This window comes from Oncorhynchus tshawytscha, linkage group LG33, assembly GCF_018296145.1.
Source record: "Oncorhynchus tshawytscha isolate Ot180627B linkage group LG33, Otsh_v2.0, whole genome shotgun sequence".
NCBI lineage: Eukaryota > Metazoa > Chordata > Actinopteri > Salmoniformes > Salmonidae > Oncorhynchus > Oncorhynchus tshawytscha.
This window is the reverse complement of record NC_056461.1, coordinates 28,759,674-28,901,477: the sequence shown is the minus strand read 5'-3', so window position 1 is coordinate 28,901,477 and position 141,804 is coordinate 28,759,674. Positions and strand designations below refer to the sequence as shown.

The following is a 141,804-nucleotide window of genomic DNA, read 5'->3' as shown; positions in this document are numbered from 1 at the left end:
CTCCTCCTTACCACGCTGCTTGGTCAGTTGGGGGTGGGAAGATCTGTCACGGCTGTTTGAAGAACTGGACCAAGGTGCATTGTGGTGAGCGTACATTTTCTTTAATTAATCAAAATGATGCCGACAAAACAATAAACAATACCAAAACAAACCGTGAAGCTTCAGGCTATGTGCCATCAAACAAAGTTAACTTCCCACAAACACAGGTGGGAAAAAGGGTATCTAAGTATGATTCCCAATCAGAGACAACGATAGACAGCTGTCCCTGATTGAGAACCATACCCGGCCAAAACATAGAAAGAGAAAATCCTAGAAACACAAAACACGTGACAGACCGTTACAATTGAACATATCTGGGATCTTTTATTTTAGCTCATGAAACATGGGACCAACACTTTACATGTTGTGTTTATGTTTGTTCAATGTAAAATAGTAACAAAAGAGGAATAAAATAAAATACACAAGAATGGAGCTATATACAGTGAGTACCAGTACCAGATACATGTGCAGAGATACAAGGTATTTGAGGTAGATAAGTACATGAAGGCAGGGTAAAGTGACTAGGCATCAGGATGGATAATATTAAGATTAAAATGAAGAATAAAGTAGCAGCAGGAAATGGTGAGTGTAAAAGCGTGTGAGTGTGTGTGTGATGTGTATATATGTGTGTTTATGTTTTGTCGGTATGCGTGTGTATGTGAATGGGTGTGGGTTTTGTGTGGGAGAGTCAATGTAGTGTGTTTGAGTGAGTGAGTCAGTGAGTGTATATAAGGTGTGTATACAATGCCTTCTGAAAGTATTCAGACCCCTTGACTTTTCTCACATTTTGTTACGTTACAGCCTTATTCTAAAATTGATAAAATAAAATAAAATCCTCAGCAATCTACACACAATACCCTATAATGACAAAGTGAAAAGAGGTTTTTAGAATTTCTTCTATGTATAAAATGTATTAAAAAATGTAGAACAGAAATACCTTATTTACATAAGTATTCAGACCCTTTGCTATGAGAATTGAAATTGAGCACAGGCACATCCTGTTTCCATTGATCATCCTTGAGATCTTTCTACAACTTGATTGGAGTCCACCTGTCGTAAATTCAATTGATTGGACATGATTTGGAAAGACACACACCTGTCTCTATAAAGGTCCCACAGTTGACAGAGCATGTCAGAGCAAAAACCAAGCCATGAGGTTGAAGGTATTTTCCGTTAAAGCTCCGAGACAGGATTGTGTCGATGCACAGAACTGGGGAAGGGTACCAAAAACATTCTGCAGCATTGAAGGATCCCTAGAACACAGAGAAGGGCCCTGGTCAGAGAGGTGACCAAGAATCAAATCAAATCAAAGTTTATTTGTCATGTGTGCCAAATACAACAGGTGGAGTAGACCTTACAGTGAAATGCTTACTTACAGGCTCTATCCAATAGTGCAAAAAAGGTGTTAGGTGAACAATAGGTAAGTAAAGAAATAAAACAACAGTAAAAAGACAGGCTATATACAGTAGCAAGGCTATAAAAGTAGCGAGGCTACATACAGACACCGATTAGTCAGGCTGATTGAGGTAGTATGTACATGTAGATATGGTTAAAGTGACTATGCATATATGATGAACAGAGAGTAGCAGTAGCGTAAAAGAGGGGTTGGCGGGTGGTGGGTGGTGGGTGGGACACAATGCAGCTAGCCCGGTTAGCCAATGTACGGGAGCACTGGTTGGTCGGCCCAATTAGGTAGTATGTACAGAATGTATAGTTAAAGTGGCTATGCATATATGATAAACAGAGAGTAGCAGTAGCGTACAAAGAGGGTTTGGGGGGAGCTCAAGAGTTTCTCTGGAGAGATGGGAGAACCTTCCAGAAGGTCAACCATCTCTGCAGCACTTTATGGCCAGACCGAAGCCACTCCTCATGACAGCCCGCTTGGAGTTTGCCAAAAGGCACCTAAAGACTCTAAGACAATGAGGAAAAAGATTCTCTGGTCTGATGAAACCAAGATTAAACTCTTTGGCCTGAATGCCAAGCGTCACATCTGGAGGAAACCTGGCACCATCCCTATGGTGATGGCAGAATCATGCTGTGGGAATGTTTTTTCAGAGATGAAAAAGAGATGGATGGAGCAAAGTACAGATGAATGGAGCAAAGTACAGAGAGTTCCTTGATGAAAACCTGCTCCAGAGCTCTCAGGACCTCAGACTGAGGTGAAGGTTCACCTTCCAACAGGACAACGACCCTAAGCACACAGCCATGACAATGCAGGAGTAACTTCGGGACAAGTCTCAATGTCCTTGAGTGACCCAGCCATAGCACAGACTTAAACCTGATCGAACATCTCTGGAGAAACATAAAAATAGTTAGGCAGCAACGCTCCCCATCCAACCTGACAGAGCTTGAGAGGATCTGCAGATAAGAATGGGAGAAACTCCCCAAATACAGGTGTGCCAAGCTTGTAACGTCATACCCAAGAAGATTCTTGGCTGTAATCGCTGCCAAAGGTACTTCAACAAAGTACTGAGTAAAGGGTCTGAATACTTCTGTAAATATGATATTTCAGTTTTTTCATTATGGGGTATTGTGTGTAGAATGATGAGGAAAGAAACAATTTAATCAATTTTAGAATAAGGCTGTAACCTAACAAAATGTGGGAAATGTCAAGTGAACATTGTCAAGTGAATTCTTTCCGAAGGCACTGTATATAGTCTGGTGAGTGTGCATAGGGTCAGTTCAAGATAGAATCATTGCAGATAGTACGGGTACCATTAATTGGGTACCATTAATCTGTCTATTTACCAGTCTTATGGCTTGGGGAGTAGAAGCTGTCTTGGAACCTGTTGGTCCAAGAGCCTGTAATTCATGGCTTCTGGTTGGGGTATGTACGTACAGTCACTGTGGGAACGACGTCCTCAATGCACTTATTGATAAAGCCAGTGACTGATGTGGTGTACTCCTCAATGCCATCGGAAGAATCCCGGAACATGTTCCAGTCTGTGCTACGTAAACTGTCCTGACCACTTTTTTATAGACCGAGTCCTGGTGCTGGTGCTTCCTGCTTTATTTTGTGCAAGTAAGCAGGAATCAGGAGGATAGAATTATGGTCAGATTTGCCAAATGCAGGGCGAGGGAGAGCTTTGTATGCGTCTCTGTGTGTGGAGTAAAGGTGGTCTAGAATTGTTTTCCCTCTGGTTGCACATTTAACATGCTGATAGAAATTATCAGCACTGATTCAAGTTCAAAACTGATTCAAGTTTACCTGCATTAAAGTCCCCGGCCACTAGGAGCGCCGCCTCTGGATGAGCATTTTCCTGTTTACGTATGGCGGTATACAGCTCATTGAGTGTGGTTTTAGTGCCAGCATCGGTCTGTGGTGGTATGTAGACAACTACAAAAAATACAGATGAACACTCTCTAGGTAGATGGTGGGGTCTACAGTTTATCATGAGAAACTCTACCTCAGGCGAGCAAAACCTTGAGACTTCCTTATATATCTTGCACCAGTTGTTGTTTACCTAGATGCATAGGCCCCCGCCCCTTGTCTTACCAGAGGCTTCCGTTCTATCCTGCCGACAGAGTGTATAACCCGCCAGCTGTGTGTTCTTAAATGCATGTCGTCGTTCAGCCACGACTCGGTGAAACATAAGATATTACAGTTTTTAATGTCCCGTTGGTAGGATATATGTGCTTTCAGTTTGTCCCATTTATTTTCCAGCTATTGAACGTTAGCTATCAGGCCGGAAGGCAAAGGCAGATTAGCCGTTTGTTGCCTGATCCTCACAAGGCATCCTGATCCTTCTCCAGCGAATGACGAGGATCTGGGCCCAGTCGGGTGTCTGTAGTATTTCCCTCCCGTCCGACTTCATTGAAGACAAATTGGTCTAATCTGAGGTGAGTAATGACAGTTCGGATGTCCAGAAGCTCTTTTCGGTCATAAGAGACGATAGCCGCAACATTATGTACAAAACAATTTACGAAAAACGCGAAAAAACAAACAAAATAGCGCGGTTGGTTAAAAGCCGATAAGACGGCAGCCATCCCCTTCAGCACCATTCTGACAACAGCCTTAAAGGGTCCGACATCTTCATCAATGAGGAACTAATACCAGCTATGAAGGCTGCAAGAGAACGAGGTGACATAGCATACCTGAGGTATGACAAACTGATTGTTCACCCTCCCTCCCAAGGAGTTAGGAAGAGCGACAGACACATTAATTCCAGTATCTCTCTCTCAGATTCTGCTGATTCATGTTTGGACATATAAATACTTGTGGTAAACCGTGGGGTGTTGGGTTGAGCGTGCAGAGATTAACACAGAGACAGGGAGGTTCTAGTCAGAAAACACAACTTTACTGGGCAACAAAATAAACATAACAACAAAATAACTTAGGTTTGGCTTAGTCCTTCTTCTCAGATTCTGCTCCGTGTTTGTCTCTACATCTCTCCTTGCGGTGTGCCCTGGTGCTCCCTTTATAGGCTCCTGAGTGGCACAGCATTCTAAGGCACTGCATCTCAGTGCTAGAGTCATCACTACAGACCCTGGTTAGATTCTAGGCTGTATCACATCCGGCCGTGATTGGGAGTCCCATAGGGTGGCGCACAATTGGCCCAGCGTCGCTTGGGTTAGGATTTGGCCGGTGTAAGCAGTCATTTTAAATAAGAATTTGTTCTTAACTGACTGGCCATGTAAAATAAAGGTTACATTTTAAAATATATATATATTTTTTAAAGTGGCCTGCATGGCTGGTTGGCACTCTCCCCTAATTACCTCTATTTGGGGCCATCAGTGTCGGGGTGCCCAGCCAGTGTACTCCCAGCAGAAGGAGCCAACGTCGCGGCACCTCCCGGGATATCACCTTGCACTTGTGGGGGTTCGCAGTCAGCCCCGCATCCCTTAGTGCATCCACCACCGCCTGTAACCTACAGAGATGGGACTCCCAACTGTCACTGTGCACAATTATGTCTTCCAAATAAGCAGCAGCGTACTCACAGCGCGTCCATCCGGGGCATGGGGTGGGCGTAGAATTTACTGACCTTGTTCATGCCCCGGAAATAGTTGCAGAAGCGGACAGTTCCATCCGGTTTTGGTACCAGCACTACAGGGCTAGACCACTATCTCTGGGACTCCTCTAGTACCTCCATCTCTAGCATTGTCGTCACTTCCCGCTGGACCGCCGCCCTCTGGGCTTCTGGTATTCGGTATGGCCGTTTGCACAATTTTTTCTCCCGGACGTGTGTGGATATGATGTTCCACGAGATCCGTGCGCCCCGGCACCTCGGAGAACACGGCCGTAATCCGATGGACCAACTCTCGGGGTGCTTGTTGTTGGGTCGGGCTGTGGTCTTCCCCGATGGCAACTTCGACAGAGGGCGGATTCTGCTGTGTCCGGGTCCACGTTGTGCACAGCACCTCTCATGCATGCCACTTCTTCAGTAGGTTCGCATGGTAAAGCTGGAGGGGTTTTCTCCACCCCGGTTGGCGGACCTTATAATTGACGTCGCCTACTCGCACCGAGAACATCAAGTGGGGCAGCAGCTGATCCCCCGTCTCTCCCGATGACCTTCAGCATCTGCTTTAGGGTCTTATTGAAGCGTTCGACTAGCTGGTCCAGTTGTGGATGGTACATACTAGTCCTCACCTGTTTGATTCGTAATAGATTGTAGACATATTTCATTACACAAGACATGAATGCAGTGCCCTGGTCCGTCAGGATTTACCGCGGAATACTCACCCGGCTGAATAAATGGAAGAGCTCCTGTGCGATACCTTTCGCTGCCGCCGTGCATAACAGGATTGCCTCCGGATACCAGGTGGCGTAATCCACGATTACCAGGATGTATTGGTGTCCCCTCACGGTCTTCACCAATGGACCAACCAGATCAATCGCCACCCACTCAAACAGCACCCCTAAAATGGGCAAGGGACCAAAGAGTTTCTATAATGTGCTCTCGGAGATGTGATCTGGCACTCTGGGCAGGTATGGCAGTAGTCCTCTACGGCGCGCTTGATTCCAGGCCAGTGGAACTGATTTCCGATCTGATCCTTGGTTTTCTCCATTCCCAGGTGTGCCCCAAGCAATTGGGTGTGGGCGAGCTGCAAGACAGTCCTAACATACTGGGTGGGTATGAGTACAAAGTATTTTGTCTCCCCATTGTGCTTTACTACCTGATACAATTAATTATGCTTGATGGCGAAGTGGGGATAATGAGAATGCATTAACCTCAAAGCGGGCAAAGAAGGTTTTCGCCTGCCATTTCAGTTCTGTTATACTCACAGACATTAATTTAACAGTTTTAGAAACTTTGAAGTGTTTCCTATCCAAATCTACTAATTATATGCATATACTAGGTTTTGGGCCTGAGTAGCAGGCAGTTTACTTTGGACATGCCTTTCATCCAGAGGTGAAAATAGTGCACCCTACCCTAGTGAGGTTAATTGCTCACTTGAATATATGCAGTTTAAGTAACAAGATTCATGAAATATGCTGTTTAGTGCAGTCAACAATATTCATGTATTGGCAATATCAGAGACTCACTTTGACTCTTCTTTTGAGGATGCTGAGATCTCTATACATGGATGCAATTTGTTCAGGAGCAACAGAAATAGATATGGGGTGGAGTTGCAGTTTACATGCAGAGACATATTCCAGCAAAACATCGTAAGGACTTAATGTTGAATGGATTAGAGGCACTATGGGTACAGGTGCATTTACCACATTTGAAACCTATACTAGTGATAGGCCAACCAGTGCTGATGTGAAATATATTGATGTAATTTGTGAAATGTTGGATATGGTATCTGATGAAAATAGGGAAATATATTTTTGGGGAGATATGAATATTGATTTTTTAACACCAACTGTCCAATGAGAAATAAACATATTCCTGTTTCCAATGTATGTAACCTGACCCAAGTTATGACATTACCAACCAGAACGTTCACTAATAGGTCCGGTATCACATCATCAACTTGTATCGATCACATTTTCACTAACATGGCTGAACATTGTTCTAAAGCTGTATCAGTGGCACTAGGTTGTAGTGATCATGACTTGGTTGCACTCACTAGGAAAACTAAAATACCAAAGGCTGGCCCGAAGGTAATCTACCGAAGGTCCTACAGAGGGTTCAATCAGGACTCACTCACTAGGAAAACTAAAATACCAAAGGCGGGCCCGAAGGTAATCTACCGAAGGTCCTACAGAGGGTTCAATCAGGGCTCATTTGTGGATGAGATTAAGAATGTGCAATGGTTAGAGGTGTGTAGTAAGGATGATCCTGAAATGTCACTAAGTTTGTTTATTCAATTATTTATGAGTATAGCTGATAAGCATGCCCCTTTAAGGAAATGCACTGTGAAGCCAAACGGTCCCCCATGGATTGATGATGAGCTGAGAAATGTAATAATTCAACATTATGATGCCAAAGAAGCAGCAGATAAATCTGGCACTGTTTGATAAGCAAAGTTATTGTAAATTAAGAAATCTGGTAACCATGCTAAACAAAGGAAATAAGAAGGGTTTCTATCAGCACAAAATTGATGAAGTAAAGGGTGTTTGGGAAAAAACTGTGGAGAACGTTGAACGCTATTATGGGTAGGAATTCGAACAGGTCTGCCTCTTTTGTTGAAACAGAGGGTATATTTATTACAAAACCACATGACATTGAAACTACTTTAATTAATATTTTATAGGCAATGTAGACAAGTTGAGGAATGCTTTGATTCCAACTGATGGCTCCATGTCATATACCCTTATAAAAGATGATATCATGAAGGAGAAGCAATGCATGTTTGAATTTCACCAAGTAGAAAGGTAAAAGGTAGAAAGGATGCTGTTGTCTCTTTCAGATGACAAGTCACCTGGTACAGCTAATCTTGACGCCAAATTGCTTAGAGTTACAGCTAACAAAATGTCTCCCCCAATCTCTCATATTTTAATAAGTGCTTGATGTATGGGTTGTTCCCAGAAGTCTGGAAAGAGTCAAAGGTTATTCCATTACCTAAAGATAAAGAAATCTGCATTCACTGGTCCTAATAGTCATCCTATAAGCTTGCTGCCTCTGTTAAGTAAATGACTGGTAAAAATTGTGTCTGTACAAATCAAGGATTATTTCTCATGTAATGGTCTGCATACAAAGAAGGGCATTCTATGAGTACGGCCTTAGCACAAATGACAGATGATTGGTTAAAGTGTATGGATGACAGGAAGTTAGGTGGTGCAGTGTTGCTTTTGATGTAATTGATCATGAACTGTTAATATGTACAGTTGAAGTCGGAAGTTTACATACACCTTAGCCAAATACTTTTAAACTCAGATTTTCACAATCCCTGACATTTAATCCAAGTGAAACTTCCCTGTTTTAGGTCAGTTAGGATCACCACTTTATTTTAAGAATGTGAAATGTCAGAATAATAGTAGATAGAATTATTTATTTCAGCTTTTATTTCTTTGATCACATTCCCAGTGGGTCAGAAGTTTACATACATTAGTATTTGGTAGCATTGCCTTTAAATGGTTTAACTTGGGTCAAACGTTTCAGGTAGCCTTCCACAAGCTTCCCACAATAAGTTGGAAGAATTTTGGCCCATTCCTCCTGACAGAGCTGGTGTAACTCCTTACTCACACACACTTTTTCAGTTCTGCCCACAAATCTTCTATGGGACTGATGTCAGGGCTTTGTGATGGCCACTCCAATACCTTGACTTTGTTGTCCTTAAGCCATTTTGCCACAAATTTGGAAGTATGCTTGGGGTCATTGTCCATTTGGAAGACCCATTTGCGACCAAGCTTTAACTGATGTCTTGAGATGTTGCTTCAATATATCCTCATAATTTTACATCCTCATTATGCCATCTATTTTGTGAAGTGCACCAGTCCCTCCTGCAGAAAAGCACCCCCACAAAATGCTGCCACCCCTGTGCTTCACAGTTGGGATGGTGTTCTTTGGCTTGTTTTTCTGAGGTCTTGGCTGAGTCCTTTTGATTTTCTCATGATGTCAAGCAAAGAGGCAGTGAGTTTGAAGGTAGGCCTTGAAATACATCCACAGGAACGCCTCCAATTGACTCAAATGATGTCAATTAGTCTATCAGAAGCTTCCAAAGCCATGACATTTTCTGGAATTTTCCAAGCTGTTTAAATGCACAGTCAACTTAGTGTATGTAAATTTCTGACCCACCGGAATTGTGATACAGTGAATTATAAGTGAAATAATCTGTCTGTAAACAATTGTTGGAAAAAGTACTTGCCAAAACTATAGTCTGTTAACAAGACATTTGTAGAGTGGTTGAAAAACGAGTTTTAATGACTCCAACCTAAGTGTATGTAAACTTCCGACTTCACCTGTAAACTCAAATGTTATGGTTTTAAGTCTGCAGCTCTATCCAGGATGGAAAGCTATCTATCCAGGAGAAGGCAAAAGGTGTCCTTTAATAGCTTTTCAAACAGTGAAGATATACACTGTGGTGTTCCTCAAGGAAGTTGCCTAGACCCACTTCTCTACTCCATCTTTACTAATGATTTACCTTCAGTAATGAACAAAGCAAGAGGGGTAATGTATGCTGATGACTCTACAATGTGTAGCACAGCATCAAAATGTAATGAGCTGACAGATGTACTGAGTAGTGAACTAAGAATGGTGTCTGAGTGGGTTGATATGAACAAATTGGTGTTGAATACTTCTAAAACAAAATGTTTTGTATTTGGTTGAAGATATATGCTTGCTGATGATCCCCAATTGAATTTATCGATGACCAGAATGCACGTAGTGAAAACAACAACTACTAGCCCTTATTGTGGACGCATCTTTATCATGTTCAGAACACATAGAAAATATTGTTATTTTAGATGGGTATGGGAATTGCTGTTTCAAGAACATGTTCAGAGTATGTAACATCTAGCACTCTGAATCAGGTGATTCAATCCCTACCACACTTAGAGTACTGTCCGGTTATATGGTCATCTGCAGCAAAGAAAGATAGAACAAACGTTCCAAATGGCTCAAAACAGGGCTACCAGATTAGCTCTTCATTGCTCTCGCTGTACCTTTATTTAACTAGGCAAGTCAGTTAAGAACAAATTCTTATTTACAATGATGGCCTAGGAACAGTGGGTTAACTGCCTTGTTCAGGGGCAAAAGGACAGATTTCTTTACCTTGGGGATTAGATCTAGCAACCTTTTGATTACTGGCCCAATGCTCTAACCACTAGGCTACCTGCCAACACACAATGAATGTTATTCAAATGCATTAGAATCTCTCATCAAATCAAATCAAATCAAATTTATTTATATAGCCCTTCGTACATCAGCTGATATCTCAAAGTGTTGTACAGAAACCCAGCCTAAAACCCCAAAACAGCAAGCAATGCAAGTGTAGAAGCACGGTGGCTAGGAAAAACACCCTCGAAAGGCCAAAACCTAGGAAGAAACCTAGAGAGGAACCAGGCTATGTGGGGTGGCCAGTCCTCTTCTGGCTGTGCCGGGTGGAGATTATAACAGAACATGGCCAAGATGTTCAAGTGTTCATAAATGACCAGCATGGTCAAATAATAATAATCACAGGCAGAACAGTTGAAACTGGAGCAGCAGCACGGCCAGGTGGACTGGGGACAGCAAGGAGTCATCATGTCAGGTAGTCCTGAGGCATGGTCCTAGGGCTCAGGTCCTCCGAGAGAGAGAAAGAAAGAGAGAAAGAGAGAATTAGAGAGAGCATACTTAAATTCACACAGGACACCGGATAGGACAGGAGAAGTACTCCAGATATAACAAACTGACCCTAGCCACCCGACACATAAACTACTGCAGCATAAATACTGGAGGCTAAGACAGGAGGGGTCAGGAGACACTGTGGCCCCATCCGATGACACCCCAGGACAGGGCCAAACAGGAAGGATATAACCCCACCCACTTTGCCAAAGCACAGCCCCCACACCACTAGAGGGATATCTTCAACCACCAACTTACCATCCTGAGACAAGGCCGAGTATAGCCCATGTCTTCACGTTGAAAACAAATTACCATCCAGTCTTCTGATTTTCTTTAGGAATTTTTTTTTTTTTAAACACAGTACTTTTCAGGCCAGTTAGTCATACTAGCAACATGCATAACCACCAAACCAAACAGGTAAATTCAGGGCATCTAAAACAACACAAGCCAAGGACAAATCCCCTTACATCTATAGTTTTATATAGAGCCATAGCTGAATGGAACTCTTTACCAATCCATATTTCTCAGGCAAAAAGTAAATCCACCTTGAAGAAAAAAAAAAAAAAACATCTAATGTGATAGACCAAATGACTGGACAGGAAATAGAAAGCATCAACTGAATGTTAAATGTGTTTCCTGTCAGGTATTTTAATTGTCTGTATTGTCTACTTGTTAAATGTTTATAAAGTCTTAATTTGGAATTGTTTGTAATGTCTTATTATTTGGTGTTGGACACCAAGAAGATTAGCTAACTGTGGTAAACTGTGGGGTGTTGGGTTGGATGTGCAGAGATTAACACAGAAACAGGGAGGTTCTAGTCAGCAAACACGACTTTACGCATCAATAAAATTAACATAATGAAATCACGTAGGGTTGAATCAGTGCTTCTGCTCTGTTTTGGTCTCTCTGTTCTCTCACACGGTGTGCCACAGTGCTCCTTTATGTGGCCTCCACGGCTGATTGGTACTTTCCCCTAATTGCCTCTACTTGGAGTCATGCGCATTGTGGTGCCCAGCTCGTGTACTCTCAGCAGAGGGAACCAACATTGTGGCATGCACCTCCCCTCTATCACCAAATCCTGGGGTAGACATCCCATATGATACACATAACTTTTTGACATTAGCTAATGGGGATTCTTATAAAAATTCACAAATTCGGCATAAACTGACCAGGTGAATCCAGGTGAAAGCTATGATCCCTTTTTGACATCACTTGTTAAATCCACTTCAATCTGTGCAGATGAAGGGGAGGAGACAGGTTAAAGAAGGATTTTTAAGCCTTTTTTTAAGACAATTGAGATATGGATTGTGTATGTGTGTCATTCAGAAGGTGAATGGGCAAGACAAAATATTTAAATGCCTTTGATTGACGTCTGTGTGGAGTAAAGGTAATAGGATGTCATGTCAGATAACAATGGCTTAATACCAGGATGTTCTTGCTTTTTCTCTTAATTCATATTGAGGTAAAGGCAAAGTGAGATTCAACTTTGAAGGACATTAAATATTTCATTCAATTATCATTACTTCTACTTTCTATCTATCTATCTGGATCTTGTACTTCCTGACGGGCAGACCACAGGCTGTGAGGATTGGCAACAACTCCTCCTCCACACAGACTCTTAACACAGGTGCCCCAAGGGGTGTGTCCTCAGCCCTCTGCTGTACTCCCTATTCACCCACTACTGCGTGGCTTTGCACGACACCAACTCCATCATCAGGTTTGTCGACGACACTACGACGAGGCATTGTGGTGCCAGGACAACAACCTCTCCCTCAAATTCAGCAAAACAAAGGAGTTGATTGTTGACTTCAGGAAGCAGAGGAGGGAACATGCCCCAATCCACATAAACAGAACTTGTCGTGGTAATTTCCTGTATTACTAAACATTGAGAGAGCAAACCACACACAAGTCAGAGGTATTTTATAAAGTCCATCTTTAATTATATATGAGCTTCACCATAGCCCTGTTTGACTCTCAGATCAATTCAGTGTCTATAAATGAATTCTCTGAGAGTGCTTACAAAATTATTCTTAGTATCATTTATAGCCAAGACACACCCATCTCAACTCACATGACGAAACACAGATATCAGGAACAGTTCTTTATAGCATTAGCTATAAATTATCGTTCAGTTTGGTCTCCTAAACAAAGTTCTTATCTCGTTCTTGGTACAACATACAGTGGGGCAAAAAAGTATTTTGTCAGCCACCAATTGTGCAAGTTCTCCCACTTAAAAAGATGAGAGAGGCCTGTCATTTTCATCATAGGTACACTTCAACTATGACAGACAAAATTAGAAAAAAACCCAGAAAATCACATTGTAGGATTTTTTATGAATTTATTTGCAAATTATGGTGGAAAATAAGTATTTGGTCACGTACAAACAAGCAAGATTTCTGGCTCTCACAGACCTTCTTCTTTAAGAGGCTCCTCTGTCCTCCACTCGTTACCTGTATTAATGGCACCTGTTTGAACTTGTTATCAATATAAAAGACACCTGTCCACAACCTCAAACAGTCACACTCCAAACCCCACTATGGCCAAGACCAAAGAGCTGTCAAAGGACACCAGAAACAAAATTGTAGACCTGCACCAGGCTGAGAAGACTGAATCTGCAATAGGTAAGCAGCTTGGTTTGAAGAAATCAACTGTGGGAGCAATTATTAGGAGTTGGAAGACATACAAGACCACTGATAATCTCCCTCAATCTGGGGCTCCACGCAAGATCTCACCCCGTGGGTCAAAATGATCACAAGGACGGTGAGCAAAAATCTCAGAACCACACGGGGGGACCTAGTGAATGACCTGCAGAGAGCTGGGACCTAAGTAACAAAGCCTACCATCAGTAACACACTACGCTGCCAGGGACTCAAATCCTGCAGTGCCAGACGTGTCCCCCTGCTTAAGCCAGTACATGTCCAGGCCCATCTGAAGTTTGCTAGAGAGCATTTGGATGATCCAGAAGAAGATTGGGAGAATGTCATATGGTCAGATGAAACCAAAATATAACTTTTTGGTAAAAACTCAACTTGTCGTGTTTGGAGGACAAAGAATGCTGAGTTGCATCCAAAGAACACCATACCTACTGTGAAGCATGGGGGTGGAAACATCATGCTTTGGGGCTGTTTTTCTGCAAAGGGACCAGGACGACTGATCAGGGTAAAGGAAAGAATGAATGGGGCCATGTATCGTGAGATTTTGAGTGAAAACCTCCTTCCATCAGCAAGGGCATTGAAGATGAAACGTGGCTGGGTCTTTCAGCATGACAATGATCCCAAACACATCGCCCGGGCAACGAAGGAATGGCTTCGTAAGAAGCATTTCAAGGTCCTGGAGTGGCCTAGACAGTCTCCAGATCTCAACCCCATAGAAAATCTTTGGAGGGAGTTGAAAGTCTGTGTTGCCCAGCAACAGCCCCAAAACATCACTGCTCTAGAGGAGATCTGCATGGAGGAATGGGCCAAAATACCAGCAACAGTGTATGAAAACCTTGTGAAGACTTACAGAAAATGTTTGACCTCTGTCATTGCCAACAAAGGGTATATAACAAAGTATTGAGATAAACTTTTGTTATTGACCAAATACTTATTTTCCACCATAATTTGCAAATAAATTCATTAAAAATCCTACAATGTGATTTTCTGGATTTTTTTCCCTCATTTTGTCTGTCATAGTTGAAGTGTACCTATGATGAAAATTACAGGCCTCTCTCATCTTTTTAAGTAGGAGAACTTGCACAATTGCTGGATGACTAAATACTTTTTTGCCCCACTGTAGTACCAAACCATTACCTCATCCAATGGCATATATCAATTGTCAATTCTAGATACTACCATCTCAAATACACCCCCTCCTGGACAAGATCAGAAAAGACAGTGAGCCTCTTAGGTCATATACTAAATCAAGATAAGGGCAACCTCAGAGGGGACATGCAATAGTTACAGACACATCCACATAAGAAGACAAGCCTCCATTCTGTCCTCCTCCCCTTCTGATATTCTTCATAGCATCACATGGTTTAACAGATATATTGACATATGAAGACAAGCCTGACCTCTCCCCTCTCTGGGCCCCTAGTGACTAAGCCCTAGCAGAGAAGGGATAACTGCAAACTGCAAACAGTATTATCCAAAAGAAGACATACTAATGACTAATATCTCACATAAGCATTATTATGTAAATAAAGCATCTTATTTATCAATGTTACCTAACTAATTCTGATTCTGCTACCACAAACTGCAGTAGAGAGAGACAGGTGTCTTAAGTGCCTCGGCACCCACATCTCAGAGGACTTGACATAGACTAACAACACCACCACTCTTGTCAAGTTGGCGCAACAGCATCTCCACTTCCTAAGGTGGCTGAAGAAATTTGGCATGCCTCCCAGGGTCTTCTCCAAATAATACAGCTGCACCATTGAGAGCATCATGACCGGTTGCATCACGTCCTGGTACACAAATTGCTCCGTCCACGATAGCGGGACTATCATTTGTTTTTCAATAGGACAATGACTCAACACATCACCAGGCTGTGTAAAGGCTATTTGACCAAGAAGGAGAGTGATGGAGTGCTGCATCAGATGACCTGGCCTCCACAATCACCTGACCTCAACCCAACTGAGATTATTTGGAATGAGTTGGATCGTAGAGTGAAGGAACAGCAGCCAACAAGTGCTCAGCATTTGTGGGAGCTACTTCAAGACTGTTGGAAAAGCATTGCAGGTGAAGCTGGTTGAGAGAATGCCAAGAGTGTGCGAAGCTGTCATCAAGGTGGCTACTTTGAAGAATCTTAAATATGAAATGTATTTTGATTTGTTTAACACTTTTAGTTACTATATGATCCAATATGTGTTTTTTCATAGTTTGAATGTCTTCACAATTATTCTACTATGTAGAGAATAGTAAAAAATTAAGAAAAAGCCTTGAAAGAGTAAGTGTAAACAGACTTTTGACTGGTACTGTATTTTGTGTGTTTTCTTGTGATGATCGTAACTTGTTTCCCCCATCATTTCCTATTACCAAAAAGAGCTTCTGGACATTAGAACAGAGATCACTAACCTCAAAAATTGGATGAAGAATTCTACTTCAATGACTCATCCTTGCAAGACATAATGCTCACCCGGGACCAGACCCTAATCCCAGACAATCGGAAAGGAAGGAGATGGCGATATAGAGGCAGACATGGGGGCAGCCTCATGAAACTACAGTGACTAGTAAATAAACCGCCTCTGCCCTCTATTCTATTGGCAAATTTACAATCACTGGAGAACAAACTAGACGAGCTCCATTGGAGACTATCCTATCATCTGAAGAAATGGAATATCCTATGCTTCAAGGAGTCGTGGCTGAACGAGGACATGGTTAATATACATCTTGCTGGATTTTCTATTCATCAGCAGGACAGAACGGCAGTGTGTTGTTAACTCAAGGGTGGGGGCATGTGGTGTCTTTGTTGACAACAGCCGGTGTGTGATCTCTAATATTAAGGAAGTCTCAAGGTTCAGCTTGGCTGAGTAAGAATACCTCATGATAAGGTGTAGATCATACTATTTACCATGAGACTTTTCATCTACATTTTTTGCAGCTGTCTATTTAGCACCAGAAACCAATGCTGGCAGTAAGACCGCACTCAAAGAGCTAAATAGGGTCATAAGCCAACAAGAAAATGCTCATCCAGAGGCAGCGTTCCTAGCGGCCAGTGATTTAATGCAGGAAAATTGAAATCCATTTTACAGAATTTCTACCAGCACGTCACCTGTGCAACTAGAGGGGGAAAAAACTCTAGATCACCTTTACTCCACACAGAGACGCATACAAAGCTCTCCCTCCCCATTCATTTGGCAAATCTGACCATAACTCTATCTTCCTGATTCCTGCTTACAATCAAAAACTCAGGAACAGGCAGTATCAGTGACACGCTCAATTCGGAAGTGGTCCGGTAAAGTGGATGCTAAATGCCTTCTATACTCGCTTCGAGACAAGCAACACTGAACCATGCGTGAGAGCACCAGCTGTTCTGGACGACTGTGTGATCACGCTCGCCATGGCCAATATGAAGAAGACCTTTAAACAGGATAACATTCACAAGGCCCTAGGACCAGACGGATTAACAGGATGCATACTCAGAGCATCCGCTGATCAGCTGGCAAGTGTCTTCACTGAAATGTTTTACCTCTCCCTGACCCAATCGGTAATACCTGTATATGTTTCAAGCAGGCCAGCATTGTCCCTGTGCCCAAGAACGCAGAGGAGACCTGTCAAAATGACTCGCGCTCCATAGCACTCACATCTGTAGCCATGAAATTCTTTGAAAGGCTGGTCATGGCTCACATCAACACCATCATCCTGGAAACCCTCCCACTCCAATTTGCATATCACCCCAACAGATCTACAGATGACGCAAGCTCTATTGCACTCCATACTGCACTTTCCCACTTGGACAAAAGGAATACCTACATGACAATGCTGTTCATTGACTACAGCTCAGAGTTCAACACCATAGCGCCCTCAAAGCTACTCGGGCAACAACACATCCGCCACGCTAACCCTCAACACGGGGACCCTTCAGGGATGCATGCTTAGTCCCCTCCTGTATTCCCTGTTCATCCATGACTGCGTAACCGTGCTCAACTCCAACACCATCATTAAGCTTGCACCATCACCAAGATGCTTTGTCCCTGTCAAAGAGAGCATCTTGACTGGCAGCATCACCGCTTGGTATGGCAACTGCTTGGCATCTGACCGCAAGGCGCTACAGAGGGTAGTACATATGACCCAGTACATCACTTGGGCCAAGCTCCCTGCCATCAAGAAATTCTATACCAGGCAGTGTCAGAGGAAGGCCCAAAAATGGTCAAACACTCCAGCCACCCAAGCCACAAACTGTTCTCTCTGCTACCGCACGGCAAGCGGTACTAGTGCACCAAGTCTGGAACCAACAGGACCCTAAACAACTTCTACCCCCAAGCCATAAGATTTCTAAACAAAACTGCTAAAGAATGTTAATCAAATGGCTATCCGGACTACCTCCATTGACCCTTTTTTTTAACTAACTCTCTTCCACTGACTCCATGAACACACACTGGACTCTACCCACACACTCACACATACTTACACTGACACCCCAACACACACATACACACACACACACTACATTCGTCCACACACACACTCACATACACACACGCACTTTCTCACTCACCACATACATTGCGTCTACTGTCTCTTATCTATCATGTTGCCTAGTCACTTTATCCCTACCGATATTTACATACAGTAACGAACTGAATTACCTCGTACCCCTGCACATCGACTCGGTACTGGTACTCCCTATATATAGCCATGTTATGTTTTACTCGTTATTGCTATTCACTGTGTATGTATTCCTTGTGTCACATTTTTATTTATTTTTTATCTTTAACTTTAACTCAGCATTGTTGGAAATGGACCCGTAAGTAAGCTTTTCACTGTTAGTCTAAACCTGTTGTTTACGAATCATTGACAAATAAGATGTTATTTGATCAATTGTTTATGACCTTACTGGAACTCATTATGGCTTTATTGTATACACAATAACTTGTAGCGTGTGAGCTACCATCAGTGATCATCAGAGGGAGTAGACCATTCATCAGACCTGCAGAGAGCATCAATTTGGCCCTCTGCAGACAATCTCAACCTGGGACAACATGCTCTCCTAGCTGTGTGAATCACATCATATGGCACTGAGGTGCTGTTGAACTAAATTAACCCTAATTCAAATTCAACCACCAGATTTTGTCAATGATGCTCCCATGGATCTGTTGTAATACTTTTTATAAAATAATTTCAAATACAATTGTGTTAGTTGCATACACATATTTTGCAGATGTTATCGCAGGTGCAGCGAAATACTTGTGTTTCTAGCTCCAGCAGTGCAGAAATATAAAACAATATACAATATACACAAGTCCCCAAAAATTTAAATAAAGCAATATTAGGACAAGCAAAGTCAGAGTCTGGAATATATACTGAGGAGACAAGGGGCAGCTTGACTGGGGAAGAAGGCCTACATCTGATGTGGGTAGTACCATCCACGCCCATTGATTTGCTGAGGAACCATTAAACTTATGGAAGAAGCCCAGGTTCCCACTGGGAATGGATCACTGAATGTCAACTTGATGAAATTCAAACGAGCGTCCCCACCTGTCGCGGTTGCACTCAAATCACTTGTGCGGTGACTATGACCACCTCATGTCAAAGTGAGGGATATCGATGAAGTGCTTGTTAAGGTGGCTCCTATGGCTCTGTCCCGGAGGGCTGACTGGGCAAGCAAATGATTGAAAGGGGATGATTGTTTTCTGTTGCTTCTTCCGAAACCCGGTCGATGGTGCTGCTAGATACTGCGAGGGGTATTTGCTTCTCAAGCCTGTAATTATTGCGCTGGCACTTGATGTCGATTGGGTGTAAAAACCCAGTTAAAGTCCGCTGAAGGTTAGTAGCGGGCAACTGATTTCCAGTTTGTAAGACAGAAAAGCCTCTGATGATACCACCGGGTGTGACTCTATGGATGTCAATTTGATGATATCTGACCGTAGCATGCAACCCTTCGCGGCTGCACTCAAACCACCTTCGAGGTGGCTGTGACCCCCTTATGTCATAGTGAGGAAATTCGATGAAGCGGGGGTAAACGGCGGGACATAATTTAGAGTCTCTTGAGGTAGCCAAATACCTCGTCATCTACTTAGTGATGCACAGTCCTCTGGTGGGACTGTGAGTCAGGTTGGGACTCGCTGTGGAAGTCAAAATGTCACCAGGTGTACGAAGAGGCCTCCCCCAAGGCAGGGGGCACTCAGAGTCCGAGCAGGGGCGGCCGGACTCTGGGGCTGGGGGCAGCACCATGAATGTTGGAGTGGGGACTTGGGTCACCAGGAGATGGGTCACCAGGAGCACAGAGTCTGTTTCGGGTTAGCAGGTGCACAGATCCTGTTTCAAATTGCCACGTGTACAGAGCCTGTTATGGGTTACAAGGTGCATGTGGTTCCTGACGGGACTATAGTTCGGGACTATAGACATTTTAGTAATTCCAGGAAGTAAGATATACTCTAAGGCCAAGGGAGAGGGGTGTTGACCAGGTAGGGGGAGTAGGTGTGGAGGCCTGGAGGTCTGTAGTTCCAGGGAGTAAGCTATACACTCTCAGACCCAGGGAGAGGGCAGGCAGGCGGGCAGGGAGTGTAGGCCCAGAGACCAGGAGTCAGAGGTCACCAGGTCAATGGGGGCCTGCCTGGAGGTCAGGAAGGCCAAAGGGAGAAGTCCCAAGTGAATAGGTGTGTGAGTGACACTGTCCTTAACGGGGGCATAGCAGGCAAATTAATGTAAAATTCTGTGCTATGAAAATGGACAAACAAAAGATTGTGAAATATGTAGGCCCACTGAGTGTACATTCTGAACCATGTTTGAAGTCAGTAAGCCGCATGACCAAGGAGCTATTGAAATGTGAAAGTTTGAAAAATTAATATAAAAATGTGTGAGATGAAAATGAACAAACTAAAGGGTGTAAAGACTTTTTTATATTTGAATTTCAATAGCTCCTTGGTCATGTGACCTACTGACTACCCTTCTATATTACACACTCTTTAGTTTGTCCGTTTTCATTTCACACGATTTTACATGCATTTCTCAAACTTTTAAATTTCAATAGCTCCTTGGTCATGTGACCTACTGACTTCAAACAGGGTTCAGAATGTACACTCAGTGGGCCTGCACATACCCACTGTATACCTTGACAGCCCAATTTGCCTGAATCATGCTTTCCACCCTGCATTGGATGATATGGTGTTTTCACAGTGGAGGGAGAAGGGGCTCACAACAATTGTTAACTTATACAGTGATGGTCAGTTAGCTTCATTTCAACAATTACAGGGTAAGTTTAACATGCCAACAACACATTTTTTCGAATACCTCCAAATCAGGAATTTCTTAAGGACACATATCCTACAGTGTGGCATTAAGCCAAATAACCCTACATTAAATAGCCTAATCCTTGTCAAACCCCATTCAAAAGGATCGGTCTCTAGACTGTATAGCTTGGGAGCAGGAACTTGGTTCAGAAATTTCAGATGAGGACTGGGTAGAAGCTCTCAGGAATATAAACCACAGTTCAGTGAATGCCAGACACAACCTTGTTCAGTTTAAGGTGATACACAAGTTACATTACTCAAAAGTGAAACTGCATAAAATATTCCCAGACACCTCACCACCGTGTGAGAGGAACAATTAGGATGAGAAGACGTTGACCCACTGATTTTGGACATGTCCTAAGTTACATGCTTACTGGGCTCTCATTTTTGATTACTTTCAGTATCTAAAGCCATTGGATAGAGTTACAGCCCCAGACCCATTGATCGCTCTGTTTGGTACTGTTGATGGGAATAACCAGGAAGGGAAGGCTGTGTCTCTTTGTACTCTATTAGCCAAAGGGATCATATTGCAATTTTGGAAATTGGAGACTGTACCTACCTTTGAAATATGGTTACGGGATTTAGGGAATGTAAAACATATGGAAAAGATTCGATACAATCCCTCCAGTTGAAGTCCAATGTTTTACAAAATATGGCAGCCGATACTGGATAAATGGTCTAGTGCCGCTTCATAACTGGGTTGATGGTCTGCTGCTACTCTGTGCTGTACTCCACTCAATATTTATTTTTGGCTTAACTACACTGCTTGTAATGACTATATGCTGTCTTCTTATATATGTACCACCTAATAGAATTTGTTTTATTTTGTGTTTGTGTGAGTTAAGTTTAGTTTTTTCCTCTAAATTTGTCATCCCATTCAACAGTACAATGAATGTCAATGTTTGTATCTCTGTCTTTTTTGTTTATTTTTTATTGGAAAATTCTAAACATATTATAAAAAAATATATATACATTTCCTTTCACTGGAACTGAGGGGTCTAGCCCAAACCATGAAAAACAGCCCCACCAAACTTGACAGTTGTCACCATGCATCAATATTAGTTATTTCTTGTGTAGGCTGCTATCCAACTTGAAATAAAATCATGTGAGAAAAGAAATGAAGGCAACACGACTGTTATATCCAGTAAGAAGCAATTCAAGTCAGCAGGCACGTTAACACGACACTGATGCACTGGTCGCCGGCTCATCAACTCAATCTGCCATGCAAAATGGTCTGGCAGCCAATCTGCCCAGTTAGCTGATTCGCTTTCCATAAACCCACTCCTTTCGACACACCCAATCGCCCATACTCCGGTCGCCATTTTCGGCTTCAACTACCCATATTTGGTATTTCTAGATGAAACACTCAAGTTTAGTGAAAAAGTTACTGTTTGATTTTATGCATTGTACTAAGTCAATTAAAAATGGTCTTAGAGTTTTGAAACGACTGCCTGTTTGATGATCTGTTTAGATTTTTGTATTAAGCGTTGTGAAAATGTTCTACATACTGTACTTGTGAAAACTGCACCAAAGCAATTGAAAAGAAAACTGTAAAATAGGACCACTTCTTGGGCCATACCTTAACTATAGATCAAGGTATTTACATTGATTCTTGATACCACAATGTGTTGACTTGCATAGGTGTAAGAAACCTGTTATGTTTTGTCCCCCATATGGCAGGATTCTGAGAGGACTGGATAGGCCATGGAAGCAATATGGCTTAAAGTGTAGGGGCTAGGGGGCAACTAACTGCTCGACAGTTTGCAAGCCTCCCACCACTGTTGCAATCAAGTGGCTTCTAATTCGTTTTTGCTGTGTCATAGTATTAGCCAACGAGAAAACATGTCTTGGTAAACGTTGCTAAAACCTCAATATAGGGAACCATCCGGACTGGAGAAACACTTTCCTGTGTGGGCCATGTATCACAGAAGGACTTTTCCCAGTGATATTTCTGTTAGTGGATCTGTAAAACATGAGTTCTGAGAATCTACAACAGATCAATGCAACATAGAGGCTGGCAGACACGACAGAGCGGCATGCCCCAAGGAACAATGCACGTTGCAACCCTTGTCTTACATGTCTGTCATTGGGCAGGTCCAAGCCATTAGTAATCAGCCAGGCAAAGTAAAACTCTGTTTTGGTCTAAGTGTTCGGAAACAGGTAATACTGCAGTATCACTGTCAGACAGGAGACTAAATGCTCATTCAGACACAAACCTTAAACTCGATTAATCATGGAACACACATCATCATCACAGGCAGAATATTACCACAGGCTTTCCTTTTGTCTTTCCTCATTCCACATTCCATAAAGAACAACACAAAATAACAATATGGTACCACAAATTTCCCTGTGCAAATTCAGTGCATCCGCACATTGTTACTGTACAACACCATTCCCATGATAATATCAATAAAGTGTCACTCCCTGAAACAAGGAAGTATGATGGTGAATATCTGAACAAGGTCCAAAGCATTTATGTGTCTATTTAATGTCAAATGAACTTAGTCATGTTAGGAGTTAAATACCTTGCTTTGTTTACTGAAACTTCCCTATTGCGGTCTCTTTCTCAAGTAACAGTTTCTGTGTGGTAACAACACAATTCAAGTTTTGAAAGAGCATGATGGCAACATACATGCAACAACAAAAAACAAAACCTGTGTGAAAAACAGACTATAGCTAACTCTGAGATCTGACCACAACAGACCATTTTTAATTTGAGAAAAGTTGAATTGTGACTTAAATAAATGCTTTACGATACAATCCACATATTTCAATCACAATGCACAAGTCTGTTGCATGATGTCAATTTCCCTGAATCATTTTTATATTGTATAACTGCACTCCAAACGGGTTCTGCGGCTGTCCTAGTGGTAGAACCCTTTGAAGAACCCTTTCAGATTCCAGGTATAACCCTCTGTGGAAAGGGTTCTACATGGAACCCAAAAGGGTTCTACCTGGAACCAAAAAGGGCTCTTCAAAGGGTTCTCCCACAGGGTCAGGCGAAGAACCCTTTTAGGTTCTAGATAAAAAATAAAATAATCTATTAATGTATTCATTAAGACGATACACAGAAGAAATGCAGCGCAAACAAGAGTGCTGAACTATTTATACATTTTGCTGGTTGGCTGGGAGCCCCTTGCAAAAAAAACTAAAACAGTCAAAGGTCACACATTTGTTTTATTGTGCTGGTTGTAAGTGTGCCTATATCGAGAAGCTCTGAGTATACAGCCCAGAATAAAGTTATTCATTAATTATTCTTTGTCCAGACCATATACCATGAAGATATAGCTAATCATCACAATCACATAACTCATGTTACTGAAAAAGGGCTCTAGCAGGAAACAGCTGGCCAGATTATAGACTAAGCAAAGACAGTTGAGAGTAAGTCTTATTTTTCATGTTCAATCAAATACCATTTGCCTTGATTGAATCAATAGTACCATAGTTGCCCTGTCCTGCAGTCAAACTAACTAGTTGCCTCATTGGTGGAATGTTATGAATATTTTTCACAATTTCATAATTAATAAACATTTCAGCAAACAGTGTTTCTATGTCAAACAGTTTTGTTATATTTCCGTATTCTGTGATGTATAGAAAGTGTAGTATTGGAATTTGAAATCTGACATGGTACAGGTGTCTTCTTTTTTTAAGCCCGTAAACCATGTGTGTGAGGTGTATACTTCTGTTTCAAAGTAGATTTGTTTAAGACTACCAAGAAACACTCAGTGTGACCCTTATTTTGCCCACTACAGTAAAATGTTAAATAATATTATCAGTCAATGGTTGATTAGGTTAAGGCAAGGGCAGACTTTTTGGAAGAAGTAAGAAGGAACTACATACTGTCAGTCACCCCATCTGAGAAATGACAGATGGCAGGGGGCGGGGCTTTGCAACATGGACCATAAATAGAACAGTTAGAGAGCGCACCATACATCTTCAGACAAGAGTTGACCTAATAAAAAAGACTTCACAACAAGAGTTGTTCAAACCAAGGTAACAATTTTATACACTGTTTCTCTTGTCTCATCTGATAATCAGGTTTTATTCAAATTCTTTCTGTTGTCCATGGTAATTCTGATCCATGCATGATTGTGTTACTAATATTGTGTGCAAAATCTGTATTTTTTGAATACTTTAGAGATGTCTCTGTAGTTAACAAGACAAGTTATTAGCAAAAAGATGCACACATTACATTTAAGAAGCAGGATGTTTTTTTAAAGGATGACATCTGATTATCCCTCCATTCTTTTCAGAGATGAAGCCATTTCCTCCCCTCCTGGCATTGGGATGGTGCCTGATGTTCAGCCAGACAGCCCTGTCTACAGAGGAAAGTTTGGGTGGCCCTTTCATTCACAGTTCAGTGGAGGAGGCAAAGAGACTTGTAGATGAAGCATACAAGTACTCCCGAGAAAAGTAAGTGAACCTGACAGTTGACCTCTTCAGATGTAGTCGTCAATCTCTGTCTTTGTAAATTGTGCTAGCACAATTTTCTCAGTCAGTCGAAGAGACATGTAATGTAATTTCTAATGATTAGTACACTAAATCTACATGTATACTGATAGGAGCATGTTTCTATTCATAATTCTGTCATCTGCTTATCCATATCCCAGGAGTCTGGAGAGAGTGCGTGGGCAGTCCACCAGGCCCTCTGATGTCCTACGTCTCCTGAAGCAGCCTGCCAGGGACACACGCTCTGCTGTACGGTCTGCAGACTACCTGGAGAACACCCTGAGACTGATCCATGAGAAAGTCCACAGCACGCACAGGCTGCATAAACGCTCGCTCAATGCAACAGGTCAGTCACACACACCATCACAGATACTCACTCATTCACTTTGTGAAAAACTCCCCATACGTATTCACTCAGACCTAGACACACACAGTCATAATAAGTACACTTTCTTTATTACAAGTCTTCCTTATCGCTCTCTCGTTTCTCAGACCTGCTTACAGCAGAGCAGCTAGACACCATTGTCCGGGTAACTGGCTGTGCAGCTCGTGTCAGCAAACCCTCCTGCCACAGCACACCCAACATGAACAAGTACCGCACAGCCACCAGCGTCTGCAACAACCTGTAAGAGCACCAGGGCATGGCGGGTTTAATATTTTCACTCAACAATTTGATAGCCTTGTGTAATGTGCACAGTCGTTGTATAGGTTGGAATAAAAGGGGAAGAGCAATCAGTGTATGTCTGAGGTCTGGCTACGGAGGCCGCAGTAGATGAGGCCATATCCCTTGAGTTTCTCAAAGTGAGGTTTCTCAATTCTGATGTGTATTTTCTTTATGCTTATTAGGAAGTTCCCTCGTCTTGGAGCCTCAAACACCCCCTTCACTCGTTTCCTGCCTGCTCAGTATGACGATGGGGTCTCTCGACCCAAAGGCTGGAACCGAAACACGAGCTTCAACAACTTTGTGCTCCCTCTGGTATGATAACAATAAATATAGTTGGAATAACTGCTACTATGTTGCCACAAGTTAGATATAAAGTATCATAATTGTATTCATCTTTCTCCCTCTACCCTCCGTCCTTCGTTCCCTCCCTTTGTGCAGGTAAGGGAGGTCTCTAACCGTATCCTGGCAACCAATGACTCTGGTATAGTGAACGATGGCGAGTTCACACACTTTGTCACCCTCTTTGGCCAGTGGAACGACCATGACCTGACATTCACGCCCTTCTCTCCCAGCATCCGCTCCTTCAGCAACGGCCTGGACTGTAACGAGAAATGTGAACGCTCCGAGCCCTGCTTCCCTATCCAGGTCAGTCACAGCTCTCACATCACACCACTTACAGCAGGCACTATGACTTCACTCTTAGACAAAAATGTGCTGTCTAGAACCTTAAAGGGTTCTTCGGCTGTGCCCATAGGAGAGCCCTTTGAAAAACCCTTTTTGGTTGCATATAGAACCCTTTCGGTTCCAGATAGAACCCCTTTCAGTTACATGTAGAATCCATTCTACAGAGGGTTCTACATGGAACCCAAAAGGGTTATACCTGGAAACAAAAAGGGATATCCTATGGGGACAGCCAAAGAACCCTTTTGGAACCCTTTTTTCTTAGAGTGTATACAGTCATCCCTGTATATATTGGTATTTTCTAACCATGGTCCATGAATTATTAGGTCTTCACCCTCTACCATGTCTTTTCCTCCATGCCCAGATTCCTCCCAGAGACCCACGCTTGCCCACTGGCCCAGACAGCTGCATCCCAGTCTTCCGATCAGCGCCCGCATGCGGCACAGGAGAGTCTGCTTTCAATTTCGGTGGCGTGGCCACGAAGAGGGAGCAGATCAATTCACTGACGGCCTTCCTTGACTTGGGGCAAGTGTACGGCTCTGAGGAGGGGTTGGCACGTGACCTCCGTGACCTCACCAACAATGGGGGCCTGCTGCGTGTCAACAAAAACTTCACAGACAATGGGCGCGAGTTTCTACCCTTCACTAAGTTGAAGGGGAACATGTGTTTCACCCGCAACAGAGTCACCAATGACACCAATGCCAGAGAGGTGCCCTGCTTCATTGCAGGTTAGCCTTTTAAGTATGTTTGTCTGAGGAGTAGACCAATGTATATTTAGGTTAAAGTTGAAGGAACAGAATGATGGCAAAAATAGAAAACTAGAGTCATTCTTTGGCTTTCATGTACAATAGTTATCTGGATACAGACACACAATGTGTATGATGTTCATCTCAATCACTATTTGGCCTCACCAGTAAGTCTCTGTTTGCCAGGTGATGCCCGTGTGGATGAGAACATAGCATTGACATCCATTCACACAATGTTCATGCGTGAGCACAACCGTTTGGCCCGTGCCTTGAGTCGTCTCAATCCACAATGGGATGCTGAGACACTCTATCAGGAGGCTCGCAAGATCATGGGCGCCTACACCCAGGTACCACAAGCTGACATATATCACTAGTAGCCATGGTGTCAGTTCATTGTCTCCACAAGACATTCAGGGCATACTTTCTAACACATGCTCTCCTTCCCTCTGCTTCTCCTTCTCACACAAATAACTATTCTTGAATATTCTCACATTGACACAGCTTCCCTATCAAATACACACCTAAAAAATAAATCTACTCTCACTCTCCTAGTTGTTTGTGTTCCGGGACTACCTGCCGCACATCGTGGGCCCAGACGCCATGGCCCGGCAGCTGGGCCGTTACCCTGGATACAACGAGAATATTGATCCCAGCATTGCCAACGTGTTTGCTACAGCAGCCTACCGCTTTGCCCACCTGGCCATCCAGCCCATTCTGTCCCGCCTGGACAGCAACTACATGGAGAATGCCATGTTCCCCAATGTGCCTCTGTTCAAGGCCTTCTTCACCCCCTGGAGGCTAATTTTTGAGGGTGAGTGGTGGGACACATAGCGATGGATGCTTTGCAGACCTCTTGCCAGTTGTAAGCTAATTCACTCTCTGGATTAATAACAGTATATAACGGGGAAAAGGTTACAAATGTAAACATCCTATTCTCTCTCTGTCCTTCTTTAGGTGGTATCGACCCTCTGATCCGTGGTCTGGTGGGTCGCCCAGCAAAGCTGAACACCCAAGATCACATGTTGGTGGACGCTGTGAGGGAGAGACTCTTCCAGTTTGTAGAACACCTGGCTCTGGACCTGGGCTCCCTCAACATGCAGCGTGGACGCGACCATGGCCTGCCTGGTACACACCTGCCTTATCCTCCATACCACTATACTGACACCACAGATAAACACATCTATACCGTTCTACTTACATATTACAGCTAATGCTTTAGGGTTGTTAACACCAACTCCAAAATGTCAATCATCTCTCTCTCTCTTCCTCAATATATCTCTACCAATCTGTTCCATGCAGTCATTATTTTCTTTCTCTTCCCTAACCTAGGCTACAATGCTTGGCGTACATTCTGTGGGCTCTCAACGCCTAGGAACGAGGCCGAGCTGGGTGCAGTTCTGAACAACAGAGACCTGGCCCGCAGACTGCTGCAGCTCTACGGCACCCCAGCTAACATTGACGTGTGGATGGGGGGCGTGGCTGAACCATTTGTACGCAGGGGCCGCGTAGGGCCTCTCTTTGCCTGCCTCATCGCCACCCAGTTCCAGAGGATCCGCCAGGGAGACAGGTGTGTGTTTTTGTATGTGGTGTAGTGAGTTGTTCAAGTGTGTTTCATCTGTCAGAGCATGCATGTGTCCTAATCTTGCCTGTTGTCCCCAGGCTGTGGTATGAAAACCCAGGCGTCTTCACTTCGGCACAGAGGGTTAGCCTGAGTCGTGCCTCTCTGGGTCGGATCATCTGTGACAACACTGGCATTTTGACCGTGCCGCGTGACCCCTTCAGAATCCCTGATAATGGGAACAACAGACTCATCAAGTGCAGCACTATCCAGCAATTAAACCTCCAATCCTGGAGGGAGAGACCTACAGAGGCCAAACAACAGAACCAGGACCATAACCAGCAGGAGGATCAGAACCAGGAGCAACAACAACAGGACCAGGACAATGAGGTAATTGGTTGAACTTCAGTATAAGTTAATAGTTCTGCACCGAGTTGGCATTTCACCCATCCATAACCCATTCATCACTCTCTTCTAACGTCACCCTCTTCTTCTGTATTCCTTTCTAGATCCCCTGATTTGAGGCCCGCTTGACCCTCAGGACCCAGCAGCAACCCAACCCTGCAGTTCTCCACTTTCCATTATATGTGTTGAACTACATTTAGAAGGAAACATTTTATGGTAATGTTTCAAATATAAATATAAATAACAAAGCAGAAATACAAACGTAACACACTTATTAAGCTTGATACATATTACTGTATACCCATATTTCTTTATGAGCATACAAAAATACATAGTAGCTTTTTATTATATCAAACTAAGTAGCTGGGGTTCTCAATTTTCTCACACGGAAATATCACATTCTTTAAAGGGGAAATCAAATAATAACAATAACAAAGTGGTCACCCACAACTGTTTTGGTAAATTGCTGGGGGACGGGGCTGGGGGGGCGGGGCTGGGGCTGGGGGACGGGGCTGGGGGACGGGGCTGGAGCTCTCAAATCTTCAACAGAGATATGACATTTCTAGATTCATATAATACATTTTGGCAGGAGTGTAGTAAGTCTTATGAATTATCTTGAATTGCAATAATGTATGTCTAAGGTTGTGGGAGCAGGTATGAACATTTTCACATATCTGTGATCAATAGTTCTCCTCAATTTCTTACTTCAGATCTGTTTAAATGTTCCTTATTGGTTCTGAACTATCAGGTAGAGTTTCAATCAACCCTTGATATAACTTGGCAATCAACTTCCTTGGCAGAGCAGCTTCTTTCAGTATTTTCTCTATGCTATATGCCTTAGGTTCATCCAAATTCTGTTGAAGTGACTGAATAAGATTTCTTAGTTGTAAGAACTTAAAGAAATTGACCATGATTAACCCACATTTTTCTTGTTATCGATTGAACGACAGTAGAGAGCCATCATAGCACACATGTTAAAAATTCACATGCCACTTTGGAACCAGGAGTTGTAATGAAACGCTGGAGGTCATGTGGAGTTGTTCCAAATAAGGGTGCCTGGCGATATAGTTTTCTTTGCATTAAAAAAAATATATATTTGCATTCTTCTATCTGATATTTTGTTATGCCATTGTTACTGTGACTTTGTATGTGTTGTTTACTCATTCTGTGTCAACAAATCAAGGAATAGTGTATTAATATTTTTTATGCATTTATTTGTGCAAAAGGAATGAAAAAGGCGACTTTATTAAAAAAAAAAATCTAAACGTTTACAAATTAAAAAGTACATTTATAAATAAACAAAAATGAAAACTAGCGCTGAATTCCTCTATATGCATCTACTGTAAATTAGCTAACAATTCTAGTAAACATATTTTTTATAATTGTGTAATTAGTTTATTAAAAACAATCTTAACATTGTTCGGTGAGATGTTCAAGTCAGTTATCAACTGTTTTATATATATTATGAAAAAAACAAATATTATACAACAAAACTATAGAAATTAAGATTCTGCACACTTCCTGAATTTGGTGCTTATTTAAATGTGTACTGCACCTGTATCCTTTTTCTCTGCCGCTTTTTATGGTTTATTTCACAAATATTTTCTTTTATTGAAACACTGTATTCATGTGTTTTATTGCATAAATATGAACTGCATCAGAAAATAAACATTCTTAACTAAGATGGCAAAATAATTTTCATGGTGTGTACTGTTGACCTAATTTATTCCTTGTTCCAAGTGTTGAGATGAAAAATGCAGATGAACGCCCCTCCAACTCGTAATTATAACCAGCAAACTCAGGTATCATCCCTGGACCCTGAACTCTGATGTCAAGCACAACTGAAAATGTCAAATCAAATCAAATCAAATTTATTTGTCACATACACATGGTTAGCAAATGTTAATGCGAGTGTAGCGAAATGCTTGTGCTTCTAGTTCCGACAATGCAGTAATAACCAACAAGTAATCTAACTAACAATTTCAAAACTACTGTCTTATACACCGTGTAAGGGGATAAAGAATATGTACATAAGGATATATGAATGAGTGATGGTACAGAGCAGCATATGCAAGATACAGTAGAAGGTATCGAGTACAGTATATACATATGAGATGAGTATGTAAACAAAGTGGCATAGTTAAAGTGGCTAGTGATACATGTATTACATAAGGATGCAGTCGTACAGTATATACGTATGCATATGAGATGAATAATGTAGGGTAAGTAACATTATATAAGGTAGCATTGTTTAAAGTGGCTAGTGATATATTTACATCATTTCCCATCAATTCCCATTATTAAAGTGGCTGGAGTTGAGTCAGTGTCAGTGTCAGTGTGTTGGCAGCAGCCACTCAATGTTAGTGGTGGCTGTTTAACAGTCTGATGGCCTTGAGATAGAAGCTGTTTTTCAGTCTCTCGGTCCCAGCTTTGATGCACCTGTACTGACCTCGCCTTCTGGATGATAGCGGGGTGAACAGGCAGTGGCTCGGGTGGTTGATGTCCTTGATGATCTTTATGGCCTTCCTGTAACATCGGGGGGTGTAGGTGTCCTGGGGGGCAGGTAGTTTGCCCCCGGTGATGCGTTGTGCAGACCTCACTACCCTCTGGAGAGCCTTACGGTTGTGGGCGGAGCAGTTGCCGTACCAGCCCGCCAGGATGCTCTCGATTGTGCATCTGTAGAAGTTTGTGAGTGCTTTTGGTGACAAGCCGAATTTCTTCAGCCTCCTGAGGTTGAAGAGGCGCTGCTGCGCCTTCTTCACGATGCTGTCTGTGTGAGTGGACCAATTCAGTTTGTCTGTGATGTGTTTGCCGAGGAACTTAAAACTTGCTACCCTCTCCACTACTGTTCCATCGATGTGGATAGGGGGGTGTTCCCTCTGCTGTTTCCTGAAGTCCACAATCATCACCTTAGTTTTGTTGACGTTGAGTGTGAGGTTAATTTCCTGACACCACACTCCGAGGGCCCTCACCTCCTCCCTGTAGGCCGTCTCGTCGTTGTTGGTAATCAAGCCTACCACTGTTGTGTCTTCCGCAAACTTGATGATTGAGTTGGAGGCGTGCGTGGCCACGCAGTCGTGGGTGAACAAGGAGTACAGGAGAGGGCTCAGAACGCACCCTTGTGGGGCCCCAGTGTTGAGGTTCAGCGTCGAGGAGATGTTGTTGCCTACCCTCCCCACCTGGGGGCGGCCCGTCAGGAAGTCCAGTACCCAGTTGCACAGGGCGGGGTCGAGACCCAGGGTCTCGAGCTTGATGACGAGCTTGGAGGGTACTATGGTGTTGAATGCCGAGCTGTAGTCGATGAACAGCATTCTCACATAGGTATTCCTCTTGTCCAGATGGGTTAGGGCAGTGTGCAGTGTGGTTGAGATTGCATCGTCTGTGGACCTATTTGGGCGGTAAGCAAATTGGAGTGGGTCTAGGGTGTCAGGTAGGGTGGAGGTGATATGGTCCTTGACTAGTATCTCAAAGCACTTCATGATGACGGAAGTGAGTGCTACGGGCGGTAGTCATTTAGCTCAGTTACCTTAGCTTTCTTGGGAACAGGAACAATGGTGGCCCTCTTGAAGCATGTGGGAACAGCAGACTGGTATAGGGATTGATTGAATATGTCCGTAAACACACCGGCCAGCTGGTCTGCGCATGCTCTGAGGGCGCGGCTGGGGATGCCGTCTGGGCCTGCAGCCTTGCGAGGGTTAACACGTTTAAATGTCTTACTCACCTCGGCTGCAGTGAAGGAGAGACCGCATGTTTTCGTTGCAGGCCGTGTCAGTGGCACTGTATTGTCAACAAACATGGCTGTGATTTCAGCTGTCAATGGTGAGAATGGTTCTTGCATTACCCCCAGCACTTGAACACTCCAAGTCGTTCCTCCAAAGCAGACAAGTCATTCTTCAGATCACTCACAACATGAATGTGGCATTCATGTGCTCTTGGGAAGTGGGAAACTGGAAAGTGGAAGGTCGTAAAGCCGACATGATTGTGTTCAAGTGGTTTTGAAGTCGGACCAATTCTTCAACCAATTACATTTTAGCTAGCTTAATAAGCTAGCTAACTTTGCTGATAATAAAGTTAAAGTGCCTTGCGAAAGTATTCGGCCCCCTTGAACTTTGCGACCTTTTGCCACATTTCAGGCTTCAAACATAAAGATATAAAACTGTATTTTTTTGTGAAGAATCAACAACAAGTGGGACACAATCATGAAGTGGAACGACATTTATTGGATATTTCAAACTTTTTTAACAAATCAAAAACTGAAAAATTGGGCGTGCCTGCTTGTCTGCTTTGTGTGTCAATTGTGGGGAGGCCCATGTTGCTGGGGATCAGAAGTGCCCAGTGCTAGGGATACAGGTTGAGGTTGCCGGGGTCAGAGTAGAATAGAAGGTGTCATATGCTGAGGCAGTGAAGAGGATGATGATGATGATGGGTCAAGGGTAAGTAGTAGGCCTAGGCCAATACAGACTGATGTGAATTGGTGCTTCAGTAAGGTTTTCTTCTTAACATTCATTGACATGTTTTATGCCAGCAGCATACCACCCTGCATACCATTGCTGGCTTGCTTCTGAAGCTAAACAGGGTTGGGCCTGGTCAGTTCCTGGATGGAAGACCAGATGCTGCTGGAAGTGTTGTTGGAGGGCCAGTAGGAGGCAATCTTTCCTCTGGTCTAAAACAAATATCCCAATACCCCAGGGCAATGATTGGGGACACTGCCCTGTGTAGGGTGCCGTCTTTCGGATGGGACGTTAAACAGTTGTCCTGACTCTCTGAGGTCATTAAAGATCCCATGGCACTTATTGTAAGAGTAGGGGTGTTAACCCTGGTGTCCTGGCTAAATTCCCAGTCTGGCCCTCAAACCATCACGGTCACCTAATAATCCCCAGTTTACAATTGGCTCATTCATCCCCCTCCTCTCCCCTGTAACTATTCCCCAGGTTGTTGCTGCAAATGAGAATATGTTCTCAGTCAACTTACCTGGTAAAATAACAGATACAATTTTAAATTAAACAATTTAAAAATCAGTTGTACCTCAGAAATGGAACATAAATCCTAGGCGCTGTGCTTCTACATCTGCATTGCTTGCTGTTTGGGGTCTTAGGCTGGGTTTCTGTATACGCACTTTGTGACATCTGCTGATGTAAAAAGGGTTTTATGAATCTGTTTGATTTGAAATCCCAGAAAATATATGTTGTGGTGACAGCTGCAGAAAAGTACTTTCCTGCAGAAGAGTTACAAGGTGTGTAGAACGAAAGAGGTGTAAGATCAGTTAGGGTCAAAGTAGTGGAATGGAGGTATTTTTGTTTGTTATTTGTGTATGTAATGGTGGTATCTAAGTGTAGGGTGAGTTGGTGGAGTCTTTTACCCCTTCCTTTTTATTTTTGCATCACAAAAGATAACGCGATCGACCACACACTATCGTACGGTAGGTGGCGTGATGCACAAACAAATGTGCGAACGCCATGATACCAAAGAAGAAGAAGAAGTAAAGGAAGACGCATGCGCATATTATTTGTGTACAGAGCATGTGGAGGGCAGGCCTGGACTGTGTCTCTACTCATAGTATGGTTTTTTCACACATTCTGATTCTTGGGATAAAAAGTATGAAAGGGAAGGGCAAAGCAAAAGAAAATAATCTCTCTGTCCGTACTGGACTTGTATTCCCAATCGGAAGAATTCACAGACTTTTGCGGGCTGGGAAGTACGCCGAACAGGTCGGGTGTAGAGCTTCTGTGTTTTTGGCTGGCGTGCTGGAGTACTTGGTCAATGAAATCCTCAAACTGGCTGGAGACTCTGCTAGGGAGGCACACTCACCGCACATCAGCCCTCATCACATTCCTGGACTACACAAACGACAAACATTCCCCAGAGTCTGTAAACCTTCTCCAGACTGTTGATACTGATGCAGTTTAGGTTCTCCAGGCAGATAATTCCGTATTCTGATGTGAAAACAGGTTTTTCTCTCCTGACCTGACATTGAAAGCGGCAGAAGTTATCATATGAATGAATAAGTATTGTCACAGGCTGCAGACAAATTAAGTGGATGCTTGTTTACACCTTCTTTCGGCAGACCTCTTCAATTACGTCATGTGCTTTAACCTTCTATGAAACCAAGGTGCACCCAACTACTAAAGAAACACAGATAATAATCTGAAATACCTTGGAATATGTTGTCGTTTTACCTCCATCGTTGGCCATCTCAATTTCAGTGTTTTCCTCTTTGGCCATTGACTTTTTTTTCTTTTAATATAAAGGATAGCCTGTCTATGACATCTATGCCCAGGCCTTGCAGCACATAGATGCATTCATTGTTGATTCAATCCCAGACATACCCTTGAAAGGGAGGGAAATGTGCTATCTCCTACCATGACAGTTTCTGATAAACAGGCTCCTCTGGTCGTTTTGGTTGAAGGGAAAGGCTGTGTTCAAATAGTAGCTGTACAGTGCTGTATGTGCAAATTCACTGGATTCGTTTTAAGGTGAGTGAGAAGGCACTGTGTTTGCAAGACAACCTATGACCGTTAAAGCTACATTGTCTTTTAACATTGTCTCATGGAATGTCATCTCAAAATTGCTAAATTGATGCAGTTGCTTGGATGGGCCTCTTGACTGCAAGCCAAGGGTAAGAGGAGAACACTACTGAGGACACATCACATGAATGTAATCTGCACAAACCGATTCTAACCACCCACCGTACAAGGTGGACGACATTCAGAGCGAGTTGGAGACACAAATAATGTTTTGTAGGTCTCTTAAAATACAACTGCTTTGTGAAATGTCCACCAAGATACTTACCACTGTTTGGTACCTGCAACGTCTGAGTAAATGTGGCACTGTCTATTCTTCCACAAGTGCGAGTGAATTACACCATGACATTCTGGGGGCTCTAGAAATGGTTGTATGGGCCTATTAATAAAGACGCCATTTAAACGGTAAACATGTATTACCTTTTAATGTGTCATGAACACAACCAGTCATATTTTCATCTGATTGTCAAACAAATCACTTCAAAAAGTAGGCTACCTGTGTATGTGTCCATTCCAAAATAATTCCTGGATCCAAACTGCATGTCTACTCGTGCCATTTGATGAATGGAAGTAGACATCTGTTACAGAGCACCAAGAAGTGTTCCTAATGACATTCAGCTATGGTCATTGATTAGGCCTGCATGCTTCTTGCTGACAAATTGACATTTTTTGGTCAATTTGTTCACCCTAACACACACGGTCAACTTACTACACTAGGCTACGATGTGTATTAGCATGCCTTCAAATAGGCCTACCGGTAGCCAGTGATGTAGTGGTAAAAAAAATAGGTGGGTAAACTCTGCTTCTAAAACCAACAAAAACTCCCTATACAGTGAATTGTTCTGAAAAAGTTTGGATAACTGCGTTTACTTGCGTTTACCCTCCACCAGGCCAACACCACTGCCAGTAGCCTACCCTCTTTGCCGAGGCAATTTTACACATGAATACATGCAGAACAGGTAGCCTATATTCAATATAATACATGAGTTGACTCAAAACATGTTTTACACCCTAGTTCATGAGTTGTCCATAATTCATGAGTTAATGCATGAAGTCTTCACAGATCGTGACAAAACAATACCTTTCTTTCCATATGTTAATGACATTTATGACAGTGTTATTTGTCTTTATTAGGCATATTAACAATTGAATTAAAACGTTGAACTTAAACCCTGTACAAATCATGGATCTTGGAGATCTCGGAAAATGCACTGTAAGTGTAACTGTGCCTTCATAACATTTCATTATGTTTCACCGTGGAAACTTTTCACACGGGCATACAAATCCAAAATAATCTGACCGAAATAATCACCTTATAGGCCTACTGTCATTATCGTGTAGCCAGCCTACTTGTTGGATGGACTGGATGTGTATTGGTGTCTAGCTGTAAGCTAGTTGTCTAGTGATATTGTTGCCCATCATCGGCTGATCCAGGGAAGAAAACAACTATTGTTAAAAAATTATAAAGCTAAATAAATGGTCTACTATACTGAACATAAATATAAACACAACATGTAAAAGTGTTGGTCCCATGTTTCATGAGCTGAAATAAAAGATCCAAGACATTTTCCATATGCACTAAAAGTTTATTTCTTCAAAATTGTGTGCACAAATTTGTTTACATCCCTGTTAGTGAGCATTTCTCTTTGCCAGATAATCCATCCACCTTGACAGGTGGTAAATCAGGAAGCTGATTAAACAGCATGATCATTACACAAGTGCACCTGTACCAGACAGATGGCAGACAGTGTGTACTGTATGGCGTCGTGTGGGCGAGCGGTTTGCTGATGTCAACATTGTGAACAGAGTGCCCCATGGTGGAGGTGGGGTTATGGTATGGGCAGGCATAAGCTACGAACAACGAACACAATTGCATTTTATCAATGGTAATTTGAATGCACAGAGAGACCGTGCATACTCACAAGACGTCACCCATTGAGTATGTTTGGGATGCTCTGAATCTATGTATACGACAGCATGTTCCAGTTCCCAACAATATCAAGATACTTCGCACAGCGTTTGAAGAGGAGTGCGACAACATTCCACAGGCCACAATCAACAGCCTGATCAACTCTATGCGAAGGAGATGTGTCGCGCTGTATTAGGCAAATGGTGGTAACACCAGATATTGACTGGTTTTCTCATCTACGCCCCTACCTTTTTTTAAGGTGTCTGTGACCAACAGATGCATATCTGTATTCCCAGGCATGTGAAATCCATAGATTAGGGCCTAATGAATGTATTTCAATTGACTGATTTCCTTATATGAACTGTAACTCAGTAAACTCAGTCAAATCTAGAATTTCTTGCATGTTGTATTTATATTTTTGTTCACTGTACTTCTGGGCACGGAGAACACCAGTACCCGCGCGTACCTGAAAAACAATACAATGAGTGCTCTAAACAGCTGGCTGACAAAAGCAAACAATGATAAATCAATGGATAAATCTAATGTGTTGGAATAAAGGCTATTTTTATCAAGGAGCCATAGCAAACAAATGGCAAAATTAAGACATACAAAGGAAAATCTATGCAGACAAGGGCTCAGCTGAGGCTGAAATCCAGCACTACTGAGTGGACAGTGCCTCCACATAGAAATACATGGTTTAAACCATGACAGATAGATGGAGGTGTTTATTTTAATTTACCACTGTAAAACATATTTAACACTACCTTTTTAACAAATAGGGAATGGTAAAATTAGCATTATTTAGATGAGCATTTATGGGAGCTAACTTCTCATTCAGTGAACCTGAGCTCCCCCTGGTTTCCCTGTAATTCGCACCTTGCCCACTAACTTCAAAACTGAAGGGCCACCACAGCACTGTTTTGCTGTTTGACTGCAATACATTATACGCCCAATAGATGGTGCCAATGTATTTTTCAGTGAGTTGTTGGGACTTCATTATGACCACCTCAAAGACATTTGCTTTGAATTAGGCCAATATTTTTAGTCCAAGCTGTTATCAAATCAAATTGTACTGGTCACATACACATATTTAGAAGATGTTATTGCGGGTGTAGAGGGGAAAATGCTTGTGTTATCATTCTGACCTGGCTTTCTCTTTTATATCACTCTCCCCCCTCACATCTCTGTCATTCCTACTTTTACTACATCCTGTACATTTCTTTCCATATCTGCTTTCATGTTTCCTAGACAATGCACACTGATGATTTTCCAGGGAAAGAAGATAAATGAATTAGACATCATTACATTATGCGGTTGGTATGTGCAAAGTTCAAACATTCAGAAGTCCAGGGTTCATGCACTTGGAGTCACAGACAATCTCCTCCCATGCATTTCAGATGCCATACTTTATGAGGTTGAAAAGTACTGATCATTATGGGGTGGGAGTGAAACCAGAAGCTCCAGTGTAGTTGTGGGCCAGGGCAGTACAGTGTGAGAGGCTCCTCCTCCTGGATGCTGTGTATGGGCCTACAAGTATTTGGCAGCCTACGTGCAGAATGCCACGTTGCCTGTGGTGTGTGTATATGTGTGTGCTGCCCAGATTCAGTTCTAGACTCTTACGTTGAGTAATGGAAACCTGCTGTCTATGAAAGAAAACATTGAAATTGTCTGTCTGGATGTTTATTTGTCTGCAGTGTAGAAGTGGCAACCTGGTTTCAAATGTTTGGTGATGGTGGATGTGAAAGTGAAGAATTGATAAATAATTTGACTGAGATTGTAAAGGGGATATAAATGCGGAAATTGTGCCTGGATAGAATAGTTGAGGGGTTAAAGGAATAAGCTGTATTGGGGTGAATGTGAGGAAGAGGAGGAGGTCATAGTAGGAGCACCACTATGCCTGCTGCCTCATTTTATACTGCTGACAATGGTTTCTTATCTAAACTTTTTATTTATTTTTTAGCTGATTTTGCTGTCCATAAGTGGCAGTCTTTGAATAATTCTTAGTGTGTCCACTAGTCTGTCTGGGCCCAAAGTCAGAAAACGAGAATTCCAGCAACGTGGACAAACGAACTGGGTTAATGGCTTGCAGATGTGGTTCCACTGTCTAGGGAACACTGTGCTGCCCTTAACGGAGAGAGCGGAGGCTGCTTGGGAAGTGATTCAATGAGTTACGAGGAAAAACAACCATGACCCAGTACAGATGGTTCTGTTTCGGTGGACCAAGAAGAACCAACCCAAAAACACCTGCGCATAATTATTACTTTTTGGGGAACTTATGGTATGTTACTTTAGTATGCTGAATCATAAGAGTCTAGTCTCTGCAATCAAATCATGTCCAAAACATAATCCAAATGAATCATTAAAATGTCTTCCCTCTTCTTTCTCTGGAAAGACAGGCCATCTGTTGGATTTTTACTGGAAATAGAACTCTACTTATAAGAAATCTATGTAGCCTATACGACCTAATGGAAAACTTTACATTTGAGTCATTTAGCAGACGCTCGTGATCTTAAGATAGCTTTGTGGGGCCACCACATACAATGCATTGCAAAATTATCCAGACTCCTTGGATTTCTTCACATTTTATTGTATTACAAAGTGTGATTAAAATGTATTTAATTGTACTTTTTTTGTCAACAATCTACACAAAATACTCTGTAATGTCAAAAGAGGAAGAAAAAGTCAAACATGATTTAAATATGAATAAAAGTTAAATAACTAAACAATAGTTGTTGCATAAGTATGCAGCTTCCTTAGTCAATGCATGTTAGAAACACCTTTGGCATCGATTACAGCTGTGAGTCTTCTTGGGTAAGTCTATTAGAGCTTTTCACACCTGAATTGTGCAATATTGGTCCATTATTCTTTAAAAGATTCTTCAAACCCTGTCAAGATCATGGCTAGACCACAATGTTCAAGTCTTGCCATAGATTTTCAAGCAGAAGTCAAAACTGTATATTGGCCACTCAGGAACATCCACTGTCTTCTAGGTAAGCAACTTCAGTGTAGATTTGGCCTTGTGTTGTAGGTTATTGTCCTGCTGAAAGGTGAATCCCTCTCCCAGTCTCTGGTGTAAAGCAGACTGAAGCAAATTTTTCTCTAGGATTTTGCCTGTGCTTAGCTCCATCCCGTTTCTTTTTATCCTGGAAAAACTCCCCAGTATTAGCAGATGTCAAGGATAGCCATACCCATGATGCAGCGACCACCATGCTTGAAAATAAGTAGGCAGTTACTCAGTATAGTGTTGTGTTGAATTTGCCCCAAACATAAGGCATTGAATTCAGGCCAAAAAGTTTATTCCTTTTCTGTGTTTTTTTTGCAGTGCCTTGTTTGCATACAAGATGCATTTTTTTGAATATTTTAATTCTGTATATTTGTATAATTTCTTCACTGTCATTTAGGTCATTATTGTGGAGTCACTACAATGTTGTTGATCCATCCTCAGTTTTCTCCCATCACAGCCATTGAACTCTGTAGCTGTTTTAAAATCACCAATGGCCTCATGATAACATCCCTGGGCAGTTTCATTCCTGTCCTACAGGTCCGTTCAGAAGGATGAATGTATCTTGGATGTGTCTGGGTGGTTTAATACATCATTCACAGCATAATTATTAACTTGACCATGCTCATATTCAATGTCTGATTTGTTATTTTTACCCATCTACCAATCATTGTCCTTTATTAGGCTTTCCAAAACATACCTGGTCTTTGTAGTTGAATCTGTGCTTGAAATTCAATACTTGACTGAGGGACCTTGCAGATGTTGTATGTATGGGGGATAGAGGAAGGGTAAGTCATTCAAAAATCATGTCAACCCCTCTTATTTCACACAGTGAGTCTATGTAATTTATGTGATTTGTTAAGCCAAATTTTATAGGGGCTGAATACTTATGCAACAACTATATTTTAGTTATAATTTTCATTTTTCTTTTTTAAAATATACATTTTCCTCCACTGACACACTGTTTTACTCATATCATATGTATATACTGCATTCTACAGTATTCTAGTCAATGCCACTTCAACATTGCTCGTTCTAATATGTATATATTTCTTAATTCCATTATTTTATCTTTATTGTTGTGAATTGTTAACACTGCACTGTTGATAATACTGCACTGTTGAAGCTAGGAACACAATAATTTCGCTACACCCGCAGTAACATCTGCTAAATATTTTTACGCGACCAATAACATTTGATTTGATGTTCTTTTCAAAGACAGGAAAGTATTTTTACTTTTGAGGGCCCTGTAAACCTAAATAGATCATTGTATCCCCGTGGTTGTCATTGTTTCTTATTTTAGATTGAACTGTGTGTCTCGATTATATCTGAGGACGATGGCTACTCCCACCTCACTGGATCAAACGTCTGCTGTACATCTCTGTGTCTAAGACAATTCCAAGACGTTCGGAGGGAGGACACATTCTGGGGGAGATCAAATCATGCCTCTTGGCTCTGATTCGCCTTCAGAGAGCTTACACAAGGAATGATGTCAAGTCATGTGACTCTGGTCTGAAACGTGCAGAGAAGACTATTTTATAATTCAGTACTGGCCAGCCAATTCTATAAATGTGGATTTTTCCACAGTGTGTGGTCTGACAAATTCTAAGAAGATTTAGGGACAAAATAAATTATATGGTCATTTATTATAATTATCGGAGGTCATACACAAGCGCTTCTTTCCAGATTCTCATTCAGATTGTCTCTTTGTGTGGTCGATGAAAAGGCCTTCGTGAATACATTGATTAGCCAAAAAAAAACTGCAACGTAAAATACTGTTTAATGAATCATTATTAATAGAAAGTGCCCAGTCCCCAATGGAAAACATTCCTGTTACAAAACTATGGGACAGGAACAAACCAGATGCATTACTTTAGTTTGCTACAATCTGCCCCCTAGTGTAAAATGTGGGTATGGAAATAATATGGCTGCCTTTTAGTTTCAGGATATGTAAAATAAGATCTTAGTGTATATTTTTTAAATATATATATATTTTTTTACATAGTATGCATTTTGATAGTGACCAGCAGTGTTGACTGTGGATTGAGAGATTAGAATGTATTGCGTTCTGGTGATTTTTTTCAAATCTGGTACTGCAGTACAGTCGTGGTGACTGTGGTCAGTCATTTAAAAAATACATTTCCGAGACGACATGACAGAGAAAAATGAAAACCATTGATTTAAGGTAACCCAACTATATATTATGTCCCTAGTGTTAACAACAGGGAAGTGTTTTCTTTGGCATACTGTAAGGGAAGATTAAAAGTTCCCGATATGTCCAGGACTTTAGGGATCAACGTGGTCATACTGCAATCTGAGGCAACATTGAAACAGTCCCAAATGAAAGAACAGAGAGACCGCAATGTGTTTTATTGCATAGAATAACTGCTGCATAAATTCATATAGCTACGCTTAAAAATAAGAGCAACACATTGCCAAAAAAGGACCAAAGGGAAAGAAGCTGGAATTTTTTTGTTCAGTTTTTGTTTATGTGAGTGAACATCGCAATGACATGTTTACATTTTAGAACTCCTGTGAGAAAGTTAATGTGCAAAGACCATTTTGGCACGACGAGGTTGCACTTTTGTCAGAGGTCATCCAACAAAGTAAGTGCTATTTATCCTAACATTTGCGTTCCTGCTGATCTGGCCAATGAGGTTGTTATTTTCTTATCACATACTATAAGAAATAGGCCTGCTGTTGCAAAATCAGAATTGTTTTAAGTAGTCTGACTTTATAAAATTGTGCGTGCGCGAGTGTGCTCTCTCCCAGATTTATTTCCTGGGTGGGGTAATTGCAGAAAGGCATTGTGACTGTGATTATGTGCTTATACTGTGATGTGCTTTTGCAAGCCCTAAGCAGTCATTAGCAAAGTCCACACATCAGTGATTCTACCTTGATGACCAAGGTGACATAGGGATTATTTTACTAACTGAGGGACCTGTTGAAAATGTTTCATATAGAAATATTTGTCATTTAACTGGTTAGTTAGTTAACATGTTTAGTTTGAAGGCTACACATCTGAAACTCATGTTAATTACACCGCACATGTCTGACAGTTATAATAACGTCAGACAGTGCAAGAAAAACAATACACATGGTTTTATATTATCAAATTCTGGAATAGACCCATTAAGAGGGTCGGCGTCAAGTAGCCTATCCATCCAGTTGTTACATGAGCACCATGCCATTCTGGGCTTGTCTAACAACGGAATTAGAAACTTCATGTGTTCAACTCCTCCTCCTCCCCACTCTTAGCGCATCTGCTAGACTCTGGACAGAACGACGTGAGGTTGCGTGGAGAACATAGCAATACTGGTGCAGGTTTTTCAGCATTTAATGTAGTGTAAATTAGACTTACTTTGAAAAGACATTGAATGTACTTTATTTTCAACGGGAAAATGATATACCACATAAAGTAAAATATTAGTAATTATCAGTCATAACCTATTTAGTTGAATTAGTTGTATTATGGGAGTGCGTTCATTTGTCACGCTTTATGCGTGTGCGCACGTATGTTTATTCGTTTGCATACTGCAAACTGTCCAATCTCAGCGGAATCCACCAGAGACAAGGCCAGGAAATAACCAAGCCGCAGGTACATTACGGCAGACAATACAATGGGCGCACAATGGTAAAGTTTTTAGCCTTCTGAGTCACGGCTCGGAATATCGACCACCAAAGCAAAGAGGCGCCGATAAAGAGCAAGTCCAAGAGAGACCTGTCACCATCATTAGCGATGGGGAAGCCAACAAACCCTCTGATTCATCGAGACCGCTTCCCTCATCTATTCACACAGTGTCCGGCGCAGGAGCGCGCCCGCGCTGGATACCACCTCGAGTTTCAAGGCCCCCTAGGGGACAGGGGCACCAGCAACAGGATGCCCATCCAAGTGGCCTTGCAGAAACGAAGGCAAATGGCACGACGAATGGGACACAGGACAAACCGTCCCCATCGCCGAGAAGAGAAGACATGATGGCAGGAGATGATCCTTACAACCCATACAAGACCTCAGATTCAGATAATCCTTACTACAATTACTATGACGTGTACGAGAGTCCCAGGCGCAGAGAGAGACCTGGATATGGCACAAGGTACCATCAGAACGGTAAGAATGGTTGAATTGGTTGGAATTTGAGATGCATTTGCTGCAGAATTATTTTCCCAGTACATGTAGCTTTAAAAAGATACATTCTGTGTTATTGTTTTTCTTCATATAACATTAACTTGTGATTAAGACAAATACATATCCTCTAGGTCTGCCTGATCTTGTGCCAGATGCATACTACATTCAAGCCTCTGCATATGTCCAGAGAGTTCCTATGTACAACCTCCGATGTGCAAATGAAGAGAACTGCTTGTCAAGGTACTATTGGAACAAACACTACAGATTTAAAGAGAAGGTTATTGTCCAACAACTTCATTTGTGTGAGTCAGATTGTGTGAGTTGTAACTCTTGAGCGTTTGTGGTTTAAGGCTGCCCTTAATAGAATCCTGCTGCCAGTTGTCAGTGTCGACTGGTAGAATTCGACAAACCGTTTAAACGCTCCTCAGTTTACATGGAGAAATCATCACTAGTCAAACGGTTAAACTCATTATCAAAACTAACGCAAACAACCATATCCTTCTCGAAAGGAATCACTACTCACTGTACCAAACCTTTCCCATAAATGTAAGACCAAACACTTTATTTAAAAGAAGGTATTTGGATTATAAATGCACTCTATTCAATTCTGTGTCCAAAGTGTATTCAGTTTGTGATGTTGTGTTGGTGTGGCAGTTCAGCCTACAGAGCAAGAGACTATGACACCCGCATGCTTCTGAGGTTCCCACAACGTGTGAAGAACCAGGGGACGGCTGACTTCCTGCCAAGCAGACCGCGCTACTCCTGGGAATGGCACAGTTGTCACCAGTGAGTCTCTCCCAGTCTGTCTATATGACTTTCCACCTATGTCCAGATCTGTATGTTTCTCTGTCTCTATCTGCCAGTTACACAAACACTGTATCGTTTGTGCTGTTCTTTCTTTTTCCTTCTCTGTCTTACAGAGTAGATTAATGTCCTTCTGTTGATCATTAACATACTGGTCTCATCAGACTCATTGGTCTGTCAAATATAGCATTGCAACATTTTATGGTAATGTATTTGACTCCAATTTCCACTTCAAAATATTTGACTCCAAAACACAACTTGTACTGCACCTGAGAAATGTGATTCTGGATGTGTAGCCAGAACCTTCAGAGAGAGACGTCTATAACCTGTATACATTCAAAATATGCAAGTTCTCTTGATTCCATAGACGCCTGCATTTCACATTACCTCAGCCCATAGCTATGCTCTGAAGTAAGTCACATAATGTACTAACATCAAGTATGGGGTACATTTGGCAGAGTTCCAGTTAACATATTGACTTACATCCTGTAGTTGGTTTTTGTACAACTGATTTGTAAGTCTCAGTCTCATTGACTGGATCTTGACCTGAAACCTTAAAAAAATGCATTCCTCAGCATTGGAACAACATGTTTTAATTTTTCTACTGTGCATGTTTGATTGAATGCCAGCCAAAGTGATGACCAAGTTATTGAATCAGTTATTTTTCACTGATCAACCTCCATTGTCCTGATTCTCTCCAGACATTACCACAGCATGGACGAGTTCAGCCACTATGACCTGCTGGATTCCGGTGGGAGGAGTGTGGCTGAGGGACACAAGGCCAGCTTCTGCCTGGAGGACAGCTCCTGTGACTACGGCTACTACAGACGCTTTGCTTGCACCTCACACACCCAGGTTACCAACACAACCCTTGTGGCTTTATGTCATGTTGACAATCCGACCCCAGGAAGACTAGCTGTGTCCATTGCCGTCGGCTAATGGGGATCCGAATAAAAAAAAAATCATAAATGTCCAACCATGGATGATTTTCCTGCTTTATCTCATCTCTCAACTAATAACTGGACAGTGCCACTTTTACTCTTCTTGTATGTCTAGATTGTATAACTAGTTGTTTAGTACCAGGGTATGATGTCCAGCAAAACACATACATGCAGTTAAATACTCTGCAGGGTTGGGGTCAATTCCATTTAAATTCCAGTCAATTCAGAAAGTAAACCAAATTCCAATTCCACATGTTCCTCATTTAAAATAATTTAACATAAATGGAATTGGAATTTCAACGTTCTTCTTGAAAATTACTGGAATTGAAATGGAATTGACCCCTACCCTGATACTCTGTAATGGAATGTAGGTGCTTCTTACTGTTGTCTAATCAGAGGTTTCATGTTGTTCCTTTGGTTATAGGGCCTAAGTCCAGGATGTTATGATACCTATAACGCAGACATCGACTGCCAGTGGATTGATATTACAGATGTGAAACCTGGGAACTATGTCCTGAAGGTTTGTCACAAAAACAGATGACATTATTGGCACTTTGTAGCTGAACACTGTGTCACACATTCCCATACCATCTCTTAAGAAGAATTTCTGTTGTTTTTATGAAACGCTATGAAACATTTGTACTTCTACCCTTTTTTGTTGCTCTTTTTGTGTTTTAGATCAGTGTGAACCCCAGCTATCAGGTTCCAGAGTCTGACTACAGCAACAACATTGTGCGCTGTGAGGTCCGCTATACTGGCAACTACGCCTATGTGTCAGGATGTCACGTCTCACAGTGAGTCTTGAAATCCCTCATCTCATTTTGCATAACATTGTGCATGCTTTTTTATAGTAGGAGTCGGGAGTAGGAGTAGGTCTAGGAAACCAGCCCAAGTTTCAACACATTACTCAGCATCTTATTCACTCTAGTGTGTCAGACAGTAATCCTTTATAAACTTATTGTGACCATCTAATAATCAGAACTCACATTACAGGAAATATTATGCTGTGTGTTTTGCTGTATGTGCTGTATGTGATGAAATTCTTTATTATTTTCTTCTCAGCTATTAAGAGGGGGATGTCACTCTCCAAACCACTGAGAAGCAATTCTGTGAAAACTCCATAGCAGAAAATGACAGAAAATTTGTGGATAAAGCACACATGGATAACTGCAATTATGTAAAAATGGCCATACTCTTACCAAATTGACAGTTGACCAATTTTTCCGGTTAATGTAAAAAAAAAAACTCTAAGGTTCATTTTATTCCTAAATTAAGCATGTTTTTGTAAAGCCATTCTGTATGTTCAATGAGGAGGTAATAAAATATGGATCTAATTACTTGATAGGTTTAGAATTAAAAGTATAGCCTCTATATTACATAGCCTATAGTTGGTTTTAAAAGGTCTAAACCAAATACATTGAATTTCAGATGTTAAAACCCCACCAAAATTCGAAATGGCTTGTTTTTTACATATCAATTACAATATTCAGCACCACATTGTATGGAATCGATCTTCAGCTTGCTTAAAAAGCACAAAATGTAGCGCATGGTGAGATACATTTTTTTTTAACCATGGCATATTTCCCTCATCGTTGTATGTGTTTTACGTCAAACATATCATCACTTTAATCCACTCTTTCTATAATTATTCACATTTGCTTGCTATAGCTTGTATGTTTACAACTCAAGTTCAAGGTCACTTTAGATTTTTTAAATTACATTAAAGGGTTTGAAAATTGGTATATATTAGCAGTACACAGATCAGTTTTTTTGTAGGCCCAGGAATCAACTTCCAAAAATGAAATTTTGCATGAAATTAGTTATCAAATGGAAAAATATTCTCTCAGTCCCATTGCAAAATGTGTAGAATTGCAGAAAACTTTCTTTAAAACTGCAACATTTTCTCTACGCCCCATGGCAAAATGTATAGAATTTTAGAATTGCAGGAATTTTGTCAAGAGGTGGGCCACTAAAATGTTTTGCTCACAAGTTGCCCATCCCTGAGTAAAAGTATTTCCCATATAGTACTGGATACTGTACATACTGTGCCTGTGCTCTGAACCAAATATTCAAACAGAATTAGGATTCATTTGTTTTGTGAAATGCTTTTACTTATGGTTAGTCTGCGAGCTCTCTTTTGTCCTGTTTTGTTTGATATTTATGCAATGAAAAAGCTCATATAACTGCACCGTTTTGATGTATTCCAGGAAATCTACTTGAATAAATCATTGTGACATTCATTGTGATTTTGTTTTCTTATTTAAACCATCGAAATATATTGTAGCTGGTTTTCACACAGTTGATTAATTTGAGATACAAATTATGTTGGTTAATTGATTAATGAGGCTCGCGGTCGTAATACCTCTCCACCCAAGTAGAGAGCAGCAGTGTGACTTTATTGTACTTCCATACGCTACAGTCAAAACAAGAAGAAGAATCCATTTCAACGATATTTAACTAGCTAGCTGGCTCCCAAAACCTCCATATGTGTTTGCAAGTTCATATATATCTCGGGGCTTCATGCATTTAGTGTTGGAGTTGTTTTTCCAAAATGCATAACGTCAGGATTTTCATTCCATCGTTCCGTTCAGAGGACAATCCGATTGAGAAAGGGTACACGGTAAGAGATCTTGAATGTCCTGCACCAGTAACGTTAAGCCTGTGCAAAAACCGCAGAACCACAATCATAGCATTGCAGGTTTGCAACATATGGTTGAAAACAAACCAAGAGTATCTTAGCTACTTCAATTTGGACAATGTTAGCTACTATCAAGGCAAACTTGACGTGACTAGAGTGGGAGTAAAGAAGACCCCGGTTGAGAGCGATCCATTCTAGGAATTTTGACCAGCGACCTTAAAAACAGATTTTGACTGGTAGCCCTGACAGGGTGTGAAACTCCCTACCGTTTCATTTTGATAACAAAGTCACGAAAGAGCAGTTTTGTCCAACTAGCGTATTGTTTTAAATGGCTATGACTGTCAAATGTGATTTTGTTCAAATCAGGGTCATGTCTTTCAACCTGTACGTTCACATGTATTTAACATTTCCTAACCATGACTGGTTCTTTTTCATCTCCAGGTCTTTAAAATCGACGTGCTAATGAATGGCAGACAGCATACAGTGAAGAAGCGCTACAGTGAATTTCATCATCTCCATAAAATAGTGAGTTTTTGTGTACCATTGATTATTTTCTGTCACGGCCATGCAAAAGACTGACTGACTATTATTGGTGCAAGAACAGAGCCCACTTTACTTTCTAAACATATATTGCAACATCCTGAGCCATCATTGTCAATGATATTGTAAGGCTGGTCTAGGTTTGTGGGGTGACAATTAGTGGAATCGGCTTGAGCTAGGCTTTGAAAGACTCCTCTACCCTCATCCACAGATTGCCCTGTGACCATGCTCAATTTGATATTTGCTTCTTTCAGCTGAAGAAGAGTATGACGCCTCCTGAGATCCCCTCTAAGCATGTACGGAACTGGATTCCCAAAGTTCTGGAGCAGAGAAGACATGGTCTGGAACTATATCTACAGGTAATGCGAATACAACCACAGGGCTACACTAACTAGATATTCTGAATCCACACACTCTAAATCTTTTGTATTAATAGGACCACTGACCTTTTTCATCTGACTACCATTTGCTTTTGTTTTTATTGTGTCCGTTATTCCACAGACTATAATTATGGAGAATGAAGTTCTCCCAAAGATATTCCTGGATTTCCTCAACATCCGCCACTTTCCCTCACTGACAAAAACAGAAAGTTGTGGGTGAGTTTTTATACAATGTGCCCTATAAAAGTGAGGCTACTTTTATAACATCTCATCTGGGAAAGAAAATAGTTCCTCTATATAATATCCCCAAACTGATTTTCTAACTTGCATTATTTTTCTTTCTTTAAAGGTCATTTGAAACTGAATCTGAAGAGGCAAGGTTTGTTAAGTGATTTTATGTTGATTAGATTTGTAGTAGTGAATGTGTTGTAGGCTAACTTCAAAGTATAATGTCAAAATGCAAGTTCAGATTGCTAACTATTCTGAATCATTTTGTCAGAACATTGGCTTTATTAGACTTGTGAAACTTCTCCTTCTCCTCTCTGGTCTCTCTCTAGTAAACTGACCCACCAACCAGCAATGCTCTACCACAGAGACCCCTACATGCTCCCGTCCTCCCACGGTAACATATCTTTACACATCTTCAGGCTGCCCATGCATATACATTCAATATGGTTGCAATATAAAATATCTATTTTGTCATATTTAATCAAGTCAAGTTTATTTGTCATATGCACCGGATACACAATGCTCCCCCTCAATAATGCAACAAATAGTATAATTTAAAAAAAATATTCTTATGTAAATAGAAGCTCCTTCGAATACAAATGTATCTTGTAAATACAATAATCATTTGAAGCGGGAATGTAATATTGTATAGAACAAATCAGTTTTACTTTGCTTTTTTTCTCCCCATAGATACATTTTCAAATGTTGTCATAGAAGGAGTGATACATGGAATATTCTTCCCAGACCTTCAACCAAGGTAGAGTTACTGTATGCCAGCTTGGAGGACTTACTAGTAACTCATGAAGATTAAGAAATGAACAGCTTGTATCAGTCAATTTTGTAAACATTCTAATAGTTGTGTGTTTAAGATATAATATTTTGTGGTTTGTTTCTGTGTTAATGCATATCTTGATAATATTTGAGATGAAACGACTCAAAGAAATGCATTTTCTGAATGATTGTTATTCAAGGATGAACACTGTCATGATGTTATGACAACATTTAAGATAATGCATATATTCAGCCTCATGGACCCACAGGCTGTATCATCTACTAATGGTCTTTCACTCAAATTAAGGTGAGACCTTGAAGTTTTACACTGTGAAATAACATTACTAGGTCAAACACTTAACTCTAATATATTAGCTATGAATTAATGAAGGGCAACCGATCAAACATTTCAAACATGTGATTAAAAAGCTGAAATATAAAAAGGGAAACTGAACTTGTACTGTCAGTGTAATAAGATGTCTTATGTTGGTCTGCCTTATCTCAACTTTGAGTGTGTCCCTTTTTATTTTAAAGAAGATCAATGTGGTTCATTGTTGCTCTTTTTGAACGTGGGACTGCTGCTGTAAACTTACAGGGCCATTTACACGCCAGTCAGTTTTGATCCAATTTAAAGTGACTGACGCCGTACAGATCTAAACTCCTCGTGATGCTGTAGTGTTCCGCATATGGTAATGCTGTGTGTGTAATTGATAAGCGTCATACACATCTGATGCTTTTTTGTAGTAAGTCCAGCTTAGTTGGTCTGACATTACTTTGCGCTTGTCATTCATTAGACAATTATGGATGGCTAATAATATAGACACTCTGAAAGACATGAGGATGGTCTGGACTTTCTATTGACTAGAGTTCTCTGCCATCGTTGATATTTCTATCCGATGTGGTCTCTGAATTGAGACCCGGTGAACATTAACACACTTAAAGCTAGAATCATTTATTAAAACAGTGGTAATCCTGCATCTGTTTCAGTAAAAAGCTGAGGGATGGGGCAGGAGAAATGTTGCCACTCTCAAATTCATAGACCGAGCTATGGATGCAAGGACTGACCATCTTTGTTATCAGCATTCGTTTTAGCTATTTTTTGAGGATAGTTTGTTTACATTTACAAACATTGGATTAAAACAAGCTTATTTTGGGTTCTGATGGGTACGGCTGTCAGGCATTTTTAAGTTGTATTTTTCAAGAATTAATTGGTATGTAAGGGATAAACACCAACTTTCAGTACATTACCTTGGAAATAATGGATGATGCAGTCCCTTCGAGGTTCATTCTTCCAGGGTAATGTACAGAACAGAGGCGTTTACTCCGCTTAATCCTCAGTTGCCAAAGAAAACAATACTAAAGCACACATTTATAGGTAAAAAATAGCATGTTTGAGTATATTTTCATTTCGATGTGTGATTTCACCTGGTAATAACTAAGGATTCTAGCTTTAAAGTAGAGGACTTTCCATTTGTTAAATGAGAAGTGAACATGGGTTAGTTGAGCAGTCATGTATAGAACTGTCCACTTCATTGAGATAAAATCATGCCTGTGTTGACAAATCCAGCCGTTTATGTATCTACTTTGTATATGTATGTACAGTATGTATCTTGTGCCATGACACCCGACCAGTAATGATACTGTAGCACTTTACAGATCACTGTGCTCTGCCTAAAGTATCATGATTAAGACTGATGGCAATAAAGCATGACATTTCCTTAATGGCTTCTTTTTTTCTCAAATAATTTCCATGTTTTAAGGTTTACAAAATCTGAAACATGCATGGTCATGAGCTTTTAAGTTCAAACACTGAGAATGCCATTTATTTCATGTTCAGGCTCTTTATTTGAAAAGTACCAACTGCATTTTGGAATGCAAATGGTGACAATGTTTAAATCAATGTTCATAATTTGGCCTCAAAGTAAAGCTACAGGTAAGAGCCAAAATAATGGAAACTCTGGAGTAAATGAGTGAAAGTATATTGAAAGCAGGGGCTTTCACACAGGTGTGGTTCCTGAGTTAATTAAACAAAAATCACCCCATGTATAAAAATGCTGGGCAGGCTATTTTGGTTACCGTGGCTATGCCCCGAATGGATGACAATGCCCCCATCCACAGGATATGAGTGATCACCAACTGGTTTGATGAGCATGACATTTATGTAAACCATATTCCATGGTCATCTCAGTCACCAAATCTCAACCAGGTTGAACACTTGAAGATTCTGGAGCAGTGCCAGAGACAGTTTTCCACCACCATCAACAACTTCTCGAAGAATGGAGTTGCCTCCCTCCAACATGAGTTCCAGACGCATGTAGAATCTATGCCAAGGTGCATTGAATCGGTTCTGGTTCGTGGTGGCCCAACACCCTATTAACCTATGAGTCAAAGGATCATTTTGTGATTTGATTTGGCCTTACTGCTATTAGCCCATACAAACGCAATGAATAACAGATTCACTACATCGAACAATTTTCCCCACATAAAACTCTAAAAGGAAGTTTGTTCTGAAGGGTCTATCCTATAGCTGAGAGATAAAAATCAGGAAACATTTTTTGGGATGTACTTAACCCCTTATTTGTCACTGAACAGTCTTCATATATACACTGCACATCCATATTCTTTCTACTGGTACCGGGGGACCTTCAGATGAGTCTTCTGAGCAACATGTACGTGAGAGTCTCAACTTAACACAGAGGGGTCATATTAGTATGTGTAGCCCAAACTAGTCAGATGCCACAGACAGAAGTCCCAAGACTCGTGTGAGAATGTTTCAGGATGTCTCATGGTCTGACAAACACCGCTCTAATGCTGTCACCTGGATGCAGTGGCTTGAGACACAACAAATCTCTAGCTTAAACTGACACATTTTTATGGAGATTTTTTATTATGCTAATTAGATTTCTGCAGGGGCACAGACATCGAGCTTAGGGGGTTTTAAAATGGTGTTTCCTTTATTTTGGCAGTTACCTGTAGCATATAAAGTTGATCACCACTTTTCACAACTGGAGTCAGTCTAAAAAAAGGTATAGTTAGGGATAGAAAAAAAACATACATTTTGTGAAGGTGCATGTTGGATTTTCAATTATAATACTTATGGAAATATCAAAATAAGACCAAAAAGAACAATGTGATCTTGAACAACCTAGGAATGTATTTTCAGTTAAACTGCAAGATCAGTCATAAGACAAATCAATCAGAAACATGCCCCTGCATAATTTCAAACATATTTTCAAATACAATGCAGCCTTTACCCCACCTCTCCCCAAACAATTAAAGTAATTTCTCTTTCATATTTCCAAATGTTCAAAACCATTAAAATGAAAATCCTTTGTTTGATTACTGGGTTGGTGTACCTAGTATAGTAACAGTCTAGTGCCTTCTGTTATTCAAGCACATTCACATAAAAATTATTTTACACACTCCTAGAGCTCATCGTGGCCCACTTCATCCTTGAGGTCCTGGCTGGCCTCACTCTCTGGTTCCTTCATGTTCGCAAAGGCCACTTCCCTGGTCAGCTGCTCCAGAGGAGGGAGGCCCACTGCCAGGTTACGCATTGCAATGGCTGTCATCAGGAACCTACAACACAGAGCATGATATACTCAAACACATGTGCCTTATATTTAGTCTATGACATTTACTCCTACAAAGCGAATGTCTACGTTAAACCAAGCCACTGCAGGATACACGTGGAAACTGGAGGAATCACATGGTTGTCATGAGTTTTGGTAGTTGCACTGAAAACAACACTCACGCTCGACGCAACATGTAGTACTTTTTCACAGTAAACCGGTTCAGCCTTTCGCACACATTGGCTTCTCTGCGCTTCTTTACTTCTTTCATCCTCCGCTGTCGCCGTAGGAATAGCTGAACAACGGGATCCATCACATTGGCTTCTGACCCCTCATTTTCTCCAGTGATGAGCGACTGGAGCTCTGGAGGGAGGGGTTCCGTTTCTGTGGGGCAAAACGCTGTGTTGGCTCATAACTGCCATCAAGTGTGATGGTTCCTGTTGTATGTGTTAATTCCTGCCATGTGTATATTTAAGACCTGACCTGTTCCGTTGCGGACCCTCTCCTGCAGTTCAAACAGCTTAGTGAAGTTCCTCTGTAGCGCTGCCTCTGTGGTGTTGACGTAGATGTACATGTAGCAGGACGGCCCCTCAGACACTGTGTACACCTTATGGTAGGCCCCAGCAGGAAGCTGTTCTCGCGCACACACACACAATGAGTACTCCTAGCCACACCATGGCAACTGGAATGTGAACCTTATGTTTAACAGTAAGTTTCAGCCCATGATGATGACTACAGTACAGCTGTCATCCAGGTGAAGGGTGTCATTACAGGCTGGCTGAAGCAGGTAGGTTGAAGGATCATACCTGCTTCTGCTCTCCAGGTTGGAGCGTGTAGTTCTTTTTCTCATCCACTATCTCAACATTCAGCTGGCCCTGCAGCACCTGAACACTGGTGTTGCCCAGGTCCTCACTGACATAGTTCTCTAGAAGGAGACCTAAAGGAAAAATTAACCAACACATACACGAGCTAGATTGAAATGGACTTTGAATGATGAATCAGTGATCACCATATGAAATATTCTCAATTGAAGACAATGAGGGAGAGACCCCAAACCTGGGAAGTCTGCGATGAAGACTATCTCTGTCTGGTTGTCCAACGAGCCCTCGATCTCCTGGAACTTGGTCCTCCAGGGAGAGAGGTCCACCAGCAGAGGCATGAGCCAGGGATTTGGACGGAATGGTGACCAGTCTGCCTTCACAATGTTCACACGGGGGTCAAAGATACTAATGGATGGAAAGAGAATTCAAGACCAAACTGTACAGCGAATAACATTTCTATCTATGTGGAGTATGTAAAAGATCACAAAAAGGCTATGTAGTACCGTTGTTGGAAGCGTTCATTGATGGACACCCAGATGTCAAAGTAAATCTCTGGATCAGAGATGTTGTAGTGAGGCAGGTGGCGGCTCAGGCAGGTGGCGTACTGCTTCAGCATGTCCCCATGGTCCTTCCACCGCCGACTCTGAGTGAACACCTACAGGTGCGCCACAGAACAATTTCACTTTGCTTCACCTTTATGGAACCAGTCATACCACCTTTAAAAAGTTTTGCAGTATGAGGTACTCAGGTCCTCCTTCTCCCAGATAAGTTAATTCAATTATAAGATGTAAATACAGTGCCTTGCGAAAGTATTCGGCCCCCTTGAACTTTGCGACCTTTTTCCACATTTCAGGCTTCAAACATAAAGATATAAAATTGTATTTTTTTGTGAAGAATCAACAACAAGTGGGACACAATCATGAAGTGGAACGACATTTATTGGATATTTCAAACTTTTTTAACAAATCAAAAACTGAAAAATTGGGCGTGCAAAATTATTCAGCCCCTTAAGTTAATACTTTGTAGCGCCACCTTTTGCTGCGATTACAGCTGTAAGTCGCTTGGGGTATGTCTCTATCAGTTTTGCACATCGAGAGACTGAAATTTTTTCCCATTCCTCCTTGCAAAACAGCTCGAGCTCAGTGAGGTTGGTTGGAGAGCATTTGTGAACAGCAGTTTTCAGTTCTTTCCACAGATTCTCGATTGGATTCAGGTCTGGACTTTGACTTGGCCATTCTAACACCTGGATATGTTTATTTTTGAACCATTCCATTGTAGATTTTGCTTTATGTTTTGGATCATTGTCTTGTTGGAAGACAAATCTCCGTCCCAGTCTCAGGTCTTTTGCAGACTCCATCAGGTTTTCTTCCAGAATGGTCCTGTATTTGGCTCCATCCATCTTCCCATCAATTTTAACCATCTTCCCTGTCCCTGCTGAAGAAAAGCAGGCCCAAACCATGATGCTGCCACCACCATGTTTGACAGTGGGGATAGGGTGTTCAGGGTGATGAGCTGTGTTGCTTTTACGCCAAACATAACATTTTGCATTGTTGCCAAAAAGTTCAATTTTGGTTTCATCTGACCAGAGCACCTTCTTCCACATGTTTGGTGTGTCTCCCAGGTGGCTTGTGGCAAACTTTAAACGACACTTTTTATGGATATCTTTAAGAAATGGCTTTCTTCTTGCCACTCTTCCATAAAGGCCAGATTTGTGCAATATACGACTGATTGTTGTCCTATGGACAGAGTCTCCCACCTCAGCTGTAGATCTCTGCAGTTCATCCAGAGTGATCATGGGCCTCTTGGCTGCATCTCTGATCAGTCTTCTCCTTGTATGAGCTGAAAGTTTAGAGGGACGGCCAGGTCTTGGTAGATTTGCAGTGGTCTGATACTCCTTCCATTTCAATATTATCGCTTGCACAGTGCTCCTTGGGATGTTTAAAGCTCGGGAAATCTTTTTGTATCCAAATCCGGCTTTAAACTTCTTCACAACAGTATCTCGGACCTGCCTGGTGTGTTCCTTGTTCTTCATGATGCTCTCTGCGCTTTTAACGGACCTCTGAGACTATCACAGTGCAGGTGCATTTATACGGAGACTTGATTACACACAGGTGGATTGTATTTATCATCATTAGTCATTTAGGTCAACATTGGATCATTCAGAGATCCTCACTGAACTTCTGGAGAGTTTGCTGCACTGAAAGTAAAGGGGCTGAATAATTTTGCACGCCCAATTTTTCAGTTTTTGATTTGTTAAAAAAGTTTGAAATATCCAATAAATGTCGTTCCACTTCATGATTGTGTCCCACTTGTTGTTGATTATTCACAAAAAAATACAGTTTTATATCTTTATGTTTGAAGCCTGAAATGTGGCAAAAGGTCGCAAAGTTCAAGGGGGGCGAATACTTTCGCAAGGCACTGTATACAATCAATTTTTTCTATTAAAGGTTTGATACATTTTAAGTCAATTAATGAACATTACGAGCCACCCCCATTCCCAATATGTTAGGTTTTCTGAACAACCTCTATTCCCGGCGTGTTCATATCGCTAATGTCCTACTGTTTGTAGGCTTATGATGAAGTTCTGTATGCTGTAGTTAATTTAAAGTGGGACCAAACACGCTTTTATTGTTTAGTTGGAATGTTGAATGGTTAATATAATCGACTTGAGGTTATTATCCCTAATGTCACATTCCCCATGTCTCTAAAAGTTCCTCCCTTTTTCCACATGCTTTCTAACCCTTCCTATGGGTCTGATTTTATATTTGATATATTGTTCAATGGCTCACCCCAGGGTTGAGGTATCCGACATCTCCTGTTTTTCCATCTTTGTAGGTGATCTTGACATGCTGGTGGGATCGGGAGTGAACCATCATATCCCAGGAGTACCCATACAGGCCATTGGTCCAGTTGTTATAGCCCTAGGTCAAAAAGAGAAAAGCAAGACATATTTGTAAAAAAAAAAAGTTTTTTTAAAGGAAAATCAAATGTTAGTATTATATCACTTTTTTTGCCAATCAATCACAAAACTGCATTCCAGATCAGGACAGCAGGATGTATGGACCAGTATTTACTAATGCAAAGCCTCTTTCCACACCCCTCTGCAACCCCCACCGTTCTGCTGACTCAAGCTAGTTTACACTACTGTTTACTGCAGACTGATAGCAGTGTTGACACTGATTGAGCAATTATTCTGGTAATCCGTACTGTTGGGAAATAACTTTAGCTGACAGCCGTACACCCAGTGACTCACAACTGACATTTAAAATCAAGGCATTCAAATCAAATGCTGCTGATTTCTTGATTCAATACATGGAAATGATTAGAAGAAGTTTGTCACTGTAAACTCATCTTCCATTTCTACAGGAGTACCTGTGTGATGAAGTGAGAGTAAGGCAGGAAGAACTGTTCAGCCAGGTACAGAATGGTGAACAGGGTTGCCAGCTTGTGTTTAAACCGTGTTTTGGAGGCCTTGGGGGCAGGGGACAAGTCCTGTAGTCCCGTAGATATGTGCTGGGTCACTGGGTAAACACAGGAGGTGCTGGGCTGTGGGGGAGGAGACGTGAGCGGCAGCACGGGCCTGAGGATCTCCGGGAAGCGGGCAAAAAAGTGCCTGGGCCAGTCGGGGTAGCAGAAGAGAGGACTCGTGGCCAGCATAGTGTAGGCAAACATACCTGGAGATAAAATATAGGAAAATAGTAGCATTTGTGATCAATAGGGGGTTATAGATGAACTTAAATAGTGGATCATTAAGGAAAAGATTGCTTTGAAAAGGAGTCTGCATGCATTATGTTGCCCTCAGTACAAGCGAAAATGAATCTTATTTCCTTATCAATGGAATCCTCTATTGATAATGGGAAAGGAAAGGGGGATACCTAGTGTGGTGGTTGATTTCTTTACTATCAAATGAGGAGAGACAAACTTATCACACAAGTCAGAGTTACACTTAAACTAAATCTTTAATCACTTATTAATAAGGGAGCAGGTCAATACAACGCACACATTTATTCACTGCTTTAGCACACTCTGCCAACCCGGATGTCCTAGCCGTGTCTGAATTCTCATCACTGTCAAACGCTCCCTAAAACACTTCAGCGAGCAGGAGTTTCTAAATCGACCTGGCCCGGGTATCCTGGAAGGATATTGACCTCATTCCGTCGGTAGAAGACGCCTGGTTATTCTTTGAAAGTGATTTCCTCCTCAAGCGTGCCCCATTCAAAAAAAAAGTAAAACCAGGAACAGATATACCCCGTGGTTCACTCCAGACCTGACTGCCCTTAGAGACCAGCACAAAAACATCCTGTGGTGTACGGCATTAGCATCGAACAGCCCCCGCGATATGCAACTTTTCAAGTTAGGAATCAATACACACAGTTAGGAAAGCAAAGGCTTTCAAAACAGAAATGTGCATCCTGCATCAAAATTTCAAAAAGTTCTGGGACACTAAAGTCCATGGAGAATAAGAGCACCTCCTCCCAGCTGCCCATTGCACTGAGGCTAGGAAACACTGTCACCACCAATAAATCCACAATATTTGAGAATTTCAAAAATAATCTTTCTACGGCTGGCCATGCTTTCCACCTGGCCACCCATACCCTGGTCAACAGCCCTGCACCCCCCACAGCAAAACGCCCAAGCCTCCCCATTTCTCTTTCACTCAAATCCAGATAGCTGATGTTCTGAAAGAGCTGCAAAATCTTGACCCCTACAAATCAGCATGGCTAGACAATCTGGACCTTCATATAAAGTTGATCTTTCTCTAAAATTATCAGTCGAAATTGTTGCAACCCCTATTACTAGCCTGTTCAACCTCTCTTTCATATCATCTGAGATCCCCGAAGATTGGAAAGCTTCTGCAGTCATCCAACTCTTCAAAGGGGGTGACACTCTAGACCCAAACTGCTACAGACCTATATCTATCCTACCCTGCCTTACTAAGGTCTTCGAAAGCCAAGTTAACAAACAGATCACCGACCATTTCGAATCCCACCATACCTTCTCGCTACGCAATCTGGCTTCCGAGCTGGTCATGGGTGCACTTCTGCCACGCTCAAGGTCTTAAACGATATCATAACCGCCATCGATAAGAGACAACACTGCAGCTGTATTCATCGACCTGGCCAAGGCTTTTGACTCTGTCAATCACCACATTCTTATCGGCAGACTCAACAGCCTTGGATTCTCAAATGACTTCCTCGCCTGGTTCACCAACTACTTCTCAGACAGAGTTTGGTGTGTCAAATCGGAGGGCCTGTTGTCCGGACCTCTGGCAGTCTCTATGGGGGTGCCACAGGGTTCAATTCTCAGGCCGACTCTTCTCTGTATACATCAATGATGTTTCTCTTGCTGCTGGTAATTCTCTGATCCACCTCTACGCAGACGATACCATTCTGTATTCTTCTGGCCCTTCTTTGGACACTGTTAACTAACCTCCAGACGAGCTTTAATGCCATACAACTCTCCTTGCGTGGCCTCCAACGGCTCTTAAATGCAAGTAAAACTAAATGCATGCTCTTCAACCGATCGCTTCCCGCACATGCCCTCCCATGCAGCATCACTACTCTGGACGGTTCTGACTTAGGTATTTGTAGTTGTCCACAAATTCTAGGTGTCTGGTTAGACTGTAAACTGTCATTTACAAAATAGCCTCCAACACTCTACTCAGCAAATTGGATGCAGTCTATCACAGTGCCATCTGTTTTGTCACCAACGCCCCATATACTGCTCCTTTGCACCCCAGTAACTCTACTTGCACATTCATCTTCTGCACATCTATCACTCCAGTGTTTAATTGCTAAATTGTAATTATTTTGCCACTATGGCCTATTTATTGCCTTACCTCACCTCATTTGTACACACTGTATATAGACTTTTTTCCCCTATTGTGTTATTGACTGTATGTTTGTTTATTCCATGTGTAACTCTGTGTTTTTGTTTGTGTCGCACTGCTTTGCTTTATCTTGGCCAGGTCGCTGTTGTAAATGAGAGCTTGTTCTCAATTAGCCTACCTGGTTAAATAAAGGTCAAATAAAAAACATAAATAAAACAAAGTGAATCGATTGAGTGCTCTACAATAATGATGGCTGGTCAACGATTCACGGTGAGAGTCCCGAGACAAAAGTACTAAAAGGTATTTTATAGCCAAGATACACCCCTTTCAACCTACATGACGAACAACAGATATAGAATGGGTCACAAGGGCAAGATTTGTATGAAAGATACTGTCTGCTATGTATTATAGGTACTGCTGTGTTAACGGTTTTCATTGTATAGACCAGTGTCTGGCCCTCTGACTCCAAACTGGAACAATCTCTCCCTGGTATGGAACAGAAACATTAACTCATGCTCTGGAATGGTCTTTGGGTTTTAAAAGACATTGTAAATCTCCTGTCAGTGTTATCTCCTAGAGGCCCATACTTAGTAGAACACACACCCAATAGTTAACGAAATACTCTATTCTGTTGGATAAAACAAACATTTGATGCAATAAAAGTATTATAACATAATCTTGTACTCACACTAGTCAGTTGTACAACTGAATGCATTCAACTGAAATGTGTCTTCTACATTTAACCCAACCCCTCTGAATCAGAGAGGTGCGGGGGGGCTGCCATAATCGACATCCACGTCTTCGGCGCCCGGGAAACAGTGGGTTTACGGCTTTGCTCAGGGGCAGAACGACAGATTTTTACCTTGTCAGCTCGGGGATTCAATCCAGTAACCTTTCGGTTACTGGCCCAATGTTCCAACCACTAGGCTACCTGCACCACAATTACAAGCAGCTATTCAAAATGGGACATCATCCCAGAGTACAATGGACTCTATATACAAAGTGTTGAATTTTGTAGCTTCTGTAATTCAGTAACATTTGATATTCTCATTATGATGACTGAAAAGACTCACCGATGCTGAAGAGTTGAGAGTTCATGCAGTGGAAGTAGCTGACAAAGAAAATGCCAAAAGGGCGTGTGGCATCGAAAAACAGCAGATAGCCGGCAGACAGGTCCAGACAAAGACCACCTCCATGGACCACCAGCAGACTCACCATTTCATTAGGCAGAATCATCCTGTGGGACAGACGCAAAGAGTAAGAAATCCATACAATCCCACATGGGGCAGTTTTATATAAGCTTTTCCAAAATATGAGGGTGCTTGGCCCTCAATACATCTGTATTGAAGTCTGACAAATACCATCTGTGTGGTCCAGTGTGGGTCAGCTAGTAGAGCATGGCTAGGGCCAGGCGTTTTAGTTATATTTTGTGAGGGTTTTCTTTGACCACTATTTCCCCAGTATTATCCACTAGGTATGCTGCAGGCAGAAAATCCTTGGAAATTCTCTTTAATTGACACAAGCAATCTCCAATCAATCATTCAATGTCTGGTTGTGCGTCCTAAACCAGGGGAAGAGTGGTATACGAATCTTAATTGCACAAAGCCTACTATTTGGCAGGGACTACTATTTGTAGATCAGTGATTCTACACCTCACTTTGCTCAAGCTGATCCTCTCTGTTATGTTTCCCAGTTTCTGTGTTGTGGGTTTGTGTATATGTATATTTCAGGAAATGGCTTCCTGGATTCCCCCAAGCAGCTGATTGGTCGGCACCATTGCAGATTGGAGCTCTGACCCCGCCCCCTCATCAGGAGATACAGCTGTCTGCAATTACCAACTCCTTCTGCAGCTTAAAAAAGCCTGTGTCCCATTTAGGAGAAAGAGAGCTTCTTGGATGTTCTGTGTTGGTTGTTGTTCAGAGACAGTTTTGTTGAAAGTATTTTGTAGCCGCTACTTCTGAGGTATGCGTGTGCCAATAGGACTCAGTGTTTTTCATTATTGAAATTGTTCACTTTGTATTTTGGTTACCCCCTTGTATTTTGGTTAGCGTGCTAAGTGGCGTTAAGAATAGATAAGTAGTGGGTAGGTAGGAGAGGGCGCTCTAACTTTGGGTTCCATCCAGACCCTTTTCCCCACAATACCGTGTTAACGGAAATAAATTCCCTGTAAACGGTAATATTCTCTGTCATCCTTACCCGCACCTACAATCCCATACCTCTTTCACTCCACAGGGAGTTGAGTTGTAGCGGGGTGTTGCATTCCCTCCACCAAGAGGCGTGCGTAACAGACTCAATCCCTGATCGGAGGTTATAAAAGTGGGGCAATTAGTACAGCTAAAACGGAGACTATGAATCCAACCAAAAAGTATAAATTCCATATCAGAATATCGCTAAAAAAATGTTTAAAAGTATGCCAATACCCCGCTGGGGCACTCTTTGTAGACAATATGCTACAAAACCTGCAATTTAGCATTTGATTAAGAATGCTTCTACCATTGACGGTTGTGGAGAATATAGCGACAGTCTCATCCTTACGTAATAACAAGCCAACATCAATCAACACATTTCACAATGTATTTGTCAGTTCTTAACATATGGGTTTGATAGGGGAAAATGTTGACTATTTTCAGAACATAAATGTCTAGCCTATTTTTCTATTGTCTAACTTCTCCAACTCTTGAATGCAGTGTATGGAGATACGCTTCTCATACTCTACAATGCGCAGTTACTCAGAATAATATTGACACTTGAATAGTTCAAGTAAATATACTATATTAGCTAGAATAACAAACGTCTTCACCCAGTTCTCCTTGGAAAAATGTTTTTTAAATGTTTTTAATCTTTATTTAACTAGGCAAGTCAATGACAGCCTAGGAACAGTGGGTTAACTGCCTGTTCAGGGGCAGAACGACAGATTTGTTCCTTGTCAGCTCGGGGATTTGAACTTGCAACCTTCCGGTTACTAGTCCAACGCTCTAACCACTAGGCTACCCTGCCGCCCCGCTGATAAGGCACTGCACTGAGGTGCAGTGCCTTATCAGTCTTGTCAGTGGATTCGTCCGTTATTATGGAGATGCTTTGTTTGTTTTTTACCATTCTGTGCCTCCGTTCTTTACGTGTGTTAATGAATGCACACATTTTGGGATTATCTACTCTGAGTGTTGGCGCTTGGAAAAGCCATATCCTCAGTATTTGTTTTTTCTATAGTGAATAATAAAGGCAAAACAATTTTAAGTCTACATTTTCTCAAATTAATTGTTAGCTGGTCTATGAATGCACACTTGACAATTTACAGGTGTGACAAGTTGCCTTATTGGCCTCTTGAGGTCAAATGATGGTAATGCAGGGTAGAAAGAGAAAAAACACCTGGACCTAAGCATGGCACTTGCAACACCAGAGTTGTGGGTTAAATTCCCACGAGACACCAGTACGAAAAAATATGCACTCACTGCTGTAAGTTGCTCTAGATAAAATCGTCTGCTAAATTACTAAAATGTCATTAAAAATGTTAACTAACCTGAAAGGGTCAAAAAGCCAATGGTGTGCCAAGTATGACATGGAATATCCCTCTACCCAGTCTGCATCCAGTTTCTTGATTCCAGCAATGAAGTATACTATAAAAATCTACCAAGGAAAAAGATTAAAGATATATTATAGTAGTGTCCTCAAAGTTTATCAGGCACATGTTAAGGCAGATACCCTTGATATAGTAAAGTTTCTATGAACTCAATAGAAAGAATTTGGCACAGACCTGAAACCTCAGAAGAGTGTAGTTCCAAAGTGGCACTTGGGAATTCTTTTTTTTGGGATTACGTAATCCATCTATTGACCTGAAAATAATAATATACTGCATGTACTTAAATGCATGCATACACTCAGGCAAACACACACACACAGATTCAATCAACCAAATATATTATACGTTTAAGAAATGTATAGTAATGGTTTCATAAAAGTTCAGCAACTCACCAGTATCTGTTGGCGTCCATGAATGTGAGCTGGAAGCCAATGAGTCCGTAGAGGTAAGAGTGGTTGTTCCAAGCTGTTTTGTCCAAAAAGAAGATGTACCAGTACGTGGATATGAACATGAGACAGGAAAGGCGGTAGAAACAGCCCAACATGATTCCCACAGCACCTATAAAAAGAGACAATAAAAAAAAAAAAAAATGTATTTAACTAGGCAAGTCAATTAAGAACAACATTCTTATTTACAATGACGGCCTACCCCGGCTAAACCCTAACGACGCTGGGCCAGTTATGCACCGCCCTATGGGACTCCCAATCACGGCTGGTTGTGATACCTCGGTCTAAGGCACTTTTCAGCACACATTGAAAAGATGAAAGCATATTAACACTATCACATAAACCTGCACAAAGGAGACAACATACAGCAGCTGTTCCAATCACTGACTCAGAACTTGACCTACCAAAGAGCATCACCACATAGACCAGGTACATATAATCAAGAGGCAGCGGCTGCAGGAAGCTGAAGAGAGGGAAGCGGCACACGGGAGCCCCATCCAGGTACTTGTAGTCCAGGTGGCTAAGGCCTCTCTCCTGTGTAATGTCTATAGCCATTATCATGCCTGGGGGACAGAGACAGGGGAAGACACACAGAAGATGAGAACAACGAGAGAGATTGCACAAGACTACACTCACCTGACCGCCAGCAGATGATTTGTCTTGCATATGAAACTCAACATCTCAATGCGATTAATTCAATTCTCAGGCACAAATGAAAATGCCAGACCCTGCAGCCATTTTGACCAAGGGTAACTAATCTTAGTGGAGATGACAGAGCTCACCAAACAGGAAGCGAAAAATGCCCAGAGAAGCAGGGTCAGTGGGGCGGTTTAGGAGACACACCAAGCGATGCCAGGAGGACAGGTCCTCCTTCTCAAACCCAAACAGCCGTTTCAACATGCTCTCAGTCTCCACTGCCCTCTCTGCTGCTGGTACTGTCTCCTTGTCCATGGTGCCTTCTCCCTCATCACTGCTCCCAGACAAGTCTCCCTGTCCTGAGGACCGCTCAATGAAAGGAGCACCTAAGAGAGAATGGGAAAATATGCATACCAATTCACACTTCAGAGAAACACCTTAACCCTACGGTTCACAAGAATGCCATGGGTATGTGTGCAGTATTTATGCCACAGTGTACTATAAGTCATTAGGAACTAGATGTTCCTGATTATACGCTGATGTGTATATTGCAATTCAATCACGGTGATGCAATGCATCTCACGATAATCAATGTATCTATCAGTCTCACGTTTTTATAAACCTAGTCAGCAGATCCAACCCGCTTACTTACAGCTGCACTAGGGTCGGAAAGCATATGCCTGTGTATATTAAGACACCGTGGAGCTGGTGCGAGATATGGTTCGGAAAACGTACCTCAATCCAGAGACTAAAATGTGTTGTACCGCAAATTGTCCCATTATCCTATCTGTTAAACTGAAAAGATTGAACGACTGGGCATTTTGGTCCTCATGCTAGGCAGCAGAAGCCACAGCAGCCATTTTGAATGGCAGTGTCAGCCAATCAAATGATGTCCTGGATTATTGATATTTTATTTGATTTGATAATTGGGGGGCTTCACCTTTTTTGTATTCACAGGAATATCCCTGTATTGATGTGTAATATTGTTATTGTTAAGTAATTAATTTGCATTTTATTGCATGACACAAGTATTTGATCACCTACCTACCAGTAAGAATTCCAGCTCTCCCAGACCTGTTAGTTTTTCTTTAAGAAGCCTTCCTGTTCTCCACTCATTACCTGTATTAACTGCACCTGTTTAAAAGACACCTGTCAACACAATCAAACAGACTCCAACCTTTCCACAAAGGCCAAGACCAGAGAGGGTGTAAGGACATCAGGGATAAAATTGTAGACCTGCACAAGGCTGGGATAGGCTACAGGACAATAGGCAAGCAGCTTGGTGAGAAGGCAACAACTGTTGGTGCAATTATTAGAAAATGGAAGAAGTTCAAGATGACGGTCAATCACCCTCGGTCTGGGGCTCCATGCAAGATCTCACCTCGTGGGGCATCAAAGATCATGAGGAAGGTGAGGGATCAGCCCAGAACTACACGGCAGGACATAATCAATGACCTGAAGAGAGCTGGGACCACAGTCTCAAAGAAAACCATTAGTAACACACTACGCCGTCATGGATTAAAATCCTGCAGCCCACGCAAGGTTCCCCTGCTCAAGCCAGCGCATGTCCAGGCCCGTCTGAAGTTTGCCAATGAACATCTGGATGATCCAGAGGAGGAATGGGGGAAGGTCATGTGGTCTGAGGAGACGAAAATAGAGCTTTTTGGTCTAAACTCCACTCGCCGTGTTTGGAGGAAGAAGGATGAATACAACCCCCAAGAATACCATCCCAACCGTGAAGCATGGAGGTGGAAACATCATTCTTTGGGGATGCTTTTCTGCAAAAGGGACAGGACGACTGCACCGTATTGAGGGGAGGATGGATGGGGCCGTGTATCGCGAGATCTTGGCCAACAACCTCCTTCCCTCAGTAAGAGCATTGAAGATGGGTCGTGGCTGGGTCTTCCAGCATGACAATGACCCGAAACACACAGCCAGGGCAACTAAGGAGTGGCTCCGTAAGAAGCATCTCAAGGTCCTGGAGCGGCCTAGCCAGTCTCCAGACCTGAACCCAATAGAACATCTTTGGAGGGAGCTGAAAGTCCGTATTGCCCAGCGACAGCCCCGAAACCTGAAGGATCTGGAGAAGGTCTGTATAGAGGAGTGGGGCAAAATCCCTGCTGCAGTGTGTACAAACCTGGTCAAGAACGACAGGAAACGTATGATCTCTATAATTGCAAACAAAAGTTTCTGTACCAAAATATTAAGTTCTGCTTTTCTGATGTATCAAATGCTTATGTCATGCAATAAAATGCAAATTAATTGCTTAAAAATCATACAATGTGATTTTCTGGATTTTTGTTTTAGATTCCGTCTCTCACAGTTGAAGTGTACCCATGATAAATGACAGACCTCTACATGCTTTGTAAGTAGGAAACACTGCTGAGTTTGCAGGTTATCAAATACTTGTTCTCCCCATTGTATATGTTCAACGCAATTTGCCATTCTGGCTGAGGTTGCCACTGCTTGCTAGCATAAGAAGGAAAACGGTAGTTTATTTAAACGAATAGTTGTTCAATCTTATTGGTGTAACAGTTGGGATAATGGGACAAATCGGAGTACAAGGCATTTCTCATCCCTGGATTGAGGTACGTTCTCTTTTCCAAGCAGGCTCCTTTGGTGTCTTTTTAATTGATTTTATTTCACCTTTTATTTAAGCAGGTAAGGTAGTTGAGAACAAGTTTATTTACAATTGCGACCTGGTCAAGCTAAAGCAAAGCAGTGCGACACAGAGTTACACATGGCATAAACAAGCGTACAATCATCAACACAATATGAAAAAAAGTGTATATACAGTGTGCAAATGGCAAAGGAGGTAGGCAATAAATAGTCAATATACACAAGAATGCTGTCCGACCCTAGCGCAGCTTGAAAGCAAGCGGTTCGGGTATGCTGACTACTATATACCCTGTAACAATTTACTGAAAGCAGAGCTGATCAATGGTTACAAAACAACAACAATGCTGTCCCTTGTTACATACCTGCATTGTCGCACGCCCCTGCTTCCATGCTTCCAACTCGGTTATGCAAAAAAAAATATATACTATTTGGACAGGGATGTCACCCTAATAGTACAATTTCCCCTCCTTGTCCCTACCCCAATGAGCTATTCAACACACGTAAACCGTTGGTTACGTGTCAGTCCGTGTACTAGCCTAAGGAAGGTTGTCTGGAAAATCGACAGGGAACCTGAAACAGTGCTCAGTCTATTGGTTGTTTTTTCCACGAGACAAACTACACCTAGTGGCAATCCGGAAATTGTATGCCCCCAGCGGTTGGGATGAGAATAACCTAATGTAGAAGGCATGAAGCTGGTGTACAAAACCGAAAGTATTTATCAAAAAAATATAGATTTATAGTACCAGTCAAAAGTTTGCTAAACCTACTCATTCAAGGGTTTTTCTTAAATTTGTACTATTTTCTACATTGTAGAATAATAGTTTTGATGACTTCACTATTAAATAACCCATATGGAATCATGTAATCAAAAAAGGTGTTTATATTTGAGATTCTTCAAAGTAGCCACCCTTTGCCTTGACAGTTTTGCACACTCCTTTTATTATATTGAACCTTTAACTAGGCAAGTCAGTTAAGAAAAAAATCTTTAATAAATGTCCAGCGATGCGGTGGATTGAGACATAACCAATGCAAAAAAACAGATCTCTATTTCCAACTGATATTTTGTTATTTCAATTTCCGCGGGGGCTCGGACATCGACCTTAGGTTGGTTTAAGGTTTAGGGTAGGGTAGGGACGTCCCAAGGATCTTTAGTTGGGAAAAACATATTTACCTCCTGAATTAAGGAGGAAGTTATTTTAACCTGAGCCGTGGTGCACCGGTTTCCACTAAAAAGCACAGCCACAATGTCAAAATGAGCTATATCGTAAAAATGTATGAAAACAAAAACGTGATTTTGGTCTTAATTTAAGATATATTAGCTGTGTGGTTAGGTTTAAAATGAGAGTTTAACAACATAAGATGTAGAAATAGGCAGGGTTAATATGACTTTGTGGCTGTGTTAACTAGTGACGACACCGTGCCCCGGTTTTTGTCCAACGACGGACAGTGAACGGGCAAAAACGGTGAGGGAGGAGCGCCCTTCTCAAATCGAACAGTAATATGCACCGCTCGGTCATATTGTCAACAAGGCAGCATAGTGCATCGTTCAAAAACATCTCTTTAACATAAAATATATGTTTGAATTTTTCAAACTAGTTTTCATTGGAAAGGCAGATGTAGCGTTTTTATAAAAAAGCAATCACTTTTGCATGTGAAAACACATCCTATTCATTACTCCACGTGCTTAATCTAGCCTAGCCCTAAACTATGTCACTCGGGTTTTTTGTGTGCCGATTTCGCCGTGAGTTTTGAACGGGGACCTGGATTATGCCTGAGAGATAAAAGATAGCCCGGTTCCAAAACAAATGCAATCACTTTTCACCCAGTGCAAACTACCCACCGGGGTAACCCGGGCCTGATAATCGTATCCCCTCGTTGAATTGTTTCTGGGAGTGGTCACCGACCCATTTTCAAAGATCTATACATCTGGCTAAACAATCCTCCAATGCAAACATCCCCACTGTAGTTACCAGGTAGCCTGTCCACGTTGGCATATCGCCACTACTACAGTAGATGGCAATAATACGCAGAGGCACATTATAGTTAGCACGCTAGAAGAAGACATGGACCTAGCTAGCCTGTGGACTCTAATCTGCATTGTTGTATGAATAATTGAAAGACAACTTGGAATGTGTTCTTGAGATATCCTTTGAAACATTCATAATGATGCTCCAGCTATTGGTAGATCGGATTTGGCCGGATTCGCGTTAGCGCCGTAATATCTTCTTGTCTTTGTTCAATACTTTTAAACGCAACATAGCTGATAAGGCTTGTTGTTTACTTCTAGTAACTTGTCACTGTTGCTCTGGCTAGCAAACTAGGCCACCTAATTGACAACACAACTTGCTAACCGACCAGTTAACCTTGTGCGTTGTAGATACATCAGGTACGTTTCTGTAATACAATACATTAGCAAGCTATTGCATTCGTTATCTTCCCGGTCACAAGCTATGGGTTGCTACTAGTTGTGTGGGTAGCTGGCTAGTTTAGCCTTCTAGCTGTCTACCACATCAACTGTTGCAATCACAACAATGTAATGATAGGTTAGCTGAACACAGTGCCTGAGGTTGTTAGGTTATTGTTGCCAGACCTGAGGACAGGACCTGTGTTCCCGAATTCATGCTTTTGACATGTATGAACAACTGTTATGCGAGTGTTCCTGGTCTGAACCTAAATAATAACTTTCAGAAATGGTTACTCAACAACAAAAGAGACCTGCTATTGTATACCCCTGCATAATGAAGTTCATATAAATGACATTAGATCCATCCATTTCATATTGCAGATCATTTTGTTTTGTGTGTAGTGTGCAGGGGAGAGATGGGCACCCAGGGCAGCCGGTTACATACCTCCTCCCAGGATCCTGAGGAAGCAGTTGAGACTACATGTGCCAGTGGCAAGCATGGATGTGAATGCAGAAAGAGGAAACGGACTGCACACTGCGACTGCGACAGTGAGCCTGATGAAGAAGACGCCTTATTGGACACACCACGGAGGTGAGAAGAGTCACAAACATCACACTGGAAATACACACAATTTCATAAACCAACAGACACAGCAGACCGAAGTAAGAGACAAACACACTTATAGAACAGGTGAGGTATTCACATATCTTTCATGTCTTTCATATGGCCAGCCTGTGTCTAACCTTTGCCTGCGTTGTTCTGGTTTGTTTTGGAACTGTAACAGGAAGAAGCTGAAAAGCACATCTAAGTACATCTATCAGACCTTGTTCCTGAACGGGGAGAACAGTGACATCCGTATCTGTGCCCTGGGGCAGGAGTGGAACCTGCACAAAGTGTACCTGTGCCAGGTTAGTGCATTGTTCTGTGTACACTACACACTTTATTAGGCCGTCATTGTAAATAAGAATTTGTTTTAAACTGACTTGCCTAGTTAAATAAAGTTTAAATAAAAATGATCTACAATGCCTGTGACTCATCCCCCATGATGTTCTTATTTATGTAGTCAGGGTATTTCTCCAGCATGTTCAACGGCTCCTGGAAGGAGTCCAACATGATGGTCATTCCATTAGAGATCCCAGACCAGAACATCGACACAGAGGGTGAGGACTTCAGTCACTGCCAGGAATAAAACCCTACAAATTGCTTTGTTTATGTCACTGAACTCCTTTTTTGCAGTTACTATACACATTTATCTTGATTTTCTCCGTGTGTGTGTGTGTAGCTCTGCAGGTAGTGTTTGGATCTCTGTACCGGGATGATGTTCTGATCAAGCCCAGCAGGGTCGTCAGTATCCTAGCAGCAGCTTGTATGCTCCAACTGGTCAGTAGATTATCATCATATCACACTACAGGATCTTTACATGGAATGTTGAGATGATGGTGATATGTCTGAGTTGGAAGTAGAACTTGCTGGAATGCAATTTACTGAACGAGAATAGATGATCAAAGGCCATAATATGCCTGTGTGTCTTTGCAGGATGGTCTGATCCAGCAGTGTGGTGAAACCATGAAGGAGAACGTTGGTGTCAAAACTGTGTATGTCTACTACTCCTCTGCCAGCATCTACGGCCTTGACTCTGTCATGAAGAAGTAAGCCCCATCATTACATTCCTATTGAGTAATATTAGTTAATCGAATAATACAGTTCTTGTTCTTATCACTCTACATGCATATGCTTGTGTGTCTCCTGCAGGTGTCTAGAATGGCTCCTCAATAACCTCATGACCCATCAGAATGTTGACCTCATGAAGGAGCTGGGGTGTGTATCTTCAATGTTTTCCTATTTTTCCATAGAATTTATACATACTCATAATAGTCTAAGTGTTGTGTGGTTGGTGTCAGTGAGCAGTGTGTGTTTCTGTGCTGTATTTGCAGAGTGGATGTGATCGAACTGCTGATCCAGTCGTCTGACCTATTCGTCATGCAGGTGGAGATGGACGTCTACACCGCTCTGAAAAAGGTACTACTGTAACTGCCTTTGGGACAGTTTCTAAAGGCTGTTTTTGTAGACCGTTGATTTATCTCCCCTTCCCTATCCATTCTCTCTCATTCATACCCTCTCTTTGTAACTCTCTCCTCAGTGGATGTTCCTGCAGCTCAATCCATCCTGGGACGGTCCCATCAAGCAGCTGCTGGCTGATGCCGACGCCTGGCTTTGCAAACGCAGGACTGGTACGTTCTGTTCCACAGGGCATGTTCACAGCTAGCTACACACTTATCTGAACACAGGGCTGTAGAATATACACACAGACACTGACTGACCAGTCTTTTCTAATGGCTCTTATGTGCATGCTGTTGCAGAGATGGGAGAGGAGGAGCCCTTTTTAAAAGCAGAGGACGGCGCCCCCTTTACTCCTGTCTTTAGACATGTGCGCCTTCAATACATCATCAATGACTTGGCTTCCGCACGTATCCTGGAGAGAGACAACATTCTCCCACCCGGTAAGGGTGATGATTTGGATAGTGATTTATGTTTCACATTCACTTGTGACAGTTTTAGTAGTCATTTTTATTTCCTCTGTAAAACTCCTCATACCAGATTGGCTGACCTCCGTGTACAAGAGCCAGTGGTTTGCCATGCTACGGACAGAGCACGACAATGACAATGGGTGAGAACTGGAGCTCCAAACCAGCAACATCACTCCATGACAACATTCATTCTGTGATTTTCAGTGACTGAAAATATATTTTCACTTGTATAGTAAGGCGTGTGTTGTTGTGTGTCTGTAGCCCACAGGATGCCAACAAGGAGGAGTTTGAGTCAAGTAGTATGCGATGTGGCAGGAAACTGACCAAAGATGGTGATGTGAGTCAGACTATTAGTCTCTGTGTAATAAGGACATCAATCACACTATAAGAACTTCAAACAAAACATCACAAAAGAGAATGTTTTAACTTTATATTCTCAGTACTGTTGGCGTTGGACAGGCTTCAACTTTGGCTTTGACCTGCTGGTGACCTACACCAACCGCTTCATAGTGTTCAAGAGGAATACACTGAGCCAGCCATGTGGGGGAGCTGTGAGTATGCAGCCTCGGAGGCATCTAGCATACCGGTTAGTGTTCCAATCTGCTGACACGACCTAGGCTGTGGTCAGCACAACACACATAGCTACAGATTTCAAATGTAGTCATTGCATTGTGTGTGGAATAGTAATGATATAATTATGTTCTATATAACTGCCATGTTTTTTTCATTTATTTCACCTTTATTTAACCAAGTAGGCTAGTTGAGAACAAGTTCTCATTTGCAACTGCGACCTGGCCAAGATAAAGCATAGCAATTCAACACATACAACAACACAGAGTTACACATGGAATAAACGAAACATAGTCAATAATACAGTAGAACAAAATAAAACAAAAAGTCTATATACAGTGAGTGCAAATGAGGTAAGATAAGGGAGTTGAGGCAATAAATAGGCCATGGTGGCGAAGTAATTACAATATGGCAATTATACACTGGAATGGTAGATGTGCAGAAGATGAATGTGCAAGTGGAGATACTGGGGTGCAAAGGAGCAAGATAAATACAGTACGGGGATGAGGTAGGTAGATAGATGGGCTGTTTACAGATGGGCTATGTACAGATGGGCTATGTGCAGTGATCTGTGAGCTGCTCTGACAGTTGGTGCTTAAAGCTAGTGAGGGAGATATGAGTCTCCAGCTTCAGAGATTTTTGCAGTTCGTTCCAGTCATTGGCAGCAGAGAACTGGAATGAAAGACGACCAAAGGAGGAATTGGCTTTGGGGGTGACCAGTGAGATATACCTGCTGGAGCGTGTGCTACGAGTGGGTGCTGCTATGGTGACCAGTGAGCTGAGATAAGGCGGGGCCTTACCTAGCAGAGACTTGTAGATAACCTTTAGCCAGTGGGTTTGGCGACGAGTATGAAGCGAGGGCCAACCAACGAGAGCGTACAGGTCGCAATGGTGGGTTGTGTATGGGGCTTTGGTGACAAAACGGATGGCACTGTGATAGACTGCATCCAGTTTGTTGAGTATTTGATTTACCTGTGTTCTACCAGGCCTGACTAGCCCCTCACATCTCACTCAATGTTTCTCCCTCGCCCTGTTCAGGTTACGCCTGGCTTCCTTTGATAACAGTGGTAAGCTGGTGTGTAGTCGATCCACTGGTTACCAGCTACTCACCCTGGAGAAAGACCAGGTCAGTCCCACAGTATCTGGTCTGGAGTGTGAAGTTACTGCGTATTAACTCAGCTACTGCGTAGCAACTCAGTGGTGCATAAAAGCCCTGGTCTGCTTTAGAAAGCTTTTGTAAATTACGATCACCAGAACTGCCGTTTTGGGCTCTAAAATTGGTTTATTATGATCAAGTTCAATCCCCACTGTGAATTATTTTAAAGTTAACTGAAAATCAAGATATTTAATTAAATAGTGATCCATTGACTACTACATTTGTTGTGCTGACAAATGTAGTGGGCTCCATAGACATTAAGGTTGACTCTCAGGCATGATGAAAACTACTACATCGACCATGATCCTTTGCTAGTTATGGCCATTTTCACCATGATCCTTTGCAATTACATTTTTTTGAGGGGGCGTTCAGCCCCATTCAGCAATATTGCGCGTTTCGAATACTTCCGGCTTCATTACGCCATCAGGAGTTTTCCATAGGAAAACGTGGAATGACGTCAGCGCTATCACTATCTACTGGTTTTAATGTCTATTGGTCATCAGACGTCAGTCAGATGTTCTGAAACTTTCCTCCCCTCTTGAAATTAACACATCACTATATAAGTATTGCCTGAATCGGACCATATAACTATTGCTGTACGTTCTGTGCTCCCCCTATTTCTTATTCTCTCTTTTTTTATTTTCTTCCTACCAGGAGTATGTGGTGATGAACCTGGACAGTCGGCTGTTGTCCTTCCCCCTCTACGTGTGCTGTAACTTCCAGTACACATCTCCTCATATGGACCGCTGTCCTGATTCCCCTGAACCAGAGAGCAGCGCTCATAGTGTATCCTGATGCCAGCTCCACACCCTCAGCCCAGTTCCCTTACCACTCCCCTTTATAATATAGGCTAATCCTATCCTTGCCCCACACCCGCATCTTCCATGGCCCCTCTCTGACATCCTGGCCTCAAGCTTGTGGCCCACAGCTTCTACCCCCCCAAACACAACCCTGGCATCTGCATGCTCTATAGCTCAGTCTAGTGTGTTTTGGGATACGTTGTTAGTTTAAAAAATATATTTTTAATTCTTTGGCTTTCATTTTATAATATTTTTTTATAACATTCATACATTTTTTGTATTATTTATTTAACATTTTTTTAAAGAAAAAGTGAAGAAGAAAAAAAAAACTTAACCTGCCAATAAATTGTCCACACCAGTGGGCTGTGGTGCTATCAGCAGCGTGTGACCTTCTCTTGTCTCTTACAGGAAATGATCTGTTACTATTTCTGTACATCCATTACTATCCTAATTAAGAGTAAGTCGGCCACTATAGTAGTGTCCAAATTAGGCTTGAATTTCAAATACCCACGACTGAAAATTGTGCTGTTTTTGCTAGTGGAAATACATTTTAAAGTTTGGTACGGATAGCCCTCCTACGTATTTCCATCAAACTTGCAAAGGGGGAAAGACGTAGGTGGACTATCCGTACCAAACTTTAAATTGTATTTACAGGCACTAGCATTTCATCCCATCCTTAATTGGTTTAGACATGAATCTTCTGCCCCCTGGCTGAGTATAAAGATACAAATTGTGTCTCCTATTGTCCTGGAAGAGGTGGTCTTACTGATACAGCCCTTAAACAATGTAAACTATGCTTTGGTCCTATTATTGCTTATACCATTTCTATTTGGTGGAACATTTGAAGAAAATATTTTGGAATCAAAATGACATGCCCATACTACTCTCAAATTTCGCAATAATGCCTTGCGATCTGGAGGGCAGCCATTTGCATCCACCATTGGTCCAAATGTGGAATCCATACCCTTGCTGATATTATGGACAGTAATGGTTTGAGAACATTCCACAATTTGAAACATAACATTACCAGGCAACTAATTTCCCATATTTACAACTTAGGTCTTCTATGTTAGCCTATGGAGGCCCTTGGGGAAACCCTGCTACCAAACCATCCAATGATGGGATTTACAAATGATCTGGGCTCCCGAAAGGACTGATCTCTATGAACTCAGCAAAAAAATAAACATCCTCTCACTGTCAACTGCATTTATTTTCAGCAAACTTAACGTATAAATATTTGAATTAACATAAGATTCAACTGAGACAAACTGAACAAGTTCCACAGACATGTAACTATCAGAAATTGAATAATGTGTCCCTGAACAAAGGGGGGGTCCAAATCAAAAGTTACAATCAGTATCTGGCGTGGCCACCAGCTGCATTAAGTACTGCAGTGCATCTCCTCCTCGTGGACTGCACCAGATTTGCCTGTTCTTGCTGTGAGATGTTACCCCACTCTTCCACAAAGGCACCTGCAAGTTCCCAGACATTTCGGGTGGGAATGGCCCTAGCCCTCCGATCCAACAGGTCCCAGACGTGCTCAATGGGATTGAGATCTGGGCTCTTCGCTGGCCATGGCAGAACACTGACAGTCCTGTCTTGCAGGAAATCAAGCACAGAACGAGCAGTATGGCTGGTCGCATTGTCATGCTGGAGGGTCATGTCAGGATGAACCTGCAGGAAGGGTACCACATGAGGGAGGAGGATGTCTTCCCTGTAACGTACAGCGTTGAGATTGCCTGCAATGACAACAAGCTCAGTCCGATGATGCTGTGACATACCGCCCCAGACCATGACGGACCCTCCACCTCCAAATTGATCCTGCTCCAGAGTACAGGCCTCGGTGTAACGCTCATTCCTTTGACGATTAACGCAAATCCGACCATCGCCCCTGGTGAGACAAAACCGCGACTCGTCAGTGAAGAGCACTTTTTACCAGTCCTGTCTGGTCCAGCGACGGTGGTTTTGTGCCCATAGGTGACATTGTTGCCGGTGATGTCTGGTGAGGACCTGCATTACAACAAGCTTACAAGCCCTCAGTCCAGCCTCTCTCAGCCTTTTGCGGACAGTCTGAGCACTGATGGAGGGATTGTGTGTTCCTGGTATAACTGGCAATTGTTGTTGCCATCCTGTCCCGCAGGTGTGATGTTCGGATGTACCGATCCTGTGCAGGTGTTGTTACACGTGATCTGTCACTGCCAGGACGATCAGCTGGCCGTCCTGTCTCCCTGTAGCTCTGTATTAGGCGTCTCATAGTACGGACATTGCAATTTATTGCCCTGGCCACATCTGCAGTCCTCATGCCTCCTTGCAGCATGCCTACGACGTGTTCACGCAGATGAGCAGGGACCCTGGGCATCTTTCTATTGGTGTTTTTCAGAGTCAGTAGAAAGGCCTCTTAGTGTCCTAAGTTTTCATAACTGTGATCTTAATTGCCTACCGTATGTAAAATGTTAGTGTCACAGGTGCATGTTCATTAATTGTTTATGGGTCATTGAACAAGCATGGGAAACAGTGTTTAAACCCTTTACAATGAAGATCTGTGAAGTGATTTGGATTTTTATGAATTATCTTTGAAAGACAGGGTCCTGAAGAAAGGACGTTTCTTTTTTGCTGAGTTTATAACTTTAGGAAGCTCATATTCTGAGCGAGCCATTAAAAAAGAATGGTTCACAGATATAAGTGAATCTGAACAACCCTTTAACTGGAACAGAATATGGAAAAATATGACCTTGACATCCCATAATCCGAACCATCAATTTATACATTTTAAGATTGTCCGCAGACTATTTTACACCAAAAAAATGTTTTATGATGAAATTGGCCCAAACTGCCAACTGTTCACTGTGTCCCCTAAATCAGGTAGGCACATTCCTTCATATTATGTGAGACTGCCCTGCAGTTAAATGCTTCTGGGACAAAGTTACAAAATGTATTTCGAAGTGCATGAATGTAAATATTCCATGCTTTGCATCTACTATATTACTTAACGATGAATGCCCCTTGAATCTCTCAATTAGAGATGATTACTGGTAGCAGGCAGCACTGCAGCAAAAAAAAAACGTTGGCTCTTAGATGGCTGTCACCTCACTCTCTCCCAATTCTCCAGTGGATACAATTACTATTAGAAGTTATAACATGCCCTTTCCATGACATAGACTGACAAGGTGAATCTAGGTTAAAACTATGATCCCTTATTGATGCCACTTGTTAAATACACTTCAATCAGTGTAGATGAAGGGTGGGAGACAGGTAAAGAAGGATTTTCAAGCCTTGAGGCAATTGAGATATGGATTGTGTATGTGTGCCATTCAGAGGGTGAATGGGAAAGACAACATATACAAGTGCCTTTGAATGAGGTATGGTAGTAGGTGCCAGGTGCATTGGTTTGTGTCAAGAACTGAAACCTAGTGGGTTTTTCACTCTCAACAGTTTCCTGTGTGTCAAGAATGGTCCACCCCTTTTGGGTGGTGCATTGGAGTCAACATGTGCCAGAATGCTTGTGGAACTGAACATTCAATTCTCTGGCAACAGCTCTGGTGGACATTCCTGCAGTCAGCATGCCAATTGCATGCTTCCGCAAAACTTGAGACATCTGTTGCATAGTGTTGTGTAACAAAACCACACATTTTAAAGTGTTCTTTGATTTTCCCCAGGACAAGGTATACCTGTGTAATGATCATGCCGTTTAATCAGCTTCTGTCAGGTGGATGGATTATCTTGGCAAAGTAGAAATGCTCATTAACAGGGATGTAAACAAATTTGTGTACAACATTTGAGAGAAATAAGCTTTCAATGCATATGGAACATTTCTGGGATCTTTTATTTCAGCTCATGAAACATGGGACCAACACTTTACATGTTGTGTTTGTATGTTTGTTTAGTGTACAGTACCAGTCAAAAGTTGGGAGACCGACTCATTCAAGGGTTTTTCTTTATTTTTACTATTTTATACATTGTAGAATAACAGTGAAGACATCAAAACTATGAAATAACACACATGGAATAATGTAGTAACCAAAAAAAAGTTAAATCAAAATATATTTTATATTTGAGATTCTTCAAAGTAGCCACCCTTTGCATTGATTACAGCTTTTCCCACTTTGCATTCTCTCAACCATGAGGAAGGCTTTTCCAACAGTCTCGAAGGAGTTCCCACATATGCTGAGCACTTGTTGGCTGCTTTTCCATCACTCTGCGGTCCAACTCATCCCAAACCATCTCAATTGGGTTGAGGTAGGGTGATTGTGGAGGCCAGGTTATCTGATGCAGCACTCCATCACTCTCCTTCTTGGTCAAATATCCCTTACACCTCCTGGAGGTGCGTTGGGTCATTGTCCTGTTGAAAAACAAATTATAGTCCCACTAAGTGCAAACCAGATGGGATGGTGTATCACTGCAGAATGCTGTGGTAGCCATGCTGGTGAAGTGTGCCTTGAATTCTAAATAAATCACAACACCATCACACTTCCTCCTCCGTGCTTCACTGTGGGAACCACATGTGTGGAGATCATCCGTTCACCCACTCTACATCTCACAAAGACACAGCGGTTGGAACCAAAAATCTCAAATTTGGACTCATCAGACCAAAGGACAGATTTCCACCCGTCTAATGTCCATTGCTCGCGTTTCTTGGCCCAATCAAGTCTCTTCTTCTCATTGGTGTCATTTAGTGGTTTGTGCATCAATTTGAACAGTTGATATTGAGACGTGTCTTTTGACTTTACTTTTTTTTTTTTACATTGTTTGCTTTCAGGCCCACAGGAAGGGGATGGTTTTCTCTGGTCGCCAGGAGGGTGAATGTAAAAGCATCCTCAGTTGATCAAAATGTTTAGGGGGGGTTAGAAGGGGCAATTTTTTGTTCAAACCATAGGTTTAATCTCAATTTTTTGGATATTTTGGATATAATAAAAACATGACATAATATATTGTAAAGTGAGTTTGACAAATATATTTATTTTGGCATAGCAGTAGTGTAATGATCTACAGTGAAGGCTTACCTTTACACTTGTCTTTTTTTTAACCAGGCAAGTCAGTTAAAGAACAAATTCTAATTTACAATGACGGCCTAGGAACAGTGGGTTAACTGCCTTATCCAGGGGCAGAACAGATTTTTACCTTGTCAGCTCGGGGATTCGATCCTCCAACCTTCCAGTTACTGGCCCAATGCTCTAACTACTAGGCGACTCGTGTTTGCAGTCATTCATGATATGCTGTAATAGCCTCACAGATTTACTGTCAATTCATAATTTTTTGTTACCATTGGTGTCTGTGCATCCATTTGTACATTATACAGAGATTATTCCACCATGCTTATCATTATTAAAACCTGTATTTTCAAAAGCTGGATGTTAATAAGGTGTGTTTGGTGCATTACTATCCAGTTCAACTCTAGTGAAAAAGTTCTGATGAATTGCCAGAAGACAGCTAGATAAAGGAAAATTCAGGCTAAAAAGGCAATAAAAATGCAATTCCATCTGTTTTCACCATTTGCTTTCATTTTTATATAAAAACTGATATAGTGATGAGGGAAAGAATCACAGAACATGCATGGTTCCCACAAAACAAACAGCACAGAGATCATGCTAGAGGAGAGAGGAACAGGTTGCAAATACTTAGAGCACTGGGGCAGAATACAGACTCCAATCATACAACAGCTAGGTTATCAGGACATGTAATAAATACCTTTACACACAGTTCACAGACACAGGTATTTTTGATGTTAGACAGTTATGCTGAGTAAGTTCAGCTGGCCTGTCTGGTCTGTAGGTTCAACCAATAAACAGTAAGTGCTACAAAGACACAGAGTCAGTTTGCAGGGGATGTGTAGTTTCTTCAGACTCTGAGCTGAGCTATATCCCCCACCCTCTTCGACAGCATGGACCTGATTAACCTTTTACCAGAACCCAAATCTCATTCCTGCAAGCTGTCCCTTTCCCTCACTGAGGTATTGGATCTGCCATTTATAACTCCCTCTTTTTCACTGTGATAATAACGAGCCATCTTTGAGTCTGCTGTTTATACTTCCTCTGTGTTATTTGAGTCAGATGACAGTCACTGTAGTATAGAGTCCAACCTGTCTCATGCATATGAAGTAAGCTGGTTCCCTCCTCCTCACTGTGGAATAGAGTCCAGGTTCTCTTTGAGTCTGTGCGTCATGCTGGGGATCAGGTTGATGTGGTCGTCCACACAGCTTCCCACGCAGTTCTCCATCATGGCCCGCACAGCTGGCTCCTTGGCACCAGAGTCAAACAGGTCCCTGGCCTTGTCATTGCAATGCATGGTGCACCTGGTCAGCCGGTCCTGGGCATGAGGGAGACAGAATGTTAAATCACAATCAATCACTACAAATTCTATGTATCAAATTCTATGTACACCACATGAAACTCACCTGAAACTTCTCTAGTTCATTGGTCACTAGTCCTTGGGCCTGCGCCAGAGGAGCGTGGCAGCGTTCAATACAATTGTGCACCTGCGACATGGAGTCTGTGGAGCGCTCACAGCACTCTGCACTGCACTTGAACATGAGTCCCTGGATACATTCACAAGAAAGATTTGAACTGTGCATCTGATATAAGCCTAAGTGTTGACAATAAAAGGTGGCAAATGATCTATGCCTGGAGAAAGAGGGTGATTTGTAAAACCAAAGTTTGTAGATAATGCACTGCACAATATACTGGATTGCAATTGTATGTATTGGACATAGCTGAAATTGCATTTCCATAACCACTTACTTGCATCTTGCGGATGTGGTCCCGTTCTAAACTTTGAACCATATCCTCTATGGTTTTCTGTACACGAGCTTGATGCGCCTCTGCCATTTCAAACGTTGCTCTCAGTAGCGTGGGTATTCAAACGGAATTCTAACTGTTAGAAGATACGGTTTGGCTACGTTGCAAAGCTAAATACCAGCCACACCAATTACATACAGTATGCTATTGCAAGATTCGCAAGCCTTGTTACATTACGGTTTCAAACTGTAGGTCACCTCCGTGAAACCATGCCTCTTCGTTCTGGTGGCAATTACATCACATCCGCTCTAGCTTCCGGCATTATCTTGGTAATTTCCGGTTCCAAATAAGGTCGCGATGTGACCGAAGCAGAGTTAGTTATAGATGTCTTTGACCGAAGTCCCCACTTAGTTTGAAGTCCTAACTTTAAACTTTTACAACACTGTGCTTATTCTATATATTTTTCTCAACGACTTTGACTAAATTACTAGTAAGATGAGTAAATAGCATGATGCGTTTTAAAGATCCTCTGTAAACTCGTAGTAAAGCTTAATCGTGAACTCCTTGAGAATATTTTCCTCTACTGACTTTTGAAATGGTGAGCAGTGCACACTTATCAGTCCTTTCTAATTGTTTGATTTTAGCCAACTAAGTGGGGTGATATAGATGTTTTTAAAATATCACACATTTTCATTTTTTTGCCAATAACCATGAAAGACTGCTCCTCAAAATATCAACTGTGTGCTGCCCTTTGACCCCAGACAGAGATATTTAAATACTTGATAGGTCTACTACCCATCCTACCACCAGCAGCAGGCTATGCTATCTGTCCTAAATTGACTCAGCAATTCACACAATCGTATTAAAGTGACATGTTTCTGACTACTGATCAGTTGTGAATATAGCCTATGTTATTTTTGTCATTGAATGATGATTTCTTTACTCTCTACTCAGATGCCATTGCTTGGAAATAATTGAAAGGACATGATGATTTCGAAAACCCTGTAATCAGGGCACTCCTGTTCTTGGGACTCTGGAGTCAGCTTCAAAACTCAGAAATCCACCCAAGACGATAGGTAAACTAATCCCAGTCCAGACTCCACATTCCATTTTCTTTTTCAATGCAATCCAGTGAGGGAGGTTCAAAAACAACCTTGAATTTAGTTCCATTGGTCCAGAGAGTATTTATATTTCAGAGGACCCATATTTATGACACATTTTTTCACTTGTGAATGTATCATTTCACTCCCCTTGGATTTTGAATGACATTGTAGAGCTGTGGTTGGAGCGGGCATCGGTGGCACTGCAACAGCTTACTTCGTGAGACTGGAGTTTGGGGCAGTGGTGAAGTTCGATGTGTTTGAGCCAGGCACTGTGGTGGGGGGGGGGACTGGCCACCCAGAACATCGGGGGCTATGAGTACGAGACGGGGGGCGCAGTTCTCCAACCCTAAACCTGCACATGAAGCACTTCCTTGAAAAACTAGGTGAGACATGTTAGCCTATCAGAAATACACTTGTTTGTTCCTGAAAGAGTGCTGTACATGTGCACAGATGAACTAATATGACACCCATCTATATTTCTCCCCTGTTTATCTCAGGTCTTTCCCAGAGATGGGATGTCCCATGGAAAGGAGCTTACCTTTGAAGAGAGTGACTGGTTTATTGTGAACTTTCTGCACCTGCTTCAGCAGTACAGGTTCAACTTCCTGCTGATGCAAATGTTGTTGGACAGTGTTCCGGACAAGTTCATGAGGTGAGACTTTAGTTTCTGCTACCTGTCTATTTACAGTACAGCAGTCAAAACCTTTAGTATGAAATAAACATGTTATTAATGAGAATGCTAATTGTAGGTAGGTGATGTTTTAATTCTTGTTTTTACAGAATCTACCAGCAGTTCAGTTACTCCTTCACCAGTGTGGAGAAGCTCCTGCATGCAATGGGTGGTGACGGTTTCCTCACACTAGCCAATCAGATGCTGGAGGAGGCCATGTTGGTGGAGGACATTTCTCAGAGCTTCCTCAACGACGTCGTGGCACCTGTGAATTATGGCCAAAGTGTCCTCACCAGTGTTTTTTCAGGGTGCGTTTTTAACAAAAGTCTTAAGTTCGATAAGTGGTTTCGAGTGCTTTTATGTGGCCATCCAATGAAAACTAGTGACAGGAAGTTCGGCCCTTTTTACTGACTCAGGTTCTTTTAAATTGTTGAGTCAAAAGAACGACTCATTTAGTTAATTTGATTCAGTATTGCCCAGAACACGCAGGACCCTCCTGAAACAATAATGATTCTACAAGCCTTGTTCACCATAGCACGGGTTTATTGGAGCTGTCATTTTGGACTAAGACTTATAAAAGTGTGCTTCTAACAATGTAGGCCTACATTTGTGATTGCTAGGCATACACATACAATATTTCTTGATACCTTTGAAATGAAGTCTATAGATGTGTCAGCAACCGGACTAGATTGTGGATGACTCTTGGCGGAATGCAATTGCTTGACAAACCGCAAGGGATTAGTACAATATCGTTCGCTGCAGCCCCCCAAACAATGATTTGTTCTCGCGTTCAAGCTTGTTGAGCAGAGAGGCAGGCTCTATGTTTTAGTTCTACAAAGTTGTGTCCATCATAACATTCAATAATACATTAATTGCAGTCATTCTTGCACCATGCAATCAATTATCAATTATTATTGTGTCTTTTTTCTTCTCTATGCTGCCTGCTGCATTATACATTTTCGTGTGTGCACTGATAGACAGTTGGTGGTCGGAGCACGTCTCTGGAGCCGCTGAGTTGGGGGAGCACTTATTAATCCTGCTGTATTCATTGCAGCCAGCAGGACAAACAAACAACTCAAATGAACGATGAGTCAGTAAAAAGAGTAGGTCAGAAATAAGTAATTGTTCACAAACTCACATCACTATTGAAAACATAAGGGAACTGAACTAATCTTGCAAAATGTGTGGTGTGATGTCTCCAGAGGTGGTGTCACTAGCAGGGGCAGACCCATGCCCCGGTCTGCTAACTGCTAGCTTGTTTAGCCCCGACCTACTAACTGTTAGCGTGTTAACATCGGTCTGAATTGCCGTGTCCCCAGTCAGCCCAACCACTCACTGGACCCATATGTTGACTTGGCTACGCATGCCTCTCTCTAATATCAATATGCCTCATCCACTGCTGTCCTGGTTAGTGATTACTGTCTTATTTCAATGTAGAGCCTCTAGACCTGCTCAATATGCCTTAACCAACCATGTTGTTCCACCTCCTACATATGCGATGACATCACCTGGTTTAAACGTCTCTATAGAGACTATATCTCTCTCATCATTACTCAATGTCTAGGTTTACCTCCAATGTACTCACATCCTACCCAACCTTTGTCTGTACACTATGCCTTGAATCTATGCTATCGTGCCCAGAAACCTGCTCCTTTAACCCTCTGTTCTGAACGTGCTAGACGGCCAGTTCGTATAGCCTTTAGCCGTACCCTTATCCTACTTCTCCTCTGTTCCTCTGGTGATGTAGAGGTTCATCCAGGTCCTGCAGTGCCTAGGTCCACTCCCACTCCCCAGGTGCTCTCATTTGTTGACTTCTGTAACCGAAAAAGCCTTGGTTTCATGCATGTTAACATTAGAAGCCTACTCCCTAAGTTTGTTTTACTCACTGCTTTAGTACACTCTGCCAACCCGGATGTCTTAGCCATGTCTGAATCCTGGCTTAGGAAAACCACCAAAAACCTTGAAATCTCCATCGCTAACTATAACATTTTCCACCAAGATAGAACTGCCAAAGGGGGCGGTGTTGCAATCTACTGCAAAGATAGCATGCAGAGTTCTGTATTACTATCCAAGTCTGTACCCAAACAATTTGAGCTTCTACTTCTAAAAATTCACCTTTCCAGAAACAAGTCTCTCACTGTTGCCGCTTGCTATAGACCTCCCTCTGCCCCCAGCTGTGCCCTCGATACCATATGTGAATTGATTGCCCCCCATCTATCTTCTGAGCTCGTGCTACTAGGTGACCTAAACTGGGACATGCTTAACACCCCAGCCATCCTACAATCCAAGCTTGATGCCCTCAATCTCACACAAATTATCAATGAACCTACCAGGTACAACTCCAAATCCATAAACACGGGCACCCTCATAGATGTCATCCTAACTAACTCGCCCTCATAATACACCTCTGTTGTTTTCAATCAAGATCTCAGCGATCACTGCCTCATTGCCTGCAAACGTAATGGGTCTGCGACCAAATGACCACCCCTCATCACTGTCAAACGCTCCCGGATAACACTTCTGCGAGCAGGCCTTTCTAATCGACCTGGCCGGGATATCCTGGAATTACATTGACCTCATCCCGTCAGTAGATGATGCCTGGCTATTCTTTAAAAGTGCCTTCCTTACAATCTTAAATAAGCATGCCCTATTCAAAAAATGTAGAACTAGGAATAGATATAGTCCTTGGTTCACTCCAGACCTGTCTGCCCTTGACCAGCACAAAAACGCGTTCTGCATTAGCATCGAATAGCCCCCGTGATATGCACATTTTCTGGGAAGTTAGGAACAAATATACACAGGCAGTTAGGAAAGCTAAGGCTAGCTTTTTCAAACAAAAATTTGCATCCTGTAGTACTAACTCCAAAAAGTTCTGGGACACTGTAAAGTCCATTGAGAATAAGAGCACCTCCTCCCAGCTGCCCACTGCACTGAGGCTAGGAAACACTGTCACTATAATTGAGAATTTCATTAAGCATTTCTCTACGGCTTTCTCTATGGACCCCTACAAATCAGCCAGGCTAGACAATCTGGACCTTCTCTTTCTAAAATTATCTGCCGAAATTGTTGCAACCCCTATTACTAGCCTGTTCAACCTCTCTTTCGTATCGTCTGAGATTCCCAAAGATTGGAAATCTGCCGCGGTCATCCCCCTCTTCAAAGGGGGTGACACTCTAGACCCAAACTGCTACAGACCTACAGTGAGGCAAAAAAGTATTTAGTCAGCCACCAATTGTGCAAGTTCTCCCACTTAAAAAGATGAGAGAGGCCTGTAATTTTCATCATAGGTACACTTCAACTATGACAGACAAAATGAGAAGAAAAAAAATCCAGAAAATCACATTGTAGGATTTTTAATGAATTAATTTGCAAATTATGGTGGAAAATAAGTATTTGGTCAATAACAAAAGTTTATCTCAATACTTTGTTATATACCCTTTGTTGGCAATGACAGAGGTCAAACATTTTCTGTAAGTCTTCACAAGGTTTTCACACACTGTTGCTGGTATTTTAGCCCATTCCTCCATGCAGATCTCCTCTAGAGCAGTGGTGTTTTGGGGCTGTTGCTGGGCAACACGGACTTTCAACTCCCTCCAAAGATTTTCTATGGGGTTTAGATCTGGAGACTGGCTAGGCCACTCCAGGACCTTGAAATGCTTCTTACGAAGCCACTCATTTGTTGCCCGGGCGGTGTGTTTGGGATCATTGTCATGCTGAAAGACCCAGCCATGTTTCATCTTCAATGCCCTTGCTGATGGAAATCAAATCAAATTTTATTTGTCACATACACATGGTTAGCAGATGTTAATGCGAGTGTAGCGAAATGCTTGTGCTTCTAGTTCCGACAATGCAGTAATAACCAACAAGTAATCTAGCTAACAATTCCAAAACTACTACCGTATAGACACAAGTGTAAGGGGATAAAGAATATATACATAAAGATATATGAGTGAGTACAGAGCGGCATAGGCAAGATACAGTAGATGGAGTTGTATTGAGTGCAGTATATACATATGAGATGAGTATGTAAACAAAGTGGCATAGTTAAAGTGGCTAGTGATACATGTATTGCTTAAAGATGCAGTAGATGATATAGAGTACAGTATATACATATACATATGAGATGAATAATGTAGGGTATGTAAACATTATATTAGGTAGCATTGTTTAAAGTGGCTAGTGATATATTTTACATAATTTCCCATCAATTCCCATTATTAAAGTGGCTGGAGTTGAGTCAGTGTGTTGGCAGCAGCCACTCAATGTTAGTGGTGGCTGTTTAACAGTCTGATGGCCTTGAGATAGAAGCTGTTTTTCAGTCTCTCGGTCCCAGCTTTGATGCACCTGTACTGACCTCGCCTTCTGGATGATAGCGGGGTGAACAGGCAGTGGCTCGGTGGTTGTTGTCCTTGATGATCTTTATGGCCTTCCTGTGACATCAGGTGGTGTAGGTGTCCTGGAGGGCAGGTAGTTTGCCCCCGGTGGTGCGTTGTGCAGACCTCACTACCCTCTGGAGAGCCTTACGGTTGTGGGCGGAGCAGTTGCCGTACCAGGCGGTGATACAGCCCAACAGGATGCTCTCGATTGTGCATCTGTAGAAGTTTGTGAGTGCTTTTGGTGACAAGACGAATTTCTTCAGCCTCCTGAGGTTGAAGAGGCGCTGCTGCGCCTTCTTCACGATGCTGTCTGTGTGGGTGGACCAATTCAGTTTGTCTGTGATGTGTACGCCGAGGAACTTAAAACCCTCTCCACTACTGTTCCATCAATGTGGATAGGGGGGTGTTCCCTCTGCTGTTTCCTGAAGTCCACAATCATCTCCTTAGTTTTGTTGACGTTGAGTGTGAGGTTATTTTCCTGACACTACACTCCGAGGGCCCTCACCTCCTCCCTGTAGGCCGTCTCGTCGTTGTTGGTAATCAAGCCTACCACTGTTGTGTCGTCCGCAAACTTGATGATTTAGTTGGAGGCGTGCGTGGCCACGCAGTCGTGGGTGAACAGGGAGTACAGGAGAGGGCTCAGAACGTACCCTTGTGGGACTCCAATGTTGAGGATCAGCGGGGTGGAAATGTTGTTGCCTACCCTCACCACCTGGGGGCGGCCCGTCAGGAAGTCCAGTACCCAGTTGCACAGGGCGGGTTCGAGACCCAGGGTCTCGAGCATGATGACGAGCTTGGAGGGCACTATGGTGTTAAATGCCGAGCTGTAGTCGATGAACAGCATTCTCACATGGGTATTCCTCTTGTCCAGATGGGTTAGGGCAGTGTGCAGTGTGGTTGAGATTGCATCGTCTGTGGACCTATTTGGGCGGTAAGCAAATTGGAGTGGGTCTAGGGTGTCAGGTAGGGTGGAGGTGATATGGTCCTTGACTAGTCTCTCAAAGCACTTCATGATGACGGAAGTGAGTGCTACGGGGCGGTAGTCGTTTAGCTCAGCTACCTTAGCTTTGAGGTTTTCACTCAAAATCTCACGATACATGGCCCCCTTTCCTTTACACGGATCAGTCGTCCTGGTCCCAGCACCAAAGCATTATGTTTCCACAACCATGCTTCACAGTAGGTATGGTGTTCTTTGGATGCAACTCAGCATTCTTTGTCCTCCAAACACGACAAGTTTTTACCTCTTTTACCACAGCCAGTCTTTAGGAGGTGAATTATGTTTGGGAATCTGGCTTCACCCATTCCCTGAATGACATAGTGATTGTGGCCACATCTCTCCACAAGGGAAAGCCTGCAGGCTTCACCTCTCCACCTTTGCAGGCTTCTCCCCTCCTATCCCCTCCCAGTACCCTGGGCACCTCCACCAGACTGGCCTCCTTAACGTGTCCTACCTGGGGACCTGAGATACCTCTACCTTCAGTGTGTCAAGACATTCTCACCCCAGACTCCATCATCAACAGTCTGAGCTCCATTGACCCCGTGGACATCCAACCAGGCTACTCATGCCCGCCAGTCAATGAGAGCAAGGTGTGGAAGGTGTTTTCTCCTCAGCCTCTGTCCCAGGAGCAGCTCCAGGACATGTTCCTATCATCGGAGACGAAGTATCCCGCTCACAGTCCACCCCACGGCAGGACCTCTCCGTTCATCCTTCATGAACGCCTGTACTACCTGAACACTGTGGAGTGGGCAGCCAGCATCATGGAAATAAGCACCATCTCAGCCAGGAACTTGGCACTGTTGGCACACCAGCATGGGCAGGTTCGACCAGGAGGACCTACACACGTCTGAGGGGAGAGCTATGAAGAGGGAGGGAGGGAGGGAGGGATAGCAGAGGCGGAGAAGAGTGAATCATGAGAGATGGCAATAATATAATTCTGATATATTCCACAGTAAAACACTCCTGTCAGGTGAATACTAGTCTGGGGTGTTCTGCCTCATTATGAATCTAACACTGAAGAAATCCATTGACCCGCTGTATTTGATGTATTTTTTTAATTGAAAAAGTCAACTTAAATAATATCAACTGCAACAGTAGTGCACAATTTTCAGCAGATGATATGTACCCAGTGACGAGTGAACCATCTAAACGAATTTCTGTATGTCTTCCTGCTGTGTCTGAAGCGCTCTACCTCTTGAAAAGATTGTAAAGCAAATTGGTTGGTGAAATTTGTGGTTTTGCAATTTAATTGGCCAACAGATAATTGGAAAAGTTTTGGTGGTGTACAATGATGAAAACAACCATGAAGAACAAACACCTGTACTTTTTCTAGTTTAAAATGTTTTCATGTTAGAAATGTAATTAAAGCAATTAGACTGCATATTCACATTGATCATTTGATGTCGTTTGAAAATGTACTGCAGTGTATTTAGATATTTCAAAATTGTGCCTTTGAAATTACTAAGCAATGCTCTTTACATCTGAGAATCAGCCTTTCTACTTGCTTTCAGAAAATATTTAGTCTCTGTTTTTGGAATGTTTTTGTCATGTATGTAATGAGCAAATTGCACCATAAAACGAGTCTTCCATGGGGACCAAAGTGAAGTATAAGAACACAAAGTACATTTATTTTACCGTGAGTGACAAGTATCCTTCAGAAAATAATTGTCTTCTGTTCTGGGAGGTAAATTACACATTTCTCTATCATTTGTCTAGAATTAGTTTGAGAATAACCATAGTTGGTTCAGCCTTTCTAATGAACTTTTAGATGTTTTTAGGGTTTCTTTGTGATAATGTGTGATACTGTACAACCATAGTAGATAGTGCACTTTGTTAGAATACTTTTACAGCAAAGTCCCTAATGTTTAGACATGTAAAAACGATATTTGATGGAAGAGGGAGAGTATTTTGACACCAGCTGATTTGAATCCCAGAAGTTGGCACAGATCAAATGCAAGCGTTTGTAGACCATTTTGAAATTAGAATTTGTAATTGTGATATGTTTTATGCTCTATTTGATATAGTTTTCTATGGCTTCTCAGCTAAAATAAAATTACTTGAAATCACTGTTTCCAATCATATTAAAGAGCCAACACACTGAAGAGATGAATGTCATCTTTAATTATTCAATACATGCCCTGCCAGTCCCAAAGATGCAAATCGCCTCATGTTCTTCAACAAACTGGACATTGAGAGCCCAAACCACATTTTTCTATTTGCAGATGAGGCCATTTGCTCTGTGACATTTGCAGTGCTAGGGAGTAGTTCCACTACATGTAATTCAACTACTAATTTAACTACATTTTGCCATAGCTTGGTGGTAGTTTAACTAAATTCAAAGCTTCGTAGTGTTTGTATTAGTTAACAAAGCCGTGTAGCTTGCTACTACAACTACCCACTAAATCTCTAAATCTCTGTCACACAGGTCGCACTAAACTGTTAACATCTGACTGCAGAGTTATGTGTTCATGCAGTCATGTTTCTTAACTTTGTAGTATATTACATTACAGATTAGACATGATCATTTGTCATGAGGTAGTTTTGATGTAGTGAGATACTTTTTCAAAGTAACTTTAGTTAAACAAACTAGTATATTTTTATTAAGAGTAGCTTTGCTGTAGCTCAACTTCTTCAGTGTGAAGTAATTGGTAGCTTGGTAAACTATATTTTCAAAGTAGCTTTCCCAATACTGGACATTGGTCACTAAAAGCTGGGTCTTATTGCTTGATAACACAGATGTGTCACTGTGAAAAAAAGTAGCAATGATACTGCGAGATATGACTGGGGGATTCAAATGTCATACAGATATCATTCACTTTTCCCAAACAAATTAGAATAAAAACGGAATGCTCTGTACCAAAATTGACATCATCAGGTCTGTGTGCACAATGGATGAATTGTCTCACTGAGGTGGTCTGTATCCCGCATCAGAACACAGCCTCAATGATACACAATAAAAATACAAAAATGTTATTCCAGAAAGGAAATGAGATTTTCTTTTGACAACATGGAAAGACCCCCCCTCTTTCCAAACACGCACCAGCACCCCAAATAAAGGGGCACCTGACAGAAGAGCTGACAATGGGTGGCATTCACACCCTGAATAATGACACGTCTGTGTTGTGGCCGGGATGTGCCACCCAGCTGCCCCTAGGTAGGGAGGGACAATGGTACCATAGCCGCCTGTCCATGCAAATCATGTGATGAAAAAGAAAGTATAAATGGGCCAATGACCGACAAAAACACAATACCCAGTTTGGACTGACACTATAGCACCTTCTATAACCAACCACGGAGCCAAGATGAGAGTCGGAGTGCCCATATTCCTCTTTTTGGCTGCAGCAGGATTCCACACTGGTATGAGAATTGTGTGGTCTATTTCTCAATGTCATAATGTTTTAAACTTCTCCAATATATTTCTGTTTAAATATCAGTCAGCTGTGGCATTTGATGAAGACCTGTACTGCTGATACTAGTTGCAATGCTGTTTCATGATGTATTGTGCGATGGTAATGTAAAGAAGGCCCTCAGCCTTTTTTATGTGATTGGCATTCAATTGAATCCTTATGTTTAATTGATAACATGCCAGAGGGAAATGTGAGTTGGCTGGTTATAATAGTAAAGAACAATAAGGCCCGCATACTCTTTATGCTCCCATTTCAGCGCTTTCTTTGGGGGTGGTGGTGGTGGTGGGGGGGGTTGGATATCATCACATCTATGTTGTGTTGTCTAACATTATAATCAAATTTGACATTAAATTGCTTCTGACATCCCCAGCTCTGACCGCATCCTTGGAATCGGCAGAAAAAGAAGACACATTTGGTGAGGAAGGTGAGAAAGACCATGATGGATGAAGATGATGATGTTGATGTTTTTGAGCGTAATGCCTCTCTGACAACGCATGAGATAAAATAAGATAAGATAGTACTTTATTACATTTTATTGCGCCAGCCAATACGTACAGTACATGACCAGTAAATACACCATAAAAACACAACACACAGACATTATAAGTAGCACAGTATCAATAGACATAAAAAAAGTGTTTGTGTTAAAAGAAAACTCATGTGACTTTTTCACTTTTTCCAGTGGGGCTGGAGCAGCTAAGCGACCTGCAAAAGAGAGGTACAATGATCAATGTCTCAGAGACACTCATAGAAGAGCTTTTGCTCCACGCACAACTACAATGACTTTGACTGAAATCTAGTTCAACTGGAGTTTTTTTAATCTACTCTGGGGCACTGATGGCTCATAGTGCTACAGCTTGCATTAATCAACATCATTTATCTGCCTTTCTCTGTCCTCAGATCAGGAGGAGTTTGAAGCAGCTCAAATGAGTGGTAAGACACACAGTGACATAGGCAACAATTCTGGTTAATGACCTGTCTTGAATTGTCCCAGCAAATCATTTGTAATAATTTTAATTAACACAATGAAAGAACAATACTGTCCATATTGCCATCTAAAGGTGATGCACACAGTGAGGATGTACAGTACTTGGGTCAGGGAATCCTAGCCTTCTAAAAACTAATTAGGGGACATTGTATTGTTTTTGCATTTGGCCCATTGATAGTGAAATAATACAATTTCACCTCTTGTTTTCCTTTAACAAATGTCATTTTTCTGTCTATGGTAGAGGCTGTTCAAGATGAAAATACTGGTAATCACTGAAAGTCTGCTGTTGACAAGCATACGTATTAATCAACCATACGTTTTTGTAAATGTAGGCCTATTCATAATTTATTGAATGTATTTTTTTTTTTACAGAGGAGGAGAATGACACTCAGGAAGAGGACATGAGTAAGAACAGATGGCACATATGACAACACTCACAGGAAAAGATTGGTTACTGACAGGCACGCGTTTTTTTCCATAGTTTGTTTAGATTACTTATAACTTTACTCGTGTCGTTTTCCAGCAGACAGAGACGGAAACGTTGAGGCAGACCAACATGGTAAGGAAAGGTTGAACGGACAGTGTTTAAAGACACCTGTAGATGGCACTAAAGTGTTAGAAGACCGACATGAGTGTTTCTTAGCAAGACATTCACTTGATGTTTGGTTCTTTAGTTATAACTATAAAAAATATATATATATATATATATATTTTAGATTCATTCAGGTACATGTATAAGCCTAAGTTTCCTGTTCTCCAACAGAGTCTGAGTCTGATGAGGATGTAGATGGTGAGTAATTACCTCTGTCTTTTTCAAAATGTCTCATGTAATAACACATGCAGGACTTTTCCTAATACACCCTCACAACCTTGTGTTCTCTGTTTCCTTACAGGTATGAGGCAAAAGCGTGGTACGCATAGAACCTTCAGTCTCATGTTGTCTCAAGTTACATTTGATAGAATCATCTTCTCTGAGTAACACAAAATATCCAAAGAACATTTGAAACTCACATGAAACAATACCAGCCATTCACTCACTGGTATACAATAATATGTTCACATCTTCTGTCCCTTCCTAGAACAACTTGAAGCCAACGTTGAAGAAGCAGATGAGACTACAAATCTAGGTAGGATATGAATATTTACTTGTTAGTAAATATTTTTGAACAACTGACAATGGTCTTGTTGACTCTGGTAGTAGATACATACACTACGTTATATAATATCCCCCCTTTTTTCTCTTCACAATTGAACTCGAGGACATAGCCAAAAACAGTGAACATGTCTTAATTTTACCTGGCTAGTATCCATCGTCCATAAAAATGTGTTTGCTCTAGCTGTTGTTGAAATTGTTGAACATTTTCCATTGCTCATAAAATGTAAAGGTTCAGGTTCAGATGAAATCAAATGTAAATGAAAGGGCTTCATCAGGGCTTTCCCCTCAACATTTCCATCTGATAAAACGGGAATCTTACAATACACAATAAACACATAACTTCCTTTACCACAGCTGTATAACTGCAGCCAGGCACATCCTGGCAGTAAAAACATGTTTTTATTACACTCATGCGAACAAGTAATGACATCTTTGTTCTTCCAAAAACTATGCTTTGTAGTGAGCATATCAACATAACATGTTGTTTATTAATCGTTTTATAGTTATTAACAAGCTAATTTTATGGACAGACAGCAAAAACACATTTTATGAACTATGCCAGTCGGAGTCCGCATAAAAATATGAATGTTATACACATGTTCAAGGTCAATAGTTATTTTTGAGTTGATGAGGAAAATCACATCATAGAGCTAGACATTATTGACTTGACCTCATAACCAAAGCACTCCATGGAGAGACTTTGACCCAGACCATGGAGTCACTGATGTCAAACTAGTTGAACAGGACACTGGCAACGTGATTGATTGTTTGAATGCTGGCACCCTTGCTTTTAGTGTATCTAGGACAGACATCTAGGGCACTCCAAGACACCTGTCCCCAAATGCTTATCTGTGCTTGATTTATTCTGTATCATCTGCTGTGTCCTGGGTTATTTCTGGACCCGAGATACAGGCTAGGAAAGGAACGGCGTGAATCAAGGCAGGCACATTTTTGACAAACTGTAGGACCAAGGTCAATAACCAAGGTCCTTATCTGCATGTTCAGCACTTCATCTTCTTAAGGCTCTGGATCTTGAACCCTGAAAACAAATTAATATCATGTTGTGTAATAATTTACAACTAGTTTCTAGATCACCGGGTTAACCTGAAAAATGCACTTCACTGGGCATAAAAGGGGCCCTTGTGTTATTGAATCAATGGTTTTCACAGCCTAAGCAACGCTGTGCTAGAATGGTTTTGAGACTCCTGCGGGGAGTAGGATACGTGTGTGTGTGTGTGTGTGTGTGTAATGCTCATAAAAACAAAGGAATCAATTCTCACTTTTTCTGCGTCACAGCTGAGGTAGAGTGAGCCTGCCGGAGGCATCATGTGAGGAGGCAGCACTTGCAGACCTACCCCCCATCTTCTATTACAGAACCCGAAGAACATTGTGCAGCGAAACAGTTAACCGTTAATAAAGAGACATCTCTCTCCCCATTCTATTTCACTGCTGTGTGACTCCGTCCTTATGCAATAGGCCATTGAGGTTTATTTAGAATGTAATGGTTTGAAAAGTGAGTATTTCAAAACGTCTTGAATACATAAAATACAAAAAAAATTATAGCTTTCCATTTTTATTTATTTTTTCCTCCAAATGTATTCTGTCTGCATAACAAACCAGTATTTTCTTTGGTGCCTTAAAAACAAAAAAAAAACTATTAAGGCAACTATAACTCTAAATGAGTTTAGTAGTGCAGCAGCTCAGTACCGCAACTCTTGGTGGCATCACAGCAGCAATACATGCCCCCCTCTTTCCAACAGAGCATCAGGGCAAGGTCCACACACACACACAGTCAAAAACATCAGGTTCAGGGTAGTAACCTGATGTCTCTCACACTAACCTCATCAACCACACATAAAACATAGCTGTGAGATGGTGGCAAGAGCAACCTGATGTGTTGGCAAGTACACATTCCTCAGACCAACAGTACAGGCAAATTACAATTCCGCAGCTAAATTGCGAAACAGACTACAGAAGGCTTGAGCAGAACTAACGCATTACACCATCTAGTTTGATGCAATCAAGTTTAAACAGGAAATCTAAGGACCTCATTTAAGTGTCTCTCCCCACATTTACCAACATTCCATTTATTCAGATTTACCTTGTTTTCAGGTAAAAGGTCTGCCATCACCATCAATAACACCAAAGCAGACCCAGAATAGATACTTATGGTACTAGATATTTTTCTTGCAGCAAAACAAAACAATTGGGAAAAGGTTGAGAAATTAAACTTTTTACAATGATCCCATTAAAAAACAATTGTCTTTATCAACCTGCCAGATTAAAAATAGACTGTACTGTTTCAGACAATTTATAAACATGTCGTGAAGACATTTTAGCCATTTTCCTAATTAAATAATGATGTCCCAAAAGCCAGGGTGGTGGGAGCTCAACTTTGTAATGTGAGAGGTCAGGTCGCCTAGTATCACCATCTATGCTCAAAACAAAAGCATTATGGTAACTGGATGGACAAAGGGGTCTAATCCACAACCGGGTGTTGTTGACCTACAATGAGGAAGGGATAGATTTGCCTGTCAAATGCAGTCTCTACTCAGTCTGGTTTCCTGTTGAGCAGGTTTCAGTTAAATGAGGTTGCCTGACACTGCATAAAATTTGTAATTTCTTTAGAATAACTTTCACAAGAACCATATAGTGAAAGTACAGAAAACCTGAGGGATCATTGTAACAAGTTGAGAAAGCGGAGGAGAAGCTGAGAGAATTAGCTCTGAGGGGCGTGCACATCATTTCCTCTACTTATCTACAGACCAAGGGCTCTGTAGAATGGCTGAGTAAGTCAAACTCAGTTCATTCAGCAAATGGCAAGGGGAAAACTGAAACTCCCCTGCACATAAGGAAAAACAAGGCAACCAGTTCCAAGTACACACAATTCTTAAAATTGTTTAGTGACAAGACAAACACATTCTCTTGACAATGGCATTTAAAAGGTAGAGAAAGAACACCAATAACCTCACTTTCAACCTAAAAATATACTGTTTCTTCTAAGTTACTCTGAGCATGTGTTATGTATGACAGGTGAAATAGAAGCGTCACTAAAGGCTAATACTGTGTTGTAATTGTTTTGTCATCCAAACTTGTAAAATAAGATTATAAAAACAGGAACATGGTATATGTACATAATTACACGGTAAAAAAAAACAAGTAGTGGAGTATAGGAAAAAAATAAAAACTTGATTAGCTATTTTTTACAAGATCATGAGCATTGAAAAAGAAATTCTGCCAAGTCAGAAAAAAAAAACAATGACAAAGAAAACAAAAATGTTCCCATTGGAAGTGATCTGGCGCATAAACGAACACAATAATAACTTAAGGTTGGAAATTATGCAGCCAAGAACCACAGGCCCATATCACAACGTCCGTTTTTTTCCTTTTATCACATCTTTGATGTATTCCCCTCCTTCGGTGTGTTGGCATGGGGTTAGCAGGCTACATCCACCTTCCAACCCCTTCTCTCTCTTCCCCCCCCATCACGAGTGGGCACTTGTTCTCTCCTCCCCTGTTATGGGGTGCAGGCAGCCCTAGGCTCCCAGGATGACGTAGGTGAAGAGGGCCATGATGGCAGCGCTGATCAGGCCTGAAATGGGCACAGTAACAAACCAGGCCACAAAGATGTTCCGGAACAGACGCCAGTCCACACCCTTCCTGGAGCGCAGCCAGCCAACCGCTACCACAGAGCCCACCTGGCAACACACAGACCTTTGTTAACCAATTAGAATCCATGACCCATTAAGAATAAATGGTCAACACTCCCCTGACAGTAGCAGACTGGATTCAGTTTTTAAATCTTGGTTTGAGTGTTAAAAAACAAAAGTGGAAATTAGAACCAGTTTGAACCACCAAATTCAGACATCCTGTTTACTCCTCCCTGCCTCCCACATTACTAAGGCATACTCCCCTTCATGTCTCTGCATCAGACCACAGTGTCTGAGTCTGAACAGCTTACCTTACAGTGGGTGGTGGAGACAGGCAAGCCAATATTGGAGGCAACCACAACGGTCAGGGCTGAGGCAAGTTCAATGCTGAAACCACTGAAGGGAAAGAAAACCAGCCTAGAGTCACCAGATGGTCCTGCCCGTGTATGTGTCTAATTTCACAGATAGTGTGAAGTCTCATGTCTGTGGGGAATGTTATGCTATAAGTTTGCCATTTGAATGTTTGATTTAGTCAGTTCTGTGATGTCTGGCACATACCTGGAGGGAGTGATGGGGGTGAGGTCCTTGCCCATGGTCTGGATAACCCTGCGACCCCACACCCAGAGACCGAGGCAGATGCCAACTCCTCCGTACAACAGCAGCCAGATGGGTGTCGGGGCGCTGGAGTTAACTGAACCACTATTGTAAACCAGCCACAGAGCTACCAAAGGACCAATGGCATTGCTGCAGGAGAAAAGAGACTGGGTTACTAAAATATTAAATCAGGTACAAAAAGTCCCTCTACATGAACACAGAGGCACTAACCCTATTGCTAGTCCAGAAATATAAAAAATATATATATAGATGACTATTCATCCAAGATGGAACATCTCCCTACCTGACGTCGTTGCCTCCATGGGCAAAGGAGCCGAAGCAGGCAGTGAGGATCTGGAGAAACCTGAAAAGTTCAGAGACCTCAGGGCGGTCCCGGTCCTGCCTATCCTCCTCCAGAGAGCTGCGGCTGCTGCCAGCATCCTCCTCTCCCATCTCAAGAGTCACCTCTGCTTCCCCCATGCCCTCAGGAGCCCCGTGCTCAGCCACAGCGTTGCAGTAGCTGGTGTAGCTGTCCATGCGTACACGCTTCTTCTTCTCCTCTGTACCCTTGTCCTCGCTGGCGTGGAACTCGCCCTCTTTGGGCCGGAAGTCCCCGTGCATGCCGATGATGGCCATGGTGTAAGAGGTGTAGCTGTTGTTGCGGCGGATGGGTCTGTCGCCAGTCTCGCCCATGCAGTCACCTACCTTGGCAAGGTGGAGCTTGTGCAGCAGGTCCTTGTAGAGGCCAGAGTCCTTGTGCACAGTGTGGTACTGGCTGTAACCGTTGCTGGGGACGTGGGCTGGGCCATTGCTGAACTGCACATCATTACTGAACTGCACTTTTTGGACTGAATAAAAATATGTAAAAGTCAGGAACAGTGCAAGCAAGCTCTGTAGTCAGTGAGTCATGGAAAATGAATTACTTAATATTTACAGATTTATTTGTATCCAATTTTCTCACTTTACCAAGGCAGCCATAACCTCCCCATGACTCACACTTACCATTCTCAGACTCCTTGCCTTCGTTATTGTCGCCATCATCAGAATCGCCAATGTCAAAGGTTACCCTGCGCTCCTCTTGGGGAAGCTGGGAGGGGGAGTCTGGGTCAATGGGGGAGGGGGGTGAAGGGGGCTCCTCAGGGACAGGTTTCAGGATGGTACAGGGTACAGGTTCCTCCCTCAGCTCCCTCTTATCCATCAGTGGGCTCTCAGAGGGGCTGGAAGACTTGATTTTTCCTGGAGGGGAACAAGATGGAATTAGACTGCCTGGGCCAAGTCCAAACACAAATACGGTACAGTAAGGGAACATGAGATGGCACTAGGGATGTGCATCTTCCCCTTTCAAGACGATTTGATACATGGGCTCCGATACAGGAACGGTACATTTTAAACAATAATTTTGGACTGATTTTGTCAAGAGCGAAACCTCTTGCAACATCCACTCAGACCAAATCAAAGTTCGTCACATACACCGAATACATTTCACCTTACAGTGAAATGCTTACCTACAGGCCCCAACCAACAGTGCAATTTTAAGGTAAGTTTTTTTTTAAAGAAAGAAAAAAAAAGTATTAGGTAAACATTTGATAAGTAAAGAAATAAAACCAGTAAAAAGACAGTGAAAAATAACAGTAGCGAGGCCATGTACAGGCACTGGTTAGTCAGGCAAATTGAGGTATAATGTACATGTAGGTATGGTTAAAGTGACAGGCGCAGTGATTATGGTCATTGTAGTTAATCACCACATTTACGTGCTGAACTAGGTTGAATATTTGTTTAATGAAAACTACAACTCTTCAGCCCAGCGTACGACATAATTCATGAGGAGTCAAGAACTATTTTATTTCTCTGGAGAAACAGCACGTTGGGCTCACAAAAACAAACTAAATGGAATTCAAGTGAGTTAACAGACATTGATTATAAAAAATGTACACGTTTCCCTCAGCACCATGAAATGATCTATTTCCCCCTGTATATTAAAAAAACAAAACACCATATGCACAGATTGGATTTACACAAACTACCAAAATTATTGCTGATGGTGAACCTGAACAATCTAAATTAAATCTATTGTAAGCAGGTATAGCCCGATGAGTAGTCGCCGGTAGCTTACTTCTATTCCAGTAAAACAATTCAACAGCGCATAGATAAAAAAAATTGCCACTCAACTAATAAAGCTCAATGTCACACAGGCCATTTTAGTGTTTGAATGCTGAAGGTGACATGCAGATGTGGAATACCAGGAACAGGCTGCCTACCTTGCATTAGTAAGCGTGCGAAGCTGGGCGCAGTCTGACTAGGCTACTGATGGTCCCTAGGGTTGTTCGGCATGCAAAATGATTTGTCGATCAATGACTGTCAACACAGTTACATGCTTAGCTCGTCACCGAAGGAGAGGATGCACCAGTTGTCACAAAAGATTAGTTATTTTCAAAAGGTAGGAGAAAAAAAAAGTCATATGAGCAACAAAACGTGAATTGTAACTTGTGTATACATTTTCTGACCGATGCATGCTACATTTGGAACGGTTTGGGGTCCACGGACTGATGCAGTTGTATCTTAAAAGGTTTGAACCGAGGACCAATGCGCACCGTTACATCCCTAAAGAGCACGTATGGTTCTTATACGCCTCAGCATTTAAGGTTCACATAGGAATTGCATAACAAGGGCTAATTTCTCTACACCTGCAATAACATCTGCTAAATAGGTGTATATGACCAATAAAATTTGACAATGACGTGTTTATATTTACATTGTGCTACCGACTAAAACCTTCACAGGCAGGTCTATGTAGATAAGGTCTGAGATGTAATGTATCATGCATTACTTTATGGCTTCAGACCAAATCAGATACTCAATGCAAACATATGGCCACTGCGTGGTCATCTGATCATTTGTCTGCTACCTAGCCAGTTGACCTGATTGCATCAGCAAAACTTTTCCAGAGACGCTAGTCGTTTATTTGACTAGAGCCACGTCAGTCGAGTCACCCGCACAGTCTTAACCCTGTGATGCAGTGCTAACGTCGCGTCAATGCCTTAAGTCAACCCATGGCTATTCTAGTCAAGGAGGTAAAGGCCCATTAGTGGATCGCTATGATCCAATTAGGCTGCCTCTGTCTGATGGACTAGAACCATCCCAGACAGTTCATTCATGGTCAGCCAGATTGACCTCAGCATCCCATGCATTTCCCCTTTCACAAGATGCACCATTGGCGATTTATAGTGAAGTTAAGATAAAGGGAGGCTATTTAAGTTAAAATCCTGGCTTTCAGAACATCATGTAACACGTTTGACTTGCACTATTAATAGAAGGGTCTACTTTTGACCAGCACAACTATCCACCTGCATTTTAAGCTCAATATCAATTTAAAGCATAATTGCCTACCCATAATTGGTTAAATCTCACTTTTATTCCACCATATTTTTTTTAAACTAAAAAAAAGCCATTTTCACACACAGTATACGTTAATGTTGGGGTCACCCTGGAGATGAAAATGTAGTTGAAAAATTGTGAAATTTCCCTTGAATCCCTGACACTTGTTCAGTGCCTAATGCAATGCATCAATCTAACTACACTCAAAACTTATTTACCAAAATAAAACAATTTATAACAAGGGTGCCAAAACAAAAGAAAAACTAAATTGAGACTTACGTTCAATCTTCTTCTTGAGACGTGGGCAAACAATGAACCAGACCAACAGGGCGGTAAGCACACCACAGGTCAAAGAGATGAGCAGTGTGCCCCACCATGGGACCTTGTCAAATCCAAGCACTGGAGTAACAGAAGGGGAAACGGAGAGAGGAAAGATAGTTTTTCAAAACAAGTCAGCAGGCACTACCTTACTAAAGAATAAGAAAACAGTTGGCATTGTGACTAAATAGTCTATCTGGATCCACATCTATAAGTGGTAGAACTACAAAAGCCTGTTCTTATATTTACATTACAAAATGTTTCTAAATTATATGTTGAGTACAGAGTAAAAAAAACATTTCAATGTAGACGGTAAAATGCTAGAATGATCAATTGGAAGCAAATTCTTCGATTAAATTGTACATGGTCATATTTCCAGGGAAAAATTAAGTACTACTGAAAACACATACACCACCACTAGCTACAAGGATGAGCCACAGCAGTTACGCAATGCCGCATGGAGGAGAGCATGTGAATGACAAGGGATGTCGCAGCGACCCAAATGGACCCCTGCCTCCAACTGCACATGGACAGTGAGTGATTGCCTTAGAAGGCTAGATGAGAGGACTTGGGGAGGAGATAAAAAAAAAAAAAACAAGGAGGCCTTCAAATATACTTTAACAGTGTCCGCTGGAGCATAAAGGGCATCGGGTGCCAAGCCTGCAGTAGTGTGTGTGAGGTTGTCAACGTAGTCTTGTGCATGCTGTTGGCAGGGAGAAGGACCATTACAGATCCCCCTTGGGGAACAGCCGCCAGCGACATGTTGGAGAGTTAGCAACATGGTCAGAGTAAAAAAAAAAAAAAAAAAAGTGCTGCGTGAAAATTCAAGTTGACCTTGACCACGTGTAATATAAATAAATAACTCTAGACTGGGATTTGAACAACAAACAAAAGGAAATGAAGGCCAAGGCCCAGAGACAACAGTGAGTCTGTGTTGGTTACAGGGCAGAGTGTGCCATGCGCTCTCCTGTGCAGTCTACTGACTCACCCTCACATTCGGCGAGAGAAGACTACAGGCCGTGGCACATTAGCAATGTGTATTTAGTTACGCAACAAACTCACCCCCCTCCAGGAAGAGGGAATGAGAAGGGGGTGATATAATTTCTCTTTCACGAACGGCTGAGGCTTCTTTCATTAGACTAGTCTCGAATGGCTGGCTGTGGGACAGCCCAAAACAGGTGCGGCCGGTAGACATTTGTTGGGGGGGCTGGTGCCAAATTAAGAGTGGGCAAAAAGTGGCCCCCAAAAAGGAGAGAATGGAGTCTGTATTATTCAGTATGTGCAGAAGAACATTTCCATGTTGATGGCCTTTTGTGAATCACATCTCCAGAGAATTTATTTATTTTTTAAAAGCACCAACCCAGTCATTTTAAAACTGAGCCACACAAAGGGGCGTCTACACCACAGCGTACGCAGTGGGATGAATTAGGGCTCAGGAAGTGGAATTTAACCACGTCTGCGTTCCAAACCCCTCCCGTGTAACCTCTGCATCCCGTGGCCTACTTTACACAATAACATGGTTTGTTGTCATTTTCCAGCAGCGGTTTAGCCCCATCCCTCATGGCAGCAACAGTTAAATAACCATTTATGACTCATTGTATATTTAGGCTGGTGGCTTTGGCCAATTATCCTCTTCATTGTCACCGTCTGTGTCACTCCTACAAACTAGTTGAATAAACCAAATGTTGACAGAGACTGAAAAAAGTAACAATGACGATACTTTTGTTGAAGATTTTGCACTCAGCTTTTCCTAACTGTACGAAGATAAAGTTGGCTACTCAAACTATTTCAGCGACACTAACTTACTGTTGCTTGCCTATTAGGGTTAATAATAATAATTAAGCTACAAGGCCTGAGAGGGTGTGGTATACTGGGCATATACCACAAATCCCCAAGGTGCCTTATTGCTAATATAAACTGGTTAAAAACGTAATTAGAAGAGTAAAAATTTAAAAAGTCATACGGTCTGATACAGCACAACTTTCAGCCAATCAGCATTCAGGGCTCGGACCAGCCAGTTTATAATTAGTAATTTGAAGTACCATACACACCACGTGTATTCTGAATCACAGCTCAGTTTAATAAACCCCTTCTCTGCTTCTCCACTGTTATCCGCATTTCTATTTTACTGATTTTTGTGTGTCCCCTAAGCAACCAAGCCACCAGCAGTTTGTTTTTCAAAGGGGAACCGAAGCAGAAAATGTACATTCCAGCTAACGCATACTGAAATGCAGGGACATGGGGGGTGTCCACTGGATCACTCTTTTTTTTTTGAATAGATGTTGTTTGAAAGTACACAGTTGGTAGTGAAAGACAGGCAGGTTATGTAAGTGAAGAAATAAATTAGATTTCTGTAACAAGACCAGCATTTGCTTGGTTCCAAAAATCAAATGTAGTCAATGTTGACATGGTCATATACATTAATGACTTCGACTTTTCCTCTGTTGGCGAAGCTTTTCAATCTATGGCCCTTCTACAGGGATCATCAACTAGATTCAGCCGCACTCTAATTAGCAGACTACAAATTGACCCCAAGAAGCCCAAACAGATAATTTGACTAAAACACTTTAAAACCTTCCTCAGATTTATATACGATCACACGTCGCTATTATGCATGGCTATACTTCAGAACATATTTCCAAAATCCAAGTCACTTGTAGCTGATGTGGTGTTTTTTTTTAAAGTCTTATGTACAACAATACACACATTTTGCACAGAAAACATGGGGCACAAATAAGTTATCCACGGGACGGATCGCAAGTTGGGAAACCTTGCGTTACAGCACAGCTTCTGAATGACTGACTAGAACTTCGCTAAAATAAGGAGTCAGGGTGATTAAGGTCTCTCCTCAAAATTATCCTCTTGACCTATTGCCAGAGTTACTCACTTTTCACTAGTTTCAACTGGGGTCTCTGGCACTAGGATTGGCTATATGGTGTATAGGAAAATCATGTTACATTGTTTGTGCTTTTACACCTCCATGTTAAAGTAAAACCAGAGGAACATGTGGTTCTAAAACAGGAGACCAAATGTACAGTTCTGTTTTGACTCCGCCCCCCTCAATCACCCATTGAATTTAACACGGGCTGTATTAGACTAGCAGATCAGTCACCACTACACGGTTTTACAACTTGGGGTAGAAATGCAGCAAAAAAATATATATTTTTAGTGTTAACCATTACTTATCCTGCGATTACAGTGGTTCCTCCAAGGACAAAATATTTAATGAGCGCACACAGCTGAAATGTGTTCTGAAATAGTATAACCCACTTAGATACATTGCACCGGAATGATCTGTGCAAAAAATAAAAATGGGGGATAGAGACCAATCATGGACTCCGGTCTCATTTTGAATTCTTAAATTCAGCCACTGGCATTTTTAAAGTATTCAGACCCCTTGACATTTTCCACAATGTTACATTACAGCCTTAATCTAAAATGGATTAAATTATTTTGTTTCACTTCCCATCAATCGACACAACACCCCATAATGACAAAGCAAAAACAGGTTTAGAAATTGTTGCATAAAAAAAATAAAAAAATAAGAAATATCACATTTACATAAGTATTCAGAACCTTTACTCAGTACATTGTTGAAGCACCTTTGACAGCGATTACAGACTTGAGTCTTTTTGGGTATGACGCTACAAGCTTGGCACCCCTGTATTTTTCTCCCATTCCTCTCTGGAGATCCTCTCAGGCTCTGTCAGGATTAAAAGGGGAGAGTCGCTGCACAGCTATTTTCAGGTCTTGCCAGATGTTCGATGGGGTTCGAGTCTGGACGGGCCACTCATGGACATTGAGACTTGTCCCGAAGCCACTCCTGCATTGTCTTGGCTTTTTTGCTTAGGTTCGTTGCCCTGTTGGAAGGTGAACCTTCACCCCAGTTGGAGGTCCTGAGCAGGTTGTCATCAAGGCTCTCTCTGTACTTTGCTCCGTTCACCTTTCCCTTGACCCGGACTAGTCTCCCATTCCCTGCTGCTGAAAAACATCCCCACAGCATGATGCTGCCACCAGGCTTCATCATAGGGATGGTGCCAGGCTTCCTCCAGACGTGACGCTTGGCATTCAGGCCAAAGAGTTCAATCTTGGTTTCAACAGACCAGAGAATCTTGTTTCACATGGTCAGTCCTTTAGGCGCCGTTTGGCAAACTCCAAGCGGGCTGTCATGTGCCTTTTACTGAGGAGTAGTTTCAATCTGGCCACTTTATCATAAAGGCCTAATTGGTGGAGTGCTGCAGAGATGGGGAGAACCTTCCAGTAGAACAACCATCTCCAGAGGAACCCTGGAGCTCTGTCAGAGTGACCATAGTGTTTTTGGTCACCTCCCTAACCAAACCCACCCCCCCATCCGATCGCTCAGTTTGGCCGGACGGCCAGCTCTAGGAAGAGTCTTGGTGGTTCCAAACGTATTCCTTTTAAGAATGATGGCAGCGATTGTGTTCTTGGAGACCTTCAATGCTGCAGAAATGTTTTGGTATCCTTCCCCAGATCTGTGCCGACACAATCCTGTCTCGGAGCTCTACAGACAATACCTTCAACATCATGGCTTGGTTTTTGCTCTGACAACTGTGGGACCTTATATAGACAGCTGTGTGCCTTTCCAAATCATATCCAATCAACTTAATTTACCACAGGTGGACTCCAATCAAGTTGCAGAAACACATCAAGGATGATCAATGGAAACAGGATGCACCTGAGCTCAATTTCAAGTCATAGCAAAGGGTCTGAATACTTATGTAAATAAGGTATCTTTAAAAAAAATGTTACAATAAATCAGCGAACATTTCTAAAACAAAAAACTTTTTTTTCGCTTTGTCATTATGAGAGATTGTGTGTAGATTGGTGAGGGGGAAAAACAATTTAAACCCTTTTAGAATAAGGCTGTAACGTAACAAAATGTGGAAAATTGAACGGATCTGAATACTTTCCGAATGCATTGTATAACATGAGGAAGTGACTGACCAGGTGTGGCTAAAGATCAGGATTAGCCTCGTAATAAGCTGGCTCCAGTTACAGGCAGTGGCCAGAGTCTAAAAGTGTGCCAGTACGTGTAAGGATACACGTCCTCCTCAGTGTGTGCGATTACAGTAGGCCAACAGTATGGAATATCTGGATCTACTATTAAATCACTCTCTGATCTCTTCTCAGTTGTGTGGGAATTCATTGAACAGCAGGATTCCTGGAATGCAATCGCTGTATGGAACTTCATGTGAGGTACCCCAGACTAAAATGTCCCCACGTACAGGACACTCACACGTAGGTGTGACTGACATAACAGTACAGTATGTGACTGATTGCATGTGGTCTCCTCTGAGTGTGCATTTATACACAGTGCATACTCTGGCCTATAGCCTTCATTTAATGGCCCAGGCCAGTTGACTTCTTGAACTGTTCGGTCCTGTAGGTAGAAGAAAACAAAAAGGAGCAAAGGTTGCTCATTTAATAAGAGTTGCAAAACCTAAAAAGTGAACAATATAGCAGACCTAAACATTTGCAGTGCTCTCAATGACACTACTGAGAATCAAAAGACTGCCAATGGCCGAGTTAACTTCCATTTTTCCTCCTCCGTGTGGGAAAGGGACAGACATTGAAGTAAGAGAAACCTATTTCCAGCTCTGTTGTGCAGTGCTCCTCTCTGCAATTTCATTCTGTTATGACCCACACCACACTCAAGAAAAGTGCCAAAACACAACAGGTTAAAATAAACAGGCCTTCTCTGAGAACAGTAAACAGTTTGGAAAAAGTGTGGGGATCCGGTTGGCTGGCTGAGGGAGCAGTTTATTTTAGTCCGTGGCTGCAGGCAGGCATGCAAGGTGAAGGCAGAGTGTGCCAACGATACTCACTTGGAGCTCCAGTGAAGATGATGGAGAACAGGTTGATCATCATGGTGACAGCATAGAAGACAGGCAGGGCCTTCAGACCGTTGGGCACGGGGTCTTTCTGCAAGGAGACAAACAGAACAGTCAGAAACACTATGCTCTCTATTGTACTGTCAGGTTACATTTGATGGCAGAAAAGGGTTGTAAGTAAATTTGATATGAATTGATGGCCCGTGAGATTACATGGAGAGTGACACTTCTTTCCAAAGAACAAGGAATGGCTTTATTCTAATGACCTTGCTTGGGACATCATTTAAGGTCTGGCACATAGCCAACAACAATTTCCAACAGGAAGCTTCATACAATTTGTAAGGACATCTAGACTTAGATAAGTGAATTTTACTCAGCTTACCTTGTGCAAGATGAACATACGTACAAAGTAGAAAAGGACACCTGACATGATGCCAGACAGAAGGGGGGAGAGGAACCAGGAGACAACTGCGGAGATTAGAACAATTAGCATTGCACCGTGCTCTCAGGAAGAACACCAGACACTAGCACCGAGCGATTAGTGTTTTAAACGTTAAATGCATTATGAAACTAAAAAGAGATTTTTAAAGGGAATTCCAGAGCCAAAAGAGTGAACATTCAATTGCTATAACTTAGAAAATATTCCATTATCTCTGTCAGGTCCACATTGGGTAGACAGCAATAAAAATATTACTATGAAATAACAATATTGCTTGTAATTATTTCATTTTAACTGGTACTGTTTATATAGCTCCATTCTTGTGTACGTTATTTTATTCCTCGTGTTTGTTACTATTACATTTTTTAAACTGCATTGTTGACAAGGTTCATAAGCAAGCATTTCACTGTAAAATGGCACACTAATACATATGTTCATTCCTTAATTAAAGTCATCATCTCAGCTTAGGCTGGAGCAACCAGCAAGACAACGTCATCTCTGCTCCACATACGATACGGACTTTAGTCATCCTATTTAGCAAGGCTAGCCTGCCTAAGTATGCTGCAGAGCAGTCTGACATTCATTTGACTAGTTCTTCAAAGTTTATAAGGCATACTTTGCGAACTGGCTATCCACCTCTCATCATTGTGTACATTCCTCTCTCATGCGTTCTGTGTGTATCCAACCTAACGTAGCAGGCGCCTCTGAGCCAGAAAGAACAGGTGCACAATGGCCATTGTCATAAATTATCACGTTTTTGTGCTGAAATAGGTGCAATATTTGCTTAGTGAAAACTACAACTCCCTCAGCCCACTGTCCAACATAGTTCTTTACTTCTTTCGTGAAGGATTTGATTTCTTTATTGAGAAACGGCACCTTGGGCTCACAAAAAACTAAATAAAAAATGGACTTGGTCAATTATTTAACTGAAACAAAACTACATTTTGGTTAATCGCTCAGCACAACCAGACACTGGCATTACTTGTACAAACAACATGTCTGACTGGAAAACATGCAACATAACGCAGCCGTCTATTTTACTTAGACAATGACGATAACGTCAAAGTAAGCTGTGGATAACGGAAGCTGCGGACTCACCAATCCGGAGGAGTTCCAGCCACCTGACCCCCTGTTGACCTCTGGCCACCAGAGAGAAGCCAATGGTAGCACCCACAATGCAGTGGGTACCTGAGATCGGCAGCTTGAGAAAAGAGGCCACCAACTGCCATACCGCAGAACCTGAGAATCAGCATAAAAGGCCAAATTGACAACTTGAACAGGGAGCGACAAAGCATTGTTTCAACATTACATACAAGTAAAATCATACAAGAAATCCAGATGGCATAAAACCCATGTTCTTACATACAAATGTATTACAAGACCCTTTTTGTAACACTCACCAAACATGGCACTGACAGAGCCAGCCATCAGCACGTGCTCAGAGCCGTTGTACATGCCAACATCGATGATGCCCTTGCGGATGGTCTCGCTGACCTTGGCTCCCAGAAGCACAGAGCCAACGGTCTCAAAGATAGTGGCCAGGATGCAGGCCTGCCGCAAGGTGACCACTCCAGAGCCCACTGCCGTGCCAAACGAGTTCGCCACGTCATTGGCCCCCACAGAAAAGGCTAGGATGAAGGCGATGATAAAGCCAACTATGAGGAGCCACATGTAGTCTGTCAGTGGTCCACCAGTGACCTGGGCCATTATCCCTAGTGTGGTGCCCGTCAGGGTGAGGGTGGCGAGAGTTGTCGAAACCATTGTGCGTGATTGATTTCTCTAAAGATTGATTTGCTTCACAATATAAGGGAATGTATATGAAAATAGATGTGATGTTCGCAAACAGCAAAATTAAATGAGGTATCAATGTGTGTATACAGTAACTTCTCTTCAAGACCCTAACCCGTAGGGGTTTGAGGGTTAACTAAACTCACTGGGTGTAGCCTATGAGTTGTCCCTGACTGAACAGAAATAAATTATGGTGAAGTAAAGTGTGGGCGTATTGCTATCCTGTAATTTTACTATCTTTGTCAGGGTTTCTCTGGCTCTGGGCTATCATGCGGACTAAACGGTCACCCATTGTTCAACAGTCAATGTAGGTGAATGGCAGAACATCCTGAAAGACAACAGTTGGAGAAAGTCTTAGTTATGTAAACACTTCCAATCGAAAACAAAATTAGTTCTTCCAACTTTAGCACATCAGTGTGCCTCAGAACAGATCCATTCATGACTATACAATAGGAGTCAGAGACCTGCTGCTGGTCAATTTATGATAGTCAAATCCTACAACGGCAACTAGGGTTCAACTCTCGTGAAAAAAAGCATAACTTAACCAAGCGTGGAGTGGTGTAGTTAACACTTTAGCAAAACTACTCAAAATAGCAGTCTGACCATGTCCTCCCTTTTATAGAAATTTTAAAAAGGGTGGCCAGGCCATTTAATTATGGGCAATCAATAAGAATTTCAGTATGAAAACATTTTTTTTTTTTTTAAACATCAACCCTTGCTTCTGTCAAGCATAAATACAACTACCTAGTTAGCAAACTATGAGCTGCCGGTGTTTCACCTTTTGTATTAGCTACTTTACGACACTGAGCCAACTTCCTTCCCATAATCATGTCTCGCTGTGCAATGACAATGGTTACCGTACAGACTGGCTTGCCTGACAAGATAAACCAATAAAGGAAGCCATTTTGGGGATGCACTCGTAGGAAGAGAATCACCAAAGCTAACTTTAGCGAGATCACATAACAGAAATTGCCAACGTAACGTAGCAGAACATTGATATACGACGATGCAATACACACACACACAAGTTCGCTAGATATACATTTAACATGGTTAACAGTCATTCAAAGTTTGCCAGCTACCGAGAAATCTAACGTTAAACGACGCATATCACGTGTCATTCATTCAATCTTGACTTGCACTAGCAACACGACCCATGTCTAACGTTAGCTAGCCATCCACATTGATGTGTCTATGCGCTAGTTCACACATGTAATGGGCAATACGTGCCATATATGTCATGCTAGCTAGCCATATTAACAAGCCATGTTTCGTAATCGCTATATATTGTTAGCGTCGCTGCGTTAATTATTCTAATGAATGATATTAGCTTTGCTAGCCAAGCTAGTAACGTTACGGCTAACAGCTAGTCAGAGCTTGCTATCTGATTTCATAATCATCACGATGTAACGTTACCCAACGTACTGTCAATGTGATGGAAATATTCCCATAGTAATTTAGACATTTTGTTAACGTTAGTTATAGGGATGTTTATCATGTACTAACTAGTAAGTTACCTAGTAATAAGTCAGTCAAAGTACTTAATACGAGCAAACGTTAGTTACAAATTGAAACCGCACTGTTTTACAAACGTAACAAATAACAATTTGTGAATTTGAAAATAATGACAAGTTTAACTTACCACACGTCGCAAAAGTAGTCAATGATGAAAAGGAAGACTAACAAATATATAACCAGTGCGCGGGATCATGAAATATACAGTCACTGGAAACGATTAGTTTGAACTTTAACAAATGTAGCTAGCTTTAGAAAGCTAAATAACCATATGAACGTAGCTACTCTTTCCGTTTAGTTATATTCCTATAATTTCAGCGTAAAACCAGGCGCATCAGCTCTTGATAGTTCCGGTAAAAGCTAGTTTTGATTGAGTCACGAGCCGGTGCTTGTCTTTATGGAGAATCAGAGGGTGGTGCTTTGGTTACACCCTTTATGCCCATACTGGATATACCTGTCAATCATCGAGCTACAACGTATCCTTATTATTCATTGATGACAATTTTCACTACTTGGTTGTGTGTGGCTCTTCATGGCACATTCCCACACAAAATGTAATGTCATAGATTGTAAAAACTCAAAAACAGGCAAGCAGCACATTTACCAGTAGCATGTTGTAGGCCAAGTTGAACTAATTTCATCTTGCAGTGAGTGGAGTATCTTTTTCAAAGCTGCATCCCAAAATGTTTTTTTGTTTTTTTGATTCTGAGTAAACAATGCATTATTTCCCGTGACTGCGGATTGATATGCTGATGTTGTTATGAATTCTCAATCAATTGTGTTGTGTTTTTTAAAATTAAATAAACAATTTTCCTCCTGGTTGATCTGTAGTGGAGTCACATACCTTCTTTGTCGTCTTATTTTAAGCTCTGACTAATATTTATTCAAATCTTACAGTATTTGTCATTAAGTGTACAGTATAGTGGGGTGGCTAAACAGAAATTTCCATAATGACCGTTCATTTGATGATAAAAGCACCAAATGTTGCATCAAGGTTAATATGCCCCTTCCATTATGTATTTATTTTTATTCAACCTTTATTATGTGGGCCCAAAACAAGGGAGGGGATGTTCTGATCCGTGGTATACTGGATAAACAAATGTAAACACTGTTTATACAACTTTTTTTTATTTTTGCGCAAACGGTTACTCACCAATCGTGGAAAATGAATTGAAAATATAGGAAGCGTTACTTCATTCATAGTGAACGCCAGACATTGGCACTGCACTAGCTAAAGCATGTGGTCATAAATGCAGTTCAACAGCACTTGCTGCAAATATTGTGCATTGCCAAATTTTCTCCTACAGTGGTGTAAAGTACTTCAGTGAAAATACTTTAAAGTAGTACTTAAGTCGTTTTTAGGGTATCTGTACGTTACTATTTATATTTGACTACTTTTATTATTTTTTTGATTGAAACTTTATTTAACTAGGCATGTAAATTAAGAACAAATTCTTATTTACAATGACGGCCCACACCGGCCAAACCCGGATGACGCTGAGCCAATTTTGCGCCGCCCTATGGGACTCCCAATCACGGCCGGTTGTGATACAGCCTGGATACATTCATGAAGAAAATAATGTACTTTTTACTACATACATTTCCCTGACATGTACTAGTTACATTTGAATGCTTACGAGGACAGGAAAATGGTCCAAGTCACACACTTATCAAGAGAACATCGCTGGTCATGCCTACTGCCTTTGCAAATTATGTCTCAGTGTTGGAGTGTGCCCCTGGCTATCCGTACATTTTTTATTTATTCAAATAGTTGGTGCCATCTGGTTTGCTTAATATAAGGAATTTGAAATGATTCATACTTACATACCTTTGATACTTAGGTATATTTGAGCACTTACATTTACTTTTGATATAAAACCAAATACTTTTAGACTTCTACTCGAGTAGAATTTTCCTTGGTGACTCACTTTTATTTAAGTAATTTTCTATTAAGGTATCTTTACTTTTACTCAAGTATGACAAATGAATGCTTTTTTCACGACTGTTCCCCTCTGCGTTCCCAGAGAGGGATGTCCAGAAAAATCTGTGCCACCTCTACTGCTTTCCAGTGTAAACATGGTTCTCCTGCCTTCCCAGTCTGACTCTAGTGACATTTTATCAGAACAGTCTGACATTTAGAAAATCTAAACAACTGTTGTGGGAGTTTGCATAATTCTTTATAATTATTAATAAAGGGATAGTTCACCCAAATTATAAAATTACCTTGGTTTCCTTACCCTGTAAGCAATCTATGGACAAGGTATGACGGCAATCCATGCTTGGATTGCTGTCATACTGTAAAGGAGTGTGCATTCACTGTATGTTGCTTGTCGTACAAAACTTATGATGTTTAATGGCAAATTATGTTGAACACCATAAGTGTATGGTTTCTGAAAGTACAGAATAAAGAGGAATGATTAGTAATTACAACAAAATATCTTGTTATAACAATAAAACAACATTACAATAATGCAAAATAATAACTGCCATAAGAATAGTAGAGTATAGCTATAGAATGAACAGGCCTAAGGCTTTAAGCAAGAGGCCAAAAAGGCGTCCATGTTAGAGGTCGACCGATTATGATTTTTCAATGCCGATGCCGATTATTGGAGGACCCCCCCCCCCAAAAAAAGCCGCTACCGATTAATCGGCCGATTTTTATATATTTGTAATAATTACAATTACAACAACACTGAATGACCACGTTTACTTTAACTTAATATAATACATCAATAAAATCAATTTAGTCTCAAATAAACAATGAAACATGTTCAATTTGGTTTAAACAATGAAAAACAAAGTGTTGGAGAAGAAAGTAAAAGTGCAATATTTTCCATGTAAAAAAGCTAACGTTTAAGTTCCTTGCTCAGAACATGAGAACATATGAAAGCTGGTGGTTCCTTTTAACATGAGTCTTCAATATTCCCAGGTAAGAACTTTTAGGTTGTAATTATTATAGGAATTATAGGTCTATTTCTCTCTATACCATTTGTATTTCATATACCTTTGACTATTGGATGTTCTTATAGGCACTATAGTATTGCCAGCCTAATCTCGGGAGTTGATAGGCTTGAAGTCATAAACAGCACAATGCTTGAAGCACAGCAAAGAGCTGCTGGCAAATGCAGGAAAGTGCTGTTTGAATGAATGCTTACGAGCCTGCTGCTGCCTACCACCGCTCAGTCAGACTGCTCTATCACATATCAAATCATAGACTTAATTATAATATACTAACACACAGGAATACGAGCCTTAGGTCATTAATATGGTCAAATCCGGAAATTATCATTTAGAAAACAAAATGTTTATTCTTTCAGTGAAATACAGAACCGTTCCGTATTTTATCTAACTGGTGGCATCCCTAAGTCTAAATATTGCTGTTACATTTCACAACCTTCAATGTTATGTCATAATTATGTAAAATTCTGGCAAATTAATGATTGTCTTTGTTAGGAAGAAATGGAATTCACACAGTTCGCCACGAGCCAGGCAGCCCAAACTGCTGCATATACTGACTCTGTGACACAATTTCCCTAGTTAAATGAAATTCATGTTAGCAGGCAATATTAACTAAACATGCAGGTTTAAAAATATATACTTGTGTATTGTGTAGTTAACTAGTGATTATGTTAAGATTGATTGTTTTTTATAAGATCAGTTTAATGATAGCTAATAACTTACCTTGGCTCCTTGCTCCACTCGCGTAACAGGTAGTCAGCCTACCACGCAGTTTCCTCGTGGAGTGCAATGTAATCGGCCATAATCGGTGTCCAAAAATGCCCATTACCGATTGCTATGAAAACTTGAAATCGGCCCTAATTAATCTGCCATTCCAATTAATCAGTTGACCTATAGTCCATATGCTTCCCAGCCGAAACAGTTCGGAAGAGTTTGTGCATATATTATGACATTTTGTGATGTTTTTGTTAGTTTTGGACTTCGTTAAGGGTTTTGTCAGCTGTTCGTGCAAAAAAATTTTTTCTCAAGGCCAGCCAAAGTTCAGGAGCCGAAATCTATGCCCCTTTGTTGGTGATTGGTCAACAATAGGGATTCTTCAATAAAGTCTGTCGTCATTCAACGAGAGACGACTTGTTTTCATACACATTTTTTTCATTGAGAAATACAGCACCAAACATCTTAGCTGTAAAATTGAGCGACTAATATTGCCTCTGCAAAAACGTAAAAATTAATGACTGATTTATTGAGTTATCTTAGACTAATTGTGACTATTTTGAGGACGTTTGAGACTGGCTACAGTGTCTCAAAATGGACCAACAGTACGATTGCCAATTCTCCAAAGCTATATTAGCATACAAGTTACACAGAACTAGAGGAGGAATGTTCATAAGCACATGGACAGAAAATAACACCATAAAGGTTATGAAAAAGACCTTGAGTGTCTGCAGTTATAACAAATAACATTATATACATTTGCTCTATACAGACACTGTTACGTACACCTCTAGGAAGAGGGAACGGAACACCCTGCTACAACTCAACTCCCCGTGGAGTGAAAGAGGTATGGGACTGTAGGTGCGAGTAAGGATGACAAAGGCAGAGAATTTATTCTCTGCAAAGAAAAAGAGAGTAAATGTAAATGTCAAAGCCCCCTCTCCTGCCTACCCACTACCTGCCTACCCACTACTTACCTAACTAGCACCACCTGGTGCACTAACCAAAATACAGGGGGTGGTCCGCCCAGGTCTTACCTAGTGTGCATAGACAGCAAACTCCTACGAGTTATGTATGCCTGCAGGCCTCTTGCCTATGCACTCCCTAGGTGCCTTCCCCTTCCCCCCTGGGAACAAATGAAACAGAATAATACAAACGTAAGTAATCAATTTCAAGAATCAAAAACACTGCATCCTATTGGCACACGCATACCTCAGAAGTAGCGGCTACACAATACTTTACAAAAAAACTCTGAGCAACAACTAACACATCAGTTACCCATCAGCTCTCTCTCGCTCAGCAGAACAATGGCAGGGTTTTTGTAAACATAGTGTAACAACCCTGGGTTTATAAGCACAGATATCTCAAGCATGCTTTTGGGGCACAGTCGATAGCGCGCTGGACTTATGGCCAGATGGTCAAGGGTTCGAGACCTGCTCCCTGAAGTATAATCTAAAATAAGGACGCGCACCAACGAGGTTCTAGCTCCAGCCTGTTTATTAACCTAACCCTCGCATGTCCTACATAGGTACGGATACCCCCAAGGGACATCCTACTACATCTTCCCCTCTCCCATGAACAAGAACTCAACATGCATAACCACTGAAGCATAACTGAAATGAAATTTGGAAACCAGTATTATTTGCTGGGTATGGTCCCCAACAGTATGTTTTCTCTTCACGTAACATAGTCTATCAGTCTTCACATCCCTTTTTGGGCACGCTTGTGGCTCTGTGAGCATTCTCTCTCCTTCACCCTCTTTTTGTGCATTTTCTGTGTCCTCAGTCTGTGTGGCTGGTAGATCTGGAAGAGCTCTGAGGTGTGTTTTGTTCCTTCGTACCTCTTCTGAGCCTGTGCCCACCACATAGGAGCGTGGGGCATCCGCTTTCCTCAGCACTATTGCTGGTGTCTTTGAGTTTGTAATCCACAGACGTTGACCTTCGGTCAGCTCTGGCCTCTCCTTAGCACGGTGTCTCCGATTAAAGTCTCCAGTTTGCGTTTGTTTCAGACGTTTGTCCCTCTCAACGAAGGCATTCAGGGAGGCCATCTGGGTTTAAGCTGAGCCGGCGAGACAGCCATTGGGGAACGCAGCCTTCTGCCCATCAGGAGCTCGGCAGGCGCCGGCCCATGATGCAGTGGTGTAACTCTGTAAGCTAACAGAGCCCTGTATGGATCCTTGTTCTTTTTCAGCAGTCCCTTGACTGTTTTCACAGCTCTCTCTGCCTCACCATTACTCTGTGCATGGTAGGGGCTACTGGTCACATGTATGAAGTCATATTCTGCGGCAAAAGCAGAAAAGGAGCTCGCAGAGAACTGGGGAGCGTTATCTGTAACCAGGACCTCAGCGACCCCTTGCCTGGAAAAAATAGACTTTAATCCATTGATAACACCAGCTGATGTGGTTATGGGTGTCTTTGCTATTTCAATGTATCTTGAGTAGTAATCTACCACTAGCAGATAAGTGTCATTTTTCCAATAGAACATATCCGCCCCTACCTTTTGCCATGGCCGTTTTGGCAGCTCCGTTGCCATCATTGGCTCCGGATGACAAGATTGACATTTTGTACAGAACTCACACTGGGCCACTAGCTTGGCAATCTGAGTACTCAGACCAAGCCACCACACTGACTGTTGAGCCCTCAGTCTGCATTTGGTTATCCCCATGTGTCCATCATGCACTCTGTCTAGCATTTCTGGTTGTAGAGTCTCTGGGATAACTATCCGTTGTCCTTTCATGAGAAGGTCTCCATTATAGTGGAAGTAATTTTGGTGCACCCAATAGGGCTTCAGCAGTTGAGGCAGTTCCTCCTGCCTGGGCCATCCCTTTTTGCACTGCTGCACTATCTGTTAGCAGATGTGGTCTCGTTGTTGCTCCTCTGCAATCTGCTGCAGTTTGGTCTGAGATGCAGGTAGACTGTCCCTTATTGCATTAATGGACACCTGTACCTCACCCTCTAAACATTGCTCCTCCTCTGATAATGGACATTTAATTGGGGCCCTGGAGAGTGCATCTGCTGTGATCAGTGCCTTCCCTGGCACATACACCATCTTGTAAGTGAACCTCAGTAATCTGAGGCGGAAGCGCAGAACTCTGGGAGGCAAGTCGTCCAGTGCTTTTGTCCCTAACAGAGCCAACAGTGGTTTGTGGTCAGTCTCTGCTGTAAACTGCAGGCCAATAAGGTATTGGCTGAGCTTTTCACATGCCCATGTGATAGCCAACAACTCCTTCTCCACTCGAGCATATCTTTGCTCTGTGTCGGATAAGCTTCGGGAGATGTATGCTATTGTCGCCACTCCATGTTATCCTGCATCTGTGTGAGGACCACCCCTAGCCCAAAGGATGATGCATCTGCTGATACTTTTGTCTTAGCGTGGGGACGGTACTGGGCCAGCACTCTCTGTGAGGCCAGATCTCCTTTGATTTTGTCAAACGCTACCTGTTGCATGTGACCCCATGACCAGTCATTCTCTTTGGCTAGTAAGTCTCTCAGAGGTTTGGTTGTATCTGAGAACTGTGGGAGGAACTTACCCACATATGTGGCCATGCCTAAGAAGGTCCTGACTTTAGCCACATTCTGGAGTCTGGGCATATCTGTGATGGCGCTGATCTTCTCTGGGTCCGGCTCTATTCCAGCTGCACTGATTTTGTGTCCCAAGAACAAGACCTCTGATTGTGCAAAAGTGCATTTTTCATTGAGTGTCAGGCCAGTCTCCTGGAGTCGGGTCAGAACTGCTGTGAGCCTTACATCATGTTCTGCTCTGTCCCTTCCGCACACGAGCACATCGTCCGCGTGGACTATGACGCCACTCAGCCCATCCAACAGCTGGGACATGCGTCTTTGGAAATGCTCAGGACCGGAAGCGATTCAAAATGGCAAAACATTAAAACAGTAATGGCCAAACGGTGTTATAAACGTTGTGAGTGCCCTACTCTCTGATGACAGCGGTATCTGCCAGAAACCTGAGCGGGCATCCAGCTTTATGAAGACTTGTGAGCCATCCAACTGAGCCAGTGACTGCTCCACTGATGGTAAGATGTGTCTCTCTCTGCAGAGTGCCTCATTCAATTTAGTCATGTCCACACAGATCCTTATTTCCCCATTCGCTTTTGGGACCACCACCATCCCTGCACACCAGTCTGTGGGACTCTCTATTTTAGACACCGCCCCAATTTCTTCCATCCTCCCCAACTCTTCCTTTACTCTGGCCAATAAAGGGATAGGCACCCGGCGGGGGGTGGTAAGGGCATAGGGGACAGCATCCTCTTTCAGGCGGATTTTGTAGTCACCTTCTATCCTTCAGAGACCAGAAAACACTTTTGGGAATTTCATTTTGAAAACCTCACCTGGGTCCTCCAGTTCGCTCACTCTCTCAATGATTTGCAATGCTTCAATTGCTGGCAGCCCCAGCAACGGTCTGGCTAGAGAGTCAATGACGAAGACAGGCTGGATGGAACTTTTGTCTTTACTCTCCAGTTTAATCACCAAGTGCCCTACCACTGGTAATATCTTATTACTGGGCCCGTACAGTTTTTTGTTTGTAGAGAGCAAAGGGCCATCTCTGCTATAGCTATACAGCCTAGTTGGGATAGCTGTCACTGCTGCCCCAGTATCTAGTTTAAATGACACAACCTCCCCATTGAGTTTAATGTCTGAATGCCAGCCAGTATTGTTTCCCTTTACTTCTCGCAGAAAGATGCTGTCCTGTTGTACCTCCTCTGAAGCCTCATGCATTTGCTTTAATCGACAGACAGTTGAAAAGTGTCCTCTCCTGTGACATTTCCTGCATTCCGCATCTTTTGCTGGGCAATCTTTCCATCTGTGGAAAGGGGATTTCCCACATTTGAGACAAACACTTGAATTAGCTTACTGGTGCTGTCTGTGATTGTTTTCTCCACGTCTGTCTCTGTTCTGTGTTCCCCTCTGTTTTTTTTAGCTCTGTATGAAAATGCATGTATTTCCCCACTCTCTTCGTTCTGCAAGGAGCTGCTGTCGCGCAGTATCGTCTGCTGTCTTTTTACTGTCTCACTCTGCCTAACCTGGTTTACAGATTTGGACAACGTAAGCTGGGAATCCAACTGTAACTTTTCAGAAAGTGATACATTTCTTATTCCGACTACAATCCAATCTCGGATCAGCTTTTCCCTGAGCGCACCAAACTGACAATGTTCTGCTAGTTTGTGAACAGCTGTGATAAAACTGTTGGTGGTTTCACCCTGCTCCTGTTTGCGCATATTAAACCTAGCTCTCTCAAAAATAATGTTGTGTCTCCCTACAAAATGCATTTCAAAACAGTCTTTAACGGCACTGTCGTTAAGTTTCTCTTCCTCGGTCAACGTTGAAGCATTTCATATATCCTCGGCTTCATCACCCATAGAGTAGAACAGTGTATTAACTTGAAATGCCTCATTTTTCACGTTTAAGCCTGATGCTACCCTGTACCTTTCAAAGCGCCTGATCCATTTCGGCCAATTTTGAATGTCATACAAACAAAATTCTCCGGGGGACTAATGCGAAATCCGTCAACACTAGCCACTGTCCTGTCCGTGTTAGCGCCAGAGCCCGTTGAACTCGGAGTCGCAAACCCTGAAATCCCGCCAGCTTCTTCCTCTTGCAACATGTTGCTTAGCAGTAACTTAGTCCTTGCTCGTTAGCTAGCAAAATAATGATATGCGCTGTTTTATCTCCAACACTGTGCCCTCCCTGCTTTGAAACAGCCTGAATGTATGATTTACTTGGTACTTCCTTCACGTTTATGTGAATTTTAAAACCACTTCTGACACCATGTAGTATGATCTAAAATAAGGACGCGCGACAACGAGGTTCTAGCTCCAGACTGTTTATTAACCTAACCCTCGTATGTCCTACATAGGTACGGATACCCCCAAGGGACATCCTACTACACTCCCTGCCCGTTTCATTACATTGGTGTCAGAAGTGGGATCGGACCTTGCGTCCATTACAGTGCGTGTGCTTGGCCAGTGAGCGTGTTCCGATAAGACGTTGAGTCGCAAGCTAGTAGGAGGACAAGCTCTTTGAAAGGAGGGAGTAATGTAACGACCCTGGGTTTATAAGCACAGATATAGACTCTGCTGCTCGAGCATGCGTTTGGGGCACAGTCGATAGCGCGCTAGACTTTGGGCTAGAAGGTTGAGGGTTCGAGGCCTGCTCACTGCCTGTTTCATTACAATACTTTTCCATAGACTGCTTACAGGGTAAGGAAACCAATATGTCCTTTTGGAATCTGGGTAAACTATCCTGTTTACATCTAAATCTTTTCATTATACACAAATCTATCTGTGCCACATTTGGTGCTTTTATTAAAAACTGAACAATTATTATGCTTAGCCACCTAAGTAGTTTCAAAGTAGTCAGCTACTTTCCTTTGTAGTGTGGTTTAGCTACTTTAATCTCAAGGATAGCTGTTCATCCCTTTTCACTATGTATGAAAGTATGATATAAGAACCTAGCACTGAGGTATACAATTAACGGAAACCTATACGTATTCTCTTTTGAATGTCAGGAGAGGAGAGGCGAATCTTCAGTATGGACAAAGCCCTGTACATCATTGCATAAGAGCAGTAGCGTGAAATCTACTGCTCCACCTGGCGGACAATTGCTGTCGTTTCAATTTGATCTATCGTTGACTGCAAATATAATTGCTGTCCATATTACATTTCGCTTTCATTGACCGTATTTGTTTAATGATTCAACTGTATTATTTTTTTCGTTTAGCATTATTTCTGATTACCTTGCTAATGCAACTGTGCATTTGCATAGACTCCTTTTCACCTTTATCGTGGTCCTTCAAGGCAGAATGACGTCAGGATCACAACTTAACATGCTAGTTGCTAATCAAAATATTGACACCAACTACTGCCAATGAAAATTGCACCCCAACGACGAATGACCAATAATAATTGTGTTATCCAAAAAAGGAGGGTCCTCTCGAGGGGTGTGGAAGGTAGGGATCAGGTCGACTGACTGCGATGTGCAAGTAAAACGTGAAATTGGTGAGCTAGTAATTTAACCGAATTGCGCACAATTAAAAGTAATAGTGGTTTATACAACTATTCAAAAAACTGTACGTAATCTGCCCGCTGTGCAAAGGTAATCGGTTCCATGGTAGATAGTGCTTGGCTCGTGCAGTTTACGTTAGCTAGACAAACGTCATAAGTTTACTAAGAGCATGGGACCTTGATACTTTGTTAGGCCTGTAAAGGAACAACCTAGCTGTATAACCAGCTAACGTTGGCACAAGCCTCATATTTGGCAGTGTGGTTTACTTCTTATAGTTATGTAAATTATTCGTAGTTTGCCGTCAATATTGACAGTGTCAAAACGTGACATTGTTGGTAACGAGTGTTCCAATTCAACCACTTGCTTTAATTAGCGGCCACTTCTAGTTGTTTAACTTGCACAACCTGCAGCATGTTTCAGTCTATACAACGGCGGCCTATAGCGTTATGTGAAATCGGTGTATGTGCTGTTAGGTTTCAAAGCAGTAATGCACTGGGACAGGGAATTGGCAAGGGCAAATCCGTAACCACCTCATGGATGGGACGACGCATTGGCCTGTTGTTGTCATGGCTCCAGAGATCGGGGATGGGCACGAATGAAAAAGCGAGATCTGACAAGAAGAAGCAAGGCCTGCTGTCAATTTTTGCCAACCATTGTAGCTTTGTGACCGGCCAGAGGCTTCGACGCGCTCATCAGATTGGAGAGCTCTACTCAAACCTGTACTCGGAGCGTACCAGGTGGACTCTGGTAGGAAGCATATGGCGTCGACTCCAGAGCAAGCACGCCTCCACGGGGAAGCTTATGGCTGCACTGGCTGGTGTATTTATGTGGGAGGACGAGAAGGTTCGAGATGACGAACTACACAGGTACATGCTGTTACTTAAAATTAAGCAATAAGGCCAAAGGGGGTGTGATATATGGACAATATATCACTGCAAGGGCAGCTCTTAAAGGCGACGCAACGCGGAGTGCCTGGATACAGACCTTAGCCGTGGTATATTGGCGATATACCACAAACCCCCGATGTGCCTTATTGCTATTATAAACTTGTTACCAACGTAAAAATACATGTTTTGTCATACCCCTGCGGCAGTCTGGCAACTAACATTCAGGGCTCGAACCACCCAGTTTATCATGTGAACATTGTGTCCATATTGTACTGTCAACGTATAATAAGCAGCGTAGGGGCAGCGTGTGAGTGGCGTCAATATGCGTGTATGTGTGAGCATATGTAGTTTACAGTACCTTGAAAGTATTCATACCCTTTTGATTCATTCCACATTTTGTTACAACCGGAATTCAAAATGGATTAAATACAATTGTTTTCTCACCCATCTACACACAATACTCCATAATGACAAAGTGAAAACATGTTGAATATTAAATACAGATCTAATTTACATAAGTATTCACACCCCTGAGTCAATACTTTGTATAAGCACCTTTGGCACCGATTACAGCTGTGTCTTTCTGAGTAGGAACACTTCAACTGTGAGAGACGGAATCTAAAACAAAAATCCAGAAAATCACATTGTATGATTTATAAGTAAGTAATTAGCATTTTATTGCATGACATAAGTATTTGATCACCTACCAACCAGTAAGAATTCCGGCTCTCACAGACCTGTTAGTTTTTCTGGTTTGAAGAAGCTCTCCTGTTCTCCACTCATTACCTGTATTAACTGCACCTGTTTGAATGCGTTACCTGTATAAAAGACACCTGTCCACACACTCAATCAAACAGACTCCAACCTCTCCACAATGGCCAAGACCAGGGAGCTGTGTAAGGACATCAGGGTTAAATTATAGACATGCACAAGGCTGGGATGGGCTACAGAACAATAGGCAAGCAGCTTGGTGAGAAGGCAACAACTGTTGGTGCAATTATTAGAAAATGGAAGAAGTTCAAGATGACGGTCAATCACCCTCGGTCTGGGGCTCCATGCAAGATCTCACCTCGTGGGGCATCAATGATCATGAGGAAGGTGAGGGATCAGCCCAGAACTACACGGCAGGACCTGATCAATGACCTGAAGAGAGCTGGGACCACAGTCTCAAAGAAAACCATTAGTAACACACTATGCCATCATGGATTAAAATTCTGCAGCGCATACAAGGTCCCCCTGCTCAAGCCAGCGCATGTCCAGGCCTGTCTGAAGTTTGCCAATGACCATCTGGATGATCCAGAGGAGGAATGGGAGAAGGTCATGTGGTCTGATGAGACAAAAATAGAGCTTTTTTGGTCTAAACTCCACTCGCCGTGTTTGGAGGAAGAATGTTGAGTACAACCCCAAGAACGCCATCCCAACCGTGAAGCATGGAGGTGGAAACATCATTCTTTGGGGATGCTTTTCTGCAAAAGGGACAGGACGACTGCACCGTATTGAGGGGAGGATGGATGGGGCCGTGTATCGCGAGATCTTGGCCAACAACCTCCTTCCCTCAGTAAGAGCATTGAAGATGGGTCGTGGCTGGGTCTTCCAGCATGACAATGACCCGAAACACACAGCCAGGGCAACTAAGGAGTGGCTCCGTAAGAAGCATCTCAAGGTCCTGGAGTGGCCTAGCCAGTCTCCAGACCTGAACCCAATAGAACATCTTTGGAGGGAGCTGAAAGTCCGTATTGCCTAGTGACAGCCCCGAAACCAGAAGGATCTGGAGAAGGTCTGTATAGAGGAGTGGGCCAAAATCCCTGCTGCAGTGTGTGCAAACCTGGTCAAGAACTACAGGAAGCGTATGATCTCTATAATTGCAAACAAAGTTTTCTGTACCAAAATATTAAGTTCTGCTTTTCTGATGTATCAAATACTTATGTCATGCAATAAAATGCAAATTAATTGCTTAAAAATCATACAATGTGATTTTCTGGATTTTTGTTTTAGATTCCGTCAGTGCAAATAAGAAAGGGGGTCAATTCAAATAGTCAGGTTAGCCATTTGATTACTGACAGTTAGTTTTATGGTTTGGGGGTAGAAGCTGTTCAGGAGCCTTTTGGTCCCAGACTTGGTGCTTGGGCACCACTTAACATGCGGTAGCAGAGATAACGGTCTATAGCTGTGTTGTTAATGAGTATATACCACATACTATTAGTTAATTTTAGTATACTGTAAACAAATGGTATCCTTTCAGTTGAGCATACTAGCGCTTCGGCTGTCTACCGGAAGTTGATGCTGTTGCTATGCAACTTCTTGCTAGCTTGTTAGCGTAACAAATTACTAGCTAGACATTTTACGATTTGGGGTGTGTTCGTAAATTCAATCTAGAGTGCCAGGGTGCGCTCTAGGCGTCCGTAATTGCAGACCGTTGTTTGTCAGATTTTCAGTTCATAAATTCAGAGTGTTACGCTCTGGCCGAGGAGTCGAGTTGAGCCGAGCGTTCTGCAGTCAAGCACCCAAGCTAACAGCTTAGTCGGCTAGCTTGCTAGCTAATTCCTGACACAAATGAGAGAAGGCCTCAATCTGACCATTTTAATTGCCCTAGCAGAGCTGGTTAGGCTGTTTTCATGTTATCCAGAGCATTTGTGATTGTAACTGTGCTGCTGGCAACAATTTAATTCCACTTTTTTTGCAGACGTTTCCTGACACCGGCCATATATTCAATGGGGTTTTTAGCGTTTGTAAATTCATCAGGTATTCTGCGCTCTGGCTCTCTCTGAAATCGGAGTAGATAGCCAGAATTAACAATGTCCATTGTGGACGCACAACGACTATACATTGCTCAACATTTCCTTAACATTTGTCATAAAGCAATGAGTTTGTATACGCTCTCGTCGGACTTCGGCTGCATATTTTCCACTATTTTCTTAAAATCTGAAAACGTTGTGAAGCCACGCCCATTTTCTGAATTGCATTACTTGCCCTAAAAGCAAGGAAATATTGTCCACTGCTTGTATACTTTGTATTTTGGCTAATTTAGTACAACATCTGGGAACTTTTGGCATACTAACTATGACCAATAAGCATACTAAATTCACGTCAGAAATAGTAAGGTTAGTGCGGTTTAGTATGAGTATTCGAACACAGCTTATGACTTGGGTGGCTGGAGTGTTTGACACATTTTAGGGCCTTCCTCTGTCACCGCCTGGTATAGACATCCTGGATGTCAGGGAGCTTGACGCTGTGATTTACTAGTCTGTATGCATTACCCTCTGTAGCGCCTGTCGGTCGAATACTAAGCAATTGCAATACCAATCTGGGATGCAGCCAGTCAAGCTGCTCACAGTGGTGCAGCTGATGGACCTTTTGAGGATCTGAGGGTCCATGTCAAATCTTTTTAGCCTGCTGAGGGAGTAGTGGTGTTGTCGTGTCCTCTTCACGACTGTGTTGGTGTGTTTTGGAACATGATAGATCCTTATTGATGCGGACACCGAGAAACCTTAAGCTCTTGACCCGCTCCACTACAGCCCCGTCGATGTGAATGGGGGGCATGTTCGGCCCTCCTATTCGCCACAATCTTTTGTCTTTTTTGACATTGAGGGAGAGGTTTTTGTCTTTGCACCACACTGCCAGGCCTCTGACCTCCCTATAGGATTTCTCATTATTGGTGATCAAGCCTACCAGCTAGGCTTGGGCAGTATGCCTTATGCTGTATATCGGGGAATTTGGAAATAGCCACAGGATGGTTTTTCAGTACCGTTAAACTTATTAATAAAAAGTTTTGAAAAGTTTTCAATAAATGTATTTTCTAAGTTTATACTAAGGTTGAAGTGTGGGAACCTGGTTACTGAGATTTACTGCCCCAAACCACTCCCTGTTCCACAGATAAATAATTTTAATTCATTATTTATATGAACATTATGGTATGAAATGGAACTGTTAAATTTTATGCAATAATATAATTCTGGCTTCTCTACGGCCTCTGCATGATGAAGGGTGGGCACAGACCGCCCATCCCAGTATGGAGCTCAGTTCACATTGCATGTAGACCTATCTCATGTTAACTTTTTTTTATTGTGACTGGTAGGCCTACATTTGCTGCAGCATAGCCTATATTACAGTAATATAAAGACTGAATGCGCTTCTAATTTACACATCTCCATCTGGCTTTCGGAGGTCACCTTGTTTTTTTAAAAATTGTAAAGTATTTTTTTTAAATAAAACAGCCTATAAGAATATCCTTGCTTTAAATAAGTGCACGCGCAAGCACTCTCTCGCAATCTTCCTATCGCTCCATCAACGCCATTGAAATTGCATCCAAAATAGATAATCTTGTTCTAGAGTGAGATATAGACGCATGCATGCATACGGTACCAGTCAAAAGTTTGTACACACCTACTCATTCCAGGTTATTCTTTTTTTACTATTTTCTACATTGTAGTATACTAGTGAAGACATCAAAACTATGAAATAACACATATGGAATCATGTAGTAACCAAAAAAGTGTTAAACTAATCAAAATATATTTTATATTTGAGCTTCTTGAAAGTAGCCACCCTTTGCCTTGATGACAGCTTGCACACTCATGAGGAAATATAAATATATATTTTTAACACTTTTGGTTACTAAATGATTCCATTTGTGTTATTTCTTGTTTTGATGTCTTCACTATTATTCTACAATATAGAAAATAGTAAAAATTAAGAAAAACCCTTGAAAGGCACATGGGTGCAGTTTTCTTGTTGTCCTCGTTCCGCTGTGAAAGGACCACTCTGGTGTCCGAGGTGTCCACCTCCATCACAAAGGGAAGAGTTGGATCAGGATGAACGAGGATGGGTCCAGAGGTGAAACGTTCCTTGAGCGCCATGAATGCCCTGTCAGCATCGGGGGTCCAGCAAAAACGGGTCTGGGACTTGCACATTTATGAAAGATAAACTAAAATATCACATTCATCTAAGAATTCAGACCCTTTACTCAGTACTTTGTTGAAGTGCCTTTGGCAGCGATTACAGCCTTGAGTATTCTTGAATATGATGCTACAGACTTGGCACACCTGTATTTGGGGAGTTTCTCCCATTCCCCTCTGCAGATCCCCTCGGGCTCTGTCAGGTTGGATGGGGAGTGTCGCTGCACAGCTATTTTCAGGTCTACAGAGATGTTCGATCGGGTTCAAGTCCGGGCTCTGGCTGGACCACTCAAGGACATTGAGACTTGTCCCGAAGTCGCTCCTGTGTTGTCTTGGCTGTGTGCTTAGGGTCGTTGTCCTGTTGGAATGTGACCCTTTGCCCCAGTCTGAAGTCCTGAGCGCTCTGGAGCAGGTTTTCATCAAGGATCTTTCTACTTTACTCCGTTGATCTTTCCCTTGATCCTGACTAGTCTCCCAGTCCCTACCGCTGAAAGACATCCCCACAGCATGATGCTGCCACCACCATGCTTCACCATAGGGATGGTGCCTGTTGCCTCCAGACGTAATGCTTGGCATTCAGGACAAATAGTTCAATCTTGGTTTCATCAGACCAGAGAATCTTGTTGTCATGATCTAAGGCCTTTTAGATTTAAACAATTGTTGGAAAAGTTACTTGTCATGCACAACGTAGATGTCCTAACCGACTTGCCAAAACTATAGTTTGTTAACAAGAAATTTGTGGAGTGGTTTAAAAATGTGTTTTAATGACTCCAACCTAAGCATGTAAACTTCTGACTTCAACTGTAGTTTAGGCTTACATTAGGCGTATGATTCCTACCTTTTTGAGTAGCATACCCTTTTCCTTTCTTCCTGTTCCAATTACATTTGCCTAAACCTACTGTTAAGTTACCAGGTTGTTAGCTAGCTAGGTAACATGACCGAACTGTCTTATCAAACCAATAATTAGCGAACCCGGGATTAGTACAACAGCCTGCGACATGGGGCGGCAGGGTAGCCTAGTGGTTAGAGTGTTGGACTAGTAACCCCCGAGCTGACAAAGTACAAATCTGTCGTTCTGCCCCTGAACAGGCAGTTAACCCACTGTTCCTAGGCCGTCATTGAAAATAAGAATTTATTCTTAACTGACTTGCCTGGTTAAATAAAGGTAAAATAAAAATGTTTTTAAAATTATATCAAATGTGCACGAATCCCATTTTAAAATAGGTATCTCCAGTAATATGGGTCACATTTTTAAAAACCATATAGGCTCGAGACAAGCCATTTTCTTTGCTGTGAAGCTGCAAGCAGGCCTGTCGCCAAGCAGTGCTCCATTTTACCCCTCTGACACTGAGGCTGCATGACAGTGAACTTCAAACTCAGACAGGTCTGTGCTCTTGGTTAAAACAGGCTATTTGAAATGATACAATGTATCAACATTGCTCTCTTTGTCATCAGGGTCTGCATCCCTGCTCTCCATCACTGCTAAATGTATATATTTTGTTTTAACTGACTGAGGATGCGCATGAAGAGCAGAAGGAGAGAAGCATGTGAGGGAGGGCTGGTAGAGGGTTATGCTGGCTGATTACAGCTGCTACACGTGATGTGAGCATGGAAGTGAATATGATTGGACCTGTGCATACCAGAGACTAGTGGCTGTTGCTTCAATTCAACTGAATTTATAAACATTTTGTAGCAGTTTTTTTTTAGATCGCTAGGGCTGGAAAAAGTCTATCATATGAAATGGTGCTACGGTATTCCAAAATGTTGGTATCATGACATTTTGGTACTGTGATATTACCGTGTTAAGATCTCTATCACTGCACACTTCCCCAGATGTGGACTAGAGCTCCAAGCTTTGGAGAAGGTGAAGAATCTGAGTGCATCTTCAGAAAAGGAGAAGGCTGCAGGGCAGATGGAGACCGGCTGGGAGGTTGTCATGGAGAAGAATAACTTCAAAGTGTGGAGGCGGCCCATCGAGGGAAGCCACTTGTGGGAATACAGAGGTCAGCCTGCATTGTCACTTATAGCTTTGTTGTGCTTCTACACCTGCATTGCTTGCTGTTTGGGGTTTTAAGCTGGGTTTCTGTAGTGACATCAGCTGATGTAAGAAGGGCTTTATAAATAAATGTCATTGATTGTTGACACTTAGAATGAGTATTCAGACCCCTTCACTTTTTACACATTTTGTTTCTAAAATTAGGAAATGTTTATTTAATCCAATCTACACACAATACAACATAATGACAGGTTTTTAGAAATTTTTGCTAATAAATAAAAAACTTTACAAAAGTATTCAGACCCTTTGCTATGAGACTCCAAATTGAGCTCTGGGGCATCCTGTTTCCATTGATTGGACATGATTTGGAAAGGCACACACCTGTCAATATAAGGTCCCACAGTTGACAGTACATGTCAGAGCAAAAACCAAGCCATGAGGTTGAAGGAATTGTCCGTAGAGCTCCGAGACAGGATTGTGTCGAGGCACAAATTTGGAGAAGGGTACCAGAAAGTATCTGCAACATTGAAGGTCTGGTGGCCCCCATTCTTAAATGGAAGAAGTTTGTTCCCGCCAAGACTCTTCATAAAGCTGGCCACCCAGCCAAACTGAGCAATCAGGGTGTCACGCCTGCTCCCCCTCTCTGGTGCTCGAAGCCGCCAGGCTCCCCAGCATTACACACTCCTGCCACCATCGGTACTCCTGCCTTTCCCCATCTTGCGCATCAGCGTGTTATTGGAATCACCTGGACTCAATCATCTGATTATTACTTCCCCTATATTTGTCAGTTCCCCATCTCTGTTCCCTGCTGCTGCAGTGATTGAAGAATGTCGTTGTTTTGCCTGTGTGCTGACGCTGTGCCTGTCTTGTTTCATATCTGTTCCTTATTAAATGTTGACTCCCCGTACCTGCTTCTGATCTCTGGCGTCAGTCCTTACACAGGGGAGAAGGGCCTTGGTCAGGGAGGTGACCAAGAACCCAAAGGTCACTCTGTCAAAGCGCCAGAGTTCCTCTGTGGAGATGGGATACCTTCCAGAAGGACAACATCTCTGCAGCACTCCACCAATCAGGCCTTTATGGTAGAGTGGGCAGAAGGAAGCCACTCCTCAGTAAAAGACACGACAGCCCGCTTGGAGTTTGTCAAAAGGCACCTAGAAACTCTTAGACCATGAGAATCAAGGTTCACTGGTCTGATGAAACCAAGAATGAACTCTTTGTCCTTAATGCCAAGCGTCACGTCTGGCGGGAACCTGGCACCATCCCTACAGTGAAGCATGGTGGTGGCAGCATCATGTTGTGGGGATGTCTTTCAGCGGCAGGGACTGGGAGACTAGTCAGGATCGAGGCAAAGTACAGAGATCCTTGATGATAACCTGCTCCAGAGCACTCAAGACGAAGGTTCACCTTCCAACATGACAAGACTCGAGGCTGTAATCGCTGCCAACGGTGTTTCAACAAAGTACTGTGTAAAGGGTCTGAAAACTTGGGTAAATAAGATATTTTTTTTATATATATATATATATATGTTCGCAAAAAATTCTAAACTTCTTTTTGCTTTGTCATTATGGGCTATTGTGTGTAGATATAATACATTTTAGAATAAGGCTTTAACTTAACAAAATGTGAAGTCAAGGGGTCTGAATACTTTCCGAATGCCCGGTACCTTTTCTATCTGGCATGTCATAATTTCATCAACCTTATTGATGTACATGAGTGTCATTATTAACACCCTTTTCCCTCTAATCTTTTCACAGTTTTGGGTTCTTACAACGATGTCACCCCCAGACAGTTCTTCAATGTTCAGGTACTAAGCAGGTTTATTTTATGCAAACTGTCTTGACTTGGTATAATAGTTTAATTTTTAATGTTTAAAAAATGTGTGCAAGAGAACTTGTACCTTCACTAACCAAGTTTCCATCGCAACTTTTTATGCGAGTGTAGTATACGTCGTATTTAAAAAATGTAATGACGCGCCTGATGAAAACAGAACATTTGTCGGTAAACTTTCCAAATGTCGACAATACAAAGTACGCTAGACAAGGTGGGATACTTTTGATGTCGGTAAAATACATATTATGCGAGAAATGCTTTTATGCGCCAATATTGATATAATAGCCATCATATCGAAGTGAACTTGGTGACATGTATTGTGGTCCTCTCATTACAACTTATCAGGAAAGAATGTGGTTTAGTAGGGTACAGATTAAATACGTTACAGTGCCTTGCGAAAGTATTCGGCCCCCTTGAACTTTGCGACCTTTTGCCACATTTCAGGCTTCAAATATAAAGATATAAAACGGTATTTTTTTGTGAAGAATCAACAACAAGTGGGACACAATCATGAAGTGGAATGACATTTATTGGATATTTCAAAAAAATGTAACAAATCAAAAACTGAAAAATTGGGCGTGCAAAATTATTCAGCCCCTTTACTTTCAGTGCAGCAAACTCTCTCCAGAAGTTCAGTGAGGATCTCTGAATGATCCAATGTTGACCTAAATGACTAATGATGATAAATACAATCCACCTGTGTGTAATCAAGTCTCCGTATAAATGCACCAGCACTGTGATAGTCTCAGAGGTCCGTTAAAAGCGCTTAGAGCATCATGAAGAACAAGGAACACACCAGGCAGGTCCGAGATACTGTTGTGAAGAAGTTTAAAGCCGGATTTGGATACAAAAAGATTTCCCGAGCTTTAAACATCCCAAGGAGCACTGTGCAAGCGATAATATTGAAATGGAAGGAGTTTCAGACCACTGCAAATCTACCAAGACCTGGCCGTCCCTCTAAACTTTCAGCTCATACAAGGAGAAGACTGATCAGAGATGCAGCCAAGAGGCCAATGATCACTCTGGATGAACTGCAGAGATCTACAGCTGAGGTGGGAGACTCTGTCCATAGGACAACAATCAGTCGTATATTGCACAAATCTGGCCTTTATGGAAGAGTGGCAAGAAGAAAGCCATTTCTTAAAGATATCCATAAAAAGTGTAGTTTAAAGTTTGCCACAAGCCACCTGGGAGACACACCAAACATGTGGAAGAAGGTGCTCTGGTCAGATGAAACCAAAATTGAACTTTTTGGCAACAATGCAAAACGTTATGTTTGGCGTAAAAGCAACACAGCTCATCACCCTGAACACCCCATCCCCACTGTCAAACATGGTGGTGGCAGCATCAATGTTTGGGCCTGCTTTTCTTCAGCAGGGACAGGGAAGATGGTTAAAATTGATGGGAAGATGGATGGAGCCAAATACAGGACCATTCTGGAAGAAAACCTGATGGAGTCTGCAAAAGACCTGAGACTGGGACGGAGATTTGTCTTCCAACAAGACAATGATCCAAAACATAAAGCAAAATCTACAATGGAATGGTTCAAAAATAAACATATCCAGGTGTTAGAATGGCCAAGTCAAAGTCCAGACCTGAATCCAATCGAGAATCTGTGGAAAGAACTGAAAACTGCTGTTCACAAATGCTCTCCAACCAACCTCACTGAGCTCGAGCTGTTTTGCAAGGAGGAATGGGAAAAAATTTCAGTCTCTCGATGTGCAAAACTGATAAGAGACTTACCCCAAGCGACTTACAGCTGTAATCGCAGCAAAAGGTGGCGCTACAAAGTATTAACTTAAGGGGGCTGAATAATTTTGCACGCCCAATTTTTCAGTTTTTGATTTGTTAAAAAAGTTTGAAATATCCAATAAATGTCGTTCCACTTCTTGATTGTGTCCCACTTGTTGTTGATTCTTCACAAAAAAATACAGTTTTATATCTTTATGTTTGAAGCCTGAAATGTGGCAAAAGGTCGCAAAGTTCAAGGGGGCCGAATACTTTCGCAAGTCACTGTATGAACTTCACAGGGTGGTGAAAGTTCAAGGTTATGAGCTTGATGCTTCTTTCCAATAAATATGAATGGTCTTATTCTGGTGACAGGATCATTGATGCTTGGCTGCCATTTGACAAATAGAAATAATATCGCTCTTTTGTCCATAATAATCTCACTGTATCTGCGAGCTGTTGGCTAGAGTGCATATGCCAATAACAGAGTGGGCGAACTCTCTATATAATGCAAAAAAAATGTGTGAGCAAACCATCAGTGTTAAAGGCAATGGAAACTAATTTAATTTGTATTATTCATGGAAATGTGAATGGAAAAGTGAAAAAGGTATTTATGTGCGCTATGTCACACACAGCGTTTTATCCCCAACAAGTCAATTTAACGGAAAAGCATCTCTGTGGGAAAAAGTTGATATTGTTATGCAGATTTTAGAATATTCACATGAAAGTCTGTCGCCAATTGGATGGAAACCTAGCTAATGAACCTGTTAAGAGATTATTCAGTAGAAAATGTGCAAGTGGCTTGTGTGTACATTCAGCACCTGAAGTCCTGCATGTTCAAACACTCCCTTTGTGTGTCTGTGTGCTTATTGCCATGTGTGTCTGTCTACCCAAATGCCCTTGTTGGAGTGTAAGGTTTGTGTGGAGATATGTAGCTCTACGTGTTGTATGTGTGTGCTAAATTTAAGCCTCTGTTCCTCTCGTCTCACGCACTGCCCTTTGCCACAGTTGGACACTGAGTACAGGAAAAAGTGGGACGCTCTAGTTCTTAAGCTGGAGGTGGTGGACAGGGACGTCAACACAGGCTCAGAGGTTGTACACTGGGCCACGCATTTCCCTGTAAGTTCCCCTTGCCAACTCACACACTAGAAATGCAGAACTCGTGCTTATCAAAGTCATGCACTTGCGATATGCTTTCATTTCCTCAGTAGTTTCTCTGTTATATTGTAACATTTCTAGACTGAGTTCTGCATGTTTTTGCCTTGTTCATGTGTTCTCGATTTGATTATTGCAGATATGCAAGCATACAGTGTTGTATTTTATGGAAGAAAACAATTTTTCCCTGAAATAAGGGCTGTGTCATAGTCCACAGATGACAACAATAAGTTATCCTACATTTTTGATTTTTGATTTGTTGTATTATCTTCCCACAGTATCCCATGTACTCACGAGACTATGTTTATGTGCGTCGCTATGATGTTGATGTGGAGAATAATCTGATGGTCCTGATCTCCAGGTGAGTGACTTCATGTCAAGTAGTTATATTGAAATGAAGGCTGTCAAAAGCGATACAAATATTTAAGTTAATCGTATGGTTTTCTGTTGGTAACTAAGATTAATCACATTTGTGATTGTTCAAATATGACCCTAATTAAAGATGTTTCCATTTTAAACCATATTGGGTTGTAGGTATAATATATTTTGATTATAAGGGAGGAAAACTCCAGTAACATCAGCCAGGTTAATGTAAAATAGCATTCAGCTCGCTATTAAATTTAGCCTAGGCTTCTTCTCATCTGTTCTTCAAAATGAACTAGTCAAGCTACTACCTACTAGCGAATGGGGATAATTTGCTTAAATCTTTTGACCTGAGAACTATAACAAAAACAGTCGCTAAATGGAATGGAAGTTCTGTTCTGATTTTAAAATCTGTGTGAAATTGAGTAGAATCTAGAGGCATTCAGCGATGGCATTCTACATTTTCTCATTTGGTTAGCTTGGAAAACGTACAGAAATTTCAACCACAAACACATCCCCAAGCGTTTCTTTAGATAACAAGAAAAAAACATTTGCACAGAAGTAGCGAGCTAGTTAAAGGTATAGTTCAGGATTTTGGCAATGAAGCCATTTTCCCCAGAGTCCGATTTAACTCATTTTTATCTTTGCATCCAGTATGAAGGTAGTGAGGTAGTTTGTGAGCCAATGCTAACTAGCGTTAGCGCAGTGACAGTCTGTGGCATCTACTAGCAGTTACTATAGACTTCCATTCATTGTGCTAATGCTAGTTAGCAATTGCACAAACATTAGTAACTTCATTTGAACTGCACGCAGAGACATAAAAATGGTATCCACGAGTTAATCGGAGTCTGGGGAAGAATATAAAGGGCTTCATTGACAAAATCCTGAACTATCCCTTTATACCATATAAAGACTGTTCACCATGGGGAAGTCATAGGAAAAGGAATCTGGTTGATATCCCTTTAAATGGAGCAAAGGCAGGCTATGGAACAGAGAGCTTTCAGGAAAAACAGCACTTCCAGGTTGGATTTTCCTCAGGTTTCACCTGCAATATCAGTTCTGTTATATTCACAGACAATATTTTGACCGTTTTTGAAATTTTAGTGTTTTCTATCCTAATCTGACAATTATATGCATATTCTAGATTCTGGGCCTGAGAAATAGGCAGTTTCATTTGGGTACGTTTTTTCATTTAAACATCAAAATACTGCCCCCTACACTCAACAGGTTAAGGGCTTGTAAGTAAGCATTTCACATTAAGGCCGGTACCTGTTGTTATTTTGGTTTGAACTGAACAGTATAAAACAATCAGAATGGAGAAAGACCCATTGAACTCACTTTGATGGTATGTTGCCACCATAGGGTCACACACTACTCCTAAAGCAAATGTAGAACTTTTAATTTTTCAAAAACAAAATACTGTCAAATTTGAAAAATACCATGATATATTTTGGCCATATTGCCCAGCGCTACTTTTTGTATAAATTCGATTTTTTTATGCTTGGAATACTATTTATTTATCTCCCGTCCTTTTTTTGTGCCATTTTAGAGCGGTTCAACATCCTGGAGTCCCGGAAACTCAGGACTACGTCAGAGTACACTTATACCAGTCCAAGATGGTCATCCGACCTCACAAGACCTTTGATGAGGTGAAAAGAGTTTATCATAAAACATAGATAATGTCATAATTGGGCAATATTTAGTTATGTGTGTGCATGTTGAATTACAGTATCTGACCTTATGTCATCCTGTCCCACAGAATGGCTTTGACTACCTTCTGACCTACAGCGACGACCCTCAGACCGCCTTTCCCCGCTACTGTGTGAGCTGGATGGTGTCTAGTGGTGAGCTCTCTTTTCTTTTCATGGAGCTTAATGATTATCCCCAGGTGTAAACTGGATGTAGTCATTGTTGGAATATCAACAATAAAAAAAAGTATTTATCTGAATAGACATAGAATTGCTTCACTGAAGGGCAGTAGGGCACAAAAGTAAGTCAAATCCTGATCTTTCCATCAAATGTAGACACTGACTATGCACAATTATTGAGACCTAACTCAATGGGCCAGGGATCATTTTATTTTTAGCTTGAGGTAGCTGGGGTACAGTAATTGGCGGATTCAACATGCCCAACAAGCTGAATCTGCTGGTATTGTAGCTCAGTGCTTTGTTTCTTGGTCTGATTTACTTTTATCTGGATGGAAAGTCACCTTGGGGCCTATTCAATCAAACCCTTTTTTCTTAAAAAATATATATAAATAGGTCATTATGGTCTACAGTCTCTTATCAGATGATGGTGGTTTTCCATGTGGTTGTATGTTATCCTCAGTCCTGGTTATCAACTGTAGCCCTCCTCCCTCATAGGTATGCCTGACTTTCTGGAGAAACTACATACTGCAGCCCTTAGGGCTAAGAACCTGGAGGTAGGGATCTACGACTATGCCAGTGTCATAAAGTCCAATGACACCAAGCACCAGCCCAGCCAGGACCGCATTGGGGACAACACTCGCCCTGGGCAAATCTACGCTTAAGGGACCATGTCTTTTTAGCAGTGGTGGGGAGTTTGATTTAACCTGCACCTGCTCACGTACAACAACCCTCCAAACTCACAAGCTTTTGGACACAAGGGTGGATGGGATATAATGAAACTGGAATATACTTTTGTTGAAGATATTCAGTACTTGTTCCACAGACTGGTTATTGATAACAGACTTGTAATGAACAGCATGGACTGTACCAATAAGCAGTTGAGCCCTTCGGAGAAAGGACTCCGCTTTTGCTGCAAGGAGGATATTCACTGGGACTTCCTGCCTTTGCTACACTTGTACTAGACAGCCAACATCCTCATGCCTCATTTTGCTAACTATCTGCTTCACCAACTAGTGAGATAGCTAAAAAAAATACTACCCCTATAGAGATGTTGCCAAAGCATTTTCTCCCTCCATCCACCATGTCTACTAGTTTCTTCCAGCCACTTTGTTTGGATCCCTTATCTGGTCACATCAGCACTTAAATATCTCACTGTAAAGGTTTCGCTACATAAATACATACCTATAGTTATTTCATACAACAGAGAAAGAAGAACATCAATAATTAAACCCGCTGTGATATCAGGAACATGAGGAACACACTTTGGAGCTGAATGCCCTGGCATATTGACTTCCACAGACAAGTGGATTTAAGGGCTCTTGTGGTCTTTCACATTTTGGGATTGATGTTTTGCTCTCTGCAGAACTGAGGTTCTAACCTTTTTTTGTCTGTCACGCCTTGTCTGTGTTTTAAACTGCCAGGTCACGACACTTCTAACAGCCTTCTGAAGATTACCAGTGTCTTCCTGTCCACAAGGTGTCTTATGGTAACTGCAAAAGTCCTCAGTAACTATGGTGCAAATGCTTGATGTTTTTTTATTTCACTTGCATTGCAGTTCCCGTCCATGTTAAAATGCCCCTATCAAAAAAGCGATATGTAATTTAAAAAAAGCGTGTGTTTTCTTGTGCCACCAAACTATCTGTATTTCAATTGAATGGATATGACTGAAATACTGTTTCTTACTGAGAACTAAGTTCAAAGTTATGGAACAGACATGATTAAAACCGACTGCTCGCTAGATTGCGCTACAGAGGAATATGTTTGTTTGCTAAACTCTTACTGTACCTTAACAGTGAAAGTAGTGCATCAATTGTTCTATTACTGATGAGCTTTGGAAGGCAAGGGTTTAGTAAAATCATGCGTGTATGTGTAATCTTTATTGCATTTTATACTTTTTTTTCCCCAGTCTTGATGTGTAAATGGTTCTGCAAACTACTTAGACCTAATCTTATTAACTGTTTGACTCACTGGAGTAAGGGGCATGTGTGAATTCTCTGCTCAGACTGACAATCTGGTACAATTGAAGGAGCACCTTTTTTCTGTATGTCAGTTTTTTCCCCTGTTACGGATATTGGTATAAACAGAGAATTTTCCAGGCAAAGTTTCATTCATTTATGGTACCAGTATACATGCATGACTACAGTTCCACGAAAACGGATTGTTGGTAGGTCACAAATACTGAGATAGAAATGTAAAAATTCATTGAAGTTGCATTGAAAAGATACCATAGTTCAATACATTCAAATGCATTCAAATGCCAAGGGGCACTTTTGTAATTCCTTGGGTCCCACATCTCAAATCATTTCTGGGTAACAACTGTACCTTACTATAATAGATTATTTTAAAATGGGCAACAAAAAAAACTCAATTTAGCTAGGACTATCTGGGAGTGGTCTAGCTGCTATTGGCAGACACATGCATAACAAGAGTTCCTAACCAATTTACCGCATGGTGATCTCACTAAGGAAAGCTGACACTCCCGCTCATGCAAACCTGATTAGAAGGCCCCGTGTAGATTGTATTTTCAACCAGCAACTATCTAGTTGAGCGTTTGTTTAGTGATGGTCAGAGCTATGTGTATGCAGAGCATAAAACTTTGGTTTCTATATTGAACTACTGTATGCAATGTTTGAGAATGTAAATCTGGCGATTGTAACGCTTTGGTGTGCTATCCCTTTCTAGACTACAATTGTGTGTTCAATATACTGTTTATATATTTTTTTCAACATGCAGTTTACCACCTCGGATATGATTTCCAGAAGTTGATTCCTTTAGAAATTGTGTCAAATATATTGATTGAAAAGAATTGGGAAAATATATGGAACCTGGCAAGAATTTAGTTGTCATTGTATGATTCCATGTTGAAATTGAGCAACTAATATGATTCAATAAACCAATTTGAAGTATACTGTATGTTGCCTTAATCTTTGGTTACACAATAACTAGTGAAAAAGTATTTTAAAATAGTTTATAACGGGTCATTATCTAGTTCACCTGCTTTAGCAAGTGTAGTGCCAATGTCTTTATCAAATACCACCTGAGCATCCTGTTTTGGGCCTGCATAACAGGAATTTGACCCAGGAGTCATTCCTGTAAGTTGTGTGGTTTTTACTCTTTCAATACCAAGCTGCTCCTTCCTGGATGTGTTATTTTGTTATTGTACAATGGCTTCAACACCCCTGAAAAACAACTGATGGGTTATGAAGCAGGACATAAAATGTACTGTTTGATCCACTAGTCACTCAGATTCTTTAAAGGCAAAAACATTACTAGTAGTAATGTGGTATATTGTTAATTTCATTACCAAAATAGAACAAAAGAGACCCAATGTTCACCTGCCACTTTTTAAGGTAACCGTGGTAATGCGACTCAGGTCATGTTTGTGCCTGTGAGATTGACCCAGCTTGTGAACAAAATAATGTAAATAGCCAAGAAACCCAAGGACAAAGTCTCACTTCAGTATAATTTTGTGTCATTTAAAT

General features: G+C 41.9%; 9 protein-coding genes and 1 pseudogene across 17 annotated transcripts; 7 read left to right on the top strand and 3 right to left on the bottom strand.

Moving 5' to 3' along the window:
* Positions 1-24,518: 24,518 nt before the first annotated feature.
* Positions 24,519-30,813, top strand: LOC112231092 (myeloperoxidase). The gene is made up of 13 exons (XM_024397633.2): positions 24,519-24,621; positions 24,882-25,041; positions 25,239-25,423; positions 25,570-25,702; positions 25,924-26,053; positions 26,180-26,386; positions 26,787-27,150; positions 27,355-27,515; positions 27,721-27,979; positions 28,123-28,293; positions 28,498-28,735; positions 28,828-29,116; positions 29,236-30,813. The coding sequence occupies exons 2-13, from the start codon at positions 24,884-24,886 to the stop codon at positions 29,242-29,244; spliced, it is 2,304 nt and encodes a 767-aa protein (XP_024253401.1). The 5' UTR covers positions 24,519-24,621; positions 24,882-24,883; the 3' UTR covers positions 29,245-30,813.
* Positions 30,814-43,738: 12,925 nt separating this feature from the next.
* Positions 43,739-48,673, top strand: loxa (lysyl oxidase a). The gene is made up of 7 exons (XM_024397631.2): positions 43,739-44,670; positions 44,820-44,928; positions 45,343-45,474; positions 46,194-46,347; positions 46,858-46,953; positions 47,112-47,227; positions 47,496-48,673. The coding sequence occupies exons 1-7, from the start codon at positions 44,034-44,036 to the stop codon at positions 47,500-47,502; spliced, it is 1,251 nt and encodes a 416-aa protein (XP_024253399.1). The 5' UTR covers positions 43,739-44,033; the 3' UTR covers positions 47,503-48,673.
* An 83-nt stretch (positions 48,674-48,756) lies between these two features.
* LOC112231091 (sorting nexin-24) lies at positions 48,757-52,712 on the top strand. The gene is made up of 7 exons (XM_024397632.2): positions 48,757-49,053; positions 49,513-49,596; positions 49,866-49,970; positions 50,113-50,207; positions 50,341-50,370; positions 50,549-50,613; positions 50,910-52,712. The coding sequence occupies exons 1-7, from the start codon at positions 48,985-48,987 to the stop codon at positions 50,978-50,980; spliced, it is 519 nt and encodes a 172-aa protein (XP_024253400.1). The 5' UTR covers positions 48,757-48,984; the 3' UTR covers positions 50,981-52,712.
* Positions 52,713-52,815: 103 nt separating this feature from the next.
* Positions 52,816-69,107, bottom strand: ggcx (gamma-glutamyl carboxylase). Of its 2 annotated transcripts, none has more exons than XM_024397624.2 (15): positions 68,854-69,107; positions 66,019-66,258; positions 65,641-65,799; positions 65,183-65,348; positions 64,965-65,043; positions 64,731-64,837; positions 62,287-62,450; positions 58,756-59,057; positions 58,173-58,304; positions 55,887-56,038; positions 55,619-55,788; positions 55,369-55,499; positions 55,046-55,193; positions 54,745-54,946; positions 52,816-54,569 (listed from the first exon to the last, which is right to left on the bottom strand). In XM_024397624.2, exons 1-15 carry the CDS (start codon positions 68,879-68,881, stop codon positions 54,416-54,418), a joined length of 2,334 nt encoding a protein of 777 aa, XP_024253392.1. In that variant the 5' UTR covers positions 68,882-69,107; the 3' UTR covers positions 52,816-54,415. The 2 variants fall into 2 exon arrangements, with proteins under 2 accessions (XP_024253392.1, XP_024253394.1); XM_024397626.2 differs by lacking the exon at positions 68,854-69,107 and adding an exon at positions 66,608-66,684.
* A 792-nt stretch (positions 69,108-69,899) lies between these two features.
* Positions 69,900-76,327, top strand: LOC112231089 (germ cell-less protein-like 1). 5 transcript variants are annotated; one of them, XM_024397630.1, is made up of 15 exons: positions 69,900-69,954; positions 71,298-71,487; positions 71,681-71,804; positions 71,960-72,056; positions 72,179-72,276; positions 72,433-72,545; positions 72,649-72,714; positions 72,831-72,915; positions 73,037-73,127; positions 73,257-73,397; positions 73,495-73,564; positions 73,686-73,761; positions 73,865-74,010; positions 75,033-75,120; positions 75,805-76,327. In XM_024397630.1, exons 2-15 carry the CDS (start codon positions 71,312-71,314, stop codon positions 75,943-75,945), a joined length of 1,512 nt encoding a protein of 503 aa, XP_024253398.1. In that variant the 5' UTR covers positions 69,900-69,954; positions 71,298-71,311; the 3' UTR covers positions 75,946-76,327. The 5 variants fall into 5 exon arrangements, 4 of the variants coding, with proteins under 4 accessions (XP_024253398.1, XP_024253396.1, XP_024253395.1 ...); XM_024397628.2 differs by lacking the exon at positions 69,900-69,954 and adding an exon at positions 70,044-70,464; XR_002950414.2 differs by lacking the exon at positions 69,900-69,954 and adding an exon at positions 70,472-70,877 and having other exon boundaries at positions 73,865-73,975; positions 75,805-75,939.
* A 5,099-nt stretch (positions 76,328-81,426) lies between these two features.
* On the bottom strand, positions 81,427-83,035 carry LOC112231087 (protein FAM136A). The gene is made up of 3 exons (XM_024397623.2): positions 82,685-83,035; positions 82,342-82,482; positions 81,427-82,253 (listed from the first exon to the last, which is right to left on the bottom strand). The coding sequence occupies exons 1-3, from the start codon at positions 82,769-82,771 to the stop codon at positions 82,065-82,067; spliced, it is 417 nt and encodes a 138-aa protein (XP_024253391.1). The 5' UTR covers positions 82,772-83,035; the 3' UTR covers positions 81,427-82,064.
* Positions 83,036-83,192: 157 nt separating this feature from the next.
* LOC112230533 lies at positions 83,193-91,893 on the top strand (annotated as a pseudogene).
* Positions 91,894-93,054: 1,161 nt separating this feature from the next.
* On the top strand, positions 93,055-99,151 carry si:dkey-200l5.4 (transcription initiation factor TFIID subunit 7). Of its 4 annotated transcripts, none has more exons than XM_024397622.2 (11): positions 93,055-93,184; positions 93,605-93,649; positions 93,917-93,952; positions 94,135-94,167; positions 94,464-94,487; positions 94,595-94,627; positions 94,746-94,781; positions 94,986-95,012; positions 95,116-95,133; positions 95,302-95,349; positions 98,909-99,151. In XM_024397622.2, the coding sequence occupies exons 1-11, from the start codon at positions 93,130-93,132 to the stop codon at positions 98,929-98,931; spliced, it is 378 nt and encodes a 125-aa protein (XP_024253390.1). In that variant the 5' UTR covers positions 93,055-93,129; the 3' UTR covers positions 98,932-99,151. The 4 variants fall into 4 exon arrangements, with proteins under 4 accessions (XP_024253390.1, XP_024253388.1, XP_024253387.1 ...); XM_024397620.2 differs by having other exon boundaries at positions 93,605-93,658; positions 94,749-94,781; XM_024397619.2 differs by having other exon boundaries at positions 93,056-93,184; positions 93,605-93,658.
* Positions 96,936-113,302, bottom strand: LOC112231084 (sodium-dependent phosphate transporter 1-B). Its single transcript, XM_024397618.2, has 11 exons — positions 113,037-113,302; positions 111,007-111,722; positions 110,705-110,845; positions 109,550-109,635; positions 109,162-109,258; positions 103,277-103,396; positions 100,625-100,858; positions 99,927-100,470; positions 99,587-99,772; positions 99,340-99,424; positions 96,936-99,076 (listed from the first exon to the last, which is right to left on the bottom strand). The coding sequence occupies exons 2-11, from the start codon at positions 111,365-111,367 to the stop codon at positions 98,915-98,917; spliced, it is 2,016 nt and encodes a 671-aa protein (XP_024253386.1). The 5' UTR covers positions 111,368-111,722; positions 113,037-113,302; the 3' UTR covers positions 96,936-98,914.
* Positions 113,303-123,532: 10,230 nt separating this feature from the next.
* Positions 123,533-141,230, top strand: LOC112231083 (stAR-related lipid transfer protein 7, mitochondrial). Its single transcript, XM_024397617.2, has 8 exons — positions 123,533-124,466; positions 131,216-131,385; positions 133,133-133,182; positions 135,945-136,055; positions 136,370-136,452; positions 138,004-138,103; positions 138,214-138,298; positions 138,818-141,230. The coding sequence occupies exons 1-8, from the start codon at positions 124,012-124,014 to the stop codon at positions 138,982-138,984; spliced, it is 1,221 nt and encodes a 406-aa protein (XP_024253385.1). The 5' UTR covers positions 123,533-124,011; the 3' UTR covers positions 138,985-141,230.
* The last annotated feature ends 574 nt before the right edge of the window (positions 141,231-141,804 follow it).

Coding starts and splice junctions, on each gene's coding strand:
- LOC112231092 (XM_024397633.2), top strand. CDS start 24,884: ATGAAGCCATTTCCTCCCCTCCTGGCATTGGGATGGTGCCTGATGTTC. Junction 27,151..27,354: donor GGTGCCCTGCTTCATTGCAG/GTTAGCCTTTTA, acceptor TCTGTTTGCCAG/GTGATGCCCGTGTGGATGAG. Junction 28,294..28,497: donor ACGCGACCATGGCCTGCCTG/GTACACACCTGC, acceptor TCCCTAACCTAG/GCTACAATGCTTGGCGTACA.
- loxa (XM_024397631.2), top strand. CDS start 44,034: ATGGGAGTGCGTTCATTTGTCACGCTTTATGCGTGTGCGCACGTATGT. Junction 44,671..44,819: donor CACAAGGTACCATCAGAACG/GTAAGAATGGTT, acceptor CATATCCTCTAG/GTCTGCCTGATCTTGTGCCA. Junction 46,348..46,857: donor CTTGCACCTCACACACCCAG/GTTACCAACACA, acceptor CTTTGGTTATAG/GGCCTAAGTCCAGGATGTTA.
- LOC112231091 (XM_024397632.2), top strand. CDS start 48,985: ATGCATAACGTCAGGATTTTCATTCCATCGTTCCGTTCAGAGGACAAT. Junction 49,054..49,512: donor CGATTGAGAAAGGGTACACG/GTAAGAGATCTT, acceptor TTTCATCTCCAG/GTCTTTAAAATCGACGTGCT. Junction 50,614..50,909: donor CATGCTCCCGTCCTCCCACG/GTAACATATCTT, acceptor TTCTCCCCATAG/ATACATTTTCAAATGTTGTC.
- ggcx (XM_024397624.2), bottom strand. CDS start 68,881: ATGGAAGCAGGGGCGTGCGACAATGCAG. Junction 65,349..65,640: donor CTATGTGGTGATGCTCTTTG/GTAGGTCAAGTT, acceptor CTCTTTTTATAG/GTGCTGTGGGAATCATGTTG. Junction 65,044..65,182: donor ATGGACGCCAACAGATACTG/GTGAGTTGCTGA, acceptor TATTATTTTCAG/GTCAATAGATGGATTACGTA.
- LOC112231089 (XM_024397630.1), top strand. CDS start 71,312: ATGGGCACCCAGGGCAGCCGGTTACATACCTCCTCCCAGGATCCTGAG. Junction 72,916..73,036: donor TCTACACCGCTCTGAAAAAG/GTACTACTGTAA, acceptor CTCTCTCCTCAG/TGGATGTTCCTGCAGCTCAA. Junction 73,762..73,864: donor AACTGACCAAAGATGGTGAT/GTGAGTCAGACT, acceptor TTATATTCTCAG/TACTGTTGGCGTTGGACAGG.
- LOC112231087 (XM_024397623.2), bottom strand. CDS start 82,771: ATGGCAGAGGCGCATCAAGCTCGTGTACAGAAAACCATAGAGGATATG. Junction 82,483..82,684: donor ACCACATCCGCAAGATGCAA/GTAAGTGGTTAT, acceptor GAATGTATCCAG/GGACTCATGTTCAAGTGCAG. Junction 82,254..82,341: donor ATGAACTAGAGAAGTTTCAG/GTGAGTTTCATG, acceptor CCTCATGCCCAG/GACCGGCTGACCAGGTGCAC.
- si:dkey-200l5.4 (XM_024397619.2), top strand. CDS start 93,130: ATGAGAGTCGGAGTGCCCATATTCCTCTTTTTGGCTGCAGCAGGATTC. Junction 93,953..94,134: donor AAGCGACCTGCAAAAGAGAG/GTACAATGATCA, acceptor CTCTGTCCTCAG/ATCAGGAGGAGTTTGAAGCA. Junction 94,782..94,985: donor CGTTGAGGCAGACCAACATG/GTAAGGAAAGGT, acceptor GTTCTCCAACAG/AGTCTGAGTCTGATGAGGAT.
- LOC112231084 (XM_024397618.2), bottom strand. CDS start 111,367: ATGGTTTCGACAACTCTCGCCACCCTCACCCTGACGGGCACCACACTA. Junction 103,397..109,161: donor CATCTTCACTGGAGCTCCAA/GTGAGTATCGTT, acceptor CTGTTACTCCAG/TGCTTGGATTTGACAAGGTC. Junction 99,425..99,586: donor ACCCCCATCACTCCCTCCAG/GTATGTGCCAGA, acceptor CTTTCCCTTCAG/TGGTTTCAGCATTGAACTTG.
- LOC112231083 (XM_024397617.2), top strand. CDS start 124,012: ATGTTTCAGTCTATACAACGGCGGCCTATAGCGTTATGTGAAATCGGT. Junction 136,453..138,003: donor CTGATGGTCCTGATCTCCAG/GTGAGTGACTTC, acceptor GTGCCATTTTAG/AGCGGTTCAACATCCTGGAG. Junction 138,104..138,213: donor CTCACAAGACCTTTGATGAG/GTGAAAAGAGTT, acceptor CCTGTCCCACAG/AATGGCTTTGACTACCTTCT.